Genomic DNA, 139,206 nt, shown 5'->3' with positions numbered 1-139,206 from the left:
ATTGTTTAAGAAATTAAAACATCTTACTTCATCCCTCAGTCGTCTCAAACCTGTCACAAATGTACTACTGGTGCTGAACTAAGGAAAGAGTTAAGCAGCGTCGTCAAACCATCTGCGGATTTGGTGACTGCTGGCGAAGGACAGATCGTGAGGTCCACTCAAAGCATGCTTCCTGGATATGAAATGCTCTTTAAGCAGGCCCTAGCAGTCTGATCTGGTATGATTTGATATAGAGCTGTCGAGTAAGTGTTAGTCGAGCGTTTTATTCTCTTAAATCTTACTATTGTTAGTACTAACTACATATAAAATCATAACATTATTTATACAGTTAAAAAAGTCACATGTGTGTGCTATTTCTTTGCTACCCATGTAACAAATTTGAATGCGATTTTCAATAGACAAAGAGAGCATTTGTATATACAGTATGGAACAAAGTTGTCTCGCTCTTCTGTTGTTGTTTTTCACGCGAAATCCGAAAAATAAAGGCGAATAATTATGCTAATAAAAAGTCACTGTAAATAAAAGCCATTCGACGGCTCTTAAATGTTTGTTCGTGACCGGTTCTTACTTAATTACATAATTTGTAAACGATTAGTTTTCTTGGTAGAAGCCAGGTGTCTGGTCTGTTGCTAAGTAATATTTAGAAGGTCACCTAAAACGCACACTTAAATAGGACCGGAATGAGGCGTTCGTAAAAAGAAAACATGAATAGCATAATAATTAAAATGTCAAAGATAAATCTAGAATTCTAAAACATGAAATACATAAACACTTTTATTATATATTATTCAAATCTAAAAAGATAACAATGTAAAAATATATACAGAAACACTGTATAAGAGATTTGTATTTACTAAATTTTTGATGAATATATTTTAAAACTGTTCCGTCATGCATATATTTTGCGTCAAGTACTTACTTTCTTTTAAATTTATAAAGACAAAACATACTTGAAACATACATCCATATCTGAGTTAGAGAACTTATTTGTTCGCTTCCCGACGAAACAACTTTTTTTATATAAGTCTTTATCTTGCAATCAGTCAGCTAGACTATGAGCAGATGGGTTGAGAGCTGTTAGGCGTTCAGAGCAAAATCTCCATCGAGACTGCTCCTCTCTTTCAACCGTGTCTATCAAGACTTAGGATTTGTCAAAACGACGAAACAACTATTGAAATATTTTGATTTAATTTTTTTTATCATGATTACGATATGTAATTAGTTCACTGAGTTCAGGACTTTTAGCAATATTAAAGTTGCTCTGAAATAATTAGGCTCTTAAGACTTTAAGTTTTTCAGTCTTTTGTGATATCACCGTATATTGCCGGTTTATTACACCGCTATATTGATGGTTTTAACGCACTATACCACTTTCTAAGCTCAATATATTTAGGTTAACCTGTTCAAAGGACGATCGGCCATTTACAATATGTACTTTGTTAGTATTGAGTGCGGATGCATGAAAGGGTAAGGTTAAAGTATATAGGATGAGCAGATTACGTTTATAATATGTTATAGTCGAGTGTATAGTAAACGTAAAATCAAGGTTGGACGTAGAATTTTTGTAAAGCATTTATCATAATACATATATAGATTTAAATATGTTTTCTGTTACTCAGCCTTATTCATAAAATAAATCTCTATAAATCTATCTCTTTTAATTACAGCGTAAATACTTTCTGACTGAAAGAGACGACGTTATACAAAATATATTAAGTTGCAGCTTAATTTACCCACTTGTTAACTATCCGACTTTTGAAAGAGCCAGGTGAGATCTGGAGCTCGAGACTAGACGAAAAAATTCTGCCACAAGATTGTCCAATATGTCACTAAGATAAATAGCACAACGCGGGTCGCGCCAGCCAGCGGGCTCCGACTCGACCATAAATATCATAAAGATATTTCCGGAATAGTTGTCGCCCGGGCCCGGCGGGAGACGCAAAGCCTTTTAAGTAAATAAAGTCCCTTTTTAGGAAAGGGGAGATTTTGACACAGTTCCCCAGCTGCCTAGCTTCTCGGCCACAGATCTGCCTGATCGCGTTCCTGATAGGTTACTGTAGGGGTCCTATAAATAATAATAATAAATTTATCGTAGACGTTTCTGTGTTTTTACTTCACATTAGATTTACATATTGATAAAATTGGTAAAGTAACGTAGTGTTTAGGTACTGTTTAGAGTTAGCTCATAGCTGTAACTTCCAATATATTTCAATAATGTTTTTTTCTTCCGTGCAATCTCAAGAGTCAAGGTTGAAACATCAGCGCTAAGAATATTGAGAGAACTTCAACTGTATCGAGATTGGCGAGTACGACTCACCTCTACGAGATTGCATATAACTCGCTATTAGAAATTAAGTATTAACGCTGGAGAATACTTCTATCCAAGCTCCCTGATGAGTCCGCGAGTAGACTGAACAAAAGTTCTTCGATTGCTCTTAACTCATTTAATTCACATACCAACTGACAATATGAAAGTTTCAACATACTTTGATAGCGCGTTTTAAGTAACAGCTAGCGCCATCTAGATAGACTCATGCAAAACCTTATACACTACATATATTAAACAGCTGGTTTAATATTCAACCAAACAAGAGGCGGTGAGGTCGCATGATCGAAACCTGGCTGTACATGACTGGACTCCTCTATTGATGCAAACTAGGCCGCATGATTGAGGAATATATTGCGAGTAATCGGCATGTTCTAAAAATTAAGACGTCAGGCTCAGCTGACTATTGTCATACAAGCAGTAACCTGGCGAAAACCCATAAAAAGGTTTTTGCGTCACTGTTATGATTATTAATCAAATTAGTACGCTATATTGGGTATTTCCCAACGCCAACAGGATTAGATGGCGGACGCTGTTTTAGTTGTAGGGTCGATTTAAATGCATTATTATCACAGTCGAATAGATTTTGTTTTCGGCTAGCCACAGTACAATCAATGCTTTTATCGATATTGTTTTTTGTGATTGAAATTCACAAGAATGCGCTCTGTCAGTCAACACCTTCTTATAGTTATAGCCATTTTTGATGCTGTTTTGACATAGTTATCTCATCACCCGAAGCGCTGCTTACACGCCCAACCTTGGGATAGTACGAGGTTAAATTTATGGCGGAACAAAATTGATGCAGCAAAAAAAACAATAAAGATAGCATTATTATCAAGTTTCCTTTTATTTGATATGCCTATTAGTTAGAAAAATCTAGGCAGCGTTAAAAATTCCACCCGTATGCCCATAATTATCATAATTTAAATTGAAACGGTTCTTTTCTAAGCAGACGAAGACGTATTTGGAGGGTATTTATGCGCCTGTTTAAGCCTTCACGTAAGAAGTTTTGACATTAATTAATTAGTTAATTATTATAAATTAATTAGATGGATTGGCGATTGGATTGGATTTCTTGTTTTGACGTTCATAAGTGTACCTATATATATATATAAATGATTTTGATTTGATTAAATATAAAAATCTGCACCATCAGCCATAAAATATAAATATATATAAACAGGCGTGCAAATGTAATATGAATTATCATAATGCCATAACAATAAGTTAAGTTATTTATTTGTCAAACTTATGGTCTAAATTCTCGCCCAACAAGTCAGTCAGAGGTGCATAGAGTACCATCAATAAACTCCTGGTTCTTACCTTACAGGGCAAAGCCAAATTGCAAGAATTACTTAAGCTTCCTTCAGACATTCTTAAATAATATGTTGTCTAATAAAAATTCGTTACCGTGACTTTTTTGGATGAGAGATTAGAACCTTCAACATATTACATCGATATTACTCTATCTCAATCCGACAGCTAAATTGAAGGCTTGATACCCAAATAATATTTTGTCTGATAAGGCCTGAGCATTCTTTCTTATTACAGATACAAAATTTTAAATCGTCACATGTTATTCTTAAAATTAGTTTCTACATAATGAGAAAGATTTAAAGATTTTATGGAGATCTATCGTAAAGCAATAAGGTGTGTTAACATCGTCGTCGTAGTTTTTAGATAAAGGTGGTGCATTTGAATTTCGGTCCTTTTTTTCTTTCAATATGCGCGAGGAGGAAATGAGGGACAAAATACTGTTCCTACTTGTACTTGTATATAAAAAATTAAATGCAGCAGACACAGTAACTCTATACCCCACTTGGACATCACGGTTACAATACAGATATCAAAATAATAAAGTGTGGCCTGCTATTATCTTTTAGTAAGTAAATCGCCGACAGAAGATTTGCAGGTATAGGCTAGATAATAAATACAGAAAAATTTAAAAATTCCATAGAATATAGCAAGGTCCTATTCACCCACGCTTTAAAATATAGTTACATAAATAATTAATAATTAGATTAACGGTTGTTTGAGCATTGTAAATTAATTATATCCTGTTTCCGAGTAATGCTACATTTATCGATAAATACGCAGTCGTTAATAAATAACTTGAAGGTTTGAATAATTTAACATGTTATTATCAGAAATTATTTAAGTTAATATATTGTATTAGATTCATGTACGGATATATATTATAGATACAGAAAAAATACTACGGTTATAATATTTATGGGTCAAAATCACCAAGGTGGCAAATTTGGTTCTGACTCAATTTTTTTTGACAAAGATAGTTATATTATTGTTATTTATTGAAAAAAAGGATTAAAATCGATTTTTTTTAAAGTAAAAGTCGATTATTTTACGCGATTTTTATGTTTAAAATAATCGATTAATAATCGATTATTTTTATAATTGAAGTTAAATGATAGTCGAACTATCGGGATATTCGATATATGTACATCGATGTTTACAATGCGATACATTGAATCCGATTCTTTGAAGATGTATTGATATACTCGATGCATTGATGTTTTTTTTGTAAAACATCGAAAGTATAATAAAACCAGTTAATTTTACAAAAACTGAAGTTTGAATCGAACACTATAATTTAAAAGTAAAATAAATTTATCCAGCAGCACAATATTTACATACAATTAAAAAGACAACAAAAATACTACAATGTGCTACTGAAAAGGCTCTGTTAAAACTACTCAGAATTTATCAAATTTCACCTAAAATCTATCAAAACGAGATTAAGTTAATTTCGATTTTGATTATTCTTAAACGTTAATTTGTGTTTATAATTTCTATTGTTTATTTTGAATGAAAAAACCCATGAAAAATAAAATATTTTGGGTGTTTATTTTGAAATTAATTCAAAAATTAGGAAAAATCTATTATTTACTAATCAATTGTTCAATGTTCATGCTAGGGATGTGAAAAAATAATCGTTTATTGAAAAAATCGATTTTAATCGATTTTTTGAAAAGTAAAAATCGATTTTTTTACGCGATTTTTATATTTAAAATATTTTATAATTGAAAATCAATCATATTCAATTTTTCATCTGCCACCTCCCGACATTATGTCTGGTCTTTTATAACCCGGACCTCGAACTATAAGGGATATTCGATATAATACATCGATGTTTACAATGCGATACATTGAATCCGATTCTTTGAAGATGTATTGATATACTCGATGCATTAATGTTTTTTTGTAAAACATCGAAAGGATGATAAAACCAATTAATTTTACAAAAACTCAAATTTGAATGAAAAACTATAATTTAAAAGTAAAATAAATTTATTCAGCAGCACAAGATTACATACAATTAAAAAGACAACAAAAATACTGCAATATGCTACTGAAAAGGCATACACTCAGCTTTTATCAAATTTCACCTAAAACCTATCAAAACGAGATTAAATTAATTTACATTTTGATTATTCTTAAACGTTAATTTGTGTTCATAATTTCTATTGTTTATTTTGAATGAAAAAACCCATGAAAAATAAAATATTTTGGGTGTTTATTTTGAAATTAATTCAAAAATTAGGACAAAATCGATTATTTATTCATCGATTTTTCATGCTAAATAAATAATCGATTAATAAAAAATCGATTTTTTTATGCAGAATGTCACATCCCTAGTTCATGCTAAAAAAATAATCCAGCAGAATGTCTTATGTCACATCCCTACTCCCTAAGTCCTTAGTCCCTAGACGAGAGTACTAGAGAGTAGAGACAAAGAGTAGAGACTAGAGTTGGTAAAAGTGAACACTGACTCATAAGTGAAATAATTAGTATTTTGTAGGTGAATACGGAATTCCGTAATACACCCTTTCAAGATAAATCTCGTTTCAAACGATCTAAACGTCATTTATAAAAACTTCACGTTATTTTATATACGATAGAATGGATTATAATGATAGCGCGATTGATAGTTATAAAGCATTCGTATGGCGCCATCTGTTGGTAATTTTAATTACTGTACTTTTCTTTGAATTTAAAAAATAATTAATGCCAACGCGTATGTTACGCGTCTAATATTTGTATAAAAATTATGATGTCTATGTAAGTACAGTTAATATTCATTTATAAATTACAATAGAGAGACGTTTAAAGAGGAGTTAAATTATATGGTTAGAACCTAAAAAATTGCAATAAGTGACAATAGATAAAGTTTAATTTTATATTATCCGTAAAAACTTCTTTAGTAGTAAGTAGAAGTAAGTAAATAGAAGCTACATATTTATAATACATTAAAATTGTTGAAATAACATATTTTACATTCTATAATGAAATCACCTAATTGATTATAAAGCCCTATTAAAACAACTCTTAGAAAGTTCAAACTGAAAAATGTAATTAATTTTGGTTGCTTTTTTCGAAATTTATTTTCGACCTCTAGGCGACCTCTAGTATAATAAGAACAAATTCGACTCACAGTCGAAGTTTAGGGGGAAATACGTTACGATCTTTAGCAATCACGATTCTGAGAACAATTCTCGAATCATTTTTATTATTAACTAAGTAGAAAGATTAAGCTAGTCAATTCCGTCGCGTATTTTTCATAATTTATATAGTTGGTAAAATTTTTATAGTAAATAATCAATCAATGGACCTAAATCTTCGCAGTATAATTACGCCATTTTGTTTGATAACTTGTTTCTATAGTACCTACCTATGTCTTTTGGTTGTTTATTGCTACTAATACTACCAATATTTCAATTTTTATTATACATCCAGGGTTCGATCCTAGAAAATAAATGTTTCGGGTTTGTCAGCACAATTTTTTCTTTGATAAGTAATTGTTTTGTTTTTTTTTTGTTTTGTAATGTTTGTTTTGTTTATTATATATCTCTATATGATCTCTATATTTATGTCATGTTTGCCTATAAGTGCTTGTCACATTAAAAATTGTATTTTGTGTTTGTTTTTACCAATGTCTCAGTGTGCCAAGCGTTGGCAAGTTTTTTCTCAATAAAAAAAAATAAAAATAACGAGCACACGAACAACATGACACTGAAATGTGTTTTTTCCTGCGATTAGAAACATCAGCTCAGTATATAGAGATATATTTTAGTTGCATTATTGTAATTCAATTGCATTGTATCCAGCTGCATAATTGCTTGAAGCTGCGACCTTGCAAGCGAACTTTCATAATACAAACCTAGTGATTGTCTGGGTTTTCCCTACGAAGCTTTGAAACATGCTGGTAAATGTCAATCGTTTAACGCACCGATTAATTTAAAGGGCTTAAGTGGTAGCCAATCCGATTTTTATAGCTTTAAGAGCTAGTAAATGCGTTAAAAGCTTTCATAATTAATTTAATTAAATTTATATAAACCCACTTGATGAAAAGCTTAGGTCAGCTTTTACACAAATTACATATAATATGTATATAATAATTCAATGTTTTAATGATGCATCTCATCTAACGCGTAAGGGCGCTATTAAATTATCTGCAAATCAAATTGCATTAAAATAACTCTTTCGAATCAGTTATAAAAGTCACTCGATGTAAGTGTAAGTAGTTCGAAATAAAACATTATCGAGGCGATGAAAAATAAAACGCAGGAAAACGTGTTCATGTTTTTGTCACATTCGCAAAGACAGGTAGCATTTCAAAGGAAAATGTGAGAAAAAATCATGGCTCGACCGCTTGGAACGCTTCGAAGTACAAAGTAGGTCGGCGCGGTCGACTGGCTTCGTGCGTCGTCGGATAGTTTCGTTGGCAAACGTTGAATCGGCCGCTTGCGCATACAACGCCAAAGCACTGCCGATAGCACTCGCGCACGGCGGAATTTTCAAATATAAATAAAAACGGGATGAAAATTTTCTCTGTAAACAAATACTACGGAATGGACTGATTGCTTACTTTACAAATCTATTTTGGAAGTGACTTTTGTTTACGATAAAATGTTGTGGGAGAACGGTCTAACTGAGGAGTCAGAAGCGGTGAGTTTAATTTTTTTAATTGTGTTTTGGATATTTTATAGCAGTTATGAAATTGAATAGTAATAGTATAAAGAGCTTCTTAGTGTGCGCGTGTACATTTGTGTGGGTAACTTTCTAGTTTTCGCTCGCTGCTCGCGACTCGAGTCTGTATTTGCATAAAACGTGAACGGTTTTTCATAATACAACCACATGGGTAAAAGATCTTTGTTTTGTTAATTCATAGCACATCCCGTGAGCTGTGACATCGTTAGAAATTACTTTATAAGATGTAAATTGTTTGTTTTTAAGTGTGCGATTCGTCACGCGTCGCTTCGGACGATAAATTGGCCAGTGGCCACACGTTGGAAGTTTTCCATTATTTAAGAATCTCCATGTTGTGGAAATGTTTGATAGTACGATTTTAAGAATAACTACTACTTTTTGATTACTATATTTTGTAATTTGTACCTGTCTTGAAGAGCATTTGAGACAGGATAGATAATGGTTATTTAGCAATCTATATAAGTATGTTTTTAGGTCGTCTAAGCGAAGGTAAAATATTTAAAAGAGACCATTTTTATATTTCAAGTTGACAAAGAATTACATATTAACTGTATTTGCGATGTTTAATTTGACCCTTCACTTTACCCTTTAATAGATTAAGTAAAGTACTAAGTACAATTTGACAACATAGATGGCGCTGCCTTGAGAGAACCAATATACATCTAGGAAAAATTATACATGTTTTATTTTAGTGTTAAATCTTGCTAAATTCTAAATTATTTTAACTGACTATGTATTTTAAACTACGAACTCTTCCCTTTAATACTGGTTATTAACTAAAAAAACATTGTCGTCCAAAATTCAAAATGGCGACTGATTTTTTTAAAGCTTGTTTTATTTTATTGGCAATGTTTTTGCGCTACTCTTTTAAACGTTCAACTGATATTAAAATTATATACATAATATATTAACATTAAATAGTGTTTTGTCTAAATTACATATATTAATATATTTTTGTTTTTATTTATAATAAACGTAATAATTAATGTAAGTTACACTTAGTTATACAAGTGATAAAGTTCTTATCTCTTAAGTGCTTTATTTACGTAGTTTAACAGTGTTTTGCTATATTGAAACAATACTAATCCTATATAAATTAAAATTCAATAGGAAATAAAACTTCAAATAATGTTTAAAAGCGCCCTCTTGTAATATAAAAAGGAAGTAATCAAAATTTATTTGAAGATTAGTTTAATAGTAGCTTAGTGTTATATCCACTTAGGATTCATATGAAGCCAGTTTTTCACTAAATATATTTATTTTAGATAGTAGTTTTACGTATATATAATGTTATTTCCTTTCTGGATTTCCTAGATCATTTCAGATATCTGGTCCCAAGTTTTTATCGTTAGTTAGTGTTTTACGCAGTTTATTCAATGTCTAGAACATAGATCTAAGGTTACTCACACACTTAAACACTTTCGTACGTCAAAAACTTACTTTTTCTGTAAAGAAACAGATTGTAAGATTTCCAGGACGACAAAATACTTAAGTTTTCTAAAATCCAGTCCACAAAAGACCAGTCACCAGGTAGATGATAATGTTATTATCAGTAAGGTTTCAGCTTATGTTTCCGTTGATTACGTGCTTCAAAAACCTAGTCCAATATACACCTGATTGAAACTGGTTTACTCGTAACTTTCCAAGTGATAGTTGTTTTATTAAAATCATTTTTTATCTTATTGTTGGTGTGATTGTAACTACTAACAATCAGTATAATGTTTCTTTGTATCGCGATCAACGATTGTTCATTTATAAGATACTTGTTAGCGTTATTATGCAATTAGCTTTAAAGCAAGAAAACAAAAAACTATCAGACGCAATAGTACGACAATATACCTAATATTACTTTTGTAATAATTTAATTTATATTCTTCTATTATGATTCGTTATATTGAAAAAATTAATAAAATCTATCAAACTAATTTAATCAAAAAGTAATAATAATAAAAAAAATTGTCGTTAACTTTTAGAATAACCTTCCAGTGTTATAATATGTCATATAATATATAAATTATCTAATAAATCTCTTCATAGTAATTTAATATGTTATGTGATTTACAATTGTGATGACATTAATTATGAAATTGACATTTTAAATGTATTGTGAATTAATGAATTTTATAATCAAAATGATAGATATTCTTAAAATATATTTGACTCAATCCTCTTATCATTACTTCACAGGTAATCAGACACTTGTAATCGATTATTTTATAATCATTTAAACCAATAACTGTCTGGTAATAGAAGGTCACAAATTAAAAATGCCATTTGTTTAAAATATTAATTTATATGCAAATTGATAATATGCTACAGGTAATTAATGTCGTTTTTATTCTTTTATATCTGTCGGTATATAACCTATAATCTGCCTTAACAAAGAGTTCAGTACCTACTATTTTTTATTAATTTATAGATTTTATATTATTTCTCGATTTTCGTCATTGGTATAGTGCTCGCTCTACATCGCTCTCTTTGTCCATTAAAATGGAAAATGGCAAGAAAGAGATACGCAAGAAGTTAATGATAGCTATTGTCCAAATATAGAATAGTTTTTGTTACACTACGTGGTTTCTTGTCAATCGGGGAAATGGTATTATGTCGATGTTATTAATTTACTACTTGTACTACGTTTTTTTCGTAACTTTAATGGAATACTATCATCAGGTGTGTGCCCCGGCCATAGTTCTCTGCTAGCGTGAGAGTCAGGTGCGCTATACCCGTTTGGGTGACGATTGAGGTGATGGAAATTTCTAATATTACGAAGGTCTCAATAGATATTTTTAGTATATGCTCCGCTCCGGTTATACTATGTAAGGTCAATCCAAAAATCTACAACGTATGTTAGGCACAGCGCTGAGCACTTAACAATTAAAAAACCACAGACTAATAGCTAAGAGACTAATAATAAGAAAATAGTTTTAAAAAAGTTTAAAACTATTTTCTTCTTGTTAATTAGATAATCTAGATTCTAGACTGTGCGTGTTCAGTCTTCATTTATGCAAGAGGGGTCTTATTATAGCTTTCTCTGTTTTCCACACTATATAAATATTTAATTGGTGAATTTAGAATTTGTGATTATGTTTTCGTGATTCGCCATATACAAGCCATATACAAAATGATTATATAAAGTCTTATTTAAAGAGGATAAATAAATTAAATATGTAATAGATATTACTTATGATGTGTGTTGTTTAAAAAGAATACAGGGAATTAAAGGTATATATATATTTTTTATTATTTCGTGTGTTTAAACAATAATATAACGTAGTAGATTAGGTAAGGTCAAAATGATAGAAGATGATAAAAACTAAATGTGACGTCTTATCAAACGTCCTTGCTAAGTAATAATAAATTATTCTGAAATTATTACATTAAATACGGTAATATATCTTTATATATTTATCTGGACAGTTCAATGAACGTAAGACGATGAAAGTCAGCCAATTACAAATGAAGGCCTATAAATTTCTTATTTAAAAAGTCAATTTTAAAACAGACACCCAAAGAGTATCAATATGAAAATGTGAGCCGTCATCCGTGACTTTGACTTAATATTCTTATTTATTGATAATTAATTTTTTAGGTAAATAATAAGAACGAGTGCATCAATGACCAAAAAGAAACTATAGAATTGAAACAAAAGATGTTTGCATAGGGTCGTGACTTGCATGCCATGGTTTTGTCAGATGTCACCTATCAAATGTCAAAAACACGGCTACAAATTTAGTGAATTGCGCATACAAGTTAAAGTTAGTAAAGTTAGTGAATCACCCGTAAATAATTATATTTTAATCAATAAAAAAAATCACATGCTTATAGATATTTTTTTATTTCTCAAGATATAAGCGTTAGTCATGATTCCCCAATGAATGAAATTACAACACGTTCAATACAATACAAAGGACATATTCGAATCATAAAAAGCCGGCGAAATACGATCAGCAGAAGCGTATTTACAATTATTCTTGTAAAATAATTATATATATTTATATTATTACTATTATTAATATAAAACGAATACGATAAATATTTAGTTATTATTGTTATTAAATAATTTTATTTATTATTATAAACACAAGTGACATATAAATCGAAAAATATAAATTCTAAATTCAAAGTTATTACACTCATGTTTTTTAAGAAGCCTATATAGGTTTCTTTATTATTTTATACATCATTATATAATCCAGACGACATAGACAAATTTTAAAATCAAAAGAACTAACGAGCTATTAAATTGGCACACTGATCTTACAATAGTAAATCGTTTTTTGCTGATAGTACATTGTATTTAAATAAGCTTAAACGCCTAGAAATAAATATTAGCAACATTCTTTCTACGTATAAGTCACCCAGTATGACTGTTACGCATACCTCAATAATTATTTTCCCACACTCAGAGGCCTAGTTATTTTATAATAGACAATCATTGTCTTTATCTAATTCTTATAAATTTTCCTGTTATATGTTAAAGAAGACACAGTTTGGAAGCTACTCGTAGTTTAAGGTTTAAACTTGCTATAAAGTTAATTCCTGTGGCCCGCAACATCACTACGAGTGCGAAAAATTTGTGAAAATTTATTAGGAATTGACAAATAACTGTATTTAAAAAAAATCTATTATGTACGCACTCAATCAAGAAATATACCGTCGTGATTATATTTATTAATAATTGTAGCATGTTAGTATTTTTTAAACTACATAATCTCTAATTACAGAGCGATGTTATAATAAAATATATTTTTTATTTATTAAACAAAGATGGTATCGACTTTTTAGTGTTCTAATATAAATACTTAGTTTTGACACTGATAGCCCTTCCTCTTCTCGCGCAAATACCCAAAATTAGTTTTTGTCTCCGAGACAAGAGATTAGAGAATCCGACGATCTTGCGCTGCGCTGCTACTTGCCAATCGCCAAGTCCTTCTCCATGGCGCCTATCAGCGATATCTGGACCGGTCGACGTCCGTCGATCCAGATATGCTTTCTTGACACTCCGGTCCTGTCCCATTCTCTTATGGTCCAGGACTTTGGCTTCCCCCATGACTTTAGGTTGCGATTGAAAAAAATTAAAGCAATTTTTAAGCCGTAGTTTGTATAGTTACAATAGTATATTCTACAATACACTTAGATATATTTATTCGAAAGTATATGCAACTTTAACATTGCGATTTTAATATATGTAAATCGTTCAAGAATTTAGAAATGGAACGTTAAAACTGAAGAAGCAAAAATGTCGTAACTTCGCAAAACAGCGCCTTGTTTGCGGTCAGATTTTCACCGTTTATCGAGGTCGAGGACACTGCCTTCTGTTTTCACGTTACGTGACTTGAGTTACTTCTTTACTCTATACAAAATGTTTATGGAAATTAATTACTTATATGGGCTTTGACGTTGTAAGTCTATTTTCATACAACCTTTCTACCATACCTGCGCGGTATATGTTTTATTTATAGATAAATGCTTTCAATACATACAACAAAGTGAGTGTTTTATTTCTTTAATTCTATTCTAGTAATTCGTCATCTTATCCGAGAGTGAGTTCAGAGTATTGAGAGCAAGAAGTCTTCTTCAACATTGTTTTGTCTGTTATGACAGGTCCAACTTCAGTTGAAATTAATTAAATTATTTATGTAACATTAATGCAATGTAATTTAATTTCTAACCACCCATTATAATACAAGATTCAACTTAATAAATTTATCTTTATACAAACAAAGTTTTATAATTATTGTATACTGTAGGAAAAGCGTTATAATAAAACTAGGTATAGAATTTAAAAACTATACCTCACTAGGTTTTATAATGCTCCGTAAAATTAAAGAAATGAAGTAGAAGTTACTAAAAATCCAGTGGCGCTACAACCTTTTTAAGGTCTTCACCTCAGATTTTTGTCTCTATTTTGTGTTCATTTATTTTTTCTAATAGGCAAAGTTTGTCCTGTGCCCACACTGTCATACACGCGGTCGACTTTTTGGGGCCAGTTGTGCTGTTTCCTTACGATGTTTTTTCCTTTCCTAACCCACGACCTCAGGGATAAGAGTCACACGCTGTAGCCTATAAGCAAATACTGCTCCCACTAAACTACCTAGTAGTTTTTTATTGTTATTTCTTCTCCAAAGCTCAGTTTTAAGCTGATTCGTCATAAGCACCTTCGTTACCCACGGGATCTTATTGTTCTTATTACATTCTAATATTATTGTGACAAAACGCGATGCTGTGAAGTGTGAAGATATAAAAGGCTTTCGCATCTTATGAACCTTAGTGAGTCATTATGTTACGAAAGCTGTGCTTAAAGAGGAAAATAGTGAACATTGCAAATTCCGACTCGCTTAAGAAATTTCTATGAGTCAGAGTCGATTGAAATGCAATTTATGTTAGTAATCTGGTGTTTTGGAAGGTTGTTCATATTTTTTACAATGATGATAAATTCTACCTTGAACGAAATAAAATCAATATATTGTTAGTAAAGTACACTTGTCTTTTTATAAGTATACTCGTAATTATTCAATTTAGTTCTAAAATTTACCTTAACGAGGAAGTCAGGAATGTCAATAATTAATAATTTAATTAATTAAATAATTAATTATTTTAATTAATTAATTTTTATCTGTTAATAATTCATAAGCGCATCAGAAGTAGTTGACATACATGATTCAGCCTAAGAAACTTAATATTTTTAAATATTTTTTATGATACGAATTTGCAAAGAATATCTCATGTATAAAGCAAAACGTTTATTAAAGATTTATTATGCATTTCATGTAAAGATTCCTGTTATTGTACACTGTGTTTTAGTACATTTAATACATATTATTATTATCATATAAATTATTTTTACGATATTTATAAAATCGTAATAATAATCATATATAAAATATATAGCATTTATCTCCTATTCATATTATTTCGGTAAACATGTTAATTTATAACGCGAATAGCACATATACGTTAATATCTTAGCAAATTAGCAATGCTACCGATATTTTTATGTTTAACTATAAACAAAATAAAGCACGCGCACGTTTTATAGTAATCAAAAATTTTCCTTAAATTATAATATAGATAACTTGGTGTTTTACTATATAATATTATTTTTTTCTAGATGGACCAATGAATATTGTAATATGTCACATTTTTCGTTGTACACGTTAAGTTTATATTAATGTTAACGACCTATGTATACCATTAATACTACGTCTTAATTCGCGTGTATCCCTCATATACAAAAATCTTAAAATAGTATTAGAAATTTGAAATAATGGTTCTAAATGTAAGCTTCAAACAGCTATTACCTTGTCCCTTTTACTCTTGTATATTTTTTCTAATAAATAAACGTGACAAAATATTACGATAAATAGATTTAAAAGGTTGGAATCGAACAAACCTAAAAATAAACCATATGCTTTAATATCCCTTTTTTCCTGTATATTTATTATTCTATGCGAATAGGCTACAGATTTGGCTAAAGTATTAATATCACATACAAGTAGAATACTCTACTATTCGAAATGTCATTAAGAGGAATATGCAAGACTGGACTCGGTAGCAGTCTCCATTAGGTCGCATGTTTGAATCCTGTCGGTGCATTAATATAGCCTTCTACGTAGGTTAAATCTATAGTACTTACGTTATAAATAATCGGGAGGAAAGCGGTACGTGTGTGTTGGAGACTTAGAGCTAAGCGCGACTCCCAAAAAAATATTAGATTTTGATGACACGAAAGACCATTACCTATAAAGAAATATTAATAATCACTTAAATCATTCAGATATGCGTTATAGCGCCAGAAATAGTTTCTTATTTAGATATATTTTTTGTTTAAAGAAAACTCTGAGACAAACATGATCACGACTTGCAGAGTTTTTGTGGATATAATAGGTCCAATGTACGCATAATATCCAATCGATTTAGTGAAAGGGAATTTGCGTCAAGACACGACGGCCTTGTATGTATACCACTTCGTACCTACGGAACTGGTTCAGCTTGTCCTTTAAGCTGTACCTAATAATTGATCTTGTTTAATAACAATCAATTAATGGTATAAAAAGATTTCAATTGTTATATATCGTGTTACATTACGCTTCCGCCTGCTAATTGTTTAAGATATGTACGCACCTTGAAATGAAGTAGAGATGACAAATTGTTCTAAAAGGAATATATAGTATATATTATATACTCATAAAGAAAGAAAACGGCATATATATGTTTTAAATAGATTACTTTTTGTTCGATTTAAACAGTTTTTGATCGCGTTGTTTTTTTATTTTAGATTTCAAATAACAACTAAATGCGCTTCTGTTACCTACATAATTTCAGTACTTAGTAATATATATCCATACATCTGCTTGTTTATTCATAAAACTGACTTACTGGAGACAATTACGATTTTTATTTACATATTATAGTAGTGGTCAGTTTAGGCTTTTCCTAAACATAAGTTCATGTTAACTGACATTACAAAACAAGATTAAATATTCCATTACTTTAAATTAATTATTACAAGCATGGATCAACTATAATATTTAAGACAATTCAACTTGAATACTTATTTCAATGTTCAAATTTAAATTTATTAATAACAATGATATTATTGCCACTATTTCTAGATATATATCTTTCGTGAGTCCCAAAAAATATTTGTGTTTTATATTTATTAAATCGTGTGCACGGTCGGCCATTTTGTGGCGAAGCGGGAAATCCAGCCTTGAAACCAGTTTGAGCGCAAGCTTTGTTGCTATAAATTCTAAATGAAACAAAATCACAATCATGCTTTAGTTGATTTTACTTTTTACTTATATTAGTAAAAAGAAAATTATTATATGAAAAAGAATAGGTACAAACATCATATACATATAAATATATTTTATTATACAAGTTACTATTTGCGGTTTTATATGTGGGATACAAGATTGCATACCTGCATCCTTTTAAGGTTCTTTGGGTAAATTATTTGGACATTATTGCGTTTTCTGATGTATTACAATATCTCCAAGTGCTTCATTCATACTTTCGAAACATAAATATGTTTATCCCTCGAACTACTTTGGATCTGAAGGTTGATGTCACTTTGTTTTCACTACTTAGTATCTGAATGGACCACTCCACACACCACACTCAACTCCACCACATCGGTCGTTTACCCTGGTTTTATGTGAAATAATAAAGCTACAGTCAATGTAATAATTAGACATATTATTTCCCTAAACTTTTCGTGGTCGTTCTTGAAATGATAATATTTGGGAATATAGATTGGTCACATAAAGGTAGTAGAATTAACAGTCGGCATCTTAGTCATCTTAGGTTTGCTGATGACATCACTATTTTGGCAGTACTAAGAATTAGAACCAATGGTTTCGTCCCTGGACAAGGCGAGTTCAAATATTGGTCTAAAAATGAACGTAACGAAGTCTGCATATGAAGCATGAGATCTGAAGCCATAATGACCAACAGCCTGAAAAGAAGATATATCAATATTGGAAGAAATAAAATAGAATATGTTACAAAATATGTATACCTATTTAGGAAAACAAATATCCTTTTATATAACTAATAATGAGGAAAAAATGGCAATAAGGGTTATAAAACCTTGGATTAGATACTGGTTATTAAAATAAATGTTAAAAGGAAACTACAGCCTAGACCTAAAATAGTCTGTTATGGACACAAGCATCCTCCCATGCCTGCGGGAGGACGTTCACGGAAAGAATGAAGTCGAAAGTGACTAGTACCTATCAATGGAACGGAGCATTCTAAAAAGAAAAAAGATCCACAAAATTCGAAGTGACCACATCAGGGTGAAAACGAAGATCACCGACGCGCTAACCCACGCTTTACAACTGAATATGAAGAAGAAGATGCACAGATAAAAGATGGACGGTCGAAGCCACTCCCTGGAGGGGACTTTCAGCAAAAATCGATGGGCTCACGACTTAGTAAGGGTTTCTGGGGAGAATTGGATGGAGGATCTAAACAACAGATCCATATGGAAAGTTCAGGAGGAGGCGTTTACCCAAAAGGGGTCCATACTGCAGAACACAAAGAAACGGAAATAAGAATAACTAACGTAGACTACACGTACAACTAACGTAGATAACAAAAGTAACATCCATTTGATATGTATTTTTTTTAACAGTTTGGATTTAAAGTGGGTTTATTATTTAGTAGACATAATATTTTTAAAGGTATAATTCTAATATGTTTACCTAAATCGTTAAGTTGTAGCATGTTACTGTAATATTAATATAAAGTATTGGAAAGCCAAATATTGGCAAATGTAGCAGCCTAGCTCTTTATTAACATATGCATACCAAGATTTTGGCAATTAAAAGATTAACAATGAAGAAAGATGCTGGTATTTTAACGTAATTTTTTTATCTTTGCCAATTAACTATTCATGTGGTGTTTTATCAAAGTTATGAAAATATAAACATTTCAGTTTAATTGTATATATTTTCCTCGTCGGAATGCGCACCGAATAGTAACAATTTAGTTATCGCAACGACCTTTGTCCTTTACGATAATGCGGCTGATAATTTCATAATCAAAATTATGATTTTAAATTTAAATACACTGGGATTGATTCGTGAGCAGTGACACGTCTTTATAAACGACTTCTCAATTTTTTTATATGTGCAATGGTGACTTTTTTGGAGGTTGATTGCAGAGAATTTGGATATTATCGTATTCAGGTATTATAAATCTTTGAAATATATAAAATTTCTTAAATTTATATATTTTATTTTCGGGAGCGTGACTAAATGTAGTCGTAGTATTTTAAAAGACATCACTTAATGAAAATTAATGACTACAAAAATATTATATTATTGTATTAATTAATTATTTAAAATCCATACATAAGGTAGATATTCCTATTTCAATTACCTAATTATAGTAATACAAGAAATTGTCAGTCGATTTTTGTTTAATACTTAGTAATAATTAGAAAACCATTAAATTATTTTGTGAGTTAGATAAGTGTCAGCATAACGATAACTTTAAATAATATAGATATAAGGTTCAATTACCCTATTTTTTAATTAAAATCACAATTACTACGTTGCCATAGTAACCATTTTATTAATTGAATAAATATGGAAACATACAATTTTATACAAATTTTGTTAACAATGATATCATTAAAGTTTTACTAAGTACAGAATTATCATAAGCATAAATTATTCAATGATAAGATTATGTCACAAAGGAACTACAGTCAAAACCGTTTACGACGACATCGTTTAGATTTTAGAACAACATACCAGTTTTATTGACTAAAATCAAAGTTCCCGGCTGAATTCTATTGTATTAGGTACTTAATAACAACGTCATCGGCTGTTACGACTATCGCTTTTACGACCAAATATGAGTAATCCCTTCGATGTCGTTATAACAGATTTTGACTGTATTGTTATCTGTGGAGGCATAGATAACAAATAGAACACGCACGTGTCAATTTCGTGGTAATCGGGCCCATCCAAATTTTATATAAATAGGGAATAATTCCGATAAGGTTCCAGCAGTAACTTTTAAGTAGATGATGTCACGAAGTACGCGTAATTCGCGCTAAAAATAGACGACACTTTGGACAAACCAAGTTCTTTTTGAGTGGGCGGTAAAGCTGTATTGGCAATTCCGATTGCATAACCTGTGTTTATAGTAGTTTTCAATCGAAGCACGTGCCTAGGGTTAGATAACCCTTTCTGGACTGTAAAGCATGCGTGCAAAATTGCACATTCACCATGTGCAATTTTGAATTGCATTGATTCTATGAATCATCTATATTGTAATGTAGTGTAATAAATGGCAAATCTTACTGGATTTTGACTTGAACTTGAACGTTTGATGCTATTAAAATTTAAATTTAATCGTGATTTTCTTAATACACTGGCTGACAAAGTAATCAAAAAGTTTTTGATTCAAGACTTTACTCTATTAATAAACTAGCCAATGTTGCAAAAATATATTCAAATGTAATTCACATGCTTCAAAACTTCATTAACGTGTACAATATTTTTTTCAGTTCTATTATAATTTTTATTGGAGTAACTATGACTTTTTGTTTCTCTACGATTTTAATAATTTAGCACACGCTAAGGCTCAATCAATACGTCAAATATAGTCGTCACCAATGATGATCCTTGCGGTATGCCATGACCTTACCTTGTTAATTACGTCTTTAGATTATGGTAACTTACAATATATACTTGCTATATGATTGTCTCTACGTAGTATTAAAAAACCAAAAGAAGGATAAAATAGCAAAAGCAAAATTGCCCTTTGTATTTTTTGTTTCTTTTTATTTAGTCTTCTTTTTAAACCTGCTATGAGACTCAAACGGCGACATTATTCCTTCGAAATGTTTAATTTAGAGATATAATATCTTTATGAGATCTCGAAAATAGTGCTAAGGTTTTAAAAGTAATAAGGTGACAAAACAAATCTTGTACATGTTCGAATCAAAGTTGCGATATCTACAGACTTAATCTAATTGACTGATATAATTTTCCATAATAACAAGTCCTTAAAGGTGAATTTTTTCTCATATCTGTACTTTGCAAATAGACGCTAACACGCTAGCCTACGCAAATGAAGAATTCTAAGAAAACATGAATAAATCAACATTTGTTAAGAGGGTAATAAATATTCAACTTTATCCCATCGAAATAAGCTGAGTTATTGCTAAATAACAAAACTGTAGATACGTTTATTGTGTAAACAATTATATCACGGACAAAAGTTTTTCCCACGTGCTTCGTCTTAGATAAAATTAGACAATGAATGAAGTAATGACGTCATTGTCCAATCCAAAAGGTTTATAAGTGTGACCGCGATTGTAGTAGAAAAAACTAGTTTCCTCTGTTAAATGCCTAAATCAGAAGTAATACAGTAGCACAACAATCTTTGATTAAAGCTGTCTATAGCAAGGTAATATTAAAGTAACTTTATTAATTATTGGTAATTTTATGAATAAAGTTGGCTTAAGGCTATATAACTCTCAAAGTAAACATTAAAATGAAATAATATTAAACATAGTAATAAAATATAGTCGTGACGGTAATATTGAATTTTTGCTACTTACTTATGCTAATAAATAAATTCAACTCAAGACTAAATTTTGAGCATCACGAGCTCCTCTTAAATTATCTCCATAAAAATAATATAATTAAACTATCATATCTCAAAAAGGATTCATAAATAACGCGTTCTTCCCTATGATACAATTCACGTGATATTTAAATTAGTATACATAATAGTAGGTGTTAATTTATATGTAATTATGCTATATGGGACCTATAACATTATGTGAGACGTTAAGTACGCTATGACTAACGTGCACAATTGTTATACAAGTGCGCTACTTGGAAAATTATCATAGCCAAAGGATATGCTATGGTTTTTCTTAATAGGATTTAATGGAACTTACCTTATTAATATGTATACTAAATGTTAATTTATTATATTACTAGGTATTAGTAACATATGGTTAGATATCCGGCAATGGACTCTTTGTTAGTGCCTTTAACACTCGCTTGTACGGTGAAGGAAAACATCGCAAACCGCCATGCCTTATGTCACAGACGACAGATGACATGCGTGTCTATTAAGACAATTAAATAATCACGAAACAGAAATCTGAGTCCCAGACCTAAAAGGTTTTAGGGTCGCTAGTTTTTCTAGTAATTTAAGGAAATACTGAAATTTTAAGACACTTAATAAATCATATTGTAATAGACTTAGATTTAAATTTCGAACCTTGAAATTATTTTAAATAAGATCACATAGTCGAAAGCATTAATTAATTTTATTAATAATTTAAATATTTACATGGAAACTGAACTGAAAGTCCAACATGTTCGCTCGCCTACGAACCGTAGCAATTCGTAGCTTATTCTTTACGTAGTTCAATCTTCAATTTATTTAACCTTAAGAATGCGAGCGTTTGATATAACACTTGTGAAAGTAAAGAGCTGTAACACATTGAAAGTTTGACCTGGGTTGTGGTAATTACGTATTACCTGATTAAACTCAACCTTCGTTTACCTCAATTTGACAGATACTCAACGTACACTCGAAAGATTGAACAGCGCCCAGCATATACAGAAGCTTGATTTCCAATAGTATTCGTGAAATCACCGCAGCTGCACAAAGCAGTGTTGGCTTAGTGGTTTAGGTAGGCGATACTCAATCCTGAGGTCTTGCATCTAAATCACAGCTGTACATTAATGCATATTTCTGTGTGCACATTAATGTCTTGCGTAAGATTGTAAATAACGTGAGAAAACCGACAACTTCTGTCAAATTTCGGAGACTGAAGATTCCTGTGTGAAGTGTGCAAAGCTGAAAAATTATTATCAGAGATACTTTGATATTTATTAATATAATTAAGTTCTTTGTACGGAAATGTTTTCGTGCTGCCTATAAGTTATTACATCGTACCGAGTGCTTGACGAAACAATTGAAAAGATTGTGTTAGGCCACCGAAAATAGACAACTGTCATTGAAGTTAATTACTTGTTGACGTATGGATAGTAACGTATTGTTAAGATGCAGGCTCTATTGAGATCGATAGAAGCGTATTTCCCGGCGTGACGCAGGCGTTCATTGAATCAAAGCCTTCGTGCGCGGACGCAGCGCTCAGTGGCTGTGTGATCTACTCGCGGTACACACGCGGTAATGGGCGATACGTAACATTGTGTAACCTCTAAACGCCGGTTAACCTCAAACATGGACTAGCGACAACCAGCTGACAGTTTCGAGTGAGTGTTTGCATTTAATTCAAGTGAACAATGGAATGCGAATATCAAGTGAGTTTTAGTGATAGGTCTTAGAACCGTCTTACTGAGAACATAAGGGTTATTTTACCTTATTTCTTTACCCTCTTCCTTCTTTATATCTAATCAGTATTGGAGGGTAGGATTTTATTATGCTGAGTTTTATTTTAATTTTGATGTCAAATACAATACACGAAAGTTTTTACTCATTATAGGATAACTGTCGTCTTTTTTGTGTTTTAATATATTCCATACAGATTAAAGTGATGACGTAATCAAGCGTTAAATCATATTTATAAAATGTTAAATTATTATGCTTGATGTTTTAATCTGTCGTAGTGATTCGGAATTTCCACATTTTAAAAAAAGTTGTCCAAACATGTTTTTAATGCATGCTGAACCTGGTTTAATAACCGTAAAAGGATTAAAGCATAGCAAAATACATTGCAAAAAGCTAAGAGCTACGCATATTTGAGCTTTATTATCATAGCAAATAGGTTAAAATTGCTTGTACAATTTTGTTTATTCGAAGCAAAACTTTGTTGTACAAAAGACTAATGGGCAATTTAACTTTAATCGCACTGAGACATCTAATAACGAGCTTTGTATTGTTATAGTTAAATTATGCTAAACTATTGTTCTCGAGCATTTTAATTTCGTGTTATACGTATGCCAATTTAAACTGTATTATTAACCAGAAGGAAACGATTTAGTGTAAGGTTCAATTTGAATTTATAACTACCCTTTTTTGTTTTATAAAGCTTAACCGTCTGTGGGCCGTTATTTATGATTGACATGTCAAATAATTCGAATTTCGAATCAAGTGGAAAAGAGTTCTATAGAGTTTTATATTCCCGAACAAACTGAGAAATTAAATATTATATTAAACACCATTCAAACTATAGACATAAGATGTTAGTGGAAAAAAAATTAAGTATTATTATTGCAATATTTGTCAATCTATGGTCAATAATGGTTTACAAACAATATCCACATCAATATGGTACATTGACAAGTGATATCTTAAGTTTGACGGTCTATGGGCACAAAGGAGCTAGTTCGTGAAAAACCCAAGGTCTAGTTTAAATTGTAACAGACATTGTCAGGTCACGAATACTTCCGTTTATGGCGCAAACTAATAGGCGAACTCAAATTTGACATTTAAATTGTTAATTTAAGATGTATTTCTTAACTTAATAACTAAAAATAACATCTGTATTGCTATCAGAAATTACTGAGTTAGCCAATAGCCGATTGGATTTATAGTAATCTTTTTTTCTTTACCGTCTTAACACTTGCTGTTGTAAAAAATAAAGTAGATACATTTTACGAATATAAAAATAAGTAATACTGGTAATGATTCAATTTCCTATAACTAAGTCTTTGTGTATGCAATGGGAAAGGAAATGTGATGGGTCTTATAGCTATAGATAGATCGATCGACGATTTTATATTTCTTTGTAAAATTAAACTTTGCACCTGGTTAACTTGATACCTTAGATTCGATTTAATAAATTTAATAAAATGTTGGTTGTTTCCTACGAGGTGTGTAAGTCTATATACTTCCGCATACCTAGTATTGACGCAACAGGTTACGCCACAAAAATATTCTCTTAATTATTCATATTTAGGTTGATACATGGAAGTCAATATGTTTATTTTTCGAAGCATTTTCACGTTCCTAAGTTTATTTAAATTCAGATTGAAAATAAAACATCTAAACAAATCAAATTACAATTACCTAGATAATTGTACAATGCAAAGAATTTTCCTACTTATACTATCACAAGAGTTGATAAACTGACCTGACCGGTCCTCATCCTTGTATGATGCTTAGGAAAATGCGTCAATCAGTCTCATTTTTATAGTTAATCGAGATGGGCCTTTCTTTGTTGAGAGTAAGTTATTTTTATTTTCCTACATATTTTCAACAGTTCAATTTTAGTTGAATTAAATTAAACATCGGTAATTAAGACCAAAACTAATAATGCAGGTGGAAACTGAAATAGCAGTTTACAGTAGGCGGATTCGTTAAATATAGGAATCGTTGACGTAAAATAAATAAACAAAGTATGGGTATGAGATTTTAAGACATCTGGATTTATGCCGGTTCGCGAATCTTGACGCAAGCATTATTCTAAGTACGCAATAACTGTTCTAAAATATGTATAAACAATAATTCTATTTTTTAAAAACTCATCTCTATGAGCTATTTTGGTTTAAACCACTATAACGACCAGGCCCTGTTTTATCACACATGAGTTTTAAATTACGTTCATTGTTTACAGATGCCACAGACAGTACCAAGGTCCGGGTTTAGCCCGCCTTCAGCGTCTCAAAGTGAAAGAGCCGTACCAGCCTCACCCTCCGACATACACCATCTGTTGCGCCTACTCGGTGCAGAGTCTCCACCTGAGCCCATGTTACATTCCCCACCTACACATAACAAGCCACCTCCTCCCTATCCAGAAGACAATCAATTATTAGAGCGTCTTTACGACTTTGAAGCCTATTCTACACCCTCGCCATCATCAGACGAAGGTAATATTCCCACAGTTGCTCTTCAACCCTCTTCACCTTATAACTCATTCCAATACTCTCCAATATTCATCAAAGAAGAACCAAATAGGCTCACAGTGCCCGGTTTTGCCTCACCCTATCCTTTGTCACCTTCAGGCTCCTCCTACAGCAGTTATAATCAATACTCCTCACCAGTTCCGCAACACGAAGAATATATTGACATAGAGGAACTATTGAAAGAGAATCAAATACTGCAAGACAGCATACAACATCAGTACATTACGCCGAAATTAGAAGTCGAAGAGCCAAGAGATCACATTTTATTAAGATCAGCGCTGGAAGATACAACATTCCAAAAGAGGCACAATTTGAGACCAATTCCCATAGAACTAGGAACAGTAAAAATGGAAGAAAGCAGTGGAGGTGCTGACAACGATGTTTTGGTGGCACCTGATATAGACCGTATGCTTTCTATGGCCATTGAGCAATCAAAACGAGATGTTGACAACACGTGCACAGTTCTGGGCATATCACCAGGTGAGTCACTTTATATTATAGAGGTCACATATTAATGTGTCATTTTAACATAATAGCTAGTAGGACAACTAGTGTATATTGTTATTAGCATAATTAATATAAATGACGTCACGTTTATGGTAAATGATAATAAAAAATCAAATATTTCCAAGTAATAGCTTAAACACATCACAACTGTAAATCGTTTCTGAGAATAGATGATTACGCAATTTATCGGTCGTCTATAGATAAATGGTATGAAGATCTTTGATATCAATATTGTAAGTTTGATGTCATATAACTAATTATGTATTAAATGTAAATATTGGTAATGGATGGCGTTGGAGTTTTATGATAATACGAGATAGAGAAGTCAAAATGTCAACTACGATAACAGTTACTTCAAAGAAAGCTTAATAAAGTTAATTTGTTACCAGATCCAATGCAATGGAGTGCGAGTGACGTTAAATCTTGGGTGATGTTCACGGTCCAACATTACAACCTACCAATGGTGCCTACAGAATATTTTGCTATGGATGGTCCAGCATTAGTCGCCTTAAGTGAGGAAGATTTCAACCAAAGAGCTCCCCAGGTATGGTATATTTCACAATGTGTGATTGATTCTTTTGTTTCACCTTTAGCAAATATTAAGTTGTGTAATGGATTTTCTATATTATGATTCAGTCTCTTATGTTATTAATCATTAATTTTCTCGTAATTCTGAAGAAAAATAATGTGTTATATTATTTGACAATTCAAATTTAAACACGTGACATCAATAATTTAAGTCACAAATATTGTTGTTGATAATATTTTTAGGTTATTTAATCTATGACCCTGCTATGTTTAAGGTCAAATTATCATACCTCAACGTCCTATATATAATAATGATATATTGTAATTGAATCGAATTAAATATTTATTTATATCATAGCTAAGACGTAATAAAACCTAAAAATAACTAAATAAAATATTTATTGTCTTGGAGTCTAATAAGTTATAAATATATACGGAGAAACGTTGGTACTAGTTCTTAAGGTAAAGAATATACGTATGACTCGAAATCCAAGCGCTAAGTGTTCTTAAAAAGTAGTGACATATGTACTTTATATTTGTGTTATTCCATTAAATGACAAAGAAGCAGCACGGATAATACTAGTGTATTATGTATTATATAAACAGTCTTTTAAAATAAAACGAAAGTGTCACCTCAATCTATTGTATCTCATTCCTATTTTACATAATTGCTTAGCCATTATAATTATCCACCCTAGTTATTATGTATTTTATTTCAAACTTGTAAGCTGTTTCCTAACCTTAAATCGTTGCGTCAACTATAGTTGCGAGTAAGGAAATCCGTTTACTGAATCGGGTTACCATTATGCAATTATTACTCAAATCAGAACTCTCTTTGGAAATCCCAGAAAGTACAAGTTAATGTTGTAGACCAGTACTCCAGTATTATTCCATATAATTGTTCCTGTAACACAGAAATTGTAGAATAATAGCCGTATTCATAATCGTGAATTAAAACTTTTTATCTACTAAATAAGTTAACTTTTTAATCGGAGAAAAGGTTACATTCGCTACCTTAAATCAATAAATATAAGACAAGTTTTGTCACTCATGTTTTTTTGCCAAAAACATTTATTACCGAAATAATAACTGAATTATATTTCAAAATTAAAAATGCATTGTTTTCAAAGTCAGTTGTTATTTTTTTGATATCGGTGCTACTGTGGAGCCGATCTTGAATAATTTATACATTAATATGTAGTAAAAAGTATTTATCTACACTGCGTAATTCGTGATTAGCGCATTACTAATTATCATAAGCATTAATTTGCGTCATAATTTATATATTTGCCAAGTAGATATGAATTTCAATAAAATAAAATTTGGTGAACAAGTGAAAATTAATGTTTGCGCAGAGGGTTTCTTAAAGAAGCACCTGAAGTATCGGGCTCGATTCCTTCACAGCAAATTATACTTGAATTTATATTTTGTTCCCTGCCTGCACTGGACTGGACCGAGGTAGTCACAGGCTATCTTGAACTTTATGTTACGTAAAAAGCGTCTGTCGGAAACTAAACATGTCAATTACTCATGAATTTCCTGATGTATTCCTGTACTGCCTTGCGAACTCAAAGTCTCGACTCCAAAAGTGAGTTACAGAATCGCAAGGCTGGTCGGTATGCCTGGAAGAATCTACTTTTAGCAGTAATACCGCACATTTGTATTTATCTACATTTATTTTTTCTCCTTTCTTGTGATATTGTGAAGTAAAAACAATATTATTATACCTGGGTACCATAGGTTAGTAGGTAGATACTGAATTATTCAAAATAGGTCATAAATATCCTACACGCGTAAATAAGATTTAGTCATATAAAACGAGTTTCGTATTTTCCTTGGATGGCATGTAATCCTAATATAATGCCTGTAGTGGGAAGATAGTTGTCATCATACGCACCAATGGATCGACTTTCTCCAAGGCCGATGAAAGTCGCTGTGATATCAGCTTTTCTATGTTTGCATACAAATCGCATAAACCTGGTCTGCTTCCAAATGTCGCCGAAGCTAATAAAGAGCTTGAAAGTCCAAATACATGAATACTTGCGAGCTATAGAGAGTACGTTTATAAAAAACAATGTGTTTATTCATTATAAGTACATATGCATTACATTGTGTAAGATTTGGGAACCCTAAGTAAAAAAATACCTGTGTCAGCTCTTCCATAACAAACTTAATTATAAATTCCTTTAAATATAATTATATATAATTTATTTACATCATTTATTTTTGTATAAAGATATCGCAGTTTCAAGATATTGTGTATTAATATTATTAAATTAATTATTTATATATGTATTCTGCCACGGGTGTAATTTTTGAAAATATTACCCATAAAATGCAAAATAAAATTAATGGTATGGAAAGTCGTTAGACAGTTTTGTAATAAATCAAAAATTCTCAATAGAAATTTTCTTACAGGCGGGAAGCACATTACACGCTCAGTTAGAGATCTGGAAAGCAGCACGACATGATAGTTGGAGGAGTACTCCGTGGGCAGAGCAGGAGCAACCCTCCCCTAAGCCCACGCCAGTTGGTCTTCCTTCTGCTGAAGATACGAGTGAAGGTAATATTTTACATTGACTTAAACCACATACATTGGAAGTTGCATTTTTTTATATCAGCATTTCTGGCAATGTAAACATCTTGTTTAGTAAATTATTATATTTTTCGTGATTTTAATTTGGATACGACATAATTTTAATTTCATACTTTTCGTAAGAAGAACCCTTTTAACGTCTTTTGCGCATCTAATGCGTCATCAACTAAACTCACCAACCTATTAGGCGTATACCAAATTTCCCATTTTGGTATTGTCGGCATACACATAGGGTATTGCATTGGTTTAGCAATACAAAGTAGACAAGCGAATAAGCGGGAAGCAATTTAAAAACATAAATATAATTACAATGATAAGCTGGGTAAGAAATAATTGACGTAAATAAATACGAATAGAAATGGCTCGTTTGAACGTGGCACGCCGATACATTGTGATCAACCGTTAGACGTGGACCCACATATGAGACAAACGAGGCATGATATATGACCAAGAGTTGTTTGCGCTTTACGACGATCTATAGACAGAATAGGGACGCTTGATTTACACAAAATGTCGCTTGGAATATGACAAATGATGTAGTCAATATAATCTATGCAACAGTTATTACAAAACGATAATCGTTTATCGTAGTGTTTGTGAGATATATGAATGAGGTCAATGTTGAGTTATCGTGTTTATTTCATGGGTTTTATATTATACCTACTTAGGTGTATTTAAAAAAAAAGGCCGTCAATTTCTTCAGAGACAGGAGATCTTTCGATCTAGGTATGGAGAAAAACGGCACTAAAATCTATTGCGCACTTAAGAAATTCTAAGAGTTTAAAATCGCATACCGCTTTATATTTTTTTTAAATATTATCACGAACCACTACCTACTTGCTAGCGACAAAGTACTATCGGATACAACTATTTATTTTAATTGTCTTTAGTACTATGGCGTTCTGCATGTTTCATTAAAATCTATAAAAAATGCGAATAGCTGGAAAACCTATTTTACTTATTATACCTGAGTAATGAGAGTCGCTCGCTAATGCCAGTACTGCTGCACTAAAAATTTAAAGATTAAATCTATTTCTATGAAGCTTCTAATGACCGGTTGAATAACGATGAAACAGATACCCCACATGTAGGTCGCAACGGATATCAATTAGAATCATGAAAGAAATCAACGTTCCCCTGTTAGGATCTGTAAAAAGGTGTCGATAGTAGCACAGGAAACAGCTATCGACAATTATCTCGCTAAGGCATTCCTCATAAGGATAGATTTATATCGTAACTCCAGCAATTCTAGACAAAAACGATGCTGGATGTAATAAATCATAAAAATACTATTATCTATATAACTAATATTGATTCACGCGAGTTTTTGTTAAATAAGTTTTATTTAATCTAACAAAGGAAACATTTATACAGTTTTATGATATAGATTATCTATATAGAACATCTTGTTGGTCAACTTAATTAAAGTAAATCTGTTTTAAAAACTTTTTTTTTGTAAAACACTAATGTAAACATTATATTAATTGTAATCTGTCGTTTTCATGCTCTGTGATAATTTGAAAAATGTTATGTTACTCATGATCTTGATCGCCGCTAATCATTCTCTGAATAAATAGATTCAAAAGTAATAAATGATTAAATGTGTCCCCTCACTAATACATAAACAGTAAATATATCGATGTTAAAAGTTCAATGAATCGATAATAAACACTCGTTATTTTAGAAGTGTACTCAATTAAATACTGTCTATACAGTTATCCATCAATCTAAACTACATACTAAGTAAAACGATGACCATATATGTGATATCCAAGTTTTTGTATCTTCCCGACAACCTAGATTTTAGAACTTGTTGAACGCAAGGTCGCTATCAAGATAGATGAGCTGACATTGTAATAATATTAACGTTAGAACCTGTTTTAATTCTCCAATACGTATATTACAAATAATTAAGCAATTTAAAGTTAAACATGAGGTATTTTTAACTTAAAATAAAATTAACATTGCAAATGCGAATGACTTTCAGAATAATAAAACAATTTTTATTTAAGTTTTTACATATAATACTAGTTTAATAAAGGAAACAGATAAAAGTTTTGGTAAATTTCTAGAAAAAAGTCCCAAAAAATATTTTAAAAATAAAAAATATGCTATATAAAATCTGTTTACGTCTTACATGGGAGTTCAATCATAACAAGTATAATATAAATATATGTTTAGACAAAGATATAAGATTACTTATAAACCCGACAAACCGCTTAAAATAAAATATCTCTGGATTTTACCGTATACATAACAAACTATACTTTGTTTTAGATGAAGATTCAGAGTCAGCTGGTACGAGCATAAGTCAAGGTGGAGGCAAAGTAAAGACAGGCAGTACTCACATACATTTATGGCAATTTCTCAAAGAATTGCTGGCGTCACCCCACGTACATGGATCTGCTATACGGTGGTTAGATCGAAGTAAGTAATTTATACTTATTTTGTTTCTTAATATTTCTATTACTATAATACAAAAAAAAATTTGTATACATAATTTTATAATTCTAGACATAATTTGCTTAGACGATTTACATTATGCAACTTTTTTTAAATGTCCGTTATGAACCTCATGAAGTCTGTGTTGCCTAGTACATACCCATAACACAAGCTTCACCAGCTTAGCATGGGACTAGGTCAATTGGTGTGAATTGTCCAATCATAAAAAAAACAAGTTTTTTTATTAGATGATGGGTGTTTAATTATATATCACAATGTAAGTAACTAAATATGAGATCTATGTGTATGTCTATGTCTAAATAAACTCTCAGTTATAAAACCATATTAACTACTAAAATTAGTCGACATAACAAATACGTCAATAAGTTCAAGTATTTTCTGTAAAAAACGTATATGTAATGACAAAATAATTATTTCCTTACACGACTGACAAGTGACTGGCAATGAATTAAATATTAAAATTAAAATAAATAAAGCTCGAATATTTAAAAGTCTTTAATGGACGTTGAAAAATATGTCGGAAGTGTAAAATTCAATTCCCTTCAATTCACTCTTATTCATTAATAAGCTCATTTACATATAAAAAACGTTTATGTCTAATACCTACCGTATGTTATAACGAAGATATATATATAAACATTATAGCATGATACGCCCAGGGACACATATTTAAAAAAAATCTCTGCTGATTAGTATATATTTCAACAAAAACAAGCAGAATATAGGATCAATTAAAATATCAAAATAAATGACTCTCAATTTAGATAAATACCACTTGTGCTATTATAGTAAGTCGATTGATTTCGGTCTAAGTTATAACAGATTATAAATTTTAAACAATCTCAATTATCAAAACCAGTTTCTAATAAAAATGTAAATTACACATGGCGCCGAGAAAAAAAATAATTTATTGTACACCGAACCGTATCATTATACCAATATCATAAAAAGCCATTCGACAATATTAAACTTCTAACAGTTATAAACTGACTAGCTGGTGCCCGCGACTTTGTCTGTGCAGTATTTCGAGTAGCTTATATTAGCATGGCGTAGAAAAAAACTACTAATTTTATTGACTATTTAAGATACACATTTGCATCATACAATGTGTAACTCTGTCGGTTTTGGCAGCGCATGCCAGAATAGCTCGCAGATGGTCTCTTTCTCATCGCAGATCATCTCTCTATCTCTTTATACATTTTAGCCTTTGTGTTATTCTGACGTATAAGCTATATTATTGTAGAGTTACAATCTATTCAGTAGCAGTATCCATCCATACTTACTAACTTTCGCGTTTATAATATTATTAGGATATAGCTAAAAACTATCTACATCACATTACAGTACATTGTCAAAGTCATCCATAAGATACGATCAATAATAATAATTTTCAGTAATGTAGTTAGTAGGACTGGTGACTGTTTAACTTACGATTTATTTCTAGGCTTAATTGATTAAAGCTTTTGCACGATAGCTTGAACTATTGCCGATAAAACAATAAAGTAAACTTGCCATTATATTTTCTGAACAAACCTTTGATCAAGCGCTTTGTCTCTTTAACCATATCGACATTCTCATGCCAAGGTGAGCGAGCCATTTACCATCAGGTACTATAAACCTTCAGGCATAAAGCTCTCTTAAAGGTAGCTTCGTGACTCGCCTAATACCATAGATATCCGTATATATCGTTATAATTTATATTAATGCATTCTATTTTTGGTATTCACGACTACCTACTGTTATGGTAATTTTAACATAGTTTCAGTTTAATGATAAGGCACAAGTACAAATATAAATTTGTCTTATTTTGCAAATGTTTAAAGTGAACATAAAATTTAATATAACTTCACCATCCCCTATGATCCTGTGCTCAAGATGCGTGAATTTAATGCTATTATAGTAACATTTGCTGTCTTCGCAAACGTATTAATCTGATAAAAGAAGAGCGTGCGCGGGCGCACGTATCTAAGTACCCAATTATCATGCACGTTCAATCAAACAATGGTTAATTCAAATGTTGTCACACAGGTAACGGTGTCTTCAAAATTGAAGATTCAGTTCGTGTTGCCCGACTGTGGGGGAAGAGAAAGAACCGGCCAGCTATGAACTACGATAAACTTTCGAGAAGCATCAGACAGTACTACAAGAAAGGCATCATGAAGAAAACAGAGCGAAGTCAGCGGCTTGTCTACCAATTCTGCCATCCTTACTGTTTGTAAATTACGAAAGTAATGTCATTGTAAATAGTTGTATATAGTGGTTCGAGAGCCGCGGTAATGCGGACGAGTAGAAAACTGTACGAATTTTAAAACTTTAAATTCGAAACAGTTGATTCAATGTCTATCGGTGTCGATTCAGGCGAGTACGCCTTAATCGAGAAACCGATTGAAATCCCTCCATACAATTCGAGAAAGGTAATTTTCTCTAGAATTCTATTGGACGGGTAATGATTGTGTTTAGAATTAAGTTTTTTTTACCGACGATTAGAGTACGGTAGTAATCGATAATGGTTCAATTGTACTTCGAAAGTCGGTAATGTTTATCCCATATATCTATGATATATTTCTAGTACGTTCTATGAACTTTTAGGTTAGTTTGTAAATAAATCAAAACGTGTTATGTGAGATTATTTAACGATATTACTAGTATAGATTTGGATTATTGCATTACATGTGTACGTTATATGAAAGATGTTTACAGTAGAGTAAACATAGGGACACTTGCAATTTAGTTTTATAAGTATACCCGCGAAGTAATACGCGAATGAACGAATTTTGTGCCAAATAGATAAATAACTCGCTTAATTTATTCGGGACAAAATTAATATCGGATGTATGTACCGATGTAACTGTAACTTATATTATTATCAAACGGTGTCGGGTCGTCTAAGTTAGATTAAGTGAATTTAATTTGACGCAGTTAGCGTTCATAGATTTTACAACCAAACTAATAATATATGAATCAATAATGTAATATTGATATGAAATAAATGGCCATTTAAAACTGTAATTTGACTTTTAATTCTTTGTTTAATTAGTTGTTGATAAGATAACCTCCTTTGAAATCTTTGTGTAAACGACTACATATTTTTTAATGACAGGACTTGCGACTTAAGTCGTTATGTAAGTACCTATACCGAAGATGTAATACCAATATTGCGTAGGTAGGAACGTAATTACACTGAAAACAAAATCCTGATGTTTTTGTTCTTGCCTAAACGTAAAATATACTTGTTTTTCATAGTATTAATATACCTACAGTTTTATAAATTTTTGAGAAATATTTTAAACGGTACAACCTTATGAAGATGCAAGCCTAAATTGCAAAACAAAGCCGAATATGAAATGCATAAGTTTAGCTTCACATTGCATCAGGTTGCGCAAATATGACGTCATTGGACCAGCGACGAAATTCTTCGAGTGAAAGTGCCTTTCGAAGAGAGGGGAGTACGACCTCCGCGGGGGGAGGGGAATGATGTTGTTCCCTGCCTCTCTCGTGTCCGTATATTGCAGAAAATTAAAAGCGTAATAGGAGGAAATTGCTGGCATATATACCTATACGTAAATCGAAGCAACCATTTTTGGAATAGGTCATTGCATTTTATATTTTAGACTTTTTGGCGGACATAGATACCTTCTGTTTGTTTTTTTACTATATGAATGTACATATAAATAAATAAATATAATAAAAAGCCTATTTATTTCTTAACAACTATTAGAAATATATACAATTTCAATGAAAATATGTTTTCTATGAAAATATATTACCTATGACGCCTCTTTTCTGAAGGGTGAACCTCCATTTGCTACGGTTCCTAAGTACCTAAGTATTTATTGCAATTTAATTGCACATATGTGTGTATGTAATTAAAATACACAAGGCTTGCCCGATTGCCCACTGCTAACGTACTGAGTGTGGCCAAATTAACACTGCGCACTGGAATATCTATTTTTATATTTAGTTCTGTGATTATTTATTAATGTTTTTTATTGATGCTAAAATTTCTTTCATAAAAGATCATTATTCCCTCTACGTATTTCCTTGCTGTATTGCGGTACTTATTCGTTAAGCGAGGACCACCAGCTCTTGGGTCACCGGTATTATCTACCAGGCGTCAACTTAAATCTGTAATTGGCGCCTGTGCAATTAAACTCCTTATCGCAAAAGTACTCCAAATGGAACAATTTAGAGGAAAGACTCTTATATTTTATAGTAATTTATTTGTAACTAAGCAATATAATAAAATAAAACATGAATCAATTTAAATAATTTAATTATTCTGTTTTGCTGTTATTATGTAATATAGTCGGTGTTATTATGATTAGTTGTTTGGTCCAAGTCTAAAGCTGAGTGTAGGTAGGTAAGTTTACTATTTTAAAACTTTCAAACTTTATTAATGCCAGGTATTTAGAGCCCTTATTGAATCAAAAACTCCAGATTATGTCAACGTTACGGTAGAGCTTTCAATGCATATACTGTATCAGACTGTTAACATTATTCTTATGCAAATAAGGGTTGGGTGTTCAATACCACCGCACTTTTTTGACGATACTAATTATCTAGGAGTGTCCGGGGGACCTTCATTGGAACACCTCCAAGTGAGTTTTGCTCCGGAAACGCGTCTAAATATTTTTATAAAAAATTTATATAATCAACACGAAATTAGGTTAATTTCAATGTTGATTATTCTATAACTTTAAATTTCAAAAATGAGGAAATAATCGATAAATAAATAAAACGATTATTAACAATCGATAAATTAAAAACACGATTTTTTTAAGTAAACGTCACATCACTTATAACCAATAGAAAAGTAGAAAATGGCGGATTGTTTACAAATTTTAATACATTACACAAAACTTTAAATTTTTTATAAAAATATTTAGACGCGTTTCCGGAGCAAAACTCACTTGGAGGTGTTCCAATGAAGGTCCCCCGGACACTCCTAGATAATTAGTATCGTCAAAAAAGTGCGGTGGTATTCAACACTGTTACCGCAAATAACTATGACGCGTTAGCCCTGATGAATATAATCCGATATTAAGCTGTGTGTTAATAACACAGGTCAACATAATAATGACGTGACCGAATACATTACCTTGTTCTAAGCTACTGCGAATCACTTTGGTATACAAAATACATAATATTTTAAAAACCTAAATTAGTTACGACTTGATAGGAGCCTGGAGCTTGACAGGACAAAGTTTTTTGTCGTAACAAAATTCCACGCTCTTGTACTATCTACTATTGTATAACAGGTCCCTATCTTACAATAGTAGATAGTGCAAGCAAATTTACTGCGATAGTCCCTGGTATATTTCTGCAACCACGGCTGGCATTTATAATATGTACTAGCACCACATATTTTCTGCCCGCCTTCTCCTATTATTTAATACACCAAAACAAGGCGTCGTCAAAGGTCGTCTACATTCCAAAATTGTGAGTCCGACCAGTCACCAACTGGTACGGCTAAAGTTTTATTAATTGGTAATAGAATTTTATAAATTGTACTTAAAATTCACTTTTTGGAATTGAACAGCTTTTATTTATTAAGATTCCTATTTATTCATAAAATTTTAGATTTTAGTTTTTAAGTGCGATTCAGATGAAAATGACCAACAACACTAATTGTAATAATATAATCAAACAAAATAACCGTAGATTGCTGTTTCTGCTTACTAATGGGAACAATAGATTACCTGAAAGTAATAAATGAATTTGTGAACTAGGGGGTCACGGAGATTAGTAACTGCTACAATAAATATTGTTTGGGAACCCTGACGCACAATTTTTTTTACTTAAAAGGGATCCCAAATCTTACACATTATAATCTGAATAAACACAGTTTTTTTAAATACGTAATTTTACGTGCCGCATGTATTTAAATAGGTAGGTTTATACTTTATAATGTAAGTATAAAATTTTACACCTTTTACTTCACACCAATGTTTTTACTAATATATTTTTACATTGCGTCGAAAGAAATGCTTCTGAAAAGCGCCAACTGCACGACGCCTTTGGAATGACGTCATTATGACGTCAGAAAGTTAACTGTTGACATTTAACATTTAGAATTTTGAATTCTATTTCTATGATAGATTTAGGTGGTTTGTTTTTATTTTATATGTTCTATGAATTTTATAAATATTAAATTTTTGCGATTTTAAAAGGTAAACATGGTACTTCGTCTAATTATATCTCAAGTTAATAATATCCTTTTACGTCTACGCGATTTTTAATTTGTAAGCTTCCGCTTTTGTTGTATCATGAAGCCAGGAAAAGGTTCGGAATCCCGAGAAGAAATAGCTGAAGTCCACTCTACCGCCCGTTCTCCTTCTCCAAAGCACAAAGGTAAAACTAGATCACGCAGTAGATCCGGCTCCCGAAAGTTATCAAACGGTCATGCTTCTGCTGAATCAGGAGAGAATCAGGCGGAGCAAGTTTCTGAAAAGGCTAAAATAAGAGAGATCTGGACAAAATCTGAACAAGAATCACTGGACACCGAGTTACCGATACATGATCAAATTAAAAGGGGTATATTGGGCTTTGTGGAGAAGGAGATAAAGAAAACTGACAAACCACCGTCTTTTGTTTTTTATTCGCATGATCCAAATGGTCTAGAGGATAAATTTATGAAGAATCTGTCAAGACCATCAAGTAGTCATAAAGAGAAGCGTAGTCCATCCTATAGAAAGAAGAAAAGGCATTCCTCGAGGCATAGAGACAAAGATTTGCATGATTTTGAAGTGCCCGGTTCTAGTCTTATTGCTTTAGAGAAGGTAAGGTTCAGTAGTTCTTTTTGTCAACATGACATCAACAAATGCACTTTTCTTCTTGTTGTCCACTAATCTGAAAAATTGCAGATAATTTTAGTTATTTTGTTGTGTGTGTGTACAATATACTTCTGTTAATATTGTATATTGCAAAGTTTTGTATGATATATTGTCTAGGAATTATACCCAGGATGTAAGCATTAGCTTTATTCTGGAATATGCAATTTATATGCCTGTTTATTAATAATTGTCGTCTATATATTATTTCAGGTTGATGATTATCTGAAAGAATATAACAAAGATGAAGTTGTTACATTGAGTGGTGAATTAGATATAGAAGCTCACGATGTTGAGAATAATAATGGGTCAAGTAGAGAATTACGTCATAAATCAAGAAAGACAAGACGAAAAGCTCGAGAAGAACGGCATGATAATTCTAATGGGAGAAATGTCAGTCCAAAAGTTTTTAAGACTGCAAATAAAAGTAAATCAAGTAAACCTGGCAAGTATTTTTAGTTACAATTTGTATAATGTTTTTCTATAAGTTAATTTGTCTTTTTTAAATGAAAATGTTTTTATTGTTATTGTTTAAATTGAATATTAAATTATAAATATAAATACAATGAAGAAATTTTAAGCAACATTTATTGATCTCTCTTAAATAACTAACTTTGATTGCTGTATACAATCGTTGTACTTTTTAAATTGAGCATTTGAGATATGAGAAACTACCAATTCTAATTTTGTCTGTGTGTTATTATTATTGATTTGTATCTGCAAATTAATTAATAATGTTATAGAAAATAATTTTAATTATTATATAAGGTATATAAACTTCTTTCAAAATTGAATAACAAAATTGCACTTAGACATTTTTAAAGTTTATACCTACATTACAAGTTTAACATAAACGTCTGACCTATGAATGCATGCCAGTACAGTTTGTGTTAATTAAGTGTTATCTTAATTTCAGCGCGTCCTGCAGATCTAACTACTATGCTAGAAAGCATTCAAGCCAGTGTCCCGTATCATGATCAATACATTGACAATCCATTCTCGTCACCATCGCCGCTAACTTCACCAAATGATGACAGGTTAGGCCTCTCTCATAGGCCTGAAAAGATTTATCTTCAAGGAGGTGGATCATTTAGAGTTGTATCTAGAGAAAGGATAATGGAGTCACAACAATCTAAAGAGGAGGAGCGATATGCAAGGTACAAATAAATAAAAATATCCTGTATTTATAATGGTATAGCAAGTAATTTTTTTATTATGAATTTAAAAAAATATTAAATGATGACTGACTGATGAATGGTCAGTGTTGGCCAAGTGGCTTCAGCGTGCTTCTCTCATCCCTGAGGACGTAGGTTCGATCCCCGGCTGTGCACCAATGGACTTTCTTACTATGTGCGCATTTAATATTCGCTCGAATGGAAGAAAGGAACAAAGGAAAAGATCGTGAGGAAACCGGCTTGACTTAGACCCAAAAAGTCGACGGCGTGTGTCAGTTTCAGACGACTGATTACCTACTTACCTATTAGATTGACAAATGATCATGAAACAGATACAGAAATCTGAGGCCCAGACCTAAAAAAAGGTTCTAGTGCCACTGATATTTTTTTTAAATGAAATGATGGATTGACAACTTTACTCATTATTCAACAACACACACTAAAAAAATATATTATGTAACTATAAAAATCCTAATAAACTATTTAAACAATCAAATTAAGTGCCCATTATTAAGTTAAAAATATAAATTTTGCACTATGTACATTTTTATTAGCAATTTGTAATGTCATTGTTATTGCAATGCAAGGTATGTTTGACATTGCATAAAAATATCTTATATTGTACCCTTTTGTTCTTTCCATTATTGCTTTTAATCTGAAAATGCATTTAGGCTTATTTCAGTTGACTTTTTCATTATTAGATATTTCTAACGGAGAAGTGAGATTCATTTTATATGTTTCTTGTTTACATTGGCTTTGTTATTAACAATTTATTGGTGCTATAATACTTGATAAGCCTTGACTTCAGATATTCATTTTTGGCTAAGCAACTTTAAACAACATAAGTTGCATTTTTATTGCGTAGTTTTGACGTATGCAGATTTTAAAGTTAACAAATTGCCGAATTCCTTACAATGTTTTCGATATGAGCCAGTTTTGAAAAATATTGCGAGGAAGTGGTTCAAAGCCAGCTATTGACATAAATAGTTTTAATAAATAATCAAGTGTCGCTACACTACATGCCCTTCAAATTCCTTCTTTGTTTTTTTACTTTAGGAAGCGTTCAAGTACTACGTTACGATGCGGGGCGGGGTAAATTACGCGTTATTGTTAATATTTTTTTCGACTTACACCACAAAATAGTAACTAAAGAGTCACTAGGTGGTCACGAAACGTTTTACTATACTTGGGTACAGTACTGTACTTGGGTACTGAAAAACGTTACGGCGAGTTACATGGGGGGGGGGGTCCAATAATCTCCAAAAATTGCGTTACGTAATACTTGAACGCTCCCTCTAGCTACGATTCTTAAGATCATTTAATATAAAACTTCAAATAATATACTCCACTGAATTAAATAATACAACATACTGATATTTTTATTTCAGACTAGGTGATCCAACTCCACTGGATGTAGCACTAACAGTCCAAAAAGCATGGCGTGCCTTTGCCGGTGCCTGTCATGGGGTACTTGGAGGGCTATCTCTGATGCATTTGCTCCTCATCAGCTATTCGGACAGCCTGGATGCTGGGCATTTATCTTTCCATGCCGTGGTCACAATGCCATATGTTGCAGCATATTATTTCTTCTGTGTACTCTGCTTGGTGTCTGTTTTGGATCGGTAAGTTTTATACTTTTATAACTAGCTGTGCCTCGTGGTTTTACCTCCATTCATTTGGTTGTTGTGTCATTTTATATAGCCTTTCTCGTTATATGCACAAGAATTGTTGAATTCAAACCGAAGATGCTATTGTTCAAGCCCTATAACGTTGGAATGGATTGATGTTCTTCTTCTTCAGTCGCACATTTCATTTCTGAAGATCTTGTACGTGGCGCCGCACAACATCTTCCACTTTCCCCTGTCATCGGCAAGCTTCTTCGTCTGGGTGATGTTAAGACCGTTAATCGGTCCAGCGAGTAGGGGAACGGCTTCAAGGTCTGGTGCCACTCTGCCAGTCAAGATGAGTTCTTCTAGGCTTTCTGAATCTCTGCATGTTACATGTCCGAAAAACTTCGGATGCGTTGGTAACAAAGTGTCGTAAGATGATTTTTCACCTGTAACCGTCTTAGTATGGACACGTTTGTTTTCTAGCTGTCTAGGGAATCCTCTGCATCGGCCTCCAACACCACATTTCCAGAGCATCTGTTTTTCTCCTTACAGATGTCCGTATTTTCCAGGATTTAGCACAATAAAGGTAAATCGGAAATGTAAATAGATGTTTACGCGCGCACTGGGCGTGTGAGTTTACCTGATTCATCGATTATCATCACTTTAGTTTTGGATTTATTCATGTGTAGTCAAATCTTCTCACTTCTTGTCTGCACTTTCTGAATTAATTCGGCTGAGTCGTGTTCATTTGATGCCAAGAGGGTGGTGTCATCGGCATAACTAAGGTTGTTGATTTTTACCATACCAATTTCCACCACCATTCTCCCATCTATTTAGGGCTATTCGCATTATACAATAAAAATTGTATATTAAACAATAATGGAGATAATATGTAGCCTTGCCAGCTAATGTTAGACAGGATCGTTTTTTAGTTTAACTGCAACACAAACATATAAAGACCTAGTTAATAAGTGTAAATAAATATTTATGGTGTGTAATATGACCAGAAATTACAATTAAGCTATGAATTTACTGTGATTTTTTTAAATTTCAATATTCTATATATTACCTGATTTTATAGAATAAAATGAATCTACGAAATTTTTAGTACTATTTATTATAAATAATAAGGGGGGCAATGGGCGGGCTTATCGTATTTGAGTGATCACGTTTAGGCAAATTTTTAAGAAAAAAAAAGTAAGGTCAACCTAAGAGGTGGAAACACTACATAACATGAAATATATATTTCAAGCCTTATTCTGACCAACTATTTCGATATAATTTTTAAAAGCAATATTTAATGATGGAAATATTTACATTTCAGCTTAGATATTACCAATATAGACACGACACGTGGCCTACAACCTTGGTTCCAGCCAATCGTATTAGTGATATTGTATAGTGCTTGTCTCCTGGTCTGTTCTGTTGCAAGAATCTATGATGAGCTGATGGTCTACCAGTATGCTCCACTGGTGGGAAATATTACTGGAAATGTAACTATGGTGAGATTTTCAAAGTGTAATAAGTTTTTGTAATTTTATTGATTAGAATTATTTGTTTTGTGGGTCCAATATTCATTAATTTGGGAATAATATAATTTATTATGTACAATGCTTAGAATGTTACAAATTTAATCTTGAAAAATGAAATAAAAATTAAGGTATTTAAGATATTTATGAATAAGGGGAATGATTTCTTAATACAAATTGCAAACTGCCTGTATCATTTTAGTTATTCATTGTTATAATTATCCGTATATATGTCCTCTTATGTGTAATGACCCTAATATTATATTGCTTTTATCCTAAATTTCTGCTGTCATGTTTTTATTTCTTTTCGTTATATGTAAAACTATTCCGATATATATTGTAACTTTATATTTTTATTTGACTTTTTTCTGTTTTTGTACGCTTATTTTATTTGTGTTTGAGAAAAAAAGAGAGTGTGGTAAGAGAACCACCGTGGGATTTGAGGTCGCAGAAGCATTACCTTTTTTTTGACGTCGTTGTAGTTCGACTTCATCTTGATGCTCGCACGGTCGGACGCGTTGCAAACAAGAGTTATATTACTTCGCATAAATGCACATTCTCTTTCCGCACACTCTACCAAAATTTAAGCGTCAATTCGGTTAACTTAGGACTTGAAGCTCTCATTCAAAGAATATGCATATATCGTTAACTAATTAATTATTAATAATGATAATAATTAGGTTATTTATATATTATGTTTTCAGCCAACAATACCAACGTTTTACCACACATGGACACACTTCTCAATATGGAGAGCGGTTCTTTCCATACTTGGCCTTGTCTATTTTGTTATATCGGGCCCTCAAGATATGGTTTATCACAATCTTCAGCAATTATTGCAATTCAAACTTTCCTTGCAAAGTATCGGATGATTTTTATTTAAGGAGATATTTATAGAAAATACAAATATCCGTATTTTTTTAAATTCAATGTATGGCGATGGATAATTCAAATTTGAAAGATAAGTATATATAAGATAAGAAATGATTCAGAGATTTGAAAATACATTTTAGTATTTGTTATAATTCCTAAAATAATAAATGCTTGAATTGCAAACTTATTATTAGGTTTAATGTTATTAAATTATTTTAGTTTAGCTGAGTTTATAGAGTGAGTTTGCGATATTAAAAAAAAAAACAAATAAAATAACATGTTGGTGCTAATTCAGATGAATTAGAATGTTTTAATTTTTAATCAAGTATTGTGGCAGAGAATGTCTGTGGGCCATTTTATATTTAGTTGTGTGTATCTCTTAAATAGCACCTACATTTATTAATATTTATTATATACGTCCAAATTGCAATAATGCTTGTATATTAAAATCATCTCTCATACCAAAGATACCAAAATATTATTTTCATAATTAGTTATATAAGGCTTGCTAAAATAATATGCAATATTAATAAAGAAATATTGATTTAATTTTAAAATTTATTACAATCACAAAAATGGTTCTAGTCATACCAGCTCATACCAGTAATATATAGTATTAACATGAAATTGCTATCAAATATTTCGTCCTTGTTCTTCTGTCACTTATAAATAAACAAGACAAAATATTAACAATTTGATGTTTATAGTACAAGGACGCGAAGTCAAAAGTTATATTCTCCAAATATAATTGCGTCCTATAATAGGTTTGGATTTAATAGGCAGTGAGATTAGATATAGAATTAATTAAATTATTTTTCGAATTCCGTTAATATTTAGGTCCAAATCTAGTCATTTCCGATAAATATTATAAAATGGAGTAAAATAAAAGTTATATACAGGTGGCCAAAAAGTCGTGAATCAAACGCAATAAGAATTAGTAAAAAAAGTTAATACATATTCTTATTAAAACGCAAAATAAATTATAACTCTGCAGGGGTTGAGCTTAGAGACCTCCCGTAGAACAATTTTTTGCAGCTGATGACCTCATCTATCCCCTATTTGCATTTGATCCACGACTTTTTGACCACCCTGTATATTTCAATGTTGGCTACATTGTCTACACAAAGTACCAATATTGAATAATTTATTGTGTAATGAAATTTAAATCCTATATGGTTTTAAATTACTTTCAACCACTTTAAAAAAATTATAGAAATGTAATTGCTAACACAGATTATCATGGGATTAAGTACCATTTTACAAGGATCAGTTCAAAGTTTAGTATAATTAAAATTCGCACAGATGTACCTGATATTTTATTACAATGTATACTAGTCATTATTTCCAGTATTTTTTTGACAAATAAATTTAATTTTCGACATACAAACACTAAAATATTTGTATGTTGTAAATAATTCTTCATTAATATTAACTACACTATAGTATATGTGCAGTGTAGCATGGTGCGGGTGACATTTGCTTAATTTTTCTTTCAATTTGATTTTATTTGTAGACTAGAACATTCTGGCTGGTTTAAATTTAAGTTACTACAGTTATTGATGATTTAATATATATTACGAATGTGGTACAGCTGAAATACTATGTCATAATTTGTTAATCGCGGCAACTTTCAAGAGTGAAACGAAAGATTAAGCAACTCACCTGCACCATGCTACAGCACACATAGTATAGATCTACTAACAAATTCATCTTAACTTATAGATTAAGTTAATATATACTTTTTAGTCATTAAGCTACGCATGTCGTATATGCAATAAATGCACAGATATATAAGCGGGTTACTAAATATTAAAATGTACATATTTAAGTTTGATGTTTTATTATCCCTTTCTCCTTATTCTAAAATAGGTAAACTTCAGGTGTAATATTATTTAAAACTACTGGCAAGAGAAGCGAAGCAAAATAAAATCCAATTCATATTTTATATATTAATGGATTTTGACAGTTTGAAATGCTCAGATCTCGAAAAAAATAAACAATTATATATTCGTTTGCTTTGCGATTGTCGAAGAAACGAGCCTAAAAATTTAAAATTTATAGCATTAGGATGTCTACTTCCTCATACGACTCAGCTTTGAACACAGCTTCAAATCTACACTCACAAACTTTCAGCTACACAACCTAGATGGCGTTGCATAATGTTATAATTATAAAAAATATGTACAGCAGTCCTTTTACTTTAAAATTTCAATGGAAGCTTTAGTTAAGAAGTTTGCGAAGTTAGTACACCGCCCTGTCTCCGTTGTTAAAAACTGTCTAATCTTGCCCTAATTCGGACGTGTCAGACATGCGACCCGGGTTTTGAGAGTTATAACAAGATGCACTGTACTCTAAATTCTAAATAGCTTGGCTCTTTGGCGGCTGAATTAAAGAACTGTTAGCAATGCGAACACAGTCACCGGAGAAAGATATTTCTGCTACTATTTCCGAATTCCTTGCCAACTTTATTTAAATTAAAATATTGTTTAAGCCATATTGATGAATGTCTCTAGTTCGCTACATTGTTTTTAAATAATTGGAACATGGAGTCTCCACAAACCAGTAGGTAGCTGGTAATCACTAGTAAATCGATGTTAAAGATTAATTAATCATCAGGTACAATGAATGAGTGCCGTGTCAACCAAGTATACAAAACCTAATTGAAATACATAGATGTAAGATTATTTTTTTGTACTTGAAAATTAAATAAGTTCTTGCTTGACCAAACCAAGGTACTGTTACTTCGTACTTCGGACGTATCTTTCTTGCTTGGGTAATAAGATTATACTTTATAGTATATACGATTTTCGTAATAACAAATATTATAACAACAAAATAAAAAAATATATTGATAACAATTGTTTATTAAGTTCTCACTAATATTGTCTATTAGTTTACATAGTTCTAAAAGAGCTTTTCTAGCTGACTACGATTTAGTCGTACATAATCAAAGTTCACTGAACTTACATAATATTTGAGAGACGTTTTAATTTATATAATTATGTAAAATACATATGTACAAGTTCGCATACCTCTTTAAACAAATAAAATTGAAGCAATATCGAACGTTTAGGGCTAAAAGCGAAGGAAGTGGGCCTGGGGCCAAAGGCTTTTGTTAGCCTTCCTGAGAACCCACGTCTTTACCTTCATAACTCAGCGAGCGCCCTATTTGATCGTGGTCAGTCGACTAAGCGGATTATTAATTTGCGATGAATCAGAATACCAATGTTAATTTCGCTACTAGTTTATTTATAGACTTATGCCTAATTATTCTCGTAAATCGACGATTATGAAGATGCTAAGCCAAGTCTTTAATACGGAGAGCGCTCTAGATAAGATCTCAGTTCAGCTTTTGGGCGTTTTATGTATACTTCTAAAGCGTCTTGAGAGATTACGTATACCCGAAACTAAGATGGTCATAATATTTAGCGTTATATAGCGTTTAGTAGGGACATACATAGGTAAGTACATACAGGTAGTTTGCCAAAAAGGTTGAACAGAAAACAAAACATTTGTGTTTTGCTATTTCCTCCCACTTGGCATTTGGATTAATTGGATTTGGATTATTCGGCGTCGGGACGTGACGACCCCATCGCCCACTGGTGAAATAACCTGTGACAGAGGTTATTTCATCAGCGCAATCAGTCAACCCCTTCCTAGTGGGAGTGCCATGCTGTTGCCTTCGGGCTTCAGCCAAATGGGCAGGCACGACCGGGGCAGTACCACTGTCTCTCAGAAAACCGGCGTGAAGTGATGCAATAAGTTTGCCTTATTGTACTCGCGTTTCGTGCGGTGAGAGAGACTCCCGGAGCCCATTCCCCCCCCCCCCCCCCTACAAGAAATATGAAGGTGCAGAAAAAAAGACAGAATCTACCCCAGGGGGGTACCACACGCGCTCGCGGTGGAGAATCCCCCTCTGGGCGTCCAACACCGGGACACTCTGCGCCCGGTGGTGGACGCACAGGCTGCCCTTCGTATTCTGGGGGGGGCAATTCTGCGCTCGGAAAAAATAACATAATTCGTTCTCGGGGCAAACGGAGCAAACCTACAAAGGCACCCCCGTCCACACTCGCCGTGGACTTCACAAATGTTAGGGGGCTCAATACCAATATCAACGCAGTCCACTACCATTTAGAGACTGCGAAGCCGGCCTTGCTCTTTCTTACCGAGACTCAGATTTCCTCCCCGGCTGATACTTCCTACCTCTCCTACCCGGGGTACAAATTGGAACATTCATTTGTGCCGCGGGCGGGAGTTTGCGTGTACGTCAGAGAGGATATCTGTTCTCGTCGCCTCGGGACGCTTGAAGGAAGGGACCTATCTAACCTCTGGCTGCGCGTAGACTGCGATGACCATCCGCGATTCTATGCATGCCTGTATAGGTCCCATAGCGGAAATATCGAAACTGACCAACTCATTGAGCACATCCAAATGGCTACAGATTCCCTGCTCGAAAGGGTTCCTACCGCTGAAATCGTGATACTTGGCGATTTTAACGCCCACCATGCCGATTGGCTCGGCTCTGAAACTACCGATCACGCGGGAAGATCCTTTCACGACTTTGCTTTAGCCTACGACCTGACACAAATGGTCCCTGCGATTACGCGAATACCAGATGTGGATGGTCATAAACCCTCTTTGTTGGACCTTCTGCTGACTTCACATCCGGAGAACTATCAAGTCTCTGTTGACCCGCCATTGGGTTCATCAGATCATTGTGTGGTCCGGAGTACTGTGCCATCTACGCGCCCTTCACGGCCCCGCTTTATGGGTTGTCGCCGTATTTGGCACTATAAGTCAGCAGATTGGGACGGGATGCGGTCTTTCTTTGCGTCCTACCCTTGGGGGCCTATGTGCTTTTCGCCGGAAGCTCCAGATTCCGTCGCCGCCTCTGTCGCCGAAGTGGTTCTGCAGGGCATGGAACTCTTTATTCCATTTTCTGCGGTGCCGATCGGTGGCAAGTCTCAGCCCTGGTTTAAACGTTCTTGCAAGGCGGCCTCGCGTCGAAAGCGAGAATGCTTTAAGGCATGGGCGGAAGCGGCGAAATCTCGTGATGCCAATACCAGCGAACTTAAAACAGCATATAACTCAGCCTCCAGGTCCTTCAAACGAGAAATCACTAAGGCAAAGTCAGAGCACATTGCCAGATTTGGCGAGAGATTGGCCCAACTCCCTTCAGGGACTCGAGCCTTCTGGTCTCTCGCCAAAGCTGTCCAGGGGAATTTTTGTCAGCCCTCCATTCCGCCACTGCACAGGGAGGATGACTCTCTGGCCCACACTGCGAAGGAGAAGGCCGACCTTTTGGGCTGTCTCTTCGCGTCCAACTCGACTTTGGATGACCGAGGGAGATCACCACCGACCATTTCGCGGTGTGATTCCTCGATGCCGGAAATCACATTCCGGCAACGTGCTGTCCGCAAAGCACTATCTTCCTTGGACATTCATAAGTCGAGCGGGCCGGATGGTATCCCCCCAATTGTGCTGCGTACTTGTGCTCCTGAGTTGGCTCCGGTCTTAACGCGCCTTTTCCGGTACCTGTACTCGCTCGGCACTGTCCCGAAGTGCTGGAAGACCGCTTCGATACATCCGATCCCAAAAAAAGGCGATCGCTCTGATCCGTCCAACTATCGCCCAATAGCTATAACCTCCTTGTTCTCCAAAATAATGGAAACCATTATTAATTGCCAGCTCTTGAGTTATCTGGAAGGTCACCAGTTGATTAGCGATTCTCAGTACGGCTTTCGTCGTGGTCGCTCAGCTGGTGACCTCCTTGTATACCTTACCCATAGGTGGGCGGAAGCAATTGAGTCCAAGGGGGAGGCGTTGGCGGTAAGTTTGGACATAGCGAAAGCCTTCGATCGGGTGTGGCACAGAGCACTGCTCTCGAAGCTTCCAGCCTATGGGCTTCCCGAGAAATTATGCGATTGGATCTCCAGCTTTCTGGCCGATCGGAGCATCAAGGTCGTCATCGACGGAGCATGTTCCGACCTTAAACCCGTGAACGCTGGGGTCCCACAAGGCTGTGTTCTATCCCCGACCCTATTTCTTCTGCATATCAATGATATGTTGCAACTTAGCAACATTCACTGCTATGCGGATGACAGCACTGGGGATATTCTTTACACTGGCCGGGCAGGTATTTCTCGGGCAGTTGTTGATGAGTACCGGAACAAACTTGTGTCTGAAGTCGAAACTCTACTACGTGGAGTCTCAGACTGGGGCAGACAAAACCTAGTCCAATTTAACCCCAAGAAGACACAAGTTTGCGCGTTTTCCGCTAAAAAAACACCCTTTGTCGCTACTCCTCTTTTCGAAAACACTCTTCTTAAAGCCACAGCCAGCATTGGAATACTTGGCGTTGACATATCGAACGACGTTCAGTTTCGCGGTCACTTGGAGGGAAAGGCTAAATTAGCCTCCAAAAAGCTTGGTGTGCTCAGCAAGGCGAGGCGGTACTTCACTCCGGGCCACCGCATGCAACTATATAAAGCGCAAATTCGGCCCCACATGGAGTACTGCTCTCACCTCTGGGCGGGGGCTCCCCAGTACCAGCTCCTTCCACTTGACCGTATTCAACGCAGAGCGGTTCGAATCGTCGACGACCAATCCCTTTCCGAGCGGCTTGATCCTTTGGCGTTGCGTAGAGATGTGGGGTCTCTCTGCATCTTCTACCGCATTTACCATGGAGAGTGTTCAGAGGAGTTGTTCGGATTAATACCTGCAGCTGAGTTTCGTCATCGGACGTCGAGGCAGAGTACGAAATTCCACCCGTATCACCTCGACGTCCGCCGTTCCACAACTGAGCGTTTTTCAAGGCAGTTTTTGCCGCGCACCACCACTTTGTGGAACCAGCTGCCCATTGAGGTATTTCCGAACCAATTCGACTTAGGGTCCTTCAAGAAAAGAGCGTACCGATTCCTGAAAGGCCGGCAACGCACTCGCGAGCCCTCTGGCATTGAGAGTGTCCATGGGCGGCGGTATCACTTAACATCAGGTGAGCCTCCTGTCCGTTTGCCCCCTGTTTTATAAAAAAAAAAAAAAAAAAAAAAGCAGTAGTCTAAATAATATTATATACAATAATGTATTTTATTTTTTGTTGTTTACGATCACTTCGTATATCATTACTTCTTTATTTTAAGCATCAAAGTAAACAAACTTAGAGAGAAGGATAAAGGAAAATTCCTTTGTAATACCTCTTTCGGAAACAGGCTGGCGCTAGCATTTAGCTGTTACTGCACTATAATATGGACACTGCTCAGCCACCTGTGACCATGCATACAACACGCGACAAGTCAAGACAATTGAAGTGAAAATGTGTCAATTAAACGCCTTTAAATACGTTTAAAAGTTCATATATTTTTAAGTAAGGGATTTGACACAGTAAATATATATACGTATGGCGCGATAAACTTTTTCCCATTTTCGAAAAATAATGAGATTTTGGAACGCTACTCTGAACTTATTTTATACTTAGTAAATAGTCATAACATTTAATATTTTTGATTTATTGGATATTTAAATATGTGGTTTTTACTAACGAAATTCAAAATAATTCGTCCCAAAATCTGAAAGTTTCGTGAAATTCCGGGGCTATAATAATTACGATCCTAACTTAACTATTATCTGAGATATAGCCGAATAACAACCAGATGTGAGGACTATAACATAGATTAATAGTAAAATACAATTTTTGTACAATATATAGTTCCATTTTCCGAGACCTCTATCCCACTTATGGACAATTTCTATGATAGCTGGTATAAATATTCCTAACGTCGAGAAGAAGATGGCACCGACGAGACCTATCAATAATTCCAGGTCAGGGACTGCGATGGCCAGGATAACTGTAATAGAAATGTAATTTTAGTTTCGTTGTTTTAAAATAGTGTATAGTCATTGATATACAAAAAACCCATGATTCACAGTCTCGAATAAAAGTAACGCTCGAAAGTGTCCCGAAACACAATTTCTGTCCCTTTCTATAACAGTATGTCTATAACAGTATATGTTACAAGCATATATTATTGCAAAATCAACCTTACGCCAATTGCTTAAAGTTGTTATTACAACGCAGTGTATACGTACTTAAAGCAATAAAATTTTACGACCGACCGTGGTCGGTAGGACAAGGTCGTAGTGGAGTCGAACATGACTTTTTTATTTACAACTATTTAACATAATTTTAAATTTATCCGACTTTTCGGGTGCTTTACAGCGTGCGTGGTCACGGTGACTGAAGACAAAAGGTGTTGGATGTTAAATAGTTGTAAATTTATAATAATACATAACTTTAATCCGGTTAAAAAGTTTTTTCTTTAAATTAAAAAAAAATGTTAAATTGGCTACCTCCTGACTTACACTTTATATAGCGTAAATATATTTGTCAAAAACTACACACAAAAAAGTTCAAAAGTACATAAATTTATTTATAAAAAAAAACACGAATAAATAACATCGACTCCACTTATTAGACGCGAGACTATTTGAAATGAGTGCACAATTTAGAATGTTGCGCTCATTTTTTGAGGACGTTTTTTAGACGTTGATTGTGCATCTTGGGTTTTTTATATATCAATGTGTATAGTATTTAAAAGTATTCCTTAACCGCTTTGACAAGCAGATTTATTTGTGGGTTTGATGAATGTGCCTTTCAGGTTGAAACCCTTGTTGTTTCACCGAAAATTAATACAACTGTTAATCACATTGCAGCCGACCAGTCACATAAGCTTGATTGATCGTGAATTTGACTTAAGCAATTTAATTTTAAAAGAAATATTTTTTATGTTATATGTTTATCTTTTTTATTCCTGCCAAATAATGACTCTATAGTACGAATGGCCTAAGCATTAGCCAGCCAGTTTATTAAATGTTGTAACAAACGCTACGGGTGAATATCTTTCAGGCCGTTAGTTAAATGGCTCGGCTGTTAATTGAACAGCTAATTAAGCTAGTTGGTTGCGACATAATATATACATATTTTTTTCTAAATTAATTGAATTCTCTTCTAAAGTGTGAGTCGTTACAATGTTGCGTCTGTAAACCCCATGAATAAACAATAAACTACAAGCTCCCACCTTTTCAGAATGCCAAATCATAAAATGACTGCTTCACGACTGATTTGAGAGCGACCGCCGATGCGAAAACCGCTGTGTGAGTTCGAAAAGTGAGTTACAGAATCGCAGGGCAGGTATCCGGACCTTGAACGCGGCGAGTGGGACTTGGTTATCTAGACAACTTAGGAAGTTAAGAGTACAATTACTTACAAAAAGTAGATACAAAGACTAGTTTTACGAGTGCATCTAAGTCACCCAAAATACAGGAATTAAATAATGGCAATACAATCAATCATGAATCAATAATCAATTACTGCCCAAGGGGCGCAAATGTTTATCGAACTATTGATATAATTGCAATGCAAATAAATGAATATTAATTACCTTCCCACATTCAAAAATTTAAAATGCATTAACCATGTATATTGGCACAAAGTTATGTATAATAATTCAGTAAGGGTAATTGTATTAGTGGTTTATTAAAATATAATAATTAACTATGTGCACCTCAATTCTGTAATTTAATATGTTATTATTATTATTATTATTTACTTAACACACTGGCAGCTTTTAATAAGCTGATGCGTGTGTATTAAGGGATTTGGAGAAACTTATCCAGTCTATTTTTAAAGGTGTTTACAGATGGTGCACTGATCACACTTTCCGGAAGCCTATTCCAGTCGGCCACTACACGGTTTGGGAGAAAGTTCTTTAGGGAATTTGTGTTGAATTGAGTGGTCTTAAGTTTTAAAGAACTACCCCTCAAATGTGTATTTTCACTTAAAATAAAGAGCTTCTCAATTCCTGGAACATTATAGTGGCCAGTGAGGATTTTATAGGTTTCAATGAGATTTCCTCGTAATCTCCTACTTCCTAAATCAGTAAGGTCAAGTGCTTTCAGACGCTCATTATAAGATTTCTTCCTGAATGACCTTATCATTTTCGTGGCTTTTCTTTGAACCCTTTCAAGCATACTAATATCCTTTATGAAATAAGGATCCCAAATGCTGTAGGCATACTCTAATATTGGTCTAATGTAACATTTATATATCTTTAAGAGTGTTCTTGGTGACAGGCATTTGAATGATTTTCTCACTAAATAGAGCATGGAATTAGCCTTTTTCACTATATTCATGATGTGACATTCCCACTTCAAATCATAACTGATGGTAACACCCAAGTCTTTTTGCGTGACTACTGGCATTAACTGCTGTTGACCTAGGCTATAAGTAATGTGCGGATTTTTCTTTCCTATGTGCAATATTGTGCACTTATTAACATTTAGTGACAGCAGCCACTGCTTGGTCCAATCAAAAATATCATCTAAACCACCCTGTATTGCTTGAGATTGGGAGAGTGGATTTCCAAAAAATTTTATGTCGTCGGCAAAGATCGAATGTGAAATCTGTAGTGAGTTCTTCAGATCGGTCATGTAAAGAATAAAAAGTAAAGGGCCAAGTACTGATCCTTGAGGAACGCCACTTAGTACTTGTCGAGGCAAGGACAGTACATCTCCAATACGAACTCGAAAACATCTTTCCGTAAGGTAATTCGTAATCCAGGCTAGTATTTTTCCTCGGATCCCTAAATGCTCTAACTTGCATAAAAGTCGGCGAACTGGGACACGGTCAAAAGCTTTTTCAAAATCTAGGTAGATTATATCTATAGGATCACCCCGGTCGAAACTTCTTACCCATTGATTCAGGCACATGAGAAGGTTAGTTGCGACAGATCGTCCTGGTACAAATCCATGCTGTTCGCAGGGTATAATATTTTCATCGAAAAGGAATTTCCTTAATTTCTCAGCTATAATCTTCTCCATACATTTGGATAATATACACGTAAGACTTATAGGTCGATAGTTGGAGGCTGATAATTTGTTACCATTCTTAAATATTGGAACAACAACAGCAGATTTCCAATCAGACGGTACAAGGCCTGTGTTTAGCGAAGCATTCATAATTTTGGCTATGTTATCTGCTAGTGATTTGCCACATTTTTTTAATAGTATGGATGGAATGCCGTCTGGTCCTGACGCTGTTGTGTCATCAAATGTATCTAGGGATTTTAAAACCATTTCACTCGAAATCGAGAAAGCATCAAAGGAAGCTTCAGTCCTGGAAAGTTTGATGTTCGGTATTGGTCCATCAGGTTCTGGGGAGTAATTTAACTCAAAGTTATCAGCAAACATTTCTGCTATCATTGATGGCTCAACAACAAGTTCATCTACCTCATTTTTTAAAACCGATGGAATTCCTGTTTTAGAGCTGAATTGTTTTCTAATGTATGCATAAAAAGATTTTGAAGAGGTATCAATGACCTTTGATTCAAATTCACTTCGTCGTTTTCTTGTAAGTTTAATTATCAAATTATTTATATATCTGTATCTTTTGTATATGCTATCAGTCCTGGCTATTCTGTATAAACGCCATAGTTCTTTTTTCTTCTTAGTTAGATGTAATATTTCGTGATTTATCCACGGCTTTTGTAGGTTTTTATTCTTGCTTTTAGTTTTAAGAGGTATAGATTTTTTAATTGCGTGTTGGATTTGATCTTTAAAGTTGATCCACAGATCATCTGATGAGCACCCTTGAATAATCAATGAATCAAGTTGTTTATTTAAACTAATATAATCAGCTTTATAGAAATCATATTGGGTCTCTTTTTTAGACTTAACTTCAGTACCAATAATTTGTAGAGAGACCGTGAGTACCAAATGGTCACTTCTTCCAACTGGAGGATAATAACGTACCTCACTTATAAGAGTATCGTCATTGCAAAGTACAAGGTCTAACGTTGACTCCTCGTCGTTTCTTTTTCTTGTGATTTGGTTTACGAATTGATTTAAATTGCTGTTAGAGAACATATTAAAGAAAGATTCACTTACTTTGTCTAGTTTTTTTACTTGGTTAAGAGGCCATTTTATGTGTGGTAAATTGAAATCACCTATTATAAGTACCGTGTTCTCAAAGGACGCTTTATCGATTGTATCGAAAAGGACTTGGTCGGATTCTTGCATAGTGCAGGATGGAGGGCGGTACACACAAGCTAACAGAATTTTTATTCCTTTATATTCGACATCTAGCCATAGAGCCTCAACACGTGGATCGTGGTAATTTTTATTTACTTTGGTATAAATCTTTATGTTATTCATTTCATATGCGGCATATATCAGAACTCCGCCTCCGGGTCTATTCGCTCTGTCTAGTCTATATAGGGTATAATGAGGTATATTAATTAGACTATCAGTCAATTTACTGTGTAAATGAGTTTCAGTTATCATTATCAAAGCAGGTTTGTGCGTTTGAACTTCAATAAGAAAAAGATCGAATTTTGCCGTTATGGATGCTAAGTTAGTGTATAAAATATTAAGTTCGGTTATATGAGGTGAAGCTAGTTTTTTGTAATTGTTGTAATTTTTGGTATGTTGTTAACATATTTTATAGTGAGATCTTTCTCGCCCTTTTCGATCCTTAGGGCAAGTTCGTCTCGCAGACTTTTCAGCTGATCTCTTTGGTACGGGGTCATATCTGAATAAACTCTAACGGGTTTACCAATTTTACTCTTGTTTTTTAAAATATCGGTAGCGACGCGTTTATTCTCGAAAACGACTTTTATCGGACGTGGCTGTGAGGGGTTAACGACTGCCGGTTTACCTAAGCGAAACACATGCACTATCTTGGGGTCAGGGATTGGTATTGGATTGAAGGCGTCAGCTATCTTGGCTTTGTCGTAAACCTTTCTTTCCTCTGAAGAACATGATTTTAGTTCCGGTATACCAAACACAATAACATTGCAACTGCGCTTCTTTCTCTCCTCTATTTCATTTATAACAGTATCCAAGTTGACAATGGACGGTTGAGTGGTCTTCAGAACCTCGACCTCTTGTTGGAGCTCAGTAACCAATCTACGCAACTCTGGAACTTGTCTTAAACCGGTCTCACAGTCATTACAAAGATACGATAGTTTGTGCGTCTGAAGTCCAAAGACACGCAGTTCGGTCGCAGAAAGACCGTTGCATTTGTTACAAATGAGTCGGCAACACCCTTTGCAAGTTACTTTGACATTTTTCTCGTCCATTTTAGCAAGACACTTAAAACATTGAGACATGTTGGAACTTTTTAATCTCAATATATTTATTTTTTTATTTTCTTTGTTTTTTGAGGGTAGGTCTTTTACAGCACGGCTACTGCGGCAATGTGTACGGCTACTGAGATTTATGTCACCTTTGCCCCATAATTTCTCTTAATTTGTGGAGATTATCGTTACGGAAATAAAGCCTTGATCAACAAATAAATACTTATCGCCGATTATAAATGCAATAGATTAACGTAAAATAGAAATTATACACCAACTCGATTTAATGACGTCTATGTTCCTTAATTTAATTTGTTTTCTAAATGAAAATGACATATTTCTTTACTGTATCACGTAATTGACAATTGTATGTCTTTATGGTAATTTACTTTAGAAGTTGAACCTGAAGGCTTTTATGCTAGGGTACTTAAGTTAGTTTAACAATAAAATTAATTATTATTCAAAGCAGACAAAATGTATTAGAATACATTTCCATATCATTTGCACATTTGAGAAGGATTTCTCGGTTAAAAAAACGCGTCACTAAGGCCTTTGTATAATATTATTCATAATGCGTTGTTCACAATAAAAAAGCCTCGGAAATATGGGCCTGACGTTGAGGTAAGCCCTTCCCCTCTGTCTGTAATTTCAATTAAAATGCACACCTTTTGCATATAATTAGTCTACATTAATCTGCGGCGTCGAGTAGATTTAACTAATAATCGATATGTTTACTGTTTACAGTTACGGCCCAATTTTGTAAATGTTTTGGTTAACAATTGCGTCAATCAAATCTAATATAAATAACTTATATAGTTAATAGGTTTTGTGTATTGACCAAAAATCAACATGTTATGTATGTTAAGGCAATGATTTATTGATTTAATCAAGGCACATGTATTTGTATTTGACTTGGTTTCAGAGTTTCTTTAGCAGACACAACTTTGATCGGTGAAGAGTTAAGATCTTTGATTGATCTGAGCTTTTGAAGTATTTACAAATTTAAGGGTTTGGGGATTATTTATTTACTGAACTCGATGTTGAGTTGCCATGTTTAAAATATGAAGCGCGGTAACATCCCCAGATGATCATAGATAAGTAACTATATATCGAAATAGGTGACTGTAATACAGGTTTATTCGTTATCTTCTGTCGGATGATGAGGTTATCATTATTTCTTTAATTATAGTATAGGCATTCTATTTTTAAAATACGTAATTACTACAATCTATGCGGAAAGAGAACACTTGTAGAATTTGTTCGTAGCAGTGCTAAGTTACCTATCTTGTTATGGTTGTTATAGTTCGATGGTAATCATATTGATTCTTTGTATGAAAAAAGTATATACATTTTGTGAATAAATGAAATGACGGGTAAGAATTATATTAGTTCGCATAAGCGGTACGCGGCGGTTTTAGAAAGATACAACAAACGTGATTTGCTATATAAAATGGTCGACCCTTACTTTCTTAACACCCATTAAATTCGTCTATAAAAGTTTATAATTTAAATTAATGGAGGTTTTACCCGATAGTCACTTTTCCAATAAATCCTGCACAGATCAGTGGGCAGAGGGAAGAGGCCCGTCTATCAAAAATTGATTCCGGTGTATTGGAAATAACGGTGATTGACAAGATGGTATTAACTTCAATTATTGACAAAGCTTCATTGATGAGTGTCATTTAACCGAGCTTCTACTAAATGTTACTTACTCGTATTTGAGTACTGAATTAATAATGTTGAAGGTTAAAAAATCTTAATACAATTTCAAATATTAAATGAATAATCTCATCTCAATCACTTACTTGAGAATATGTTATATACACGGACAGTTAATACACTTTTAGGTGAGCGCGGTTGCGATCACCTAGTTAGGGAGTGTGTAGGAAATTAAACATAATCAGTAGTTAATATTTTATTGCGCGCGGGAAGAACGACCGGCGCTACGAATTGTACGTACTGTCGCTATACAAATTATGTGGTATACATAAACACCTACACACTCAAAGTATTTACTTAATATTAATTATTAACCTTAACAAAAATATAGAATAAATGCTTCAGATGGACTTCGAGCCTTAATATACCTTTAATTATTTTTCCATAGTCTGTAGATGAACTTACGTCACAGACGTGTTGAGCCATGTCTTACTGAAACTGAAATGGAAATCTCAGTCCAAATTGTAAGGTATACAGACCTAAGAAAGACAGTCGAAGCCACACGTGTCACCTCCAGACAAGAGAAATATGGTAAGACCACAAAACGATGAACTGACGACATAATAGAAATATGGGGAGTAATGGGTGGAAGAACTAAAAAAAATCTAAATGGAAATAGCTTGTCCTTACCTAAAAGGGGTCCATACTATAAAACACAAAACGTTAAAATTAAATAACTAACCAAGTGTGAGTAGAAAGTAAGGTTTAACAAAACAAATACCGATTTGATATATAAACTTAATTACAGAAATATGCTAGCCCCGGTCTCTTCTTGCGAATAGCAACCAACCAGACCTGAGTGAATAGATATTTACAACCATTATTTCATAGTTACCGAATGACGACAATATTATGCCCTTGTGGGAGACATACATTGGCAATTCACATCGCTCGGGTATCATACAGATTCTCCTAACCATTTATCAATGTCGGATATCCGTTAAGGACGACGCGACGCTCCGAACTGTAACTCATAGAGAAATGCGCCATTAACTCTCATTCACTCCATTTGTTTATTATTTCACTAATAATTAATGTATGTACGCTAATCTCTGAAGCTAAATATGGATTTTGTTTTATTATTAATACAATTATAAAATAACTATTATTCGATATTTTTTCCATTGACATCTGAAAAAACAGTCAGCCGATAACGCACAAAGCGACCATCACAAAGCGAAATGAAATTGGGTCGATTCTAAAACCACAAATGGCGTACAAAATTAAAAATATAGTTTTTGTATTATTTATTGTTTTCGCCAAAAAATTATGCAAATCTTAAGCGTAAGGTTTTGTAATACTTTTTTGTTTCCGAGGTGCATTTGGTCGACCTAGTTCGGTATCTTTACTATATTAAAATCATCTCTGGTTTAACAAAGCCGCCAAGTTACCTACCTACTTACCTAATATTATCAATACAGCTAGAACTTTCATAATCTATTTGTTATGTTATTTCTAGTTATATTACTTATTAACAAGTTGGTTATTTCAAACAACTGATAACGGAAAAGTGGCCGCCAAATCTCTGAATATTACAGGGTCACGTAATGTATCCCTTTATCTCATTTGAATTGTTTAGAGTTCAGATTATGTATGATATGAAAACCTCTAATAAAACTTTCAGTTTGGCTTTTATTTACCTTTGTAAATGCGGAAGATTTTCCTTTCTATATGTAAATTTGAGGTCATAAATCTAATACAAATTCTCTTTTATGTCATTGTAAAAAAATTTACACACATTGCTGTTAAATTATTTTCTTTAGAAGCCTTAAGCAATATATAATATCATGATATAATGAAAATTTATTGGTTCAGTTGGGTTTTGAACCGACGAGTAGGTACGACAATCCCACGCTTAACCCCTAGTTTAAACTGCTCTATGATCTATTTATTATTTACATCTAGCGTAGTGTCCTATAAAATACAGATACAAATTAATACATGCCCAATCATAAACCTCATTGGGTTTTTTGATGTCGATTATAAACGTGACTGTTGATTCCACACTTGTGGAAGATTTCACTTAAAAGTACCTGTACAACATAACTGAAAACATATATTTCTATAAGTTGTGGTATCAATTAGGGCCGGCTTACTTAAATATACTTTTTAAAAACGACGAGAGATGTAAATCATTTATTTATACTGCGATGTACGAACAAATTAATGCCTTCAGTGAAGGTGAAAATAATTTAGCTTCTAATATAAAGATATTAAGAGGAATGAATTTTTAATATAGGTAAAAGGTAACAATACTACATCTGCGACTCAAGACTTGTTGACGAAGATTATTGGTACTGAATTAAATAAACCAAATCTTTGACTACCGAGTCAAGGAAGCGATATATTAAATAATTTTACTATATTTAAATTTATAGTAAACAAAATTTCGTATCTGATTTGATTATCGTTCACGAAAAACGAATGAGAACGTTGGTAAAAATAGACTTTTACATATAAACGATGTTACTTTTAAATTAATGAGCCAATATGAAACTACCCACGCTCTTTGTTATCGTATAACCCAGAATAATTATTTTATAGCGAGTTTTCCATAAGAATATTAAAAATACATTGTAAGGCTTTGTGGCTCGTGTATATTCAAAGTTATGGAGCCTTACGCAAATTAAATACATAAAAGTGGGCGACTTTGATATTTCTAAATCGTAATATTTTTCTCGTTCAAGTACGTGCGAAATAATATTTTGGGTATGCTCGTGTGTTATTGTTGATTTAGCATATTGAAACGAAATATTGAAAAGTGAAAACATTTTAATAGTAAAGAGAGTTTTTGTTCAGTAAAATATATCATTACCTCTATCATTAAAAGTTACTTTTGTTTGTTTAAACGATTTTTATTATTTATTTATTATTGTTTAGCCTGAGATTGCATCACTTTTATTTCAGGTAAGCAATCACTCTTCAGTGCCTGACATGTCATCGATTTTTGACGCATACATGAGGAAACATGATGTTTGTCTTCAGAATAGGAGCAAACGGTATTTTTTTAATTATGTAAAATAATATAAGTTTATAATAATACATAATTTCAATCCGGTATAAAAGTGTTTTCTTTTAATAGGAGCAAATGCTAATTGGGAAAAAAGAGAGAAAACTCCATTGATACACAGCCGTGATTCGGTCCCACGACCTCAGGGAGACACAGAAAAACGAGATATAATATATGTACAATATATAAGAGGGACTAATCGTTTCTGCATAGGATTTTTTTCTGATTAAATAATTACCACGGGATAATTGAAATTAATACAGTTCGATTTTAATGTAAAAAATGTTACATACACAGGTACACGCAAGCAGATACTTTGCGGCCTTGTATTTAGATCATGCCCCATCATAAAAAACCCCTTTAATATCGAAAGTTGGCGGAATCCATCCTTAAGAAGCTACTATTGAAGAGTTTAGATTTAAAAAATTACCTGTTAGAGTTACGCTTACTGTTCGAAGTAGAATCTGCCCTAGATTGTGGTACTTCTGTCCAACTCTGGAACAGATCCTTAACCATAGGATATCCATAGGTGCGTACATTTGCAAGCCATATGTGAAGAATACAGCGATTGCAACCAACACTTTGGCTGTTAAAGCCAGTCTGAAAAGAATACAATATTAAAGTGACTTCAAAAATATTTCTTATTTACATAATATGTTGAATTGAACAGTTTATATTGTTATTTGTTTAACACAAAGCGTCTAATGGAAATACAATAAAAGTAGCTCAAAGCAGTTTGTTTTTTAAAGAAAAAGGAAAAATGTTACTGTACAACCTAACAAAATATAGCGGTACTGAAAGAGAACTAAATATAAATTTGAACTTGATCCAATTTATATTTAGATAAGTTATTTTAATGAATAACGTAGTTATCTTATTCAAACTTGATCTAATAATTTAAATTTATGTAGACGAATCAATTAATATTTACATATAACATTAAACATATGAAACTCATTACTAGTTAATGTAATTATTACGAAACAATGTCCATTATCACCGACGTTTACTATCGAGATTCTATAAATAAATCGAAGTTATATTGCGTGCGCTACCCTATGGTTTAATCAATTATTTTGTAGCATCACATCTCTTTAGTGGCTGTTGTGATGGCGCCATTTTATTATATTGCATTAGGCTTTTATTTTACAACTGCTTTTTAATAATAATGAATGTTATATTGGCACAAAGTTAGTATTTGTAATATTCAGCTGGAATTTATAATACATTCGAAAGGATTGTTTTTGAGTATTGCTTTATAAGGGGTTTTAAAGAATTTGCCCCAATGTTACACCCTGTAAACAACTTTTATTTAACTTGATTATTTACATTAAGTCATCTTGCTATTTGATAATTATATTTTAAAGGCTTTTAATTAACATGAATTTTAAAGGTTCCATTCCTGGCGATGCAATATAAAAAACAGATCTTTGACGGTAAAAATAAATGCAGATAAAACTGAACTGAAGAAATTTCTTGTGTGTTCAAATGCACTCGAATGCACCAATGGGTTCGGATTTAATCATAATTTAATAAAATAGTTCTTTGTTACCTAAGTATACAACAATATTGTGTAAAAAAAGCAAATTAACAAATTGCAATTTGGAGTAAGCATTTTAAACTTGGTTTATTACGAATAAATTGCAACTGTCTTTTTAAATAGCTGTTTCGTATTTATACCTGCAATTACACGGGACCCTTATTTATTAGCCTAAACGTTATTTCCATACTATTCATTCTGGGATTCTCAGGAGAAAATGTAATATACGAAAACTAAGCAAACCATTTATTAATGATTTAACTATTGTGTTTGTTACCGAAAAATTGTAAATATCTTTAGATTAAAAGCTACCTGTCGAAAATGTGTGACAAAGGTTTACAATTTAATGGATTATTTTCCAGTAGATCATAATCCATCAATCTTAACTTCAAACCCTGGTTGTTCTTTAACCACATGCATTATAAGTGAATCATTTTTGAGTCATTATTTTTTATATCTTTTTACAAAACAGGTCAATAATGCAACATCAAAAATTTATTTAAATATAATTTTTACTTCCGATTTTTTACCAATCATCAAACAACATTCAGTATGAGGCATAAGAAAGTAGTAAAAAATAATATAGAACGTGCATATAAAATCCATCCATACAGATAGAATAACAAAAAAAATTCTCAATTGATATTCTTAAACTTATTTCAACGATATGTTACTAATATTGCGGGGAGTGAAGGAAGCTTTGGCACATCACAAACCTACAACCAACTGTGTGAAGACTGCGGCTATTCGTATTGGGTGAAAGTACGTTAAAAAAACAAATACTAAGAAAACGTGCAGGACAATGCCGTGTGAACCCAGTCTTAGTGTTCATTGAATATTGACGTGCCCGATGGGTACGTCAAGAAGCGTCATCGTCCGCCCTTACTATATACATATTGTGCCCACGCCTAGAAGTAACCTTCTAAAAAGGGCTCATATTATTCGATGAATTACATAGGTTAACGGACCTTTTTTATTACGAGTTGAGTGAACTGACAAAAGTGCTAATATTTGTTAGAGCTTTAATACTTAGTTAATGTTTTCATTTTGTAAATATAAAGCTATTCATTAGCTATCATTAGCGTTCCATTACATACGTATATGTATCTCATGGAATGTTTTATCCTGTAATAGGGTTGTAATACTAAGGCTTACTATTAAAAGGCTAATTAATATTCAGAGTTAAGCGTGAATTTGGAAAACGAATTACTTGGGTAAAGGGTTTTAATCTGTATGGAGAACGAATAAATTTAATCAAAACTCCTATGTAAATCAAAAGTCTCTCTCTGTACACTGGACTTTAAAGAACCTTAACCGACAATTCTATAATGCTGAAGCGCAAAGGGTGCCTTCGAGGCTTATGTCAGGCTAGCAGATGTCAATCTCATATTGTATGAATAATAATAAATTACACTACTTTTGTTTCATCATTTTCATTTTTACATTTCGTAATCAGACCCACTATTTTGTGTCGCTATCCCCGCGGCCTACAAATTCAGTTGTCATAAAGTTTGGCAGGCACGCTGCGAGTGAGGGGGAAGGGACGCGATGCCACTACTCGCAGTTCACTCACAAAAAAAAAACACGCTTCTAATCACTTTACTACGCAGGCTACTAATCACCTGCACTAATCACTAATCAAAGTGAATACAGGCCTAAAAGCATCTGCGATGGACGAGTAAAACTCACATGTAGATGATAGAGAGATTATAAAAGGACTTCACAAATTAATTAAGTAGCGTCCTTTTTTATTGCAAGAATTACGCATATCCCCCGATGTACGTCTGCTTGGGACTCATTAAATACTAAAACCATGACCCCACCAACGCGGCAAGGCGCTAAACGGGGTGCGGTGACAATACCTTGCTCAAAATAAAAGCAACGCCCAGTCACGTAATCTCGATTTTGGAAGTCTATTCTGAGCGCTAAAGGCGAAATCGATTTCATTTTACAGCTGAGTCGAAATTAAAAGTTGCCTATATTCTATCCATACTTCGACTAACTTTAATTACAAAGTTATCGGAAGATGAATTAGAACTGAGATCTTAGTAGCTATAGATAGCTACTAATGTACCTAGAGGTACATTTCCAAACGTCAAAAGGTACTTTAAGTGGTTACTTATTTATAATTTATATCATAAAGTGTTTGAAATTAGATAAAAGCTGTAGGTGTAGCAGAGAGTATGTAAAATATATTTTATTAATATAATCAAATCTCGTTTATTGACACAAAGGTTATAAATTAGACGTGTGATTTTTTAAATTGATATCTTTTCTTTTCACAAGATGTTTGTTTGATAATATTGGCACGTTCAAGCCAGAAAAGCAAGACTATTAAATGTCACATACTGAAGTAAATCTGGAAAAGCTATTACTAACAAAAAGCTTTATAAAAGATAAATAACACTATACTCCAGCTCTACAAAAAGGTATTTTATCTTATCTTAAATTAAGTAGTAATTACTTTAATTGCCTTTACACGTTTCTGCGCTCATGAAAAGTAAATCATATAAAAAAAAACAAAAATTTTCTTAAAGCCAAACAGTCAACAAAGATTTTACTCATGTTTGGTATTTTAATAAGTTAATATATGAAATAGCGACAGACAATGTCTAAACACTCAAAATGTCTTTATTCGAGGCTGGGGTGAATAATCTATTGAACATAATTAACAGACGAGATTCAATTTACACCTCAGTGAGAAGCGTGTTTACCCACGCAATATATTTTTTAACTAGACTCATTTTAATTTAAAAAACCTAAATAAAATGTATATACATATCATCATGTGCAATATCATTTTAAGTAATATTAATAATTTATAGATATACTGATAACATGAAAAACATGTATCCTAGCCTCCGATGTAATGAAAACTGTATTTCAGGAGAGTGATTTGCCAGTTAAGGTTACTGTGTAGCAATATAAAATTTCTATTACAATTTAAATAATGAAACAATTTTATGCCTATTTATTTCCCTCTAGGCATGCTCTGCTAAAAAGACACCGCTAGTACTCCCCAAAAAGGGATTTTGGGATTCATTTGAATCGCGGCACATTAAATAGGCACAAATAAGTAAAGATATACATATTGATAAAATATTACTATTCTTTTCCATATAAGTTGCTTTAAAACTGATTTTACGTAGTATGGTAGTTACATAATATGAAAACATTTCCCAGACCAACTCTTTTATGTTTTCCCGCATTACTTGTCTATACAATATAACGTTTGATACTATAATAATAATGATTCAAACGATTAAAAACAAAACCGTTTACAATATGATGTATCCAATTATATACGCAATTAGTTTATTAACTAAAGTATTTTGATATAATACACCCTTGAATGTCATTATAACGCGAAAACCGGCGACACAATCAACTCTGTCTAGATATCCTTGAACCTTACATAATTTCATATACTGTCAAAGTTTGGATTAGTTGATGTAAGTTTTGAGTAACCATTTGTATGTAATATATTATCCACTTATTATGAACACACGCCATCGACTTTATGGGTCTAAGTGATGCCTTTTCTCACAATGTTTTCTTTCACAGAATGAGCGAGTGTTAGAAGCACATATAATTAACAATCCATTTGTTCGAACAGCCGGGGTTCGAATCTACGCGGCATTATAATCCCCATAGTAATTGCACAACACAGTCTGGCAAATAATTAACCAATAAGTAATTATCCAAATAATTAATAACTCAAATTTAAATTCAATTCTATTGATTAAAATAGTAGTTATTAAATACAATAAAGAGTGTATATATAATGAATGTATAATGTAAATCACGATGGACTCTTTGATCTGCCATTTTCAAGAACGAACGTAAAACTTACGAACAAGCAACTCTTATCGTTCATAATTTAATACCAGCCTTGCGATTCTGTAACTCACTTTTCGAACTCACACAGCGGTTTTCACAACGGTGGTCGCGCTTAAATCAGTTGTGAAGCAGTCATTTTATGACATTCTGATAAGGAGGGAGCTTGTAGTTTATTGCGAGGCAGTTTTGATTTTGTGTTGTTTTTATAATATTTATGAATAAAAATGTGATTTAGGAATGGTACCAACATTATATATGATCACATAACCACAGATCCGTAAACATTGAAATATGTAATTAATAAAAATCAAAAAGCCTCCAAGCTAAATAAAGAAAACTCGTTTGTGAAAAATACTCATATATGAAAAACATTACCTGCCCATTTAACATGGGCAGATAATATTCTTTATATTCAGTTCTAGATCAAAATTCCTCTCAATTGTATAAAGATAAAATACATACTTTTCATCTCGAGGCAGATTCAATGTGATGCTGCCAAGTACTTCCTCTCCATACTTCAAGTAGCCAAATATGCCCATGACACCATACAGTATGGCTACAAGTAGCATGGTCATATTTAAAACACCTGGACACCCAAGAAAGTCCTGGGGCTTCTTCATTTCGTTTTCTACTGGCATTACAACATTAATGCCCTCCATCGCAAATATTGCTGTACTGAAACAAATTTGTATAAATAGGTTATATTTCATGGACACTTACCACAGAGTCAAATATTTAAAAAACTATCTTAGAGTAGTTAGAGTATCTCATAATGGTAATAATACTTTTTGTTTCGAATGCAGTACATGTATAAAGTAGGTGGTGTAACTTCTATTTTACTTTTTCTGTAAAATATTATGATATAGTTATAGCTTGGATCGAAAGAGAAACCTCCGGGGTTGAAAAAGAAAAAAAAAGACATGAAAGGTCTTTCCCCTTAGGGAGCGTTCAAGTATTACGTAACGAATTTTGGGGGAGTCGGGGTCCTTTTGTGAAAAGTTACGATGCGGGGCGGGGATTAAATTAAGCGTTATTGTTAATGTTATTTTCGACTTTCCAGTACTTTACACCACATAATGGCAACTTTTAGGTATAAAGAGTCACTGGGTGGTCACGAATCGTTTTACTATTGGGCACAGAAAACCGTTACGGCGCATTACATGGGGGGGGGGGGGGTCAATAATCTTCAAAAATTGCGTGACGTAATACTTGAACGCTCCCTTATACGCTATCCAAAACCACCAACATGTACAAATATTTTTTAAAAAGTCAGTGGCGCTACAACCTTTTTAGGTCTGGGCCTTAGATTTCACTATCTGTTTCATGATCATTTGTCAATCTAATAGACAAGAAGGTGATTAGTCTCCTGTGCCTGACACACGCCGTCGACTTTTTGGGTCTAAGGCAAGCCGGTTTCCTTACCATGTTTTCCTTCAGCGCAAATAGAAAGATGGGTGCCGGGGATGGAACCTACGACCTCAGGGATGAGAGTCGTACGCTGAAACCACTAGGCCAATATTGTTCTCTGAACTAATATTTTTACTATTCAACGCACTCGCGAACCGTCTGGCATTGTGAATAGACACGGACTTACAAACTCTAGGGCGCCGGTATCACAACATCAGATATTTCAATAAACTCGTAATTAACTATGATTAATAGTTTTTTTTTCATATATTTGTATAATGATCGGCCCAACCTTATTAGAGTAATTAGTGACAATAAATTGATATTCAATCAGTACTAATGTCCCAAAGTGCTTCTGAGAGATCTTGGATTGAATACTTTTACAAAAAAACCTCACCACAGCCTTAATTTCAGTTAATTAAATGAAATTTTATCATGAAATCGTGTAAATTAATGCATGTGAAGTGAATTCTGAGTTTATTTATTAACCTTTGATGAATTCTTTAAAACCCAGGCCAAACAATACAAATCGTTCGGCAATAATTGCAGAGTGCAAATGAATTTACAGACTACATAAAAACCACCTTTTTACCTTATAAATAAAGGCCATCCTTCCATACCAGCTACTAATTTCACTTTGCTAACATCCGGTAAAACTTCAAACACGTAATAGCACGTAATAGCAAACGTTATTAACAGACATATGTTGGCTAGGAGGGAAAACGGAACCAAGAACTTTAGATACCGCACTTGAGTAAGCAATACTAGGGGAAGTAACAACATTGCGCAGTAACTTTCGACTGAGTACTGTAGCGTTGTTAGATGATCCAGCATCTGAAAAACCAAATAACACATAATATACGAACATCACAACATAATACATTCACTCTTTGTGTGAAAATATACAGTAAATTATTTACTATTCATATTCATGCTGAGAAGAACGTTTATACGATTTTCTAAGATTAATGTTAATATCACTTATGTCAGCGTGCCTTATGGCAGATGCTTCTTCTAACAGTGTCCACCGACTTCTGCCGCGTACAACCCTGCGATTCTGTAACTCACTTTTCGAACTCACACAGCGGTTTTCGCATCGGCGGTCGCTCTCAAATCAGTCGTGAAGCAGTCGTTTTATGATTTGGCATTCTGATAAACAATGAACTACAAGCTCCCACCTTTTCAAACGAAAAGTGAGTTACAGAATCGCAGGGCTGCTCTTGTGCTGTACTTAGCTCCACATTTCTTCTGCTGCCTTTACGTATTATAATATTATTGCTAGTGAATTAGTATTTGCAAGGTGTTTAGTTAACTTAGAATTTAAGTAATAGATTCTCCTCGACGTGTCTCCGTCTTAATTAATATAATCATCAACCATAGCGTTTAATCTCGTGTACAGATAAGCTTGATTGGTGGGTAATTCAACGTTTGATTGAACTAACTTAAGACAATAAAATCTTTTTAATTGGGTCACGTAAAATGTTACGCGTGGAGATATTTTATATAGCGAGTTGTTACTTTTAGTAGAGGATTATAACGACATACCTAGTCAAGCCATAAGTTCTATTACAAATACAAAAGCGTTATTTTTAATGAAGTAATGTAATATTATTAAAATTTATATATACATATTTATTAGTCTCCGCAAAAAATAAAAAATATTCTATTTGAAATGGCCACCATTATACAGGCCTTTAATCTGTTTGGCCACGAAGCTATGGATTTACGCACTGTTTCCAAGGAAATTTCGCCACTGCTTGCTCCAAAGGTTTTTAGGTTTAGGTTTTTCGTTCGGTTAGTTAAATTATTCGCAAGAAGCTTATTTTTACAGATCTTGGACAGTGCAACACGTAAGCGTCCCACGCTCATTCACATTGAGTGTAGAAGCGTTTAGGCATATCTTATCGTTAATATACAAAAAATTAAAGAACCAGGTTGTTTACAAAGAGAAAATCATTTGTTGCAAAGATGACATTTTGAAACAAAATTAAATGAAATTTATTCAAACTGTTGAATTACATAAAAATACTGCAGATAGAAATACTATGTACACATATTAATATATATTACGTATTGCTCACGTAGTCTACAAATGTTTTATTTCAGTACAGTTAAATAAACGTATCAGTATAAAATATATAAGCAAGTTCCAACCTCTTGTTGGATGCTTTCACATGAAGCCATATTGCAAAGAACGTTAGAGATGTAGGTAAATAACTATTTTAGATACTCGGTACTCTGCAACATTTGAAACCGATTTGATTTTAACTCTTTTAATTTCCATGGCGCTGTTACTTGTCAATGTGTATTATAAATGTGTAAGGTATAACGACAGATAAGGATATAATAATACTTATATCATTAATGCAACTTAAAAAGGAAAAGATTAATAAAAGAAAATTCTAATTTGTAACATTTTATCGTATGTCAAATATTATATTCATATTGAATAATGTAGTTAATAATCTAAAAAAGAAAAATATTCTAAAATACATTTACATACATTTCTGTGGCCAGTGACGTGGAAACAGGAAGATTTATGGCAGCGGAGATTAAAAATTGTTTAATTATTTTCAAATATACGAGTAAAATGCGGGTAGCCGCGCACGTGCGGATCGGAAAAATGGGATTTCCTTTTTTATTTTTAGCTGAATTTCACAGATAACATTCTTTACGGTTTTTACAATTTCGTAACTTCAGAATTAATTTATTATAATATTATGCAGAGTGGGTGTTTTCATAAAATTATGGTAAAAATTACGACCACAAAATAATGAATCAGAATGTAATATTTACGCTTTGTTCGATTTCTGGGACCTAATGAAAAATATGTAGTTTTCTTCTAGTAAATCCAGTTACCCTCATTATTTAGTACTTTTCCATGTTTAATTGACATTATCTTAAAACTAACAATATTTAAATTATAAAAATAAATAAATTGGTAACAAACAGTTATATATTTATTTTAATGGTACTTTCAAATGCAAACAGCTGTTCTCTTGATATAATTGATAAATAAGTAATGTCACAACCGTGGTACCGCGTAATGATTAATTAGATTTCATAGATGTTATAACTTCCAATCTTAAGTGCGAGGTTTTCTTACTACTAAAACCTTGATAACTAAATTTATTAAACAATAATAATATATAACAAATACAAACTCAGTTTTCTATTCATCTTATTATGATAAGGATTGATAAGAATTGAACTGGTATTTTTCCTAGCGTTATCTATGAATAATAGTAGTACAGTAGCGATGTTTGCATTGCTTGTCTTTAAATACATTTATCTTTATACTACCCGGAGTTGTATTTAATATTTATGAACTATAATAACTGAACTGCCCTGCGATTCTGTAACTCACTTTTCGAACTCACACACTCCTTCTTATAAACAATAAACTACAAGCTGCCACCTTTTCAGAATGCCAAATCATAAAATGACTGCTTCACGACTGATTTCAGAGGGACCGCCGATGCGAAAACCGCTGTGTGAGTTCGAAAAGTGAGTTACAGAATCGCAGGGCTGATCATGAGGTTTCGGGTTCCATTTTCGGGCGTGAGAATTAAAAAATGGCGTTTCAATTTTTACGAGAAAAGTTTAATGGGGACTGTCATGCGCCTGCACTCGTCAAATGCAGTCGTGTCGATCATCCTGTCCATTGCAGTATGTGAGTTATGGAAGAGGGAGTGCATGTCCTGCGTACATGGCAAGTCTCAATAGAGATGAGGCGCCGTGACCGAGTCGGGGACAGTTACGTTTACCTGCTTGAAAACCCGCGGAGATATTCAAGTCCTAAGGTATAATAGGATAGATAAGGACTAAATATTGAGGGATTTACTTTAATAGTTTTTTACGTAGTTACAAGAGTGCAGTGTAATAATGTAATATTGTGCGCAAATATTGTGAATGACATTCAAAGTAATCTTAGATTAGTCGGATCTTGACACGAGTGAAGATGTCTTTGAAAATATTACGTGAAGCACTGGTACGTAAGTAGATAAGGAAATAAAATATTTCATGCGATGCCTAGACTGAAATTATGAACATTCATACATATAGATTTAATGACACGGATAATAATGGCGTGGATATAAATCCTCTATCAGGTAACGCTGCAAAGACTTTATTGCGTTGCTAAAGAAACCTGTAGCTCTACAATTGTTGTAGATATTCTGTATACGCTTTTCAAAGTTGATTGAGTGACTAATTGAATGATAATGACCTATCATTATCACTCAATTTTATCCAACAACTATCTCCTAATAAAGATATATTTAACATATATAATATAAGAGTAAAAGTAGGTTAACATGTCATATTATGTCATTGAGATCTCCAGCGGATGAAAAAGAAACGTGGGAAGACCACAAAAGCGATGGGCTGAGAATTGTTGTAGTGTAATAAAGTACACATGAACTGTGTTATTCCAATTAGTTTGATTTATTTTATTTAATATAAAATATTTATACTTGTAGATATCTCAATTTGTAGGAAATCCTTTAATGTCATAAGTGCAAATCTACTTATTTATTCATAAATATATAAAACTCGATTATTTTCATGTTATTTTCTTTAATACACCATAAATGTACTTACATCTTTCAAAGAAGAGGCAATGAAGATCACATAGACGCTGGTTCCTCCGAGACAGACTCCGGCCATCGAACAGTCAGCGAAATGCCTAGAAAGAGGTAAAATTTTATACGAAGATATTTCAATTAGAATTCTAAGAAATTTCACGATTAAATAAAATATTATAGAAACTATTATTAAAAGGGAATACTAAAACTTTACTCTTAAGAGTAATCGTACGTAAATTCGTTAGTTTTTCACGGCTCGAATCGCTATGAATAAACTTCATAAAAATCGGATTTTTAGAACGAATTTTGAGCGATTTATGCCTGCATACGCTTGTTGAAATCTGCTCAATTGCTGTGTAAAAAAATATTATTAATTAATTATAAATTTATTTTTACATATTGTTCTCGGTAAAATTACTTGTAAACAGTGGATCAATCTTTCAAACAGACTTTTATTACTAAGTATTTACTCGTATTAATATTCACATTCAAGTTTCTTCTTATCGATTTTTTAAATTTATAATTAATAACTGGCTTAAAAGAAAAAAAAATATAAACGACCATCGTGATAATCATTTGCTTTTAGCGTCAGACATAATTATATTATGATATTAATCGAAAGGTCTTCTTCTGTAATGGTCGAAGTCGTTGTTTTAATAACTATGTATGTATATGTTTCATTTTTTTATGCTATATTTTGTTTGAACTGTGTTGGCTTCGTTTGATCACCGTCTATTGACTAATGGACTTTCTATCTATGCGCATTTAACATCCACTCGTAAGGTGAAGGAAACTGCAGACGAGCTTGCGAGAAGAGGCTCCGGAATGATGCCTGCTGGCCCGTATCCGCTCCTCCCTTTGCCCTTCTCGCTGGTGCGAACCTGGATTCGCCAGAGATCCGCTGAACTCCAGCAACAACGATGGTCGCATGGTGCGGCCTGCAGACAGTCCAAAGTGGCTCTGCCAGCAGTAAACCCGCAACTGACAAAGCGACTACTAAGCTTAAATAGAACCAACCTTAAAACAATGATAGGGACAATAACGGGTCATTGCCTCCTAAATAAACATCTTTTTGTCCTAGGCGCGACAGACAGCCCCCTGTGCAGAGGCTATTTCAGCGCAGAGGAAACAGTCACCCACGTAGTCCTGGAATGCGAGGCTGTGGCTAACCAACGTGAAAAAATCCTCGAAACGGTGAGGTCGCTCCGGGAAGCCTGTGAAGTGCCCAGGAGACTTCTGTGCTTCTGGAAGGAGCTAGGCTGGCTAAATTAGCCAGGACTCGTACGCACAACGGACCAATTACGAGTCTAATTGCGGAGAAAGGAGTCCTACTACCCTAACCCTAACCCTAAGGTGAAGGAAAATATCGTGAGGAAACCGGCATGCCTAGACGACGACGCGTGACAGCCACAGAATGCTGGTGACCTATGTTACTTGCCTGATGCTTGGTTAGAAAAAACAAATGATCAGAATACAAAACAAAACAGATACAGAAATCCAGACCATAAAGTTTGTAGGCAATGTTTTTTTGATGAATAGTATTGACTTTTATTGACAAAACCTTTACACATTTAAAGAAAACACTTTTTTACCGGATTGAAGTTATGTAAAATATTTAAAATTATGTAAAATAATTGTAAATTTATAATAATACATAACTTCAATCCGGTAAAAAGTGTTTTCTTTAAATATTTATGAATTAAATTAAATATATAACTTCATTTATTTTTGATTAAAAACTGTGTTCTCATTAAGAAAATGACAATTTTATTTTATTATTTTTCAAATTATACGACACCTATGACATATGACAGCAGATTTAATTTTGTAATTTAATTTTCTGGGTTCATAATTTGTAATTTTAAAGTCAAAAGCAAGCAAAATAGAAACAATTATTTATTGTTTAATATTACTACCCAAATAGACAAAGCAGACGCATTGCATAATTTCGGACTTACCTCGGATCTCGAACAATATGGAAATTCTCCGTGGATTTACAAATTCTCATTTAGAGAAATAAGAGGGATTAAGGGAGTGACTCTATTCGCGTCTTGATGGAAATAATGTATTTAATTTTTTTTATAGAAACATTCCTTTATGTTACAATGTTCTTACACAAGTTTTTTATCAAGCGACTTTGTAATTCCCGTCTTCCACTGCGAGCGGAACGACCCATTACGGACTTCGATATACTCGTAACGATAATTTTCATACATTTTCATTTTCATTTCAGTGGGAAACTTGGTCAACTCGCTAACCTCATATGTGACTCTTTCAACTCGCTCTCTCCGCTGTGCTCGTCTCCGCTTTGGTGTAAGCACATGCACATTTAGGGAAATAAGAGGGTTTAAGGGAGTGACTCTATTCGCGTCTTGATGGAAATAATGTATTTTAATTTTTTTATAGAAACATTCCTTCATGTTACAATGTTCTTACACAAGTTTTTTATCAAGCGACTTTGTAATTCCCGTCTTCCACTGCGAGCGGAACGGACCCATTACGGACTTCGATATACTCCTAACGATGATTTTCATACATTTTCATTTCCGTGGGAAACTCGGTCAACTCGCTAACCTCATATGTGACTCTTTCAACTCTCTTTCTCCGCTGCGCTCGTCTCCGCTTTGGTGGAAGCAGATGTATGAAAATCATCGTTACGAGTATAGCGGAGTCCGTAATGGGTCCGTTCCGCTCGCAGTGGAAGGCGGGCATTACTCTTTTCATATTTCATTATCATTTCATGTATTCGAAGTTTGTAAGTTGCCATATGCAATTTGTAAATTGGCAGTTAAGATGGCTGCAACATATTTTACATGTCTGTAGAGTTTTCTTTAAAATATAATAAATAACCGAATAAAATAAATGTAAATTTATTCTGTAATTTAGTACGCTTGTTTTAGTCGCAAGTTACGATGTCGACTAACAAATGAGCTAAGATAACTTAGATAAATACATTAACCGTAACACCTACGTTTTAATTGTAAATAACTTACCGGACCGCTACGGAATAACGCCTCAATCTCCTTGGACCACGCTCGAAGGCTTTGGCACACGTGTCTGTGTAACTTAGTGAACCGACCCTGCATTCTTGGCAAACTTCCCGAGATGTTTGCACCTAAAACATATATTTTAATATTATTATTTAACAAATAACGAGTTATTACACGTCACCCTAAAGCCCAGATTTAGAACATCAAAGTGAAGGTGCGCGATATATCGACAACTCACGAGAGTTATTTTAACATAGTATATGCAGAACTCAAAACACTTAGGGTCTGTTTCACAATGTATGGATAAAGTACCAAATAGCTATGCAACACATAAATTATTTGGAAGATAAATTGTGGTATTTGACACTTCATCGTACTCATAACTTATGGACTTTATGTGACGAATAGCGCTATCTGACAGTCGTGAAACGCAACAATAGTGTTTATCCTACCAATAAGTGATAAATAGCTAATTTGGAATTTATGTAGAACTTATCCGAACATTGTGAAACAGACCCTTATTATATATAAATTTTAATACACATCCACACTGTCTGGCAAGCTGAACAGCATCATTTAAAATCATTGGGACAAAAATACTATTAAACAATATATACAACATTCAATAAATAATCATTTTAAATATTTACAAAAATAATTAATTTCACCTTTTGTCAGTACACTCAAGTTTACAAAGGGTTCGTAAATGAATGAAGTTAAATTAATATCAAATTCATGTAAAGTGTGCCCCTTTCAGAAGCTAAGTTCTAGCCGAAGGCACAATATTATTGGCGGATAATGTTCGTGTATGTATCGTTATGCAAATATTGTCTCGAGATTGATTTCCAATGTTCTAGGGTGAGATAATAGTCGAGATTTATCGTGAACTATGACTTGCGTTGACTCTGCCTTGTGATTCTGTAACTCCCTTTCTGTAACAATAAACTACAAGCTCCCTCCTTATCAGTATGCCAAATCGTAAAATGACTGCTTTACGACTGATTTGAGCGTGACCGCCGCTGCAAAAACCGCTGTGTGAGTTCGAAAAGTGAGTTACAGAATCGCAAGGCTGAATATAAGGGAGATAATGACATATTGGATTTGTTATATGGGAGTCATACTTAGCGCAGTCTCGTCTCTGCATTTTACTTGTGAATTATACCTATAGAAATCATTAAGGAAATCAAATCAAACCAAATTTGCTTGAAAATATGTTTCAAAACTCAAAATGATTTAATTGATGGAGCTACAGTGTGTCACTTGGGAATTTAATTTCAGGCATTGTTAAGAACGCCCCCGGCCTAAATATAATCCAGCAAACGCAGCTGGTTTCGACCAACTTTATACATTATTGAAACTTTATATATATTTTGGGTTTTCAGACCGACTATTATAGAACTGCACTAGAGATTTAGTTGCAAAACCTATATATAGACAGGGAAATAAACAATTATTTTAATTTGGACCTTTACAAGTCCAATTGTGCACAGTTTTTTATAGATCCACGAACTAAAATTAGAATTATCATTTCTCTATACTTGTTTAAAATCGCTGGGAGTAGTTGCCCTTGCTTGTTCATTGATCGAAACGTATAAGTAAGTACTTAAGTAAGTACACTTCACAGTAGGTTTAATAAAAGTACCTGAACTATACAAATATATTTTTATCTCAAACGAAATTGGCCAATCATCGGATTAAATCTCGGGACCGCCCCAACGGAGACCTTAAGTCATTTTCCGAAACACTTAGGAAGATTAGGATTGATGTTCATAACGAAACCTATAGAATTAGGTTACGAAATGTTCGTATCGTTTCATGAAACTTATTAAGTTTCCGAACCCTTTTCTACTTGGACGCAAACGTGCCACAAATATCCTTACTATTTATCTTTAATATTATATTACCTTTATCGACAAGTGACAGTGTCTCAACCTAATATATAAAATTCTCGTGTCGCGGTGTTTGCGGTTAAACTCCTCCGAAACGGCTTGACCGATTCTCATGAAATTTTGTGTGCATATTGGGTATGACTGAGAATCGGACAACATCTATTTTTCTTCCCCCTAAATGTTAGGGTAGTCCACCCCTAATATTTTTTTAATTTTTAGACTATTTTTATTTTTTTTATGATACAGCATTAAAAATACATACAACCCCTAATTTTCACCCCTCTACGATCCACCCCTAGTTTTTATTATAAATGATATACATGGCAAAACGACGTTTGCCAGGTCAGCTAGTATCCTTATATAACTCTCCATTGTAGGACAGAATATAACGTATTTGTAATAAATATTAACACTTACATACAAATCATGAAAAGGTAAAGTTCTAATGCTGGACAATACCCGCTTCGTCTATGGGTAAATTCTGGGTAGAATTTAGAATCAAGACTTGGCGCTATGTCTGTCACAAAAAGGTTTTAAATTTGACATATACAAGTCTTACTTAGAACTTAGCTTGATACGCTCGTTTTACCCTAAGTTGACCCTACCCTAACCTGACATGCTTTACTTAAGAGACTTACGTCAAATACCTTAAGCTATATGCGAGGGATGTTCAATAAATACTCGTAGTGTTAATGCGATACACTTGGATAGCAACATAAGTATATCGCTTGCCCAGGCAAAGTCGTAAAAGCAAAATCTATTATTAAAAAAAAAAACTAAGTACATAAACATATATTTTTTTCCTATTTGACGATTTAAAAATTGTTATTTTAATAACTAAATGTACATGACAGTAATTAGTTTAATTAGACTGAAGTGCGAAAGCGTTTTAAGATTGTTTCACTGTTTAAATATAATTACGGACGCACATTACGAAGGAACAGTTTAACGAATGTCTAGACTCTAGAACATAATAATTGATTACCACTCTTTTCGCGGAAATATTATGACCTTGGTGAAACAGAGATATAGGTATTATTACTCCTCTCTATTTGTTTTTAAAGTGTCGCTTTAACTTTTATGATTATGATTAATTTATTGTAAACTATCTATTTCAGTAAAGTAAAATTAGGTAAACGAGACCTAAGAAATTTAAAGCAATTCCATCCGCCGCGCCGGTAAGATCTGGGGCTGTTATTTCTGGGTAAGCCAACGGACGATAATGATCGAATACACCGGACCAATAACAAAGTTCCGTCAGAAAATACGCAAGCATCGGCATGGCAAAGTCGCTGAAGTTTTGTTTCACCAAGATAACGCAGCCGCGCCCAAGTTGCGATGCTGTCGTTTAAGATGCTGGCTTCGAATTGATAGAACATCCTTCATATTCACCAGACTGTTTCCACGGGTAAATGAACATCTCAGGGGGCCTTCTTTTTTAAGATGATGACGCAATAATCGCTCCGGTACACGACTTTTAAAGGGATAAGGGAATTTCAGATTTAGTACATAGATATACCAAATGCATTAATACGTGGCTACGTACGAAACACGAAAGGTGGCTACGTCGAAACATAAATTACCATTAAGTAAAAGAAAATTGCGTAATGGCCCTTATCACTTTTTATTGAATACCTCTAGTATATTTGGTGAGAAGTAGTTACGTAAATTTTCTATACCTTAAGCAAATAATATACAGTGTAACCTCTTTATAACGAATTTCAAGGGACCAAGCATTTTTTTTGTTATAGAGAGTTGTCGTTATAAGGGAAAAAAGAAAAAAAAAAAAGAAATTTTACCAATTCCAATAATTTCTAATTTTATTACTATCAATAGGTTAATTATTCTAAACACATATATTCTGTTAACTTTGCCTGACGTGTTTTGCTATGCCAATATTTGTTAATTGTTGTTCATGTCTAAATATGAAAATATTTCTACGTAATAGAGAATGGCTGTTGCATTATAAAGAGTGAAGAAATGTATGAGTTTTGTGTTTATTTTAAAAGAGTAAGTGTGGAGTTTCTTGCCCATTCTTCTCCACACGAAACTACCTTTTGGAAGGGGCAACTAGAATCTTCTTTAAATATTTTTTTTTTTGACGTTCAAAAGTGCCATTTTAGATGGTCTAATTGAAATAAATGATTTGACTTTGACTTTAAGAGAAGAGAATGGATTTATTAACAAAAGTTTTATGAAGAGAACAATTTTATTAATACTATTCGCCTATATTTTGTTCGCCTTTTCGGATTTAATATCTGACAAAAGTCTGACCAAGAGTTTTGTAAATATCCAATTGTATGCTATAATTATTCTTCTCTTCTTTACTTTAAGTAGGTATGTATATAACTATGACCGACTTTTGAATATATTATATTAATAGTTTATTATTTTCACGACCTAAAACTGATATATGTGATTTATCTATGCTTTAAAATATGTTTTACAATTTACACAAACGTTTATTATCAAACAGCTTTTCACTATGTGAATTAATAACTGCATACATACATATGTTTGTTTCTTGCCCATTCTTCTCCACACGAAACTACCTTTTGGAAGGGGCAACTAGAATCTTCTTTAAATATTTTTTTTTTTGACGTTCAAAAGTGCCATTTTAGATGGTCTAATTGAAATAAATGATTTGACTTTGACTTTAAACCAAAAAAATATTTAAACTTATTTTTATGTTTTAGACAGTTTTTCGTTATAACGAATGAATTTAAACAAAGAGTTTACACTGTACAAAGATAAAATTTATATCCTATCTGAGGCTTTAATATTCATGGAATGGAATCTCAAATTAGTTTACGAGTACTCCTATACATTCTACGTTTATCGCAGAGAATGGATTTATTAACAAAAGTTTTATGAAGAGAACAATTTTATTAATACTATTCGCCTATATTTTGTTCGCCTTTTCGGATTTAATATCTGACAAAAGTCTGACCAAGAGTTTTGTAAATATCCAATTGTATGCTATAATTATTCTTCTCTTCTTTACTTTAAGTAGGTATGTATATAACTATGACCGACTTTTGAATATATTATATTAATAGTTTATTATTTTCACGACCTAAAACTGATATATGTGATTTATCTATGCTTTAAAATATGTTTTACAATTTACACAAACGTTTATTATCAAACAGCTTTTCACTATGTGAATTAATAACTGCATACATACATATGTTTGTAAATACTTTAACCAAACGCTAATAACTATTGAGACTTTTTAATAGCATTCTATTTAAGCCGGGAGTTGAAAAGTTTTAATAGCTTTAACTTTATAGGGATTTAAGTAGCAGGTGCATAGTCCAAAATTAAAATTAATGTTAGGATCGAAATCGATATCGCTATTGTAAATTACAGAGCTAACAATTTGTGGAACAGTAATTCATACAAAGTGTGTCCAGACTGATGTTATTACAGTAGTAATTGAGCCTCATAGTGTTTATTGCACCAATACATTGGGATTTCTATTATCATTGAATACCAATGTACTTTAGGCAATTACAGTTAAAATAGCGATTAGAGGTACAGTTTGCGGTTGATTTAACTAAAAGGGTTAAAAAACTTATCCATACAAATTTCTTTTATAACAAGAACGATTTTCCATTGTTGGCTATTGTATAAAAAGTGATTATGTGTATTATTCAATGTGTAGGAGCAGCAGTTTCTAGCTATAAACACTATAATATTTTTCACTCGAACTTTTTCAAATAAGGGGAAATATTTGTGTACAATAACTTAAAAACAAAATCTTAATAACAATGATTAAGTAATCAATCTAAACCAAATACATTTTTACATAATTTATTATTTATTAATATAAAAGAAACTCAACCGAAAGCACCTTAAAGACATTGTTTTTTAAAAGACTGTTTATACATTCAATCTAAGAATCCCGGATCCTATTTTTCCGATTTATATATTCTTCCCACTATTTATCGTCTATCCCTTAAGGCACAACCTTATTTTTATATTTACCATACTATAAGTATTTACTTTATTCAAATTGAGTAAATACTAATAGTATGGTACTTTCAAAGAACTTTAATATTAAAGGTTTAAGGTTTAAGGTCCTTTGAAATATGTGTATACTTTCAGAAATAAGGTTTACGTTCATGTATTAAATTGTTTATAAAATATTCAACATTATTAGAGATATACAACATTGTTTCAATCTTGTTATTATAACAACAATGAAACACAATTGAAAAGAAATAAACGAATGAGTACTACAGTACTACAGTGTTATAGAACTGATTAGTGATTACTTTAAATGAATGAGGGTATTTATGGAAAGGCAAAATCATTGCGTGTTGTATTGCTTAGCATGTTTGACTGAAGTTAATAGCGTTAAAGTTAAAATCTCTAATAGTTAAAATGCGATATTACAATTTATAAGTCAAATATCAAGATAGTAATGATGTCCTGCGACTACGCACTAATTTTAGTAATATATGTGGGCGTCCAATAAACAGTGATAATACTATAAACTCTTCTTGGAAACAAAAAATATAAATATGTATGTATAAATGTTTGGCTTATCAGGAAATGTTATGATCGAGTCAATTGACCGTTGATTTTTATTGTTGCTTTGGTTAATCTGATATTCGTCTTATTACTTTTAAGAATCATAATTTATTTTGATTGGATTTATTCTGCCATTCAAGAAGCTGGCTTCGAATTAAAGGAAAGACCTCCACCAAACCAGAGTAGTCACCAGACCTAGCTCGTAGTGATCTCATCTCAGGGGCCATACATTTGAAGACGATGACGCTATAGCAGCCGCGGTACACGGAGGAAGGAATCAAGCAGAAGATTTCTGGATTTATTAAAAAGGGAATTTTAGGTTTGGGAAAAATATTTACAAAGAGTATATACCTGAAAGGTGACAACGTTAAAAAAATAAAATGGCTTTTCATAAAAGATAATTGCGTCATACTAATTATCCATTTTTATTAAACGACCCAAAATTATATTTTGTTAGCTACGAGAAATTAAAAAGGAAATCTGCATATTAATTCCAAATAACATCACGTCGATACAAAGGATAAAATATTTATCCGACTAACCGACTACTTCATTAAAGATTTTAAGTGAAATGAATATAACCTTAAGTTTATGCCAATAAACAACGGAATTTACCGCAATTAAATTTTTCCTAAAATTGCTCGTTATACCGTTAATAATTTATTACATTAAGCACGCAAGTTATAATTTACTTCCCTTTAAATGTCGTAAGAAATGATATTTACTATCGCGATATTACTATAACCACAAATCCGCCTATAAACCATATATTCAGTGTTGCCAACTCGATCTCTTAGGTAGGTGCTAAATGACATCTCAAATAGTGCTACATTGATAAAAAATATCAAAAATAGTGCTATTTTTTTAGACATGAAAAAAAGATATAATTAATTTAATTTTGGTTTAATTTGATAACAATTATTTAAAACTGCATCCAATCACCTTCACTATCGTCTGTCTCTACTGCTGATTCTGCTTCTCGTTGTACTGACGCTGAAGCCGCCGTGGAAGTGGAAGGTTCTTCGCTGTCAGACTTTTTCAATTTAAATGAGTACATATCTTTTTTGCCAATTTTTTTAAGAACTTCTTGGGGAATTTCATATGTATGGCAATTTTTATTTAAGTTTTTGAGCCCTGTTCGGATATGAAGAAGTGAATTCGAAGTGTCCAAATTCATTTTATTCCTCAGTTTATTTTTTAAAATGTTCATTGAACTGAACACCCTCTCAACAAAGGCGTTAGAATGCGGCAATGATAGTAATATAAATGCCAATGAAACTAGTTCATTATAGGGATTTTCGTTGTTTGCATCTTTATATTCAGATACCTCTACCCCTAATATAGATTAGACAGATATGGTCGCGTTCGATTTAAAAATTATAGTAGCGTTTTATTACTACACCTTGCGTGGCTGCGTTTTGTTACAGCAACCAGAGAAATCCGAAGGATGGCTGTTTAGTGCTAAATTTAGTGCTAGGTGCTGAATGTTAAATGACAGTGCTTGAATTGGGAAAATAGTGCCAAATCTAGCACCGAAAGTGCTAAGTTGGCAACACTGCATATATTTTTTTTTATTAAATAAAAATACCTGCAAAATACGACTTCGGGTTAAAATGACAAAAGTATATGACACTTGACAATGACAATAACAAATTTTAGGTGTTTGTAGTGATCAACACACACACAGTGTGACACAGACTACAATATTTAATAGATACACTCATGTACAAAATTGTTGCATCTTTAATTATCACGTGACAGCTGTCAGATGAAATATCTTTTCTTCGGCTGCCAGTGGATTGTAAATCAATATGAATGTGTCTAAAGACCCTATACGTACATAAACATCACTAACATACTGAGTGAAATATCATTTAATCGATTAAGTTAGTAAAATGGTATATCTAATCACTGAAATTATATCATTATATTTATCTAAATATCTAATGAATTTATCTAAATGAATCTTCATTGATACCAATATAAATCTCACCTATATTATCTACGTATAGTACTTTTAACCGACTTCATAAAACCGGTGGAGGTTATCAATGAACGTAAATTTTTGTGAATGTTCAACCATATCTCCTCCATCTAGATAATTGAGGTGTCATTCAGACAAAGAGTGCTTAATACAAGAATCTTATTAATAAATTTGAATAAAAAAGATTGTCATCAAACTCCTTTTAGTGTAACTTGGAGTCCGTTGTATTTTTATTAAGAAAGGAATTTATTATATGATAGTTGAAATGTAATTAAATCTAAAATTCTATGATAATACATATGGCATGCACGTAGACCCTAGGATTGTTGCCAAAACAATAATGATTTTGTGTGAAAGAATGAACTATGCACACAGTTTGAGATATTCGTAATTCTGATACCAATATTATTGTTAGCCTGAGGGACCATTTTATTTATTACTAATAAATTATATAGGTCAAAGGCAACAGTCAAAAATTATTTTAAAAAGAAAACCTTATTATATCATACTAGCTGACCTGGCTAACTTCGTTCCGCCCTACAACCTTATAATATCGTTGTTACTTTAATTTAACTTATTTTAGGATTTCATTAATGTTAAGTTTTACATTAATACAACTTTTTTGCAAATACAGAAATGTTTTATTGCTTGCCATTGCGAAAGAAGAATGGCAGTTTTACACATTAGGCATCTTCTCTCTAGCGTCAATATGGCGATACTGCATGTTAAGCACTTTCTGATATCCAAAATCTTTTGATCAGGATCAAAGCATGGTTATGCATCTCCTCATTCACCTCAAGATTGGAATTTCTTGAACTGACACGAATTCGACGTAAAATGATGCGTAGTTTTGTCAACAGATGGCACCATATGGTTTTTGCATTCGTAAAATTAATTAATTTATTTATTGTTATTCGATAACCTTTCCGATATTTTATTGCTTATTCTGCTATTCGGGACGGAAACAAATCCAACAAATAAAAAACCATGGCAATCGGTCCAGCCGTTCTCGAGTTATAAGTGTTGTAACAAACACGACTTTCTTTTATATATATAGATGTGTAATTGTAATAGTTAATAATAGAATGTTGGCAACATTACGTTTGGGTACGTCTTACATTCAGTAGTTTAAGGCAACTTCACTTAGGGTTAATTTATAATTTACACAAGGGGAACCGGTAATTAAACCGATATTACATACAGGGAAATATTGAATACCAACATCGCGGCAAAAGATCGCTTTAATATGAGAATAGATATCTTGAAAGTTTATCTAACCTAACCACCAATGTAAAGTATTTGAAGCATCAAATTAAGGTAGCGATCCTTATATTAAGTTTATATCCGTTGAGTTTAACAACGAGAGTTATTTGCTTGGGATTTAATTTCAGCAACACAGCTCGAAACATTCCAAATATTATTGAATTCTTCATATGAAATCGTTAGTTCCTCAAATTTACAAAGGTATTTGAGTCGTTTTCTTGCTTGAATATTTGTAAAATTAGGACAGTAATCATGGTCGTCGATAATTAATATATAAATGTTTGTCGGGATATTGGAATTTTGCTTTTCGATCTGGGGAATTGTTTTCAGCTCGAAAAAATCGAATTTTATGATTAATATTATATCGCTTAGTAACTTTCTACCCTAGATTTATGTATTTTTATTAATTGTTTCATCTGTCAATCTGGCACTAGGCCAGCCTCATGATGTCGTGGGCCCAACCATTTCACTAGTCTTTGTGTCCACCTGTTGTAGTTGTATTGGTAACTTCTCTCTACTCTTCTTTCTGTTGTCAGGATGTTGCTTTATTTTCCTGGCAACTGTAGATAGAAATTTTTGCACCCATAACCATCTTTTTGGTAGGTAACGGTAACACTGATTTAAAAAGTTCCTTGTGCGCTTTTTATCTAAAGGATATTTGGTTGCCGCCGAAGTAAACGTATCATATTCATCTCTAACATATCTTTATCGTTTTGCTGCAAATTTAATAAGATTTAACGAATTTCATTAATAGTGTATCAGTGGCAAGTCAAGTTTATTCTTTATTTCTGATGGCGTTTCAACGATTTTATCTCACTACCTTTGTTTTTTAGAAACAAATAAAACCCATAAATAGTGCAAGTTAGTTGATTCGAACATCAACCGCTTGACACTTTGTCGGTACCTATATGTAAGCGGCTGTCTAACGCTGGCCTTGTCATCTGCAGTTCCCATACTAAATTCATTTCCGCAATACACGGACCGCTCGAGCAATTCCTGAGCGGTCGGAGCAGTCGCTCTGCGGTCGACTTTCGCCGTGGGGTCGACTGCTTAGCGCTGCCGGACCCACAATACACGGACTGCTACAAGCGGTTGCTGACGACCGCGCGCCACTTCCTCCCCGCTCCCCACTGAGTACCAATACCTTCCTCATTTTGGAATCTGTCCGTTGTATTTTATGGCTTAAAATACTCACTAATTCATCGAATGAAACCACGGACATTCTAAAGTAGTTGAAAAACTTTTTAGTGTCTTCTCTCAGCAGCAGGGGATACAAAGGATGAAATATTCCATGCTGTTCTCTTGATTGTAGTATTAGACGCACCCACATACTACGGTGTCTTCTACACCTACGCTTGCGTAATAGTAGTACAAGAAGCAGTGTTTCATTGTTGATGCCAGATGCCATAAGGAAAGATTTCTTTGAAACACACTTCCGCATAGCATTCCTGAAATCTTCGAACTCACTGGCGTCGGTCCTCTTCGTCCACAAGTTAACTTCCTCACGGTCCTCACCTCATACTTTTTCAAGGTTCTTCTTTAAGTCAAGAATTACCACAAAGCGATCATCTCTTGGTATCTCATCCCATCTCATCTCTCAAGAATAAATTATTTAATTGACAGAAAATATCCAAAAAGTTTTAAAATTTTCGTAATAATTAAAAAATCGTTTTAGCAATTCCAGAGACATAAAGAAATTTTACAATAATCCACAACATTTTCTGACAATAGATGGCATGTCAAAAATTTCAAGAAAAAAATTGGCAGAATTCACTTCACGGGTATTACGACGAACGATTATAAGTGCGTCGGACAAATGAATTTTATTTAGAAATTTATAATCGACCTTAAAATTTAAATTTCCTCAGGTGCCCATTTTTTTTGCAAAAGAGTTTAGATAATGTTGTGACTGATGCGTAAGGATGAATAATACGTGTTTTTATTTCGTTATGCACTATGAATTTTCAGGAAACTTTCAGCTAAAATTGACTGAAGCACTTTTAGCACTAAACGTAACAATTTCACAAAAATTCAACAGTATTATGAATCCGAAATATGATAGCGTAGAGCTATTTGCTTGAATCCTTGTTATTTTTTAAAAATCGAGATGTATTTCGTTCTCCCATGCACAGACTTTACATTTAACTGTTACTTAGTAGTATCATTGAGTGTTTTAACTGTAATCAAATCGCATTGATTGCATATAGTATTTTTAAAATAAAGACAGCACCGAGCCTATATTGTGAAGTGAAGCGCGCTGGCCGCTTCTTATTCTTCCTTATCGCGCGTTGTGAAAGGGGGCTAGACGGAAAAAATTCTTACGAAAAGTTGTCACGACACTTTTTTGCTATTTGCTATTGTAATACACCGGTTCTCGTCCGATCACCGAAGTTAAGCAACGTCGGGCGAGGTCAGTACTTGGATGGGTGACCGCCTGGCAACACCTTGTGATGTTGGCTTTTTTTTTTCGTCGTAAGATTGGTGTCGAGAAAATCTATCATACTCTTATGATACCAATTAACATATAAATTAATCGAAAGGAATTTCGTTCCATCCGGGTGTCCCTTGACACCTCTAAAGTTTTTTTTTAAATTAAGTGGAACAAGTAGCATCAAACATTGTTCTCGAGGAAAACTCTCTTTACCCAGTGCTAGAGTGTTATCCCTTTCGTGTTTTCTTACACATTACAGTTATTTCCGAATCAATGATGCTTCAAAATTATTTAATGTTTATGTAACAAATTGCACTACATACCAGTATGTGAACACAGTGGGTGGCAATTATCCCTACTAGCACGGTACCAAAGCAACCAGGTATGATTCCAGTGTTCTTAAATGCTGCTGGCATCGCCAGGAGTCCAGATCCCAAGGATGACTTTAGTAGGTGGAAGAATGACCCGCTGGTTCTGAAAAAGTCAGTTTTTGATATACACGCATTGTTTTTTCCATTTTATTATATTTTACATTCACCTTAACAGGTTTCAATGGTACCTATCCGCCTCTCAGAGTTGGTCGTCCCATACTGCGCCCCACAATGTAAATTTATCAACCGTAACTAACTATAGCACTAAAATCAATTTAAATAAGTCGAAGCAGCTATCGCACCGCTTTCTTTGTTCGTTTGTGCTTGAAACCTATCTAAAAGTTTGTTTAAAATCCTGAGTATCACAAAAATCCAATGTTTTAAATATCAATAAACCTAGTGCTACAACCTTTTAGTTCTGGGCCTCAGACTTATGTATATGTTTCGTTATTTTTTGAGGTGATCAGCCTTTTTTGCCTTACGCACGCGGTCGACTTTTTAGGTCTAAGGTATGCCTTCCTCACCATGTTTTCCATCCTCCGAGCGAGTTTTAAATGCGCCCATTGGAGCATAGGGAACCTGTCGTAGGTTCAGCCTGACTTAGGTCTCAGGCTGAAGCCATTGTGAACTCTGCTCACTGCACACGCTTTTAATATACTTGTAAAATAGACATTGATGAATTCTTCGAACGGCCCTACACATTTGTTCCACGTGCCAACATTCACGTACCTAACATATAAATGTTTGGCTTATAATATTAAACATACTCACAGAGAACTCAATTGTTTCCAATATTTTTTTAAAACATTAAATGAATATTTACACAGTATAGAGGAGTTTGCGTGGTACCACTTAAGGATTCAGCCTTAAGAGAGATTCAAGATTCTTTATACATTATATACATGACGACTCATTGGTCTAGTGGTTAGTACCCCTGACTGCGAATCCGTGGGTCCCGGGTTCGATCCCCGGCTGAGACGAACATGGATGTGATGAGCATTTGGTGTTGTGCTTAGGTCTTGGGTGTTTAAATATGTATTTATATGTCTATCTATCTATAATATGTATGTATATCCGTTGCCTAGTACCCATAACACAAGCTTCACCAGCTTAGCATGGGACTCGGTCAATTGGTGTGAATTGTCTTTGAAAAAAAAACAAAAAAACAAAAAAAACACGTAATATTGAATAAAAACCGGCATTTCTTAGATAAAATTTGATGACTAACTTAATACGTTGAAATTTTTTCTATAAATGCAAATAAACAGCGATGAATGTAATTAAATCTAATTGACACATTGACGCATAAATATATTACACGTGGCATATAAAATAGAAATAAATAAATAAATATAATAATAAAATTTATTTGATGAATAAACACAATTTTGCCACGGAATTATAAAATTAATGATTCCGAAACAGATAGATTTATAAACATACATATCTATAGGTAGATATATCTGAGGCCCAGACCTAAACATTTTTGGGTTTCTGACGTGGTGGTTTCCTCACGATTGTTTTATTCAATGTACGAGGAAGTATTAATTCGGTCTTTATTGGGTTTTCTTTAATAAAAGTAACATATTAAATAAACGTATTTACTAAATGTTTTAAGTCAAATTATATACTTGAATAACAATCCCCTAAAAGTAATAATCCCACGCTAATGACTCAACTGTTAATTAGCTATGATTCAATCATTTATAATACAGTATTTTTTGTTTTTGTATTTGGTACATTAATCACCTTGATAAGACCTTGCCTCAATTAATTATAATGGGTAAAATCTGACTGAAGGTTGGTTGTCAGTCTCTTCAGTAATAGGAGAGGTATTGATCAAAGAACAGGCAAACAATGAGCCTATATGTTAGGGAAGATACAGGACTTCTTAAATAATAACAATCTTTTACTGGATTGGATTGGCTAAACAAACACAATTTTTTTAAATTATAGTTACTTTTCTATTAGTTTTACAAATACTTGCACATACAATAACCTACAACACAAATATCCGAATGAATGGGTTTTTTTTTAAATTATTATTTTAATTAAAATAGAGGAACTACTTGTGTACGACAAAAACGTTTCAATTTTTGGAACGAAGTTCCTTATCGCGCGTTGTGAAAGTGGGTTAGACGGAAAAAATTCTTACGAAAAGTTGTCACGACACTTTTTTGCTATTTGCTATTGTAATACACCGGTTCTCGTCCGATCACCGAAGTTAAGCAACGTCGGGCGAGGTCAGTACTTGGATGGGTGACCGCCTGAGAACACCTCGTGATGTTGGCTTTTTTTTTCGTCGTAAGATTGGTGTCGAGAAAATCTATCATACTGTTATGATACCAATTAACATATAAATTAATCGAAAGGAATTTCGTTCTATCCGGGTGTCCCTTGACACCTCTAAAGTTTTTTTTTTGTATATGAGGCAATTAATTATAATATAGAAGCGTAATTTTTTGCTAAAAGGTTACATTCGACAACGTAAAGTTCAGTCTCTAAAACTGTACTATACTAAATATGTAAACTCTATGTATGTAAACTGTATGTTCATCAAAGAACAAAGCGTTTCATTTGATTCAGATTAGCTAAATGTAACGGCTAGTCTGGGTCTGGGGATGTTCTTTCTGGTGCCTCTTGGGCGAGGGGGCGATCGCGATAACCGAGTTTTGTGGTTAGAAGACGTATCCGTATCATGGGAAGCCGATACGGATACGACTTCGCTTTTTAGTTTACGCACCGAGCATCATGCGTTTAACAAGTCGTTATTGCACTCTATTTCAATTCCTTTGTAGCAGATACTTTTGCAGCGAAGGTATTATTAGTTTTTGACGTGACAACGTCTTATAATTCGATGGAGCCGGGTTCACGCACGAAAAAACATCTCGCATGCGGCGGTACCTCGCGGTGCGGCGTGTCCTTTTGAAGCGTTCCATTTAAGGCTTGAAGTGCAAGCGAGAGCTCGGAACGAGCGACAAAGAGGCACAATCGGACTCCGCGTTCGGCAGCGTTCGACATCTTTATTGTATATATTGTATTATATCGATTATATTGTATCGATCAATTCAATTGTGATTTCCATTTACCTCCATCTCTATATCCATACAAAATATCTATCAAACAAATTAAATTAAAATTTTCTTTTTTAAAATGCAACCATTCCATCAGTATTTTCTTATAACGTTGTCACGTTCAACTATCGTCAGTAAACCGACTTAACAGACAACCGATTTTTCGGTTTTAAACGGTGTGGACTCAGTTTCCGCACATTGTGTCCGTTGTGCGTTGGAAACCGCTAATCATATGATTAGATTCTAACCTGCCCTGCGATTCTGTAACACACTTTCTAATAAACAATAAACTACAAGCTCCCACCTTTTCAGAATGCCAAATCATAAAATGACTGCTTCACGACTGATTTCAGAGGGACCGCCGATGCGAAAACCGCTGTGTGAGTTCGAAAAGTGAGTTACAGAATCGCAGGGCTGGCGAGTGAGAATGTAAAACGAAGGACGAGACGTTGACGTTTTTCGTTTCGGATAAACGGAGAGACCGGTCGTATCGCGTGTGTGATTAGGCAATTATTGTTGAACAATCACAATGTATATTTAAATAACAAATTGTGGTCTCGTTTTAGATTCGATTAGAGGTACTCAGGTTTTTCCAAGAGTGTATTTCGATCGAATATAAATTCTGTAATGTGGCTAATGGAATATTGTTTGGCAATTGAAAATATATATACTTACGATGTGGGGTGGGCAACATTTCTATGCTTGAAGGGATTGTAAACATTATCTTCTTTATTTTCTGGTGTTAATGTGACAGTGGAAGATACACACGACTTGTCTTCAACCCTAAAATTATAAAATTTTATTTATTTATTTATTAACACTTCGTTGCATATACATTAATATAGTACAATTGACATAATTAAATAAAAAAAATTTAGTTACAGCTATTGAAACAACTATATAAAGCATTATTGTTTAAAGCTATTTATAGCCACATATTATAAGACATATTCATGAATAATTATAATTGTTTAATAAGACTTATTAAAGATTTATAAATAATTAATTACATTTTTGTATTTCCTGTTCCTTTTATTATCCACAATATATTGTATTTGTACGTATGTTTAACTATTAGTATTGTGCCACAAATTATAAATAAAATAATATTGACTAACATATTTACGACACCTTGGTGTATGTTTATTCACAAGTTGATTTTCTCGTATTTAAAAACATTATTCTGGCATTGTATTAATTTAAAATCCAAACTGGTTTATACTTATTAAGAAATAACGGTTTATTTATGCTTCAAGTTCTGTTTGGCGTGATAAACGTATCTTGTCATGTCAATAATCAAAATTATTTATTTTATACAAGTTTGTATGTTGCGTTTATGTCTTATTGTGTAACAAAACAAATTAGTTGGATGGTTTTTATGAAATAACTACAAAATGCCCTTGAATAACAACTAAGTAGATAAACACTCACTGTCTTCGATATAATGAATACTATTATATATAAGTCTGATTGTTGAATTGATCTTTAAATGGATTGATGGCCACACAAAAGTTGAAAATGGCCACACCAATATTTGGGAAGGCAAATTAATCATGTGTGTCAACGATATAAAATGTTAAAAGTTATAATGCAAAAAAACAGATACAATATAATATATTATATAAAATAAATAAAAAAAAACGTCTACATGATCTACTAAAATCCCAAACAATAACGTAAATAACTCACCTGTTTTCCATTGCAATGTTTTTCTACACACGATTAGTCACATCCACACATGAGAGTAAAATGCAAATATTGTCACGAATATTACATTGTGGGAATTCACGCTACCGTTAACGCGACAAACGACTTTGCGAAGTGATTTTATGTGGATATGAGAGATAACCGTGACTATGATTTTTGGATTTGCTAGTACATTCGTAAGGGACATAATGAAAAAAAAAATGGTGCGTGTACTTATTTACGCGCGTAAGAAGTTATACTTCTTTGGCTTTCTTTATTTTTTTAAAATATTATTAATATTTAACGTAAACAATTTAATAATATTTAATATTTAGTATATTATTCAATTATTAATTAATATTAATAACAATTATTATTATTATTTATTATTTTATTATATTATTAATTCAATTTAATAACTTGGTATTTTTCATAACCTTTTAACTAAGTAACAATAGGTCTTTGTGAAAAAACATTGCTAAATTTATTTGAAAAAATAATTAAAACTCCTTTATTTAATGAAAAAACTGTTTTTAACGGATTAAAGTTATGTATTATTATAAAATCTCAAAAAGAAAAACAATCCGCGAAAAAAGAGGACACCGTGAGCCATTTTTGCCAAAACCCTCCATCTTTTAGTCGATACCAACTCCGGGGAAATAAATACAGATAATGCAACTTTCTCTGCAGCTGTGATACTTTTTGACATTCAACACCTTTTGTCTTCAGTCACCGTGACCACGCACGCTGTAAAGCACACGAAACGTCGGATAAATTTAAAATTATGTTAAATAATTGTAAATTTATAATAATACATAACTTTAATCCGTTAAAAACAGTTTTTTCATTAAATGTGTAAAGGTTATGTCAATCAAAGACAATATTACTCCTTTATTTGTTTAAAAGGTAAATGTCATTATGGTCATTCAAAATTCTTTGCTAACTTCACGCATATTCTATTTCTTTTTACTTGTAGATTGTCTTATTCCCATCTCGCTCGCGTACGCTATAATCACACTGAAAACTTTGTGTCACGGTGCGCGCGCAATCGTAAAATTTCACTCTCATCAGATTTTCATAAGGCGCAGAAGTATAACAATAATTTATTTGATGAATTAATGACTTTTTAAAAGTTACTTACTAACCCTATTTTTAATATATATAGCCTTCTAACCACGAGAAAACAGCAGTAGAGTGTGTTCTCCCCTTTCCTAACAAGGGACTTTATTAACCTAAATTAGGCATTATAAACAGCATACATGCCGAACAATAATTATGGACTAACTTACATTGCTTTTGATGGTTTTGGAGGTTCTCGCTGCTTGTATATTGTTATGTTTATGCGCTATTTATCTCTTTGATGCCATAGAGGTGATCATTCAATGAGATTTAGTTCTTCTGTAGCGCCTTCATAGTTGATTCTGGTCATGTTTCTAATGGCCTTAATGGCTGTTCTTTTTGGTTTGGGGATAGTATTCATTCATAGAATCAAAGGTGATCTGATACTGTTGAAGCGCAAACTGTCATTTTAGTTGAAAGGCTTGAATTTACAAGTGTAAGGTGCAAGTCCACGATAACCTATTAAATTTAAGTCTTGCTCTTCTGATATCAGTATACGGTTCTTTGTTCTTCTTTGTTGTAGATTTGTTTGGAATTTAATTTAAAGTTTGATCTTGCGACCCAAAAAAATGTAAAGCAATCCATCCTTTACATTTTTTTTGCTATAATGTTATTATTGCAATGTCGTCATAGATTGTTGAGGTTAGACAGTTTTTTGAAAAAATAGGTGTTTACAACTTTTGCAATCTTCAGGATGCCACAGAAGCTATCCTGCCACAGAAACCATCCATCCCTATCGCTAAATATCGTGCCATCAATGGCCTAAATTAAAGCGCTGCTATCGAATTTTACAAAGAGAAATGGATAGTAGGTTAGAAAAATATTTATGAATCAGCAGAAGGCAAAAACCAGAACTGTAGCTGAGTTTTATCATCGGACATTTAGGCAGAATACAAAATACCATCTGTATCACCTCGACGTCCGTTGTTCTACAACTGAGCGTTTTTTGAGGTAGTTTTTGACACTATGTGGCACCATCAGCCCCCTCAGTATTTCCGAAACAATTATATTATAATTATTATTATTACGTATTTAATAATTGATAAATTGCAAATGATTGCTATAAAATAATAATTATAATGTTGAACTATTCTATGTTATTAATGAATGCATTATTAATAATTTGACAACTTGTGTTTGAAAGATGGTTACCCTACACAAAGCATATTTGAAAACCGATTCTTTGATATAAATTGATAACACTACCTTAAATCAAGATACAGTGGCCTTTTCAAGTGTGTGAGATGATTGTCTATATTTATTGTTGGCAATCCTCTAAGCAAGTATTCGATATTTGATTTGTCACAAGTTTAGTGTATAGAAGAAAATGTTTATGGGCATAAGGTAATCTATGATTGGGTTCAATCAACCTTGGACGATTCTACAGCATTTTATTGCAGTTTAATATTAAGTCTTGATTTTATCATATAACATTTTATTGTAAAGGTGTCCTTTTAACCAATCTCCGTCTGGTCTACTTGAAACAGCTGGGCTAACTGCACTAAGCAGTAAGACATATTTTCTCTGCTTTGTATTATAAACTGTTTTGTAATAACGTTTTTGAAGTAAATTAATTGCTAATTATTCGTTATTTTTAATGTTGCGTTTGCCTGTTTATATTTAGTTTTATTATTTTCTACGATTTTAATTATCTTCTTTTATAATTATAATATTATTGACGTGTATGTTTGTACTCTCATATGTATGTATTTATATTTTTAGCATGCATGTTGTCTTTGGAACTTAATTAAGTAAAAATTGTAAATAACACAAATCCAATATTAATTGGTGTTTTATTATAGGTATACTAGCTGGCCCGTTGAACTTCATACCGCAACAGTTGAAGAATATCGTGTCTCAGATTAACTGATTTTAATTTCTGATTTTATTCAAGTATGTTAAGTTCACTTCTATCACCGAATGTTTTGTATATGTACTATGTCTAAGTAGCTTGACAAAATTTCCTTAGTTTACACAAAATAAATTTCTCATCGCACGCATAAATATTTGTCAACCAATATTTATGTGAATCCTTTTTCATTACAAATATTATGCTAATTTTTTAAATATAAAATACGGCATAATCCAAATATTCTCGATATATATATATATATATCGTTGTCGATTTGAAACCTTTATTTAAATACATACGTATTATACTTTGAGGGAAGAATTTACCGCATCGACGGAATGAACATTAAATGTTTGACAGTTACGAAACCCATGAACACTTTTATTAGACTTTTTTCTGTTATTTTATTCTTTCGTAAATTTCCCAATGTTTACACAGGTATTCGGGACAAATACAACAAAAAAAACCATCAAAATCGGTCCAGCCGTTTTCGAATTATATAAGAATTCGAACAACCCGACTTTGTTTTAAGATTATAATACTCGTGCCAATGAATAATAAATCTTTAATAAAATAAACATAGTAAAATTACGGTGAACGACATGATTCATGCAAATGACATTAGATAAAAATGTCATATGCGCCAGCATTGTTTAATTTCATGTCTATGTAACATTGTGGTATCCGTATCTCTGGTGGATTAAAGGATTTTTGATAATAAAGAGAACAATTACCCCATAAATAGAACGTCTGTGATGTACCAATGTTTGTTCGTAGATACAATGAGTGTTCTTATTTTAAGACGTAGATTTTTGAGCATTTTTCCCATGGATAAATATATCTCCAAGTCTGCGGCTAACAAGCGCGCTTCAACGTTGACTAGTTTTCTGTGTTTCTAAGTCAATGTTGTGTCTTTCTTCTTTTCTTTCAAAAGTATGTTATGCGATAGTATAATAAATATGCAAATTTGTAATGAATGTGATGAGTTTAAATGCGCGCGCTTATCTCAGAAAACTGGTTTGTAATAAGGCAAAACTAATTTGTATAAAAAAGGTCTCATTAAACTTCTAAATATATATGTTTATAGTTTTGCGTCACAAATAACCATAAATAATGTAAGAACGAGTCAACCAACGTCAGTAATCGTAACTAAATTTTCTTTCAAGTAACATGAAAAACCTTTTATCTTATATGTCCTTGTTACTTACGTCAAACAATAAAATATAAATGATATAGTATTTGAAAATACATGATTCACATGATTAGCTGAACTTCTTATGTAAATTCAATTATAAATATTATAATACATACCACTCAGAGATCCTCGCGCAGGGTCGAGTCCTGGTGACATATTTTGGGTTGGCATACGCTTACTAGCTCTCTTAGTCATGCCGCACACCAGGCATACATTTGTTATTTACGTCGCCACAATCGTTGCGAAGTCGTTACGCTACAATTGTATGCGCTACAAATGTATTGAAAATGCGCACATCGGAAGCACAGTTTTAGCGTGACACCGCTTTGAGAATCGTCTGATGATGAAGATTTCTTGATGTGGCGATTAATGAGAAAAAAAAAGACGTTATTAGGTTCATCCATTTAATCAAGATTGCACAAAGTACGGGAATTTATTTCAAAATTATTTCTGTAATCCGTCTGTTACTATAATCATTGAGCGTGTGATTGTATAATACAGGGTTTTTTTCTACCTCTGCAATCACAAATGTTTTCTCGGTGTGCTTGCTCACGTACATATGTATGGGGGCGTTAAATGTGTCGCGTTTCAAATGTGGCGCTACAATTATCGAGCTACAAATGTATGCCTGGTGTGCGGCCTGACTTATCAAGAAATAAACATTTGTATCTGAATTCAGATCGAATACTCAATAATTAAAAATCCAAAATGTTCTTATCCTTTATTACGTCACATTTTAAAAATCTCACAATAGTATACAGAATAACATTCGATGTGTTACAATTATATACAATTCAATAGAATTAATAATATATAACTATAATGAAATCCTTAAAAGTAGATACACTGTTTTAAAAAAAACGGCTACATTAATAATACAAATCAGTCGTTAATTTAAATAATACCTATATATAGGTATTATTTTAATCAAAGCAAGCAATATTTTCTTGTGGATCCCTCGAATACAACGCGAGAAATCAACGGGAACAATACCTCGATTACGCGAGGTGGTTCTTAGAATCCTACCATTACTTGAAGAGGCTTCTGCCAATACAAAGGCCTTAGTGGTTTCACAAACTTGGATCTTTGTAGTACAGAAAATCAATATTCACATCCGGATCGAAACCGCAATTAAAATTACGTTAGGAGACTGCCGAAATAATAAAGAAGATAGGTCCCATCTTTATACCCATAAAATCGCTGCAGCGTTATTAACGTCAAAACACATTCTTAGATATAAGTAAATTTTACGTATATCACTAAATCTAATATATACAAACCAGTATTTCGGTGCGAATACAAAACAGGTACAACCTTACCATTATGTTAAAGACAACAAGAATGCTGTGTTAGAAGCTCGTTAGAGAATTTCCTTAATGGTACAGTTTATTTACTGATAGCACGAGTAAATTACCGAATTAAATCTAAAACCTCACAATATCACAATTAACTCATAACAATTTGGTCCAGCTTTACAACACCGCAGTCAAGACATTTATTCATAAACCGGTTGAGTGGACCCCGTCGCCTTTGACTGTCCTGTTCTTGGCCAGGTTATCCGATAAAGGAATTGACTCTCCTCTGTTCCGGTTTCTATAACCTGTAAAAATAATATTTATTCTCTTGTGCTATACGCCATAGATGCACTTGAGTTTTACATGTCCTAGGAAAATTTTATAAGAAAAGCATTCGTAGAAATTTCTACGCAAGAGACGTCCTCAATCAAAATTTAATGATTTATCATTCTCTGTCCCAGGACTTAACAAACAATGGGATTGTTATTTAAGGACCGAAAAGCTCAGCCAACATCCTTTGGGGACTCTTAGGTACACAATGAATAAGGCATTTATTGAAAATTAAGCTCGTTGTAGTCAACCGGAAAAATTATGAAAAAATACCAAATAATTATCTACCCAAATTTAAAAATTGGAATGCTGAGAGTAATATTATGACATTATTAACTTATAATCATAAGGGTAGACTGTGAATGACATACGCTGTGAAGATAAAACATTATTATAATTTACAATATTATTTTTTCAATAATTAAAGAAATTGAAACGAAGCACAGAGAAGAGGATACCTTGAAAAAATGGAACAGTGTTAAAATGTTTATTTGTAAAATGTATATCCAGATGGAAATATCAAAATATATTTTATCAATTAATAATTAAAATTGCTTCGTAAGTAATGTTATTTAATTATAGTATATATATCATTAAATGAATGTCATCCAAAGATCGGAATATCAGTGTAATTGTTTTCTTTCTTTATATATTCATCAAGTTTTACAAAGCGAACTACATAGTGTGGACTTTGTAATTGCGAACTTATCTCCCCTTCAGAAAAGGGACGAACTTTCTTTCGTCGAAAAGTTTGTCCTTATATGGAAGTATAGTTCTATCACGGATTTGGAGAAATAATATTTTACTTTTACTTTCATTGTTATTTGTATGTTACCTTGGTCATTGAACATAGACCGGTCAATCTTCCTCTTTAGTCAGATGTTTAAAGTCGATATCACAAATGTTTTTTTAATTATTATATTAAACAAAGTTTTTACTAAAAGTTTTATATATATATATAGTCTCTTTCTGTCAAGTTGACTTTAAAACTGTAATAGTTTTTATAACAGGTAGCTAATTTTTTAATGCATAAGAGAGAAATTCTAATATTCGGAAATGAACTTTAAATATCAGCCAATAGTAATTAATACAATAATGATTAATGAAAGTGAAATAATAATGACGAACCTGAGTGACGGGCCGCGTGACGGAAACGGCCGGCAATGCGGGATGTGCGTTTCCTACTGTGGTGCCTTGTGAGCCGCTGCTAAACACAATCCTCAACTTCTTGTCCATCCAGGTCTAGAAAGAAGAATGTTGTATTGAAATAATGTTTGAGAAGGCGATTCGTGAATAATATGTAACACTTAACCCTGCCCTACTAAGCAGTAGGGCATAAAAAAAGCTATTTTACGAGCAAAACGAATACTTTTTGACGTGACAACGTCTTATAATTCAATGGAGCCGGCTGCACGCACGAAAAAACATGACTCATGCGGCGTTACCTCGCTCTGAGGCGTTCCATTTAAGGCTTGAAGTGCAAGCGAGAGTGCGAAGCGACAGAGAGGCACAATCGGACTCCGCGCTCTTCAGCGTCTCTCTCCTACTTGAGTGAGCGATTCGTGACGTCACGTTCAACTATCGTCAGTAAACCGACTTTACAGACAACCGCTTTTTTTAGACTAAAGACTTCTCCTGCTGTTGACAATCAAAACATAACTCGCCATCTTTCCATTTGCATGTCGACTTGTCCCTTACACTGTATCTTGTAATAGAAAACCGACCCCGACATTTTGTATGCAAATTCGATGTAGTTCTGTTAATATTACTAGCGCTGATGTGAGTCTGATCGCGCGGAACAAAAACTCGTTATTGGAATCCCGATCGATGTTGGTATCGTTATTGGAAGTATCGGAGTAAGGGTGCAGCTCTTCTAACAGGAAATCTTTTGTGGCTAGTCTAAAAGTTCCCGTAAATCTTGTTAAATTGCCCTAGATTCCAGTTAAAAGAGACATTGATAAAGATAGGTAGTATAAAATAATAGTGGTTTGTTAAACAGTAACCCTTCTGGGTGGCCTAATTGCTATTTAATCCTGTTGACTTAGAACAGTTTCCTAAAGAAATAAATTTTACATTATTGTAATTTATAAAAGCTTAGAAGCTAACTCTCAAATCAAAACGTGTTTAATCAATTTTAAAATTATTCTCGATTTTTTAACAAGTGTTTTACAATTATTTTTAGCGTTGTACAAATATTCGTTAATAGATGAAAGGATAAGAAACATTTTGTCATAAAATATAAACACCATTAACTTTGTGTATCAGTGCGTTCAAGAATTAGTTAAAAACGCGAAACACTGACTAACAGAGGCTTTACACACAAATATAATTTATAGATATTTATTTACTGCTTACTAAAAACACGCAACTTTTTTAAAGTCAATTTTAGTAATGAAAAAGTTCTTTAACAAATACCTATATGTTTATAGCCTCTCGGGGGTTCCGGCAGTCATGGGTAGTAGAATTATTTTACATAAACTGTTTCTCAGTTTATGTCTACACGAGTCTACACAATTAATAAAGTCATCTACAAGTTCATTAACCGCATAATATTTTTGTATGTAGTTGGAGGCAAACGGGCAGGAGGCCTGATGTTAAGTGATACCGCCGCCCATGGACACATGGCCAGTAGGCTCGCAAGTGCGTTGCCAGCCTTTAAATTTATTCCAATTAGATAACACAGATTCATAATACAGATCCATTTTGCGAAGCGACAGAGAGGCACAATCGGACTCCGCGCTCTTCAGCGTCTCTCTCCTACTTGAGTGAGCGATTCGTGACGTCACGTTCAACTATCGTCAGTAAACCGACTTTACAGACAACCGCTTTTTTTAGACTAAAGACTTCTCCTGCTGTTGACAATCAAAACATAACTCGCCATCTTTCCATTTGCATGTCGACTTGTCCCTTACACTGTATCTTGTAATAGAAAACCGACCCCGACATTTTGTATGCAAATTCGATGTAGTTCTGTTAATATTACTAGCGCTGATGTGAGTCTGATCGCGCGGAACAAAAACTCGTTATTGGAATCCCGATCGATGTTGGTATCGTTATTGGAAGTATCGGAGTAAGGGTGCAGCTCTTCTAACAGGAAATCTTTTGTGGCTAGTCTAAAAGTTCCCGTAAATCTTGTTAAATTGCCCTAGATTCCAGTTAAAAGAGACATTGATAAAGATAGGTAGTATAAAATAATAGTGGTTTGTTAAACAGTAACCCTTCTGGGTGGCCTAATTGCTATTTAATCCTGTTGACTTAGAACAGTTTCCTAAAGAAATAAATTTTACATTATTGTAATTTATAAAAGCTTAGAAGCTAACTCTCAAATCAAAACGTGTTTAATCAATTTTAAAATTATTCTCGATTTTTTAACAAGTGTTTTACAATTATTTTTAGCGTTGTACAAATATTCGTTAATAGATGAAAGGATAAGAAACATTTTGTCATAAAATATAAACACCATTAACTTTGTGTATCAGTGCGTTCAAGAATTAGTTAAAAACGCGAAACACTGATTAACAGAGGCTTTACACACAAATATAATTTATAGATATTTATTTACTGCTTACTAAAAACACGCAACTTTTTTAAAGTCAATTTTAGTAATGAAAAAGTTCTTTAACAAATACCTATATGTTTATAGCCTCTCGGGGGTTCCGGCAGTCATGGGTAGTAGAATTATTTTACATAAACTGTTTCTCAGTTTATGTCTACACGAGTCTACACAATTAATAAAGTCATCTACAAGTTCATTAACCGCATAATATTTTTGTATGTAGTTGGAGGCAAACGGGCAGGAGGCCTGATGTTAAGTGATACCGCCGCCCATGGACACATGGCCAGTAGGCTCGCAAGTGCGTTGCCAGCCTTTAAATTTATTCCAATTAGATAACACAGATTCATAATACAGATCCATTTTAGTAAGTACAAATTATCATTTTTCTCCCAGAACCGACAAGCGTACGCAGAAACTGTCTAACAATTTGTATTGAATTGCGAGTGAGTAGTCATCTCTACTGAGGATACTGTTCTTACTGCCTTGCAATTATTAGCATTCAATATATAATAATAATGCATGGTATATTTGTAACAAACCTGTGCGACCCGTGTGACTGCCTCTTATAACACAAGCAGTAACGTCTTGGCTTGAAGGTGGAGGAGTCGCTTGTTTCTCCGTCGTTTTGTCAGGGAAGCACCACCTGGGAAAAGGCGAGAATTTTTTAAGTCCTTGGACATGAGGCGGACTCAGTTTTACGTATGTTTGTTCGATCATTTATACCACTGTTTTAACAATGATAATGGGTTTCGGAAGTCCCAACAACAACAAGAAATACAATAAAAATTGCCTACAGTTAATAACTTTTGATTTATATATATAAAAGTCACCACTGTATCGTAAAACTTTCCATACGTAGTTGTATTTCTTCCAAAATTAAAATTCTAATTCTAATATGGTATCAAGTGCTCAGTATTGAAATTTTTACTTAAATTTGTTCAAGTTATATGACATATGTAAATATTACCTTATGTAAAACCACGAAAATTTAACTCTCGTATTACTTCCTTACCGAAAATCAATACAGTTTCTTTGAAAGTACAATTTTAGTACTATTTTGCGCTTTAAATTGAAAGTTAATATATTAAGAAGCTGTTCTTAAAAAGATCCCGCGTCTTGCTTCTTTTTTTAACTATGAATTATTATAATTTATAATAGAATACTTTAATATCTATATATATAATAGTGCGTTGCCGTTCTTTTAAGAATTGGTACACTCTTTTCTTGAGGGACACTTTTACTACGCTGAATAGTTTGTTTGTATTTCATCCAGTTTCAATTAAAAATATCTTGTTGTAATAGTTAATATCGAGAATGCCTCTAGGCTTACCATTACGCTAGAACCAAATTAACATGAATGAAATCGCCCTCGTCTGTAAAAAATACATTTATAATATGCAACATAACACATTCATCCACAAACTAGGTTACCTGAATATCTTACAAGTCTTAAAAAGACTGATGAAGGCCTGCCTGAACTTTCGATTCATAAAGCAGTACGTAATGGGATTGCAGAAAGATGAGCAGTAGGCCAGCAGTTGCAGACAAACAATGCCTTTAGACCCAATATATTGATACAATTCTTCAGGATAGAAGAGGTAAATCTGCGGACAAAATTTATCATATAACACTTGAATGAGTTAGGTGTCGAATAGATGACTGAAATAATTTAGACGTCAGAAATTTGAAATTTATTTTGACGATATGAAGTTTAAATGTTACCATCGCTAGAACTGTATTCATATAAGAAAACGCAACGTAGCATTCCAGCCGCGCAGCGTTGTGGTGCTACATGAACTCGGCGTGCCCTACTAACACCCAAGAGAATATGTACAAATCCATTGTGGATTGGCAGAAGCTAGACGTGGCCCTCAAGCCCGCCGAAACCTCTGATCTCTCCAACATCCCCGACAATCTAGTCTCGTTCGACTACGAGTTTGACGCGATCTCCTCGGTCTAGAATCACATTCAGACCAAGATTGCCGAATAGTTCCGCAAGTCTCACGCTCCGGTTTAAAATCTTTGAAACAATTTTTTATCTAAAACGAAAATTGGTCTTGGATGATCTCTTGGATCAGATTGGGCCCACCTCCACTGACTCTCGGCTTAGATCGCTGATCATGGTAGCCAATAGCCATATCTATCCTCCATAGGGTTGTCAGCGAATAAGACTATGTCATCAGCAAATCTCAAGTTTGTCAGTCTATGGCTGTCAATCTTGATTCCTTTATCATCGTCCCACGGTAGCATCTTCAAGAGCCACAGTGAAAAGTTTCGGAGAGATAGTATCTCTCTGTTTTACTCCTCTCTCCAGCCGAAACTTATTTATTTTCTCATGTACGAGTACATATGATGTGGTGTGATCTAGCGAGTGCTTTAAAATATTAACGTATCGTTGGTCGATTCTGCAGTCCGCGAGGCTTTTCTGTACAGCCCAAGCTTCCAGTGTATCGAAAGCCTTTTCATAGTCTACGAATGTGATGAAGATAGGCTTTTGGTACTCGTAATATTACTGGCTGATTGACGGTCTTCAGTAGCTCTAGACTATTGACCACGATTTTGTTTTCCTCGTCAAACAGTTTCCAAATTTAGCCTTCCTGTATTAAGTCGCAGTTTAGAGACTTTCGCCTGATATTTTATTCTATAGATTTCTCAATAATTTCGCTTTCATCTTGTGTCTTTGCTGATACTATTACGCACTTTGTTTTGGAGATTTCTACAGAACATCAAAGACTTAATAAAATACGTCTAAACTATGAAATATCGTATCATATATACCATACAGTCAACGAAAAAAAATCTTCAATTATTGATTCACTTTAAATAAGTACTTACGGTATTTATGACGTGGAGTGGCGTCCAACAGACAAAAAACTCAAGGATTATTACAAACAGCATTCGTATAACCTGTAAACAAAGAAAACGGTAAGGGCAATCCAAACTCGAAGACTTGGAGTTAGGTATGACTCCCGTTTCCCTAAACTTTTAAATTGTTTGTACAGAAGCCTAAGACCACTTTTGGTCTCTATTCATCATTTACCTACTTAAAATCCTAATTTATACAATGATTATAAGCAAAACTCATACCTACGTAATAATAATCGGTATGTATATCGCTATAAGATGTTTATCAATACTTGGACCTTGTTTAGAACTCACCTTACGTTTTGCCTCTATACTCTTGTCTATATGTGTCGATCGCACGACGTGTCTAAACTCAAGTTCAGTTTGCAGACAACACACTGCTTTTTTCTCAGCACCAAGACGTTCTTCGTTCTCCTACAAAAGCGTTTTGGATTAAATTACATTTACAACGAGGGTTCAAAAATTTGATAGAAAATGGGGTTCACACAATTTGGCAATCATGATCTCAGAGTCTACACAGTTGACAACTTTATGGTCTCAGAGTGTATGGCCCGAATATGAATCGATACAATCTTTGGTATTAGAAATCCTACATCATGAGAAATCATATACTTTTTTTATTACTATATATTCGAATAGTTTTATGCAATTAAACCATGTAAATGGAATATTGAGAACTAAACATAAGCCAAAGGTTAATGACCTCTTCCTTTAATTATTTTTCTACTAGAATATACCATAGCTCTGGGAGTCGGAACTAAAACAATGTTTCTTAGAAATAATATACATGGCATAACAACGGTTGTCGGGTCAGCTAGTATTACTATATATGTGTATAATATCCGAGTTTCATTGGTAGGTATTTAAATCCCTTTTCTTTTCTACGTAATATTTTTAAGCCAATTTTTTTGTATAAATATAATTATTTTAAGCAGTGTTGCTCTAGCGGCCTCAGCGTGCAACTATCACTCATTAGGTCGTAGGTTCGATCCCCGTCTGTACACCAATGGACTTTCTTTCTATGTAACATTTGCTCGAACGGTGAAGGAAAGCATCGTGAGGAAACCGGCTAACCGGAAATTTTATAATTATTTTACCTTAATTTTTTTGACGTTACAGCCATTCTTGCAACACAGTGCTGTTGCATTGCCGTTCAAAATTGGCGTCGATGATGGTAGGTGATCGTCTCTATGCACTAAAACAAAATATATCAATATTAAATAGGTTAGATAGTCATTGGTGATGATGTACATTTCCTCTGTTGAATATATGCAAAAAAATACCAAACCTAAACAACCTAGAAAAAACGAAAAACCAAATATGAAAAGACCTGAATTTTTACTTCAATCCGACGTAGTATTTATTTGTAACAAAAAACTGTACCGTTGACTTTTGTTATTCTTGTATTTTATATTCTTTTGTATTGCATCGCACTTCATGAATCCGTAAGATTAGCTTTTTAGTTTACTTTATTAATTTTTTTTATTTTATTTTAGATTAACTTTTGGTGATTCTATAATTTTTTTATAAGATTTGGTTATGCAAGAGTTAGGTAAGAATAGTTATAATATTGGGAAGGTATACATGACATCAGCCAGCTTTATTTATCGACAATAGAAAATAGTTATAGCAAAGCAATATATGCACAATATTTTGCGTAGTTTAGAATACTTCGAGAATGTTCTATTAGTACATTCTAGTACTTTTGTACCCCAATTTGTTGAATTGTAACGCTTCAACGAAAGTAGTATGTCTCTTTTCATCAAATTGTATTTACGATGAGATAAAAAGGGGCAGAACCGTGCTTTTGTTTAAGATAATAGTTTTATAAAAAAGTATGCACATCCTTCTGCCACAACAAAATTTGTCTATTAAGTCCATTAACAATGTACTTGTTGAATTCATAATTACTGTTAGTATTTTGAAATAAGAACACCCTTAATTACAAAATACGTGCGAACACTAGGACGACCATCAATTAAATGAAGGCAAAATATATATTTCTCAGTGTGTGGTAGCTTGCTATAATATATATTATAGTACGGTATATTAATATATATTATAGCTAAGTCTGTGACGGGCTTTACAGTACTTTTAATATTACTTACAATATTTTTGCCAATTGTAGTTATGCTGTATCTCGTGCTGCAGTCCTCGCCATAACTTGGTTACGATGAGGGAGTAGGCAACTGACATTACGAAGAATGGGATGAGAAGCAGTGCCCCATCCAATCCCAGGTTGAATGCTCTCTCTAGTTCCAAACTTGCCCAGACTTCACGACATTTGTAGGCTACAAAACCGATTTTACGAAGAGTTTTAAGGGATTCAATAAAAATATCTATTTGTACTATCACCGTGTTACCGATAAAAAATACCAAACGGTATCTATTAAGTTATTTCAGTAGTATCCTTAACATATTCATTTAATTAAGTTAATTACTTAACGATTTTGATATGAAATTTAATATTTTTATGCCGTTATTATTTATAAATAGTTCGTAGCCTACAATTTCGAAATATACAATATTAGATAAATTTTATTGAATTTATATCGTCTTACATTGCAATAAGGAAAGTTGAAATATTCAATGAGTACACATTAATGGTTTACAATTAACAATGCTAAAGATCCTAACTAAGATATTTTCTATCTAAACACCGACAAATTAATAGTGTGCTGACACTTTCTAGAGCATATAACTTGACGAGAAAAGCAATCACGAACTAACATAATCCCGTCATTAGTAGATGTCTGACCCTTATATATAATCAGTCGTCCACCCTAAGGACACAAAAGTTGTTCCTGCAAACAAGATCACAGTTTTGTAAAATTCCTTTCCATATAATCGGGTTTGGGTGACATACGACGCTGGGGTTACGAAATATTTTGCATATTTTGCTAAAGTGCAAAATACCACAATTTATACCGTGAGTGTTGAAATACAGGTGGACATTACTTTTTACTACCTCAATGTGGTAAATAGTAATTGTAAATTTATTATGATTGAATAAATTTATTAAAACGAAATAAGACAAAAGTTAGAGGGGATTTAGTGTTTTTTTTTGTAACGAGTAAATTATATTGTATTGTGTTTTTAATTAAAGTCAACCATTGAAATTATAGTTTATCAATAAATATTTATTGTCCGATGAGTGATTTTGGTTATAGCCCGCTCCTTAAGACCCAGGAAAGGAATTAATATCAATAGTTAAATAAATAATTTAAACAAATTTCTTTATAATGTTTAACTTCATGACCGAACCTACGTGTTAAGATTTTTAATACAAAACAAATTTATTCCTCTCCGCGAAGTGTCTAACTAGTAAAAGTGTTGATTGCATTCTCTCATCGTAGTTTAAAGAGCTCAAAGTAAAATTAGGAGCTACAGTACAGGGGATGCCCTGTACGCTTAGCAGTGAAAATTAATTATTCTCTTTAAGTGTCAAGTAGTTATCCGCTTCCAAAAGGTTTAGTAGGTAATTAGTATAAGCTTACCTGTGTTATTGGTTACAAACGAACGTTACTGTGTGTGTTACTCACACTACCTAAATTATAATAATATAAATGATTTTGACTTTGACGTTTATATATATAAGCAATCGAGAGTAACATTATGAGACACCATTGCGATGATTATTCTGTTTGTAGTACACATTTTCTAGAACTTACCATTTCCTTTCATTGGTTGCAGCGTGGATACTATCAGTATCGGTGAATTTAATGCAAGAGACAATATCCACACAGTTGCGATCATTTTGTACGCGTGGCACTGGGTCTGCCACTTCCGCGATTTCAACGGTCTGCAGATGGCGAAATATCTCTCAAGAGATATGGCCACAAGAGTCCACACGTCAACTGATACCGAGACAGCTGAAAAACAAACAAATATTTACATGGAATTCTACGGACCGTTTTAAATCGGGTTTCACATGTAAACCTTTTTTATTTTCGAGGTGGCGCGGCGCTAATGCAATTAAGCCTTAGTACCACAGCATTAATAAAGTTGAGAATCTATATTGCCCAAAGATTTGAAATTTTCAAACAATTAATGACGTATTGTCAAACTCATAGTATTGTCGGTAAAGCGACTCACATGAAAGTATGCTAATTTCATGCTAACATCAAACATCATCATCAACATCACAATATCAAATACAAAAATACAAACACATCATTAGAATATCAAACAGCGCACGTCCTTATTGCAGCTGTTGTTAAATTACGCGTACAATAACTTTATCGACAAAGTTTAATCGAAATTTGAAATATATATGTTACTGTAAAAGCTCGAACTGCAGTAAATCCTAAGATATTCCAGTAAAACCTAAGATCTCCCAATTCCTAATGGTAAATGTCCCAAAAGGTTTGCGATTCGAACTCTTACCACCATTTCGTTGGTAAATCTTAGGATTTACATTAATGGCACGGTAAATGTTGAAAAACAAAAATAATTATTAAGTTAGACTAGCTTATGTAAGCATTATGTTTGTATTTCGTTGTTAAATTCCAAATAGAGAACTACTGATTCAGTTAGATAGATATGATAGAGATTGAGATATTCAGAGATATACATTATGTGTTTTTTCAAAATATGTAATTTAAATAAGTTGGTATTAGTTTGTACTTATTACTATCATAATATGATACCTTTATAATACTATGTACCTGTTTTGTCTAATAGTTCATTAAGGTAAATAATTAAGAATTACTCATTGTTTTATTCCTAAAACCAACATCTACCAGCTGACATTGGTAAAACCTAGCATATACTGAATTCGAATGGTAAAAGCTCGAAAAAATCGTCGTATTTTCAGAAATACTTACATTTACCAACTCATGTCGGTAAATCCTAAGACTTACACTTAAATCTTAAGATTAACCGTAGTTCGAACTTTTACGGTAACATATCGTTTTATTTAACCAGTTAATTGTTTCCAATTTAATAATTTGCGGGGTTTCCTCCTTACAAAGGCTGGGAGCTCTGCTGCTCTCCGACTATTACGAGCCGGAGCTCAATCTTCTTGGAAAATTAATTTGCTATACAAAAAGCGTTACGACAACGTCGGCGAGTTACAAACAGAATTGAGCCATATCATATCTAGAATTCATCATATGATAAGCGGCGATTTGTGGAAGACAAGAGGGATCACATTTGGGCATTTAATTAATTAAAAAAAATACTTAATTGACTTCGGCAGTTTCATCATATGTGTTTAATTTGATTAAAATGATAAATTTCACGTTGTTCCTTTCTTTCACAATACTATGTTACTTAAGAAGAATTATTATTTATTGTCCATTGTCTTTTTTTCACACTTGAGTCGGTTGGATTCCAAGACGAGACAAGTAACTATTAGAAAATCATTAAATGCAGTAATACTTACTTTTCAAAATAAAATAAAATTCTTTCAGCAAAATACAGTCTGTATCTACGATATTCTAGGTACTCGCAGATCTTAGATTTTTGCTACTTACTTGATATTTTGGACAAGTCACCCAATATCTTTATAAATTGTAGCCTTGGTGTTATTCTGATGTATAATCTATATTATTGTAAAGTTTCATTAAAATCCATTCAGCGGTTTTTACGTGAAAGAGTAACAAACATCCATCAATCCATCAATCTAGTGCATTTGAACCGCGTGCGTTCGACAGAACTACACCAGACCTGTTGCACCCCACCTGACACCGTTTTACCGGACAATTTAACGTCTTCGTCTAAACGTCGATTTAAAAAAAAAAAAAATATGTTTATTATGGAACATAAGATACATGTATCACTTATTCCACGTCATTAAATTTTAATTTGTAGGCATCCCTACTCATCGGCAAAGAAGACAGAGGGTGTAGGCCGAGAGAAAAAGCCGGCGTAAAAAACTCTCGGTACTCTTTTAAAATATCAAATCATCAAACAACACTTATTTTAAAACAAATATCGCAAATTAATTAGAGGTAGCCTGTCTAGCACTAGTCCCAGGCCCTTTTATCAACTAGATAATCGTTGACTTTATAGTAAGCCTTTTTACACAGCTTTTCTTTAATACATTTCTTAAATTTATTGAAAGGCAGAGATAAAAGAGCCTCTGGGATTTTATTAAAGAAGAGTATCCCTTTCCCCAAAAAAGAATTACTAACTTTAGATAGTCTAGTACGGGGAAATTGCAGCCTGCGTTTGTTCCGTGTATTAACATTGTGCGTATGTTCTATTCTAGTAAACTTACTATTTTTGTATACATACATAATATTTTCATAAATATATTGCGAGGGAAAGGTAAGTATATTAATATCCTTGAATTTATCTCTAAGAGATTCCCTACATTTTAAATTATAGATTGCACGAATAGCCCTCTTCTGCAGGATGAAAATTGTTTCGACTTCAGCAGCATGACCCCATAATAATAAGCCATAAGTCATTAAGCTATGAAAGAAACTAAAATAAACAAGTCTAGCTGTATCGACATCAGTTAGTGAGCGATTTTTTTTAACCGCGTAGGCTGCAGAACTAAGTCTCTTCGCCAATCCGTTAATATGAGGGGACCACTGAAGTTTTGAATCCATGGTGATTCCGAGAAATACAGTTGTATCATCCAGATTCAATTTCTCATCGTTTATAATTGGTCTAGTATCCATAACCCTTGCATTATTTGCAGAAAATTTAATGCATTTTGTCTTTTTTGCATTAAGTAGAAGGTTATTCATACTAAACCAATGGACAATCGAAGATAGAGCATTGTTTACATCGTCAAAATTTGTTATTTGTCGTTTGATTTTAAAAATCAAGGACGTGTCATCAGCAAACAAAACTATCTGATGTTTTCTTTCTACCATGAAAGGTAGATCATTTATATAAACAAGAAAGAGGAAAGGGCCAAGAATTGAGCCCTGTGGTACCCCCATATCTACTTCCGACCCAGAGGACCTCTTACCATTCACTTCAACCTTCTGAGTTCTTCCGTGTAAATAGGAAGTCAGAAGATTCAGTGCGATATTCTTGATGCCATAGTGACGGAGTTTCCCGATTAAGGTCTCGTGTTGGACACAATCAAATGCTTTGGATAAGTCGCAGAAAACACCTAAAGCGTCATGCGACTCCTCCCAAGCCTTAACTATATATCTATATAACTCAATACCGGCATCGGCTGTCGAGCGACCCTTGGTAAAACCGAACTGATTATTATGTAATAATTTGTTTACGTTAAAATGACTTACTAGTTGATTTAATATAATTTTTTCAAATATTTTACTACAAGTAGGTAGTACGGAAATTGGTCTAAAGTTACTGGGGTCGGACATACTACCTGCTTTAAATAAAGGAATAACTTTACTATGTTTCATTAGATCGGGAAACTCGCCACTTTTAATACAATTGTTGAAAATTATAGCTAGATGGGGAGCAATTACATCAATTATGCTACTAATTATTTTTACAGAAATACCCCAAAGATCGGTAGTGTTCTTAGTGTCTATTGTTCTAAATATCCTAACTATATCGTCGGCACCAATGGGTCGGAATGTAAAACTGACCTTGCACTCGTTTAAATTATCTTTGAGCAGCGATTCAGCGAGGGCGGGAGATGATTGAAGAGACTTAGTAGTCGAAATTGGAATGTCAGAAAAGTACTTATCAAAAACAATCGCTATCTCTTCATTAGATTTGATTTTAGTGTTATCGACTCATAGTTCGATGTCTTGATTGCGATCCCTGACTCTTCCAGTTTCACTATCAATTATCTTCTAAGTCATTTTAGTTTTATTGGTACTATTTTTAATCTTGTTTTTGATATTTAAGGACTTGGCCGCGTAACAGACTTTCTTAAATAATTTCGAATAATTTCGAACATAAAGAATAAATTCTTCGTTATGATTGTATGACTTGTCATACAACCGCTGTCTACTTTTATAAATTCCCGCTGTCGCCCAATCACTAAACGATTTACACTGCGAATGAGAGACTTTCTTTGGGGTAAAGATGGTGTTGAACTCTTTATTAATACAACCACTTAGATTGTTGTATTGTGTATTAACGGTAGTACCTACCGGTAATAAAGGTAGGCGTTTACCTATATTATGTCTAAATCTCACCATTCGCTTTTTATTTACTGGAACAAACACACTGCTCTTATTTACTTGTTTCACCACTTTACATTTTAGCGCCACTAACTGTCCACAATGATCTGAGCTAAGATCAGTTGTAATTGAGGTTTGCATTGCCTCTGCATCTGTAAATACATTACCTATACATGTAGCAGTGGAGCTTGTAATTCTAGTGGGCTCAAGAAACAAGTTAACAAGATTGTACGATTTTAATAACAGATTGAATTTTTTACTAATGGAGGTATTTTCTAATAAATTTATATTGAAGTCACCACATACAATACAAGTAGAGGCACGAAACTCTAGCGCTGACCGTTATTGCGCAGAAGTAAAAAATAAGGTACCTGAGGGGGGCTAGCGGAATGAAGAGCGTCGATTGGCTCTCCAGTCGCATTTTGTCCCCCGCGCGACAGTACACATGCGCAGCAATCCCCTCCACGTATCGGCCAGCGCTAGACTTATGTGCCGCTGCCTATAATATACTTATTGTTCTTAAAACTAACTTTACACAAAATATCCTCCAACTTTTCTTCAAAAAAATCGTAAGATGCACTTGGTGGTCTGTAAACACTTAAAATAATGCAATTCTCAATCTCTATACAGGCTACCTCCAAAGAGTGTTCTACAGACAGACACACGATGTCATTACGCTCTTTATACTTTAAATTTTTATTAACAATAATCAAAGAGCCCCCATGAATCGCCGACAGTCTGCAATACGAACTTGCAACTTGGTGCTGATCAAAGTTAAAGATGATTTGGCATTCTCTAAGCCAATGTTCGGTAATGCATAGGACATAAATTTTACTTGATTTTAAAAACAACTCCAATTCTAATTCTTTGCCCAACATACCTTGCATGTTTTGATGCATCAAGTTTAAACAGTTGTTGTTAGTAATATTACATGTTGAGCTGAGTTGTACTAAATTATTGCTTGAGTTTGCCTCTATTGTCACACTATCTAATTTAAATTATTAATACTTAATGAAGTGCTACTGTAAGTATCACTACATTCTTTTAAGTTAAGTTGTCTGAAAAGCTAGCTGCTCAATAGAAGCAGTTGTCTGAAAAGCTAGCTGCTCAATAGAAGCAGTTGTCTGAAATGCTAGCTGCTCAATAGAAGCAGTTGTCTGAAAAGCTAAATGTTTAGCTTTAGTTGTTTATGTAAAATATATTTAATATATAAGCTTTAATTGAAATATGTATTAACTCAGGCAAAAGTTACTAAAAATCATGGTGGTTTTGGTATCAATAAACTAGTATAAAATAATAATAATCTTACTCTGTAATAGTGACTTAATGAATCATCCTATGGCATAGCAAGCAAAGTACGCAAAGCGTGGTAGAAGTGTATAAAAGTAAACGCATTTTAAAGTATCTAAATTATCTAAACGATATTAAATACCATTAGCAATTTTTCTGCTAGCGCTACCTATAAAATGTTGTGGTACGAGTTTTAATTAAAGCTGTCTGTTAAAAAATAAGTTTCAAATCGTGGATACTTGAAGAAACTGTCCTTTCGTGTTAGCAATATTTTCACAGATCATTAGTGAACGGTTGCATTCAAAATTATTAATAAAACAAACAAGCAAATGTACAGCCCGATATCACAGGTAAAACAACAACCTAAATAAGATACCTCATAAAATGAAAAAGGAAATTTGATTGATATCCCTGATCAGAACTTTTTAATCAAAGTCTTAAGTCTGTTTGAAGAATTCTATTGAAAATTTAGGATGAAAAAAATCTTGTCACGCTTCGTTCCATTTCCAAAAGGAAAACTGATACAATTCTCATTAGTCGTTTTATGATCTTTTACACGTGCAAAATTATATCACTAGGAGCGGGAAAAGTTTGGTAAGTAATAGAACGATCGTCTCTTATAAGCTTTTGGACGGAGACGTGAGGTAAACACGGCCATTTTAATTATATTAGGTCCATTGTTATTTTTAATCTATATTAACAAAATTCACAAACTCGGTTTACATGGCCAAATCACTCTCTACGCTGATGACAGGGTTTTAAAATTACGAGAAATGGCAAATTAGCCTAATTACGTGGTTGAATCGAATACAGTGACTAAAATATACACTTTATATTATACTAAAATGTATATTTCACAACCAGAAAATATATATCAGCACATTCACTAGAAATATATTTGAGAATCCTGTTCTCTGAATGACGTTAAAGCAAATATGCACTCAAAGTAATTATATACTCCAAAAACAAATTCATGTATAAAAGCCATATTTACACGAGAGTTATTAGCAATTCAGTGATTATATAGGTTTATTGCGTACACACAGAGCAGATGTACAAACAGATGAATAAAACGAATGTTTATTAAACACGTACTATATTTTTGTCCCTAAATACCAATAATTGCAAAAATATCAGTTCTATTGTTAGTTACTAAAGCTAGCACAAAGAAGTGTTTGCGGACAAGGCTACGCTGTTACCGTGTCCTGCCTCGGGGCATTGCTGGTGGCGCCGTGGGGTTTTAGTGGCTATGCACAGCATGCAAGTCCCACATAACCCTTCACCATGAGGCAACCGTGCCGCGGGAAGGTATGCGTAACGCATTTTTCCACGAAAAAAAAAACCATGTGTAAATAACCAATGAACCGCCAACCAATGTTAACGCCGGTGATGTTGGGCAAACAAAAGTGACCGACACATTTAAAAAAAATCACAAGAAATAGCTGAGGCAAATTAAAAAGTCAACCACCAAGATAACTATAATTGAACCATATCTAGAATTATAGTAGGTACCTATATTTATTTGCGTTCGCATTGGATCAAACAGAAGAAAAACCATATTAGATTTTCTTTTTAATTCTTGACTCTGAATCCTTACCGTAATAGTAAAACCAACTCAATTAAAACCAAGAAGCGGACATATGTTTTTTTATTTTTTAGAAAAGCGTTACCAAACTTTAGCGTTCTCCGAGTAACACGCACTGACCGCGCTTGTAAGAATTCTGTCTCGACTCTTTTTGCCAAGTGCTTTTAGGCAGATCGGCATTTATAACCCGAACAAACGCGATGAGCTGTGACCTTGTATAGAATATCAAATCAGGTAAGCTCTTCTTGAATCTTCAATGATCGTACGTCATTTGAATATTGTTTCGAGGTTTTTGTTTAGATAAAATTTAGTTATACTGAGAATGATGAGATATTTAAGACGTCTTCAAAAATAGAAAACTCGCTTCGACGGAATGTTTTGTTTGTAAGGGTTTCGCAGTTCATATCAGGATTTGTTATAATGAATTTATCATATTCTGCACACTTACAAATTGTACATTCGAAATGCACAATTTGGTTATGAAATCTCAAAGATCACAGCCTGCATTGTAGTACATTGCGAAATTTGTATAATCGGTGTATTATCTAATACCTATTAGCTAATGTCCACTTTAAAATAAATTGAAACTTATGTCGACAGTAGATGAATTGATTATAGACTCTCACTGAAATAACATTGATGTGATGAGCATTTGGTGTTGTGCTTAGGTCTTGGGTGTTTAAATATGTATTTATATGTCTATCTATCTATAATATGTATGTATATCCGTTGCCTAGTACCCATAACACAAGCTTCACCAGCTTAGCATGGGACTAGGTCAATTGGTGTGAATTGTCTTTAAATAAAATAAATAAATAAAAATAAAAGGGTTTGGGTAAAAGCGATTCTTCTTAACTCGGATTTTCACTCTCACTGATGAATATGACTAAAATCTGGACAGTACTCCATTAATATTACGGAGCAAGGAATAAAAATTCCAGGCATAACAGGGAATGTTATCGTGAATTTCATCGCTTTTACGATGACTTTCAGCATTTTTATTACTAGTGGCTAGGTTACGATGTACATAATATAAAAATATGTAATGGTAAATCTTTACGATGGTTATTCAATCATACCATATAGGTATACTATACCTTATAACCCGAAGAGTGTTAATTGTTTGAATGAGTTTTTTTTAATGCAAAAAAAATAGATTTTTAAAGCTCTTTTTTCCACACACCACCCACTTTATGGAACCAAGGTGCTTTTCGGATATTTCCAAATCGTTACGACTTAGTGCCTTTCAAGAGAAGAGCACATATTATGTGGATTCTTAAAGGCTGGCGTCGAAGCTACTCGATGATTATTAAAAAATACATCTAATATATAAAATTCTCGTGTCGCGGTGTTTGTAGTTAAACTCCTCCGAAACGGCTTGACCGATTCTCATGAAATTTTGTGTGCATATTGGGTATGTGAGAATCGGACAGCATCTATTTTTCATCCCCCTAAATGTTAAGGGTAGTCCACCCCTAAAATTTTTTTTCATTTTTAATTTTTTTATGATACAGCATTAAAAAATACATACAACCCCTAATTTTCACCCCTCTACGATCAACCCCTATTTTTTATTTTGTAATATATCGTTTGTACGATATACATGGCAAAACGACGTTTGCCAGGTCAGCTAGTAATCTATATAATTCGTTAAGTGTATATTTTCATAAGTGATATAAGCGAGAGTATATATTTAATTTATTAATTACATTCACAGTTAGATTAATGTTTAATAGTAAGTATAGATAAATAATAATAATGTATTACCTTGCAAAAATGGTATTAATTTGCATAGTGTAGCTCCAAATAAAAATCTTCTGTAAATCTGCCCGACCAGAGTAAAAGGTAGACAGAATACTCCCAGTAAGAAATCTGATATGGCCTGAAAATAAAACACTATTAATATATAAAGAAATAACATTTTTTTTCGTATGCATGCAGATACAGGGGTTCCGAAAATGATTTTGTCCCATTCGGTGTCGAGACCCTTGGTCCGTGGGGTCCTAGCGCTTTAAGGCTTTTTAAGGAAATAGCAAAAAGGTTAGTCGACATCACAGGAGACCGAAGAGCTGGCAGCTACCTCGGACAAAGAATTAGTCTAGCTAGTCTCAAAGGGGGAATGCTGCCAGTATCTTCGGAACCATGCCTAAAGGGACTCCTTTTAATAATATTTTTTAGTTATTGTATTATATTTTTTAAGGTTATTAAGTAGGTATTACTTTTACGTTCTGTAATTTGGTTGTTGTATTTTAATATAAAGGCTTTTCTACAATGAAATCGTGTGCAAAAAGACGAAACAATCTTAAAGTACTTATACATATATTGTTACGAAATAATTTTTGTCTTGATTTTCTGATTAATAATTTTTATTATTACTTTGTAGGTTAAGAAAACTGTAAATACTGTATACTTGATTGTAAATATGAAATATGTTTAGTAAAAATGTATTGTAATTAAGGAAAATAATTTTTTTTTTGTAAAAAATAGAACTTGGATAAATTAGATGTTTTTTGAAAAGGAAATGGCACATTTGATTGGATAATAACCGATTTGATTGATTGTTTTAGTTAAAGTAGGTATTATTCATGATTTTTATAATTTCCGTAACTTTAGCTGATATAAAAATTACTACTTTTAATATTTAGGAAGTTTATCTACAGATAATAAAGAATTTCACTGCGGAATAATTTTAATAAATTAATTTATGCTTTGCAGACTTTCCCACGCCTAAATCCTCGCAAAAACGCACAGCTTAAATTGTATTTTTTTTCAGAGTTACATGTAATTTTAATTTTGTTGATTTGAATATGCACTTTTTGCAGATGCCCTTATTTCTTTTTTTAGTTTTTTTTCATTACTAGAGTTACCTGGAATAGGTCGATTGGCAACGGTAAGCCCGCTAGTTTCATTTCTAATAATGTATGTTATTTGTTTTAATTTATAATGTAACGAAGTTTGAATAAATAAATTTGGGCACTAAATTCAAAAGTAAACAAAATTCTCACCAGGTTTAATAGGTATACATTAGTGACAGTCCTCATTCTCCTATTACTAGCCAGTGTTGCTATCACGAGACAGTTACCGGATATCGACAAGAGGAAAATGAGGAAATAGGGTGGCAACACAAAACGCCATTCATAGGCATTCGAGACGGTTTTGTTCATAGACACTGTGCTGATAGTACTCGACAAAGTCTCTCGCATCACAAGGGAACTAATATTGAATAGAAGGGTTTCATTTGTATCCATTGCGAATCTGAAACAAAGGTACTATATCAGTGTTTGGGTCATCATTACGATATACTTATTTATTGATAAAGGTTAACACTTTGAAACCTAGGAAAACCATGAAGTTTTTGGCACAGAATATATCGATTGAAATGTATGTATCGTTAGATAATTCGTATTCGGCTACGATGCTAGAATTATTTATTATTTTAAGAGCATTTACAATATCAATACGATTTAGCAAATGTATTAATCCGAGCTGTATATAATGTTTCTATATAACAAGAGCGCCCTAATTGACGTTCATATGTTATTTGATTACCTATATAGAAATAAGCTTGCGGACTAGGCATTGGTACTTCAACCGTATTTTTACACGCTGTATGTATGTATTTATGTATGTATGTATATATGTATGTAACCGACTCCTTCGGACTCGATTTTGACCCACTTTTAACGGACAGATTTAATTAAAATTTTGCGCACCTGTCAAAGATCGATGACAATGCAATAATCCGAAAAAAAAAAAACTAAAAAATAAATAATAGTTTTAAAAAAAACTAAAAAACACGCTTTTAAAGCACATCAAACTAAAAAGTGAAAAATAATTCCTAATTTAGGCTGAAAATGGTAATGAACAAAAAATACTGGTATTATTGTGAAAAAGCGTGGGGCGCTCTGTGCCAATCGAGCAACCCACGCTTAGTTAGCTTAGTTTTTTTTAAACTATTATTTATTATACTCATTTCTACAAGACATAACAAAACATAAGCAAAATAGATTTTGACAGCAGTTTTCTATAAGTATACGTCTTAATGAAACGAACATTATGTAAATTAAGTGTATTTCCTAGTAATAAAGTGCTCGAACCTCATGCCGTAAACCTCTTAAGCACTGCCCTTCGAAGAAAACAATAGTTTTCTATTAACAGCGACATCAAACCTAAAATTTCGGAGTACTAATATAGCGTAGTTTCATAGTAACTTCCGGAAATTGATAAATTCAGCGTGTTCTATATAAATCCCAGTCACTAAGAAAATATAAAAAAAATCAAATATAGTAAATGTTTATTCATAAATAATTGCTAAATAATCGTATATTTGTTAAAACTCCAATTTTTATAGTTGTAATAGCTTAGTAATTAGCTTTTTAAATTTCAATTTAAAAGCTCTCGTTAGTATCGTATCTACGTGAGGGACACTGACAATGTTTAGAATTGGCCAGTTAGAAACGTTGCTAATGAAAACTTTTTTCGAATTTCAATTTTAGATCTCTGTGGCAACCTTATGTAGTATAATGCATTCATTTGTTTTTGTGAACTGGCGGCAAATCTAAAACTCTTGTTACACGTGAAAATTAAGAAAATTTTCGGTGAATGATTTATTATGACTTTCGTTGTGGGCTTACTCAACAACAAAGCTATGATAGGATATGATAGGTTGTGATTAGCATTTCTTAATGAAGCCCCATCTACACGTGCTACTATTTACAATTGGTTTAACGAGTTTAAGCGTGGACCTAGCAATCTCAATGATGATCCGTGTGAGGGACGTCCTTTAACAGCGACTACTGAAGATAACATCAGTGCTGTGCGACGTATGATAGAGGAAGATAAGAGTGACCTATCAGCAGATACTGGCAAGCCTAGGCATTGGTATGAGTCAAGTTCAAAAAATATTACACGAACATTTAGGCGTCAGGAAGCTTTGTACCAGATGGATTCCCCATACTTTAACCGACGACCAGAAACACATTCTCATGGACTGGTCGCCAAACGTTAGATAAGTTCAACGGTGGTGAGTCAAAAGCTGTACTTAACATCGTCACAGGTGATGAAAGCTGGATATATTGCTACGAACCCAAAACTAAAGATACAATTCGAGGTATTCACTTTACGAGATGCGGTGAAAGCTTACGAAAACGCCTAAGAGTAGACCCTAAAGAAGAATGGGCCCACTGATTTTCTCAGTGGTTCCATCGAATGCGACGATGTGAAGAGAGGAACGGAGATTACTTTGGCAACATTCTACATTAAGCCGTTTTTCATTGTGTAAACATTTTCAGTGTTACCTAGGTATTTATCGCAGTTTGCCCGGCAGTTCAGGCCAACTTCGGCTACAGGTGAAAGTAATAAATGAACAAGAGCGCCCATAAGTATGTACATAACAAACGCGTTTTGAGTATATATGCAAATACCTGGGGCTTTTTATAGATGAAAAGTAAAATAACCATTATGCCTAAATTATTAGGAAATTACCCTCATTTGCAATGTAGTTCTCCGCTTTCAATTTGCATTGATTTAATGATATGTAACGTAATCTTTTACATACATGTGAACATTAAAATCATTAACCAGTAGGCTGCATCATATTGCAATTATTTTCTCGAATATTGATACGAAATTTATTTGTTGGGTAAAGGCAATTTCACGGGAAGAAATTGTTCGCTAAATGCTACGGCAGCGACTTCATTCAATAATGGTGGATTGTACCGTCTTTTATGTTCTTTACTTGGCATACGGTCAGTGTGGATTAGACTACCTTGTATTCTTCTCCCAGCATTCTTTCGGCAGTTTTAAAAGTGTTTAAAACTGCCGAAATCACTTAACATCAGATGAGCCTGCTGCCTGTTTGCCCCCTGTTCTATAAAAAAATGAATCTTCTTAGCTTTAGTAAGTAATTACAATAAACGATTACAAAACGGAAATAAAACTTTCGTTACCACTGTAAGTAAAACATCCTGATCAACAATAAATACGTCAAATAATTAATGTCAAAGTAACACTATAATTTAATGTTCTAGTCAAAAAAATTGCAACAAAAAATGTCACTGAAGGATATATAAACATTTATCGTAAAAGCATTAATGCAGAAAAAGGCTTAAAACTTTTTCCAATCCGCAGGCACGATTTCTGTACCTTTGCGCTGAATGTTAATTAAGTGCGTGACAGGCATTACATCTTAAATTTGTTCGCTAATTCAAACTAAAAAGACATTAGATTTTACTAATTATTTACAAATTATTTTTTAGTGCTATGAATTGCTTTCGGACGTCATAAAAATATTGGGTTTTTGCTGAAATCTTAAGAAAAATTCAGACATTGTTAATTGTGTTGAGATCGCTGAGAGAATTGTTAGAATGGGTTTAGTTGTCTTTAAACTTATACTTTTAGGCACTTACACAAAAAACTAAATTCTGTTACACGTCAGTATTGTTCATTTATTTTTCTATACACAAATAAATATATTAATAATATGAAATGGAAAAAAGATGGCTATTTTTATGACATAAATTTTCGTCAAATTATGAAGAGTAGACCGCATTTAAACCCGCTAATAATAATTCCAATTCCCATATCTGTCAAGCACATGACAAAAGTTAAGTAAAAGTTCGTAAATCTCTAGTCTTAAACATTTACTTAAATACATACACTCATATTGAAAAGTTTCCTACTTGCTAATTCCTATTGCAGTATGCGCTACGGAAATACGTATATATATATATATATAATATATAGTGATTACCGTACGAAATTAGTCAATTTTTTCTAAGCTTTAAAATATGTTCTTGTGACATTTTGCTGTTTTATATTGAGAGGCGCTTTGTAAATATTTAATCTTTGCAACTTTTTTCCTTATATCAAGGCCCAATTTTACCAATATCCGGAACGAAATGGTTCGATGGAAAATAAACAAAAAACCATTATCAGATATTTTAACATAACTGCGATGCCTATACAATAGGTCACATCTCGGTTTTAAAAACAAAGTCGGGTTTGTTCGAACACATCGAAGAACTGCTAGACTGTTATCTATAGTTTTTTTATTTGTATTGGTCTTCGTCCCCAACGGAATAAATATAAAAACTTTGTTAAAGTGGCGAAAAAAATAGAAATTCATGGGTTTAATAACTGTCAAACATTTAATGTTTATCCCGTCGATTTCATAAAATCTCCCAATCTCTCAATCTTAAATTAAAGAACGTATTTAATAAAGGTATGAAGAACGTATTAAAATCAACAAGATAATAATCACAATATTCGGATACTGGCGTGTTTATTTAAATGTAAAGTAATGAAAAAGGATTGACAGGTATATTTATTGTTTGTCAATTATTTATCAGTGCGTTCAGACGCTTATTTCCGTTAGGCGGAAAAAGTTTGCCGGTTAAACTCGTTTAAAATAAATTACGAACTTTGAGAGGTGTTCCGAATGGTACAATAAAAAAATCGAAATAACAAAATATGCTATGTTCCATGCCATGTTTAGTTAATGTCGCTTCATACTATTATATGCTTTTTTAGTATATTAGATTACTCGGTACATATGTTTTCACTCGATAAAATTTAAATATTGCACTAAAATACATAACAATGTGCATTTTTAATAAAAAAAGGGTGCGTGTACTTATGTACGCGCGTAAGAAGTTATACTTCTTTGGCATTATTAAAAAATAGTTTTTGATTGCATGCAAATAATTAATTACAATAAAATAATCAAAGACTGGAAAAGGAGTCATTATAGTAAATAAAGTTCAGTTTACATTTGAAAAATGAAATAAATAAATATTTATTATTATTCTCTTTTATTAAGTGTAACATACATTCTATTATTATTCGAATGTTGTTTTTAAATTATGTCCAATGCTGTAGCATCTTCCGTGGACATCGTTCTGTTAATTTTGTGTCACGGTGCGCGCGCATCGTATAATTTCACTCTCATCAATTTTTCATAACGCGCCTAAAGAAATATAACTTCAAAAATTGTACCTTAAACATATCTAGGTACATTACACAATAAAGAAATTAACATACACAAAATTAATTACAATAAGTATACCGTCAGGCTCCACATGGTACGCCGTGTTACTAATATGTAGTTCATTAAGGATTAACGTTTAAGCTGTCATTTTAATTAGCTAATTTAAATCAGTCGCTGATAGTAAGCGCTTTACAACTTAATGTTTCAAATGTGAGAGATACAACTATTTATTTAGAATTGTTAATGTTTAAGTTAGTTTATTGTTTATTTAAGTTCGTCAAATCACAGTGCACAGAGGTGCACCAACGGCTTTTCTTTATATAAAACAAAAATAAATCAGTGGCGCTACAACCTCTTTAGGTCTTGGCCTCAGATTTTTGAATTTGCTTCATGATCTTTTCTTCCTTTTGACCAAATTCAGCGAAGGGCTTGTCGAATTGGCAATCTCCAATGTCTTACTGATCGGCTTAATTCTCTATCGCTACGCAGAGACATTGCGTCTCTTTGCGTTTTTTACAAAATTTATTACGGAGAGTGTTCGGAAGAATTGTTTGGGTTGATCCCTCCTGCCTCTTTTCAACACCGTACGAGCCGAACGACCTCTAAATTTCACCAGCATCATCTTGATGGTTGGAGGTCTTCCACGGTCCGCTTCACAAGGCATTTTCTTTTGCGAACTAGCGAACTGTGGAATCGGGGGGGGGTCTTCCCTCAGAGATACGACCTCCAAATTTTTAAAAAACGAGCCTACTCCTCCCTCAAAGGCCGGCAACGCACCCACTAAAATGGGTGTCTATGGGCTGCGTGGACTACCCTTTTTGGTCGTCCCGCAAGCTCGTTTGCCCCCCTATTATATAAAAAAAAAAAATGATCATTTTTAAATCTTCTTTTCTTTATAATATGCTCTCAATTAATTTGGTCGTGGGTTTCCTGCATGCTTTATTGGAGTTACGGGAATCATACTGAATACTTCCAATTCAAAATAAACTGATTTATTCATATTGGTCATAATTTAGGAACATAGATATTAGAAAAATACCTTTAATACTTCGTATTCGTTTACAATTTGGGTGTCTTATCCATCACATTTAAGCATAGTTCTTGATATGTCTTCAGTAAGAAGCATTCTAGAATCGGGCTGCGGATTATAAACAAAGCAATATTGCGATGCCCAAGAACAAACAAAACGTTTCTAAGAACAATACAGAGTTTGAGAATACTGCTCATTTAATTATGAATAATAATTTATTAGAGGCATTTCACGTAAAGCTGAAAGGGAAAATTTCTTTGCATTTTGTTCATAATTAGATCTAATTTTCAATCGCGATAAGATTAGTGTAAAATTACGCAGCTTGCTTTAAACAATCACCGTTTTCCTTCAAAATTTTATACAAATAAATGTTAAATTTTTCTTAAAAAACTAAGGATATATATTATATACCTTGAACATAGGAGACACATTTTAATCGGATGATCTGTAGTTTCTTTTGACACTATTTATTTTTTGTGTGGATTAAGATATTAAAAACGATCTTGATTTAATTGTAAGGAATATATGTATTTTAATAACACATAATAACGGGATCAGTTATATATTCACGTTTTGTTTAATATACAAGTTTATTTAATAATTAATCTTAACTGTCTAAAAGGATATAAAAAGAAAATATTATAAACTTACCTTAAAACCTAAATAATCCTAATAAATAATGAATTAATATTTCTAATGATTAACTTCACATAACTATAATTAACACTAGTTATCACTTAATAACAAAGTTAGTCGAATAATTAATCAAACTATTTTGTTCTATCTTTATACACTAATACATTTTTACACTAATACACACATTTTTAACTTTATTTAAGAAATGTCGCGTTCGGATCGCAAAAGTTTCGAACAGCTTTTCAAAGCTCGCACGCACTTGGACATTCAGAAGCTGACTGGAGTTGCTATAACTCGGAAAAGACTTCTGCGCATGTGCACTATTTACAAAACAATTATCTCTCTAAGTGTACTAATTTATTTATAGGTACCTTTAAAATTATTATTTTGCTAGCATATAAATGAAATATGATACATGTTTTTACTACGGGAACCGCAAGAATTTCCTTAAAGCTATAGTCGTAAACCTATGTTAATGTACGTTGCTTATACGTAGCAGCAATCAGCGGGTGATTCTCAATTTTGCCGCGTTCAAATCCCGGCTGTGCGGCGATGGTTATTATTTTTATATCTGCAATTCACTTTTGCCATAGTATCGGAAACATAATAAAGAAACTGATCTGATTACCTATTAAGGCTAAAATGTGTCTGCCCTTTATTAATATATTGGCATATACATATAATATATACTAGGTATATTAAATATGTATTTATGCTTTTCGTGATATTCAACTAACACAGAAGCAACTCTTTATTCAGATCTTAACATGTTATTCACAAGTAAATAATCAAGTCTGTACACAACATATTTTATCAGTTACAGTGGAATTTCGATACCTCGAATGTCAAGGGAAATGCGAAAAAATCTACATAACGAGTTTTCGATTTAACAAAAGCTTCGAGATATATGTTATAACATTCTAAATATTGTAGGCGCAATCCTTGAAACATAAGATCCTAAAAGCTCCCATAATTTCTATAATATTCAACACCATCAACCATCTCTAATTTAGGGAAATGTACACGTAACACAAACAAAAGACAAAGAGGTCATCATAACTACTTACTCTAATACGCTATTGTAAGCCCACATAGGGCTTGATGTTTTAGTATGATTTAGGTTTATTTTTAATATAGCTAAGCGAACTTATTTTGGGGACCTATTGAAACTTTTATTCTACGAAGTTTGTAATTGTTAATAATTCCTTAAACTAGGTTTGTCTTGAGATACGTAATATAATAGGGGCCTTCGTAATGAATTGCAAATTACATCAGAAATAATATTCAATAGATATTGTCAAGATTTCCTCGAATCATTTTCTCTTTAGTTCAATACAGGTAATATAACAAGGTCAGCGTTATTTACTTGATTTACATTATTGTACCATTAATATATGTTCTGTAATAGAAATTGCTTTTTAATATTAAGAATCTCTATTAATATGATAATGAGAACAAAATGAACAAATAGTATTTATTATCATGGTAATATTTGAATACTGTAAAACGATTTCATAATTTCTACCATATTCAATACCATCAACCATCTCTAATTCAGTGAAATGTATACGTAACACAAACAATTTGCAAAGACAAGATGACCTTGCTACATCATATAAATGTTTTGCCAACAGGAAATTATTTATTCGCTGTCCGTAGTTCGTCATCACAATGATTACTAAGCTTATAACATTTATTTTCGTTTATTCCAGACTTGCAGCTGCGAACAACCTGTACCCTAAGTACCATCTGTCACCTGATAGGGGATGGATGAACGATCCTAACGGATTCTGCTTTTTTAATGGTGTCTACCATCTCTTCTATCAACACAACCCATACAGTAGCTATGGCCCTGGAATCGTTCACTGGGGCCATGCTGTTAGTACCGACTTTTTTCACTGGAAACATCTTCCCGTTGCACTAAATCCTGACCAATGGTATGATGATGGTGGCGTATTTTCTGGAAGTTGTCTAGTTGATGCTGGAAAAATGTATTTGTATTACACAGGAAACGTTAATCACGAAGGTGAAACTCCAGATCATAGTCAATATCAAGCATTGGCAACTAGCGACGATGGGTACAATATCGCAAAGTATGAAATGAATCCTATCATAAATGGAAGTGGATTTCAACCAGACCTAAGAGATCCTAAAATATGGAAACATGGCGATAAGTACTACATGGTTTTAGGAAATTCATTTAAAGGCGAGTCAAATGAAACTCTAGGTCGTATTTTACTGTGGGAATCTTCTGACAAAATTAACTGGGAAAAGGCATCTATACTACTAGAATCAGATGGTAGACTGGGATATATGTTTGAATGTCCTGACTTTTTCGAGTTGGACGGCCACTGGATATTACTATTTTCGCCACAAGGGGTCAAACCCGATGGAGATAAATATAACAATTTATACCAAACCGGACACATAATTGGTGACTTCAGTTACGAAACTAAAACCTTTACTCCATTGTATGACTTTCAGGAACTAGATCATGGTCATGACTTCTACGCAACTCAAACTACGCTAGATGAAGATGGTAGCAGAGTTGTTATAGCTTGGATGGATATGTGGGATCAAAATTACCCTGAAATGGACCAAGGTTTCGCAGGACAAATGACCTTAGCTAGAAAACTAAAGCTGGGAAAAAATGGTATTTTACTACAGAAACCGGTTAAAGATATAGATGCTGCGAGAGGACGTGTCCTCCATTCTGGTGTAACCAGGGGTGGCAAAGTAATAAAATTGGTAAACAATACGGGCGAAATATTGATAAGATCTTCGCCACTGCTGAATTTGGACGTGTTCATTGAATCAGAAGGAAGTCAAGTGCAAATTAGTTATGATCGTCAAAAAGGTACTATTACCCTCGACCGTGGAGGAAACGACGCAGTGCGCCGTACAAATTGGAGACCTTTAGGCAAATTGACTTGGAGATTGTATATTGATTCGAGTTCCATAGAACTATTTTGTGGTAACGGTGAAGTAACGTTCTCTAGTAGATTCTTCCCAACAGGTCCGGTTAGCATCCGTTTAGGAAGACAGAGCATCGCAGATAATATGACAGTCAGGAGTATGAAACAGACTGTAGATATTAGCTATCCTGAGCCCACAGCAGCTGAAACCACATCGCAATCATCTTAAGTAAACGATGTATTGATATAATAAACTATGAAGCAATATTATGTTTAATTTATGCTCCTATTTATAAATAATAATTAAAATCAGTGGCACTACAACCTCTTTAGGTCTTGGCCTCAGATTTCTGTATCTGTTTCATGATCATTTTTCAATCTAATAGGCAAGTAGGTGATCAGGCCCTGTGCCAGACACACGCCGTCGACTTTTTGGGTCTAAGACATGTCGGTTTCCTCACGATTTTTTCTGCACCGTTCGAGCGAATGTTAAATGTGCACATAGAAATAAAGTCTATTTGTGCACAGCCGGGGATCGAACCTACGACCTCAGGGATCTCTCATCCCTGAGGTCGTAGGTTCGATGCCCGGCTGTGCACCAATGGACTTTCTATGTGCGCATTTGCTCGAACGGTGAAGGAAAACATCGTGAGGAAACCGAAATGTCTTAGACCCAAAAAGTCGACGGCGTGTGTCAGGCACTGGAGGCTGATCACCTTCTTGCTCATTAGATTTAAAAACGATCGTGAAACAGATTCAGAAATCTGAGGCCAAGACCTAAAGAGGTTGTAGCGCCACTGATTTATTTATTTTATAGTAATAGAAATGTTAACAAACAAAATAAGTATAAATTACTTACTTCGGTCTAACCACCGTATAGCCGATCCATGTACGTGGGGTGACGCCAGCAATTCTTTGAGAAATTGCCATAAATGTATGTGAGTACTGCCTGTCTTTACTTTGCCTCCTCCTTGACTTATGCTCGTACCACACGCTGAAGCCCCTAGGCCAACACTGCTCACCGATTTATAAATACATAATTAATAGTAGCAACACAATTTTGTGGGTTTGTTATTTTTGAACTATTATTAGTTTGATTTTTTACCTATTATTAGTTATTGCATATATCTATTATTTAATCGAGGAATATTTTTTACCACTTTTTAAAAGGTTTTCATTTATGTTCCAAAGTTATGTCAACACAAATAGTCTAGTCGACAAGTTGAAAATGGTACAAAATAGAGATACTGCTCTTAAAATTATGTGCGATAGCTCATTGGATCCGGAATGACGTCTAGAAAAATGTGCCAAAAGCGTGTATTAGCACATAAAAAATTGCAAAAGTTATAAACAATTAAAGATGAAAAAAAATGGCATTTCGTTTTTTGCCAATATTTAATAAACTATTAATAATTAAGAAATTTCAAAAAAAGATTCTCCCGGAACTCTATCTCCATTATTTATAATTTTAATTTAACGCTGAAAATAGGTCTGCGCGTGACATTTTTAGGATGCGCGCGTGGCGTCGAAAGCGAGTACGGCACATTAACTAATTTATTTAAGGTATTGAATATATTTTTTTAAATTTGAAAAAATTATGGTTCAGAACAGAACACTAATTAATTTATTCCCGTTGGAAATTTTACTTAAAGTTAATTTTTCAACAAGTTAAACAATTGTTAACTAACGAAATTTTATCTTTTATTGGAAATTTCCTCCTCTTTCAGAATCTTTTTTTGAAATTTCTTAAATATTGATAGTTTATTAAAACTAAATGCCATTTTTTTTTTCATCTTTAATTGTTTATAACTTTTGCAATTTTTTTGGTGCTAATACATGCTTTTGGCACATTTTTCTAGACGTCATTCCGGATCCAATGAGCTATCGCACATAATTTTAAGAGCAGTATCTCTATTTTGTACCATTTTCAACTTGTCGACTAGACTAAAAATAATGTTTCAAGTTAAACCAAAATTACAGAGACTCGCGCGTTTAACCAAACAAAGAAACTCTTTAGCATAAATTATAACGCTTTGATTGAAAAACCACACTGTACGTGCGTAAATATTTTAACATTGTAAATAGAGAAGATTGTTTTACAGTATTCGTCTGCCTTTTAATTACCACATTATTAAGGACATTTCTCTTGAACTCTGAATAGGTATTGTTACCATAAAACAAAAGACAAATGGCATTTAGCAGATAGATAGTTGAATTGTTAAATTATATGTGATAGGACTTTGATTTGTTAAGCTTTATCAATGAAGTTACGGCTTGTTTTTTAGGGTCTATACTATTTTTGTGAGGTTTTTGAAGTTATACTTCTTTAGGCGCGTTATGAAAAATTGATGAGAGTGAAATTTTACGATGCGCGCGCACCCTGACACAAAATTATCAGTATGAAGTTGCCCACGGAAGATGCTACGGTATTGGACATAATTTAAAAACAACATTCGAATAATAATAGAATTTATGTTACACTAAATGTAAGAGAATAATAATAAATATTTATTTATTTAATTTTTCGCATGTAAACTGAACTTTATTGACTATAATGACTCCTTTTCCAGTTTTTGATTATTTAATTGTAATTAATTATTTGCATGCAATCAAAAACTATTTTTAATAATGCCAAAGAAGTATAACTTCTTACGTGCGTACATAATACACGTACCCTTTTTTATTTATATTTTTTACCAACGTATTACTTTAATAATATTCTTTGTATATAATATATATGTAATAAATAATGTTCTTTCTGTTTAAATAAAGTAAAAAACTACCATATATACTACCTTTGTCAGTGTTCTTAGTAATTAAAAAGTATAAACAGATAAAAATAAAAAAACATAAGCGCTTAACAATTAAATATAATAATTCACAATTATACTTATCTAGTAATGGGTTTTAACAGCTACAATAAAGATACTATTCCTCGCTGTTTTTACAGCGAAAATTGTTTCACATCCCATTGTAAACTTGATTTTTTTTAAATCTATATTTTGTTCCGTAATAAGTGGCTATACGATATATTAACTATATTTGCATATCAAATTTGGGCTGAATTAAGCAAGCATTTTATTATACGAATGAATTTTAAATGTCAGTCACGGTCACTGTCCTGAAAACTGACATTAGAGGGACAAACAAACAATTTATTATTGCACTTAAACTATCCAAAGTACAAGTGTTACTTTGATAATATGTCAATTAAAGTATATTCTAATATTTATTTTAATAAACGTAAACACATATACGAACTTTATCAGCTTCTTTATAAAATAAAAATAGCTTTTATTTCGGACAAGTTCTTCTTTCTTACACACAATCATTTGACAACAAACTAAGGTCCGTTTGCCTATCCCGACAAAAGCCTCCTATAGACCCTTCCATTCTGCCCTTACTGGCCCCATGTTTAACCAAACCTATATTAAAATAATTTTCACATATGTTCTCAGGCGTGTGCCTGACCCATACCCTCTCCCACTATCACACATACACACACTCTCCTACACATACACAACACTAACATACACACACTCACACTTACACACACTCACATACACACACCCTCTCATACACCCATACAACTTTATTTGTACTAACTTCTAATTAGTTGACTGTATTGTTTTTCTTTCTTTATTTAAAACGTTAAATTTGTTTGCCTACCCATATATGTATGTGCTTTTTGTAACCACTCAATATGACTTTGCTGTGGAATGGAAGCCTGGTTATCCATATCACAGGTTCTTACCTAGTTTGGAAACAGTCTCCCAATGCCTTCTCAACTGTAATATTATTGTTTGTTGTAAATGTTATATGGGAGAAAATAAATAATAATAATTATTAGTTATATTTCATTTTCCCATCTCTGTACTGTCGAACTTTTTTCCAATTTTCGGGTACCAATTTAATATTATTTCACACCACTTATTCTGTCCATCTCCACTTGTCCTTTCGAATACTCTTTGTCCTCCTCTATCCTTGTCGTGTTCCTTATGTTGATATTTCTAATCCTATTTCTTTGTTTATATTTGGTAAACTAAAAGATTTTAAAACACATAATGATAAAAATAAAACTTAAAGGCCTTTGGCGGTCCCCATCAAGGTCTCTTACAGCTTTTCCATTTCTTTCCCCACCTGGACTTCCTGGATCAGCTTGCAATCTGTTTAAAAGTATCTTCCCATCTCTACCTTATTACGGTATTGTCTACCTTTTAATATAAGAAATAAAAGACAGATAGCTGTTTCGCTATCATATTTTATAGAGATGACAGCCAAGAATTTGGCTAGACCCCTTGCTTCTATTGAGCAAGCATTAGATTATAAGACCTTGGAAGTAATTCCAAATAATATTTATTTAAATTAGATAATAGGACAACAGAGCACCACTCTTGCAATAATAAGGTAAGTATATTATGTGATACAAGTCATTCCCAAAAAATTATTGTGGTACATCAAAATATACAGGGGATGATAAATAAAGAATTAGAAATTGAACTATTCTTGAATAGTCAAAAATTAGACTTTTTGTGCATAACAGAGCACTGGCTTAAAAAATATGAAGTTTTGTTTAATTTTTGTAACCACAGGGTTGGTAGTGTGTTTTGCAGAGAAAATGCTATTCATGGTGGCTCATTAATCCTAATTGGTAAAAAACTTAAATGCAAAGAAAGAAAGGATATTATCAGCCTCTCTGTAGAACTAACTATTGAAATCTCCTGTGTGGAACTGGAGCAATTCATTGTTGTATGTCTATATTGTCCTCCATCAGCTGTCTATAATAATGTTGAAAAGGTATTAGAGGAGATATTGTGTAAATTAGTGAAGTGTAATAAGGGGCTAATTGTGTGTGGGGATTTTAATGTCAATTTACTTTGTCATTCTAATTCAAGTGTACGCATACTTAGTCTTTTTCGTTCATACAATTTAATAAATCAATTTCATTCACCCACAAGAATAACAGCTAGCACCGCAACTTGTATAGATAATATATATAGTGACATAGCCCCTTTGAATGTTTGTATTTTCAATAGATTTAAATCTGATCACACTGGTCAATGGTTTGAATTCCAATTAAGGAAACAAAGAACATGTAAAAAGAAGAAAATTGTGATAACTCCTATTACAAATGACCGTTTGGACAGATTTAGAGAAGCATTGGTCTATAGGATGCCATTTCTGTGTGGCAACTCATCCCCTAATAATTTATACAATACTTTTTTTGGATCATTTATTGATGAATTCAAGAAGGTATTTACTCAAAAGACTTTATTGGTCTCTGAGAAAACAAGTTTCTGTGACTGGGCAAATGAGGAGTTACACAGGAAAAGGTTAAAATTATATGAAATGTATGACGAAAAGCAATATAACACTAGTGTGGAATTTAGGGAATATGTTAGGTTGTATTCTAATAATTTCAAAAAAGATTGCAAAATTGCAAAGTCACAATATTTAAGTTCAAAAATAAAAAATAGCATGGATAAAGTAAAAGCTACCTGGAAAATAATAAATGAAGAATCAGGTAAAACGTCTGATAAACGAACCGATTATATGTTAAAAGTTAAAGGGAAATTAATAAAATCTGACCCAGAGGTAGCTTCTTCTTTTGAAGAGTTTTTTACAAATGTACCACTAAATACGACCAAGTCCCTACATTCTTCACCTGCTGCTGCGATCTCATTGCTAGAAAAATGTGTACCTGAATGTAATATTAAATTTCAGTTTAAACATATAACTTGTAATGATATCGTCAAAACTTTTAAGCTTATTAATTTAAAAAAAAGTAAAGATATATGGGGTATGTCAACAGTCATTTTAAATTCCGTTATTAATGTAATAAGCTCTGAATTGTCTATAATTTTTAACAGATGTATCGATTGTGGAGTCTTTCCGGACGAAATGAAATTAAGTAAGATTACACCTTTGTTCAAGGCAGGTAGTGAGTCTGATCCGTCAAACTTCAGACCTGTTTCCGTGCTCCCTGCGTTGAGCAAAGTTTTTGAAAAGATAATGCTAGACCAGCTTTCTTTACATTTTAATAAAAATAAACTCTTACATAGTAAACAGTATGGTTTCACTAAGGGTCGCTCCACAATCGATGCCGGTGTGAAGTTGATTTCGGACATATTTAACGCCTGGGAAGAATCATATGATGGAGTCGGCGTCTTTTGTGACCTGTCAAAGGCCTTTGATTGTGTTCATCCTGATATACTCGTTGGAAAGCTTCAACACTATGGCGTTGATGGCAAAGCTTCCAGCCTGATGAATTCATATTTGAAGGGAAGGATCCAAAGAGTTCATGTCAATGGAGTCACCTCTCCGCGTTCGTAGGTATTAATGGGCGTCCCCCAAGGATCGATTCTCGGGCCTTTCTTATTTCTGATTTACATAAATGACCTCCCATTCTTTGTCAACGAAGTTCATGAGATGGTATTGTTTGCTGATGACACTTCACTTCTATTTAAAGTGAATAGGAATAACGTATTATTGGACGATGTAAACAATTCTATCTCTCGTATAGTTAACTGGTTTAATGTAAATAACTTACTGCTTAATGAGAATAAAACAAAATGTATTAGATTTCCAACTACTAGCGTAAAGCGAGATATTGGTAACCTGAAAATTAAGGACAGTGAACTAAACTTTGTTGACAAAACTGTTTTTCTAGGCATAACAATAGATAGTAAACTCCAATGGGGCCCACACATAGAGACTCTTTCGAATAGGCTGAGCTCTGCAGCATATGCAGTAAAGAAAATCCGACAGTTTACTGATAAGGACACGGCTAAAATTGTGTATCATAGCTACTTTCATAGCGTTATGTCGTACGGTATTTTACTGTGGGGTGCTGCTGCAGAGGTTCAATCCATATTTGTGCTGCAGAAGCGGGCTGTTCGGGGTATTTGTTGTGTTTCTCCGAGGGAGTCGGTACGGAATAAGTTTAAGAAATAAAATATTTTGACACTATCTGGTCAATATATTCTTGAAGCCTTGTTGTATGTCCAAAAAAATATAAACGATTTTAAAACAAATGGTGACTTTCACCAGTATAATACGCGAAATAGAACTAATTTGAGTGTACGACCAACCAGGCTCCAAAAGATAAACCACTCCTTATATGGAAATTGTATTCGTTTTTACAACAAACTCCCAAGCGAAATTAGAGAATTATCACTAAATAAATTCAAAGCCCTCGTTAAACGAAAATTAATCAACAAAGCTTTTTATAAATTTGAGGACTACTTAAATGATCCTAATCCTTGGGATTGAATTGCTCCAGTTCAAACAATTTGTATGACAATACTTGGCAATTAAAAAGAGTGGCGGAAAGTTTCTTGCCAGTTCTTCTTACCCGCTCTACGCCCTTGACTTGCGAACTGGTAGTAAATGTAAATTTACGATTTATTTAACTCGACGATTCAAAAGTGTACTTGGTTACCTACTTGAATAAAGATATTTTGAGTTTGAGTTTGAGTTTAAACAAATGCAACACGTTATAGACGTAATAATGTTACATAAGTAACTTAAATCGATAAAATCAAATGTATAAAGTTTATCGACTGATATGATAAATTATGAGTGTATTTGACAGCATATCAGGTCAGTAGCATAGTAACAGATTAATCTTGTTTTTTTTACTGTAGCAGTTATCTATCTCGTTCTGTTTCTGTGCCTGCCGTGTCGCGCAGTGTCACGAGAGTAGGACCAACAGATTTACATATTATGCTTAGCTCTTGGCATGTGGCAAAAGGGTGACACGGTGCGACGATTAAACAGGTGTTTAAACGCCAACTTGCTAACTTAACACGAAAGTTTTCTTGGTAAAATCAATCACCGGGAACCAATCCCGACACCTCATGACGAGTTACTAGCTCCACTAGCTACTAGATAACTAGACCAATGAGGCAATGTATAACTTTAGAAACAGTTTAATTCCCAATTTTATTGTACAATAGAATGTGCTGATTCCGATGTCCAATTTCCTTCTCTTTGTAGTTCACAAATTATATCATTCACTGAAGAACAATTCGTAGAATTTGTACCAACGGTATTTTCATGTACCCTGAGGATGGTAAAGTGTGAGCTCGAAACGTAAAATAGTTACAGTAGAAATGAAATACGCTAAACGAAAAAAGTTGTCAACTTTTTGTGCATTTACTTGACCCGTCCAATTATCCTTTCAATTACAACGTGAGGATTTTTGTAGAAAATTGAACGGCTTTTGTAAAATCTCACAATGCCTTAGTCACTGAACCATAAAAGTAATCTTGTGTTTTAAAAGAAGTCTCATTTTTTATTTAAAATACATAAACTTAAGCAACTCACAAAAAATAAGGAATAAGCAAAAGTGCGCTAGTTGCTATCTGCAGCATCTCCAAATCAACGTGTATAATGTTGTTGAATTGAATAATATTTGAGTCTATTAATGATTTCGAACACGTACATTTAAGTGTATGAATATTTATCCATAAAATTGTTATGTTTTACCAACTTGGAAAACGGATCAAGTTTCATCAAAATCGGCAAAAAAAGTTTAAGACATGAGTGTGTCTATGGATTTATGGAAAGGACATATATAATGTAGGTTAAAGATATCAGACACTATAACCATTTAAGTCTAGGACTCAAATTTCTGTATCTGCATCGTGATCATTTTTATCTACTAAGCAAGTAGATGATCAGCCTTCAGTTTCTGACACTTGCCGGCTATTTGGGTCAACGGTATGCCGGCTTCCTCATGATTTTTACAATACTACTATAAAATATAGGTAATAAAAAATAAATCAGTGGCGCTAAAACCTCTTTAGGTCTTGGCTTCAGATTCCTGAATCTGTTTCATGATTATTTTTAAAATCTTATTGGCAAGTAGGTGACACACGCCGTCGACTTTTTCGGTCTAAGATAGTCGGTTTTCTCACGATGTTTTCCTTCACCGTTCGAGCAAATGTTAAATGCGCACATAGAAAGAAAGTCCAATGGTGCACAGCCGGGGATCAACCCTACGACCTCAGGTAAGAGAGTCGCACGCTGAAGTCACTAGGCCAACACTGCTCAAAACTACTACTGCTGTTAATATAGGTATTTAGGCAAATAAAGATGACAGAAACTTCTCATGAACTTTTCTAAATACACACTTCTGCGACCCAAAATGTGTCTTTGCCACCTCCCTATACTGAGCCATCTCCCACCTGTTGCTGGCCCAAATTATTTTTATACTACGATGTTATATGAGAGTGATGATACACTCACACGATATATTATACTATATTGTCTGAGTATCATTACACAGATATGCGATGAAAAAGTTATTTTAATCATTGAAACGCATTGGTGTTGTTGGTATATTTGCAATATATAGGTGTAGCCTGTGAAAATAGTAACTTTACATTATTGTATCACGTCACATTTTCCTGCACATAAGTTGAATCTTTAATTTAGTTAATTTGCTTGTATTTTCAATTACATGTGCAACCATACTATCATCAACATGGCTGATCATTCTATAGTGTACATCATTTTAGTCTGTGACTGTGACCAATAGAGTAATAAAGAAAGAAAAATTCGCGCTGTTAGAGATTTTATTTACGTGTGAGAAAAATTATGTATATTTTAAATACTTGGAATTGAAATAATTCGAATATATTTTGCTACATATGCAGATAGTACTCTGTAGTAAAACAAAGACATAACGATTTTTCTAGTTTATATGGAATGTAATTTCCAAGCTTAAATAATGTAATTTCCAAGTGTTTTAATAAAAAAAGATTTAAAAAATGTTGTCCAGGATATGTTAATTTGTTTAAACAAATTTTTTAAGTATTTATTTGTTAATACAGTTAAATTATATAAGTGAAAAAACGTCTAAAATCCATAAATCAATGTTTATAAGGCACCTAGACTTATAAACATTGATTTATAGATTTAAAATATAAAACTTATCAAGAAATGTAGAAACAAGCCGTTAATTGTAGCTTAATTTTTTATTTGTATAATATACGGGTATAAATCTTAGAGCAAAATAATAGTCACAATATATTATATTGCATAAGTTATGTTATATCATCGATAAAATAAAATCGAAGGGTATCGACTGATATGATATATTACGAATGAATTTGACACTATCAGATCCATCAGACACACAGATTAATTTCGATTGTTTGTGAATAGTAACAGTTATCTTTATCATTCAAAAACACTCGATCAAGTGAATATGA

At 33.2% G+C, this 139,206-nt stretch overlaps 5 protein-coding genes and 1 long non-coding RNA gene across 9 annotated transcripts; 4 read left to right on the top strand and 2 right to left on the bottom strand.

Annotated features, from left to right (window-relative positions):
• Positions 1–8,060: 8,060 nt before the first annotated feature.
• Positions 8,061–34,795, top strand: LOC125059257 (DNA-binding protein D-ETS-4). 4 transcript variants are annotated; one of them, XM_047663621.1, is made up of 6 exons: positions 8,061–8,293; positions 25,404–26,172; positions 26,589–26,743; positions 29,146–29,290; positions 31,601–31,750; positions 33,815–34,795. In XM_047663621.1, the coding sequence occupies exons 1-6, from the start codon at positions 8,255–8,257 to the stop codon at positions 34,003–34,005; spliced, it is 1,449 nt and encodes a 482-aa protein (XP_047519577.1). In that variant the 5' UTR covers positions 8,061–8,254; the 3' UTR covers positions 34,006–34,795. The 4 variants fall into 4 exon arrangements, with proteins under 4 accessions (XP_047519577.1, XP_047519576.1, XP_047519579.1 ...); XM_047663620.1 differs by lacking the exon at positions 8,061–8,293 and adding an exon at positions 18,905–19,032; XM_047663623.1 differs by lacking the exon at positions 8,061–8,293 and adding an exon at positions 22,981–23,100.
• On the top strand, positions 8,303–9,010 carry LOC125059260. Its single transcript, XR_007118626.1, has 2 exons — positions 8,303–8,486; positions 8,582–9,010. It is a non-coding gene; the product is annotated as an uncharacterized LOC125059260 (long non-coding RNA).
• Positions 34,796–37,759: 2,964 nt separating the features above from the next.
• Positions 37,760–44,783, top strand: LOC125059256. The gene is made up of 6 exons (XM_047663618.1): positions 37,760–38,565; positions 38,830–39,061; positions 39,533–39,773; positions 41,180–41,413; positions 42,726–42,903; positions 43,635–44,783. The coding sequence occupies exons 1-6, from the start codon at positions 38,053–38,055 to the stop codon at positions 43,800–43,802; spliced, it is 1,566 nt and encodes a 521-aa protein (XP_047519574.1). The 5' UTR covers positions 37,760–38,052; the 3' UTR covers positions 43,803–44,783.
• A 6,085-nt stretch (positions 44,784–50,868) lies between these two features.
• Positions 50,869–93,399, bottom strand: LOC125059258 (proton-coupled amino acid transporter-like protein pathetic). Its single transcript, XM_047663624.1, has 9 exons — positions 93,266–93,399; positions 92,252–92,359; positions 88,455–88,605; positions 76,029–76,150; positions 73,052–73,136; positions 69,042–69,283; positions 67,505–67,717; positions 62,093–62,262; positions 50,869–51,647 (listed from the first exon to the last, which is right to left on the bottom strand). The coding sequence occupies exons 1-9, from the start codon at positions 93,274–93,276 to the stop codon at positions 51,403–51,405; spliced, it is 1,347 nt and encodes a 448-aa protein (XP_047519580.1). The 5' UTR covers positions 93,277–93,399; the 3' UTR covers positions 50,869–51,402.
• A 4,737-nt stretch (positions 93,400–98,136) lies between these two features.
• LOC125059340 (cholecystokinin receptor-like) lies at positions 98,137–126,330 on the bottom strand. The gene is made up of 12 exons (XM_047663718.1): positions 126,087–126,330; positions 119,424–119,673; positions 118,186–118,300; positions 109,146–109,346; positions 107,583–107,765; positions 106,572–106,669; positions 105,769–105,888; positions 105,445–105,516; positions 104,041–104,213; positions 103,149–103,252; positions 100,182–100,295; positions 98,137–99,028 (listed from the first exon to the last, which is right to left on the bottom strand). Exons 2-11 carry the CDS (start codon positions 119,664–119,666, stop codon positions 100,261–100,263), a joined length of 1,344 nt encoding a protein of 447 aa, XP_047519674.1. The 5' UTR covers positions 119,667–119,673; positions 126,087–126,330; the 3' UTR covers positions 98,137–99,028; positions 100,182–100,260.
• A 1,398-nt stretch (positions 126,331–127,728) lies between these two features.
• Positions 127,729–129,253, top strand: LOC125059402 (raffinose invertase-like). The gene has a single exon (XM_047663807.1). It carries the CDS (start codon positions 127,743–127,745, stop codon positions 129,213–129,215), a length of 1,473 nt encoding a protein of 490 aa, XP_047519763.1. The 5' UTR covers positions 127,729–127,742; the 3' UTR covers positions 129,216–129,253.
• Positions 129,254–139,206: the final 9,953 nt, after the last annotated feature.

The sequence above is a fragment of the Pieris napi genome, chromosome 19 (assembly GCF_905475465.1).
Source record: "Pieris napi chromosome 19, ilPieNapi1.2, whole genome shotgun sequence".
Lineage (NCBI taxonomy): Eukaryota > Metazoa > Arthropoda > Insecta > Lepidoptera > Pieridae > Pieris > Pieris napi.
The sequence above is the reverse complement of the archived record's forward strand: the minus strand, read 5'-3'. Positions and strand labels throughout refer to the sequence as shown.

Excerpts from the sequence above, each read along its gene's own strand:
- LOC125059257 (XM_047663620.1), top strand. The coding sequence starts at position 18,979 with ATGGTGACTTTTTTGGAGGTTGATTGCAGAGAATTTGGATATTATCGT. Across the intron at positions 26,744-29,145 it reads TCAACCAAAGAGCTCCCCAG|GCGGGAAGCACATTACACGC; the intron begins GTATGGTATATT and ends ATTTTCTTACAG. Across the intron at positions 29,291-31,600 it reads TGCTGAAGATACGAGTGAAG|ATGAAGATTCAGAGTCAGCT; the intron begins GTAATATTTTAC and ends ACTTTGTTTTAG.
- LOC125059256 (XM_047663618.1), top strand. The coding sequence starts at position 38,053 with ATGAAGCCAGGAAAAGGTTCGGAATCCCGAGAAGAAATAGCTGAAGTC. Across the intron at positions 41,414-42,725 it reads TTGGTGTCTGTTTTGGATCG|CTTAGATATTACCAATATAG; the intron begins GTAAGTTTTATA and ends TTTACATTTCAG. Across the intron at positions 42,904-43,634 it reads TTACTGGAAATGTAACTATG|CCAACAATACCAACGTTTTA; the intron begins GTGAGATTTTCA and ends TTATGTTTTCAG.
- LOC125059258 (XM_047663624.1), bottom strand. Across the intron at positions 88,606-92,251 it reads AATGTTGCCCACCCCACATC|AACCAGCGGGTCATTCTTCC; the intron begins GTAAGTATATAT and ends TGACTTTTTCAG. Across the intron at positions 69,284-73,051 it reads TTGCCTCTTCTTTGAAAGAT|ATGCTGGATCATCTAACAAC; the intron begins GTAAGTACATTT and ends TTGGTTTTTCAG.
- LOC125059340 (XM_047663718.1), bottom strand. The coding sequence starts at position 119,666 with ATGGATACAAATGAAACCCTTCTATTCAATATTAGTTCCCTTGTGATG. Across the intron at positions 109,347-118,185 it reads ATTAATACCATTTTTGCAAG|CTGTCTCGGTATCAGTTGAC; the intron begins GTAATACATTAT and ends TTTGTTTTTCAG. Across the intron at positions 105,517-105,768 it reads GTATAGAGGCAAAACGTAAG|GTTATACGAATGCTGTTTGT; the intron begins GTGAGTTCTAAA and ends CTTTGTTTACAG.
- LOC125059402 (XM_047663807.1), top strand. The coding sequence starts at position 127,743 with ATGATTACTAAGCTTATAACATTTATTTTCGTTTATTCCAGACTTGCA.